At 45.1% G+C, this 144,179-nt stretch overlaps 3 protein-coding genes across 5 annotated transcripts in view; all 3 read right to left on the bottom strand.

The window, feature by feature from the left end:
- LOC119388150 (transmembrane protease serine 11A) overlaps window positions 1–20,768 on the bottom strand; it is a 22,252-nt gene extending 1,484 nt beyond the window's left edge. Inside the window, exons 1-5 of one of the 3 annotated variants that reach the window (XM_037655800.2) lie at window positions 20,480–20,768; window positions 17,204–17,228; window positions 8,677–10,359; window positions 7,664–7,758; window positions 5,031–5,326 (exon numbers count right to left, since the gene is read on the bottom strand). In XM_037655800.2, coding sequence (XP_037511728.1) covers window positions 5,031–5,326; window positions 7,664–7,758; window positions 8,677–9,768 — 1,483 coding nt within the window. In that variant the 5' untranslated portion in view covers window positions 9,769–10,359; window positions 17,204–17,228; window positions 20,480–20,768. The remainder of the gene's footprint in view (window positions 1–5,030; window positions 5,327–7,663; window positions 7,759–8,676; window positions 10,360–17,203; window positions 17,229–20,479) is intronic. The other 2 variants (XM_037655802.2, XM_037655801.2) reach the window with 2 other exon arrangements.
- A 12,805-nt stretch (window positions 20,769–33,573) lies between these two features.
- On the bottom strand, window positions 33,574–80,543 carry LOC119388149 (motile sperm domain-containing protein 2). Its single transcript, XM_037655799.2, has 9 exons — window positions 80,304–80,543; window positions 76,316–76,447; window positions 48,606–48,752; window positions 46,532–46,618; window positions 43,068–43,222; window positions 41,266–41,326; window positions 37,157–37,195; window positions 34,402–34,523; window positions 33,574–33,952 (listed from the first exon to the last, which is right to left on the bottom strand). Exons 2-9 carry the CDS (start codon window positions 76,428–76,430, stop codon window positions 33,896–33,898), a joined length of 783 nt encoding a protein of 260 aa, XP_037511727.1. The 5' UTR covers window positions 76,431–76,447; window positions 80,304–80,543; the 3' UTR covers window positions 33,574–33,895.
- Window positions 80,544–86,263: 5,720 nt separating this feature from the next.
- Window positions 86,264–111,677, bottom strand: LOC119388148 (motile sperm domain-containing protein 2). Its single transcript, XM_037655798.2, has 8 exons — window positions 111,419–111,677; window positions 101,304–101,450; window positions 99,040–99,126; window positions 98,471–98,625; window positions 91,272–91,332; window positions 88,648–88,686; window positions 88,320–88,444; window positions 86,264–87,166 (listed from the first exon to the last, which is right to left on the bottom strand). Exons 1-8 carry the CDS (start codon window positions 111,534–111,536, stop codon window positions 87,107–87,109), a joined length of 792 nt encoding a protein of 263 aa, XP_037511726.1. The 5' UTR covers window positions 111,537–111,677; the 3' UTR covers window positions 86,264–87,106.
- Between the last annotated feature and the right edge of the window lie 32,502 nt (window positions 111,678–144,179).

Here is a 144,179-nt window from a genome sequence, read left to right as displayed (position 1 = left end):
GCAACATGTTGTTGAGGCGACCGAACTTAGGCGGGTTAATATGAGTATAAGTTTCTCATCGAAAGCACACAGTGGAATTTATTTCTACTTCGAAAATATGTGGGTCTACACGTTCACACCGAACGCCTACCGAAAAGACACGGGTATGTGAGCTGTTTGATATTTCTCGTCATTCAATCTAATAGTTCGTAGGTCTTGAGTGCCCTTTCGTTTACGATATAATGTGTATGTACACAAATGGCCAGTATGAAAAAACTCACAGGGTCCCTTACGCATTCACCTAAGACGACTTGAAGGCGAAAGCCATGTTGTTTTTCTTCTCACTGTAAGTGTTGACCCTGCCCCGCTACCCTCCGAAAGCTTTCTGCACCTCACGTGGTGTGGCGCTATGAAGCACGGTTCAGAACACAGAGCGATTTATAGGTACATAATCTCGCTAAACCTACGCCATTGTTCGAACTACTTCTTCCTCTTCGTTAGCAGCCTCCCCACTAATAGTTCATGTCCGAAGTGGTGACGCACCAGAAGAAGATGAAAAGTCTGCCACACAGGCTTTACACTGCCTCCAGAATCGGAGGCGCCACACATGGTTTTACACTGCCTCCGTGATCGGCGTACCTTTGACCAAGCTACGATGTCATGTGATGACGTCATCATGTGACGTCACGTCACGTGAAGCCATCATGACGTCACAGATTTTGCCGATCAGTGACGTCGTCATGACGTAATATAGCGACGTCATCATGTGATGATTTTTTACATCACTCGTGTTGTCACCGACGCCGCTGGACGCCCACGGTCAATTTTCGCGTTGCATCTAAGGCTTTCGGCTTAATAAAAATAGACAGCTCTACCTGAAGCCACCCGCTGAAGTGCTTTCGAGGGTTCTTCAAAGATTCGTCTTAGAATCAATACTGTTTTTGCTGTATAGGCTAAGGATATTTGTTTTCTATATAGTTGAAGCGCCTGCATAAATGAAGCTTTTTGTCGATGGCTGTTCGATTTATCCCCCGCTCCATCTTTTCTAAAGAACACACACAAACAGATTAAATTGAATGAATGCTTGCATTCTTTAGACAGTGGTGTGTGGAGTGGGACATGAAAATAAAGTATAGTGAAACAAAATTTGCCCATATAAGCTCGACGAAAGCGTCAAATTTTCTAATTGTGCACTACCAGTGATAAAAATTTGGAGAATGCACATTGCTTCAAATACTTAGGAATTACCGCTATGCAGATATTGCAATAACACACAATAATGTCTGTTCCAATGCAAATCTAAAATGTATATTTCAAAGAAAAAAAGGTGCAGTATGCTACACGAGATGTTGAAGCGAACAAGCTTGTTTCGTTCGCACAGTGTCGTAATATGTGGTGCGGAATTCACCGCAGAATGCTTGAATAGCTAAGATGTAGAAAATACGAAGACTAGCTGCCCATTTTATATGCAGAAGATAGCGACTCACGGGCTATGTATGACCACGTTAAAACCATGTAAGTTAAGGTCCCTAGATGAGCAGCAACTTGACTAAGGTTTCTTTCTAAAATAGCGAAATGACACACAAGACTAAATAAGTAATAGTATTTACAACCTCCAGCAAAGATGAGGGCACATAAAAATCACAGCTGAACCATTCGGCCTTTCTTGCGCGTACTAACGTTTTTCGTTCCTCATTTCTTTTTCTACGATACGATAGAAATGTGGAACAGTTCGCCGTGCGCTGTAGTAGCAAATAAGCTGTAGTAGCTTATTTTGTACACACTAAATTCGCACTTTAAAAATAATGTATTCTGAGTTTTCTTATGAGCGATTAGCTTTACTGATTGCTCATTGTGTATTGTTTTGCTGCTCTTCTTTTGATCGATCACCCCTTTTGTATCAACGAATTTGTGTGCTTTGTATTAGTGCTTCTAAATATTACCCTCTCTGTAATGAACTAGAGCAACACGGTTGATAGTATCGAATAAATAAATAAATAAATAAATACAAATAAATAAATAAATAAATAAATAAATAAATAAATAAATAATAAATAAATAAATAAATAAATAAATAAATAAATAAATAAATAAATAAATAAATAAATTTAGCCACCTACCTATTGCCGGACGCTAACGTTTCGAAGCAAAGGATATATAGACTAGGTTTGTTTGAATAGAATTTTTCACTTATTTAACTTTTTATTACAGTGATACTATCATTCGCAGAGGTTTGATTCTTTTCAACAAGGATATTTGTAAGGAGAAGCCTGATTCCGTGATTTTCACTTTTTTTTTTTTTTCTGTAGGTGGCTAGTCACACATTGGGCTATTTCCACGATAAGCGTTTTCGATTTTGTGAATGAAATGAATTTGCATGAATCATTGAAAGCCGGGTCAGTCGATTTCAAACATTGCCTTCTCGGTTCTACTGCTGCCGAACATATGCTTTGCAATTTCACGGCAAGTATCACAGACACACGTTTACGCATTGTACAATGTACTATATTTACAATGTAGTTCTTGCCTAAAGTCTTATAGGTCCGACTTCGTATTCCGCGTAAAGCACCGTCGCACAGCTATAATCGTGCGGTGCGGGTCTTGGTCTGGCAAGGATTTTATCGTCCCGTATGAAGCGTTGATAGCGAAATCAAGACAGGTGGCAGCGCCACGTTTCGTTGTTCGAGTACCGTTTTGGAACCTTCATCATACTCAAGAGCATTAAAAAAATAGAGGTAACACACCTACTTTAATATTGTGCCGCTTTAGGAGAAGAAGAAATAATAGAGAAGGAAAGGCAGGGAGGTTAACCAGTATGGGACAACCGGTTTTCTACCCTACACATGGGGACAGGGTGGGGGAGATTAAAGATGGAGAGGAAAGAGAGAGAGAAAGATAGAAAGATAGCACATCACACTGCACACACAGCTCACATAGTAAGTAACTGAATAAAAAAAATTGCAGTGGCTTAGCTCGGCTATGCCAGGATATACGTAGCGTTAGCAAAGGTTCAGCTGATTATCCTCAGCTTTCCAGATTGTCAAGGATTATTAGCCTTATTTTCTTCATTCTTCGTGCGCTGAACCGCTAATTGCCAGGCAACTACTTCGGGATCCGGTGAGACAAGCTTCTCGGCTCTACTGCGCCGTTGAGCAGCATTTGCGCTCTCCTTCTCCATGGCGTTACCCACCTGCAAACGCCAGTCAAAGGCGCTATCAAGCGGCTCCAGCGCAGTGTCAGATGGCGACTGCACAGCGAAGGCGAATAGCTACGCGCGCGCCGGCGCCAGTGTGTCTGCCATGGCTACGACGTCACTCCTCTCGAATGCGCAGACCAGCAGCGGCGAGTCGCGCGCGGCGGTGGCGGAGAGCGCGTGAGATGCCGGCTCCGGTGAGCCAGCTGTGTGACATCACTGATCCTCGCGCATGCGCAGCACGGCTCATGAGAATCCACGCGAAATCGGCTCCGGCTAGGCAAGTGTAGCTAACGCTTCAAAAAAAAAAAAAAAAAAACCCAGGCCTGCGCTGAAACCGCAGCACAGTCACAGCGAAAGCTGGAAGAGCGGCGTTTCTAGAGCCCGTTAAGCTCTCCTGGGGCTACAATACAAGTACGCTAGAAAGGTACCCACTACGCCATAAATCACAATTTTTGTGAAGTTGGGAAGCACCTACTAAGCCATTATTCGTCATTCTGCGGAGAACCGAGGCACCAGCTACACGTCTGTAAGGCATTATGTGCACTTTGTTGACGCGACGACTGATGACGATGAAGAATTATGGCTCAGCCCTTTGTAATGGGTGGGAATCTTTAAACGGCCCACCAGTTATGTAATTTGCATTGGGTGACGCCCGGTCGCTCTTTCCCTCTCCCGTCATGCTGTATAACATACGTTGACGTGGGAGAGAGACGGGGGGGGGGGGCGAAGAACTTTACTGAGACCCCGAGGAAATGGATCATGCGCTTATGGGCTTCCTTGACAACCAATACAAGTGCACTTGCGAGGAACCCACTACGCTATAAATCATTGTAATTTTACTGAGACCCCGAGGAAGTGGATCATGCGCTTATGGGCTTCCTTGGCAACCAATACAAGTGCACTTGCGAGGAACCCACTACGCTATAAATCATTGTAATTTTTGAGAAGTAGGGCAGCAGGCACTGTGCCATTTTTCGTCATTCTACAGAGAGCGTTGGTACCTGCTAAACCCATGTAAGGCATTATGCGCACTTTGTTGATGCTGTGCCTGATGACGATGAAGAATTATGGCAGAGTCCTTTGTAATGGGTTGGAAGCATTCAACAACCTACTCGTTGCGCAATTCGCATTGTGTGACGCCTGGTTACAGAATTCGCGTTGTGTGACACTTGGTGCTTATTTTACTCTTCTACCACGCTATATTGCATATGCTAATGTGGTTCCTTCCCGACATGAAGCCTGTATAGGACCTTTTTGCAAAGCAGTTTCAAGCACCGGCATGGCTCAGAGGTTGAATACTGGGCTCCCACGCAGAGGGCCCAGGTTCGAACCTCGTTTCATCCTGGATTTGTTTTCTTATTTCGTTTTTTTTTTCTTATTTCCAGCGATACTGGTTACGGACACCGGCGGCGGCGGCGGCGGCGGCGGCGGACAACTACGTCGCCAAAAATGGCCGGTGAAATGATCTCATAACAGCTTTCGCTGTAAAATGTAAAATAGCAATATTCTGTTGGTCACGCTTCATTTGTATCGTTATACGCACATAACACGAACAAAGAACTGCAGGTACATTGCTTGCTGTAGTATCAGGTGTACCGGTGCAAAAAAAAAGTGTATGCCCGATAAGAAGAAGGTTATTTGTTAATTAAAACTGCCCGTCATTTTCGTTCCCTCGTTTTTGCTGAAGCAGCGCTGGACTGTTGAACATAAGGTTATGAGGTTTGTAACGCATGGAAAGACGAGGCCGAAGGACGTGACGCGCACAGGAGCTATAAGCCTCATGATGCCCCGCCAACAAGCCCAAAACTCTACATACATTACTGAAGATGAGGGCAACAACAAAAGGTCCCCTCACCGTACTTGGTTCGACCCCAGCCGGCGACGACGCCCTCAGTACCGACGATGTCCTTTGTGGTGATGTGTGTCTCGGTGGCCTCCGGTATGCAGATGGGCGTGACCGGGTAGCCACCGCTCTGCAACGGCTTGCTCATTTTTAATATGGAAATGTCGTCACCGTGGACGATGTCCTTGAACAGCGGGTTCTGGTGGATGGCCGCCACCGCGATCAGGTGCTCTTGCTGCTCGCTCGGCAAGCGGTCGGGATCGATCTCGCTCAGTCCGAAACTAACGCGCAGGTCATGGGCCACCTTGCTGGAAAAAGAATGGAAAGGGAGATGCGGCATGCGAGGGAGAAAGGTAAGATATGTGTTTTATATGTTGGCCGTCGTTGTAACTAGGCTCTGCGGCCATCACGCATAGGGTAAAGAGTTGGAGAAGGAGGAAAATGAAAGACATGTTAAGGAGGCGTACGCTGTTACACTAAAGGTGAGAAAAATAAAAAAAGGTGGACTTCTACAACAAGTTTCTGCTAATTGCAGGAATACGTGAGGAATTGCGTCAAAGCATCGTAAAACATAAAGCGATGGCTCTCTTTAGAACGTAGGTTTTCTTTTCTTCTTTTCTTTTCTTTTTTCTCTTTTTTTGTATTTCGTCGCACGCCTAGCTATGATATGTAGTGAAGTGACGTGTAAGGAATGAACGTGAGCAACAGTTAGGAAGAGGCCGTGCAGAAATGGGGTCCACTGCAATGATTTTTTTCCCCCAGTTTTCCGAATGCCTGCCGTCTTTTGGCGCTGATATGTTAATGATAGTGACCTTGTCGGTACTGCGAACATCCTGTGATATTCTGTTTGTTTTATCTTGGATCGGTGTCATGAAAGATCACGTATGTCGAAGTCCTGTAGGTTTCTGTTTGAACACATCTATAAGTTGCATTGTCGACTACGCCTTTAAATAATATCGAACTTCTTGTTGTTTCGATAGCAGTCTTGTTGAAAGGCTTAGTTGAGCACGTTTTGCATGCTTTTCTACCCTATACGGATGCGCACGATATATTTTGCGTTTGTGGACGCTGCACGAATATGGGCCAGGTCTTTATTTTACTCCGAACTCGCAGACACGGCTACCTGTTGGCAACAAAATATATTTTGAGATATATTTAACGATGTATGGTGGAGATGGCATGTATGGTGTAGATGGTTGTCCTATCCGAAATCGCTTGCAAGAAGGGCTGCTTGCTGGGCTAGTTGGTGTGACATTACTTCTGCAAGAATCTAGTGCAAAAATTTACAGATACTCTAGATAAAAAAAAAAAAATTGCGTAGCTTGCACTAACTGGCGCAAGGCTGGGACACAGCAGAGCTGGTGGTCACCTAGCTGGTCCTGACCTGGCTAGGCTTTTACCCTCTCACCTCTCTCTTTCCCACCCTTGCTATACTGTAGTATACATAGCTATGCGTGCTCTCTATTTCGTTTTTTTTTTTTGTCTGCGTTTACTTCCATTTCTTTCTTTCTCCTCTATCTATTTCTTTCTCTTTCTCACTTCTTCTATTTTTTCTCTCTCTTTCTTCCCTTTCTTCTCTCTCTCTCTCTATTTCTCGCTTCCTCTTTCTTTCTATTTCATTCTCTATCTTTACTTGATTCTCTTTCTCTTTCTACCTTTCTTCATTTTCACTCTCTCTATTTCTCTCTTTCTTTCAGTGCTATGCTTTACTCTTTCCCCTCCTCCTTTCCCTCCTCCTCCTCACCCTCACTTCCCTTTCCCACCCCCTTGCTATACTATACTATACAAGGCTGTGCTATGCTCTGCTAGCGTGCCTGGATAGCCGAGTGGTTACGACGCTCGTCTTCGGATCGTGGGTACGCGGGTTCGAATCTCGCCTCGCAAAGAAATTCTTTTTTTTTTCGCCAGGAATTTCGCTCTTAAAAAACGTTCATGGGCTAGTTGGTGCATGGTCTGACGAAATTGGGGGCACAAAAGAACGAGGACAAGAATGGCACTAGTCCTGCCATTTCTTGTCGTCGTTCCTTTGTGCCTCCAATTTTTGTCAGCTTTCGCTCTTTCTTGTTATTCCTATCTCTTTGTTTCTCTCTCTTTTCTCTCTGTACTCGTTCTCTCGCCCATCAGAGTTATTGCATCCCACGCCAGACAAATCGGCGATGATGATAGTTTCCTTTCTACGACAAACGAAAACCCTCGAGCACAACAGCTCTGCTGTAAAACAAAACAGCGCTTGTCCTTGTCTCTTGTGTTTCTCTCTTGTGGATGTGTAATCTTTCTGCGCTAGGTTCTTGCAGCAATAATGCTTGCAGGAAGAAGGACTCGTATTTACATTTCACATACATTACGCAATTTCTCAAGAACGTGTTCCCGTTGAGAGCGATAGCGAATTGTTATCAAAGTCTGCTTGCGTTCATAGCCATCACAAAGGAAAATTGTAGAGAATTCTTGGTCAATTCGAGTACAGGTGTAAAAAAACATTGCGTTTCTCGAAATTTCACATTTGCCAGTGTCTTGAGTGTCACTTCATTGAATGTCTTGGTAAGCTGGAGCATGCTATGTAGTAGACCTTCCACGTATGGACGGCTGTGTTGGGTCTTATTCAGAAAAGAAGCAGCGGCACATTGACAATGTTATCATGGTCTTACTTGCGTGTGCAGTGACCGGCCGTCAGGACGAAGAGCCAGGATATGATGACACCACCGCAGTACGGTCGTTGTCCGTACCTCATCCAAACGCCAACCTGGTGATTTGAATGGCGGAGCAAGGACGTGTGACGCCAAGGGAGACGCAGCAGTTTAGCAAATAAAATGTTCAAGGAGATTTCGCGAGGAAATGGCACCGCTAGCTTCTTCCATATATGAACGTAAATGAAGATTAGTCGAGCCTTGCTGCGTGGTATACGACCCCACGTGCATGCACAACTCTCGAAATTGTTTTGCAGGCTTAGTAACAGTCTGTATGTTCTGTAAAGATTCCATGGTTATGTGTAGGGTACAAGCAAAATTTTCTGTTTTGGCTGACTTTCCTGCTTATTCTGCATCGCTTTCAGTTTCTATATCCACGTGCCCAAGTATTAGAATAAAAAAATACCAAAAGGCGCAGTATATCGAGTCATTGTGGTGACATTTTGTGCATAGGTTATTAATTTTGTGCCAGAGAGCGGCGCACTGATTTGGTGACCGAACACAAACAGCAAATATATCAGATTGAAGCCATTTTCTTCGCCAATTCTCATAAGTTTATGTATTCTACATGTGCTATTTGCAACGAAAGTTTTAAAGTTTGTCAAATGTAGGGTTATGGGGAGGTTTTGAAAATACTAATTATGCAACAGGCAGCAGCACCACAGCAGACAGGCAGCAAGGCGGCAGTTGCAGAAATACCTTTGAAAAATCATCTGCTAGACGTAATAGACTGGTATATTGCTGGCGTGATTAGGAGTGCCGCCACTCGCGTTGCAGGCGTCACAACTCAATTGTCAACGAGAAGAAACCGTCAGTGTTTGCGCATTCATCTCACTTCAGGTGTACTCACCACGTCGTAGTTCAAGTTAGGTATACGACGAAAGCGATAGGCTTACTCAACTATCTTTGCTTAATAAAGCATCAAGACTACATAACGCGAACTGCGGTGGCTAGTAGATTGCAAAGTCACTCACTGTCCAGGGATAACGCTCCAACGTCGTGACTTTGCCTCCGACAATTCTCCGCATTCGTTCGTTGGGTACACCACAGCGCTTGGTAACGTAAGTGCGCATGTAAGTGTTCGTAAACTGCTTCTTCAGGCCAATATGCTTTTTCTTCGGTTTTTTTACTGTTTCTGAGCTCGGTTTAAAGGTAGAGTGCGTGTCCAAACCCACGGTGCCTTGTCCGGAAGTTGCGTTTCCATTCAAGATGGGAACAACTTCAATGACAACGCTGTCTCCGCCTTCCACAGCTGGGCTGCCCTGTGGTGCCACGACGGCTTCTTGCACAATATCGCCGAGGTTATGCGGTGGCGGTGTAGTAGACGCCGCTGGCTTCGGATTCGTCACCACGATGACGTCGACGATCACGCCTCCTTCAGTGGTAGTCGTCGAAGTGGTCGCATTGTCGCTGACCGCCTTGGTAACATGTGTGCTTGGGCTTCGAGTGGTACTCGTCGTGGTGGTCAGCCCGCCGCCGACCGCCGCGGTAACCTGGACGCTCGGGCGTTCAGTGGTGCTTCCCACGGTAGTCGCTTCACTGCTTACTGGTTTGGTCACGGGCACGCTTGGGCGTTCAGTTGTGCTCTTCGCAGTGGTCACGTTTCCGCCAGCCGCTTCAGTCACGGAGACGCTTGGGCTTTTGGTGGTGCTCGTTGTGGTGGCCACCTGAACACTTGGGCGCTCAGTTGTGCTCTTCATTGTGGTCACCTGGTTACTTGGTTGTTTAGTGGTGCCTTTTGTAGTTGACAAGTTGCTGCTGGTTGTCTCGGTCACTGGTACGCTTGGGTGATGAGTGGTGCTTTTCTTCGTAGCAGCCTGGGCGCTGGGGAATTGAGTAGTACTCTTCATAGTTGTCAGTTGCAAACTCGGACGTACGGTGCTAGTGTGCGCGGTGGTCACCTGAGTAGTGACCGCATCGGTCGCCGTGACACTCGGACTCTCAGTGGTGGTCGTCGTGGTGTTCACCTCGCTAAAAGGTGTCTTCGTCGCTTGGACAATTGGGCGACCAGTCGTGCTCCTCATGGTTGTCACCTGGGTGCTCGGAAGCTTAGTGATGCTTTGCATGGTTATCACTTGAGTGACTGGGCGCGCAGTAGTGCTCTTTAAGGTGGTCACCTGCACGACAGGTCGTTTAGTGGTGCTTTTTGTGGTAGTCTTGAGAACGTCAGGGTGTTTGGTTGGGTTATTTGTGGTCGCCTGAACGACTGGGGGTTCAGTTGTGCTCTTCGCAGTCGTCACAGCACCACTTTCCGCCTTGGTCACCGAGGTGCTTGGGCTTTCCGTGGTGATCTTTGTTATCTCATCACCCCTGACTGACTTTGTCACCTGGACTGTGGGACGACCGGTTGTGGTTCTCGTGGTTGTAACCTGGGTGCTCGGGAGCTTAGTTGTACTCTGCACGATGGTCACTTGAGTGACTGGGCGTGCAGTGGTGGTCGCCAGAACTACTGGGTGTTTGGTAGGTGTTCTTTGCAGTCATCGCACCGACTGCGTGGTTTGACGTGTTCTTCGTAGTGGCTACAGCACCACCTACCGCCTTGGTAATTGGGTCATTTGGCATTCTAATTGTGCTCAACACGGTGGTTGCGGGACTTTGTGTAGTGGTCAGATCGTCGCCGGTCGTTGCGTCCTTGTTACCCGTAACGGTGGTCGTTTCTGTTAAAAGAAAGAAGAATGTTATATGCGAGTGATCTACGCCCTGTCGAAAGCGCCGCAGTACACCCAACAGACTTACGAATGATAGACATGGGCGTACGCAGGGTTCTCTATTAGGGAAAGGGAAAGAACCCCTAATTCCTCACCCCAGTGCAGGGTAGCAAACCGGTTACAAGAACCACGTTGACCTCCATACTTTTCCTTAAAACTGCATGGTATATAGCGTGTTCGCAATGTTCTTGAATCACCCACTGAGAAATGGAGTTGTATCAGTGAAAAGCAGTCAAAGGCAGAGTTCATTCATGCGTCTTCCTTATTTGTTATTACAATTCAGCTGTTTTGGTGACGATACACGCACGTCCCCCTCATGCATCTGGTAAATTGAAACCTTTGATATTTACTCACAAAATTTCGGTATATCTTGAATAGATTGAATTGATTTGCCCTAAGATGATGTGTGGTATGTACTGGCGCTTGGCAGAATATCTTTCTGCCGCTAAAATTGGACATGAGGCTGCAAATGGAACCTAGAGCCGTGTAAATTAGTGGATACGCAAAAAAAGATATGATAAGGCTTTAAGCACACTATCTGACTGCTTTATAAACGTCAGTGGAAAAAAAATGAAGATTTTCCACTCGGGATTGTTAAAGTAAATGTACCGTACCTTCGGGTTGAGCGTTCATTAACGGACGACGCGTTCAGTATGTGTTTTCAATGTTTCCATATCATTGTTCGGAAACAAAGTGGCATCTATGTTAAATACTGAAGCTTAATTAGCCGCGCTGCGTTGCCCAAGTGCGTACGTTATCGGCAACATGAATGAAGCACAGTACGGCCTCTCTAGCCCTATTATAAATGGCGTAATTACATGACGACGTTTTTGAAAAGATGTAATCAGTTGTTTTTGACCTGTGTTTTATCACATTTGTATTTGTTCCGTGGGAGTGCAAGAGAGAATGTTTAATGTTGCTGCGGTGGGGCAGTGGTTACGGTGCTCGGCTGCTAACCCGAAAGGATGCCGGCTCAATACCGGTCGCAGCGTTTGCATTTCAATGGAGGAAAAATGCTAGAAGCCCGTGCACTGTGCGATGGTCAGTGCACGTTAAAAAATCCCAGGTGGTCGAAATTATTCGGAGCACCCTACTACGGCATGCCGCATAATCATATCGTAGATTTGTCATGTAAAAATTTCAGGAATTATTCATATGAATACTTCCTGGCGTTTTCTACGTTGTCTATGTAGAACAGGCTTAAGCTCAGAAGCAAGACGCAGTCAAGCACGTGCGATAATTTTCAATTAATACAGCGATGATAATCGCACTCTACAATAAAGTGCTCTGACCAGAGATATGTAATTTTTCCCCTTTTGACAACCTATACACGAATACTAATCAAATCGCACACTACGATACAATTAAAAATAGCAATTCTTATCTGTCTTTTGAAGAGACGTTTTCTTTCAGCAGAGGGGTCTCTTTATGAAGGGAGAAGAACTAACCGTGTGGGGAAATCTACCTTTTATATTTTCCTGTGCTGCCCTCTACCGTTTTGGTAGGGGCCAGGACAACCGGTATTGCCAGAACGAAAGACTTCGAAATGAAGAGACGTTTCGCGGCTTTTCAGTTAGTGGAAGGGCGCATGCGCAGTGGCATCATGAACAGGTGGATTGGCAGCGTGAGACTGCGAGCCTAAAAATGAGGTCACCTCACTTTCTCCTGTGAATGTCCTTTAGAAGACGCCTACTATAGGACGACTTGTTTACGTCTACTGAAAAAGAAAGACGACTACTGAAAATAAATTCCTGGCGCGTGTCCTCAAGACGTCATCTAGAAATCGATTGCAGGACGTTTTTGAAAAGCGATTGCGGTATGTCTTGCAGACGTCTTCAGAGCGACGTCTGACTGACATAAAGGGAATGACGTTTTCTGGAAGAAGTCTTCATAGAACGTCTGGAAGCCGTCTTCTAGTAAACGTCTGCTGGACAATAGTTAGTAGGTGTCCCGCGGACGTTTTCCGCAATGTTCCCCAAAAGAAGGTTTAGATACATTTCTCAGCGAAAACCTTTTCTAGTTGCCTTTCCTAGAAGACAATTTAGAAACGTATTTTAGAAACGCCTTCAACAGAGCATCCTGTAATAAAGTCTTTAGAAAACATTTTTATAAGTCTTCTAAGCGCCTTATAAAAACGTCTGAGAAACGTTTTCTCCTCATTTTCTTTTTAATCAGGCGCCAGCAGTTTAGGCATGCATCCTTTAGTGCACCACCTAAATGAATTTCTTCAAATCACGTCGTGCGGCCGCTTGCTTACCGAAAGCGCCAAGCGAGCATTTTCTTCGTTCATATGTCTCTACCTACATGCATTCTTCGCAGCACATTTCCTCTACAATGCGTATTGTATTCTGTGACGAAGGCTGGTGGCTGGTTTGGGTAGTATTTTTGTAGCAAAAACTCATTCTGAAGTTTTTTTCTTTTTTTTTTACTGTGCGAGTTATACATCACCGAGAGAATGGGTTGAATCATGCGTCATTGCCGCCTGTGTAACAAAGGCCAGTGTATAGTTTGCCAAAAATGAAACCAGATTACTGCCACGGTCGTAGAGTCACATTGTCTTCCCGATCGACGGTGCAGTGATTGCCGTGGTTCGGGTTGCGCTACGAAATGCAACGCGTGTTGAACTGTTTACACTATAGGATGCCTCATCGTTGGGTCGCGTGACAACGCGACCCTGCTGTAACCTGACGCTGCTGAGACCCCTGTTGTATTACTGTGGCTGGTGGTGCGGTTGTAGAAAACGGGCTAATTTGGTTCAATCTCACTGCTCCATCATCAAACCACAATGTTCGCTTGCCTCACTGAATACTCCCATGAAGAAAAGTTTTGTTACTTGCGCAACTAACAATGTAGATAAGTACACCCACCCTAGTAGTGGATTTAATATAACGAAAAAGTTAAATATCGGCCTCGTAATGAAGTGAAGCAACCTCTCGTTCGCCTTATTGCAAAGCAAATGTTGCGCAGATGAAACCACTCTAAGCACGTGCGCAGATGCTTCTTGTTGCGAAAAGGTTTTTGTCAATACTTCGGGAAGATATTGCTCTCGCACTTCGATAAAGGTGTGGCTGGCAGTGTCTTATACTGGTCAGACACGTGCGTCATACAAAAATTGCGTCGAAGTTACCAAACGTTAGAAAGCGGCGTCGGCATTCAAATTCATGCGGTGTATCACCGGCAAATTGTTCTTTTCCGTAAGCACCTTAGTGTTTTCACTTCTTTTCTAGTTATGATTTTTCTCAGGCTTTTCGAATAGAAATTCCCATCTCAAAGACGGCACTGTTGTTTATATATCTTATTGGGGTCGTGGCTTTCGTAGTTAGGCGTCCGCAAAAAAGGACTATGTTTCAGCGTTTATTTTGAGTTCAAAGTCAGTGTGAGAGTTTGTTGTAAATATCCGATTTATATCGACAAAGGGAAGGGCATTAACACTATGTGCTGACGCTGTCTTTCCATCTCGTAAACTTAACCTATGAATAAACACGGTGCAATAAGGTATTACCGTTGTGTCTTTTCGTTTTACTAGTCATCGCTGCGTTTGCTGAACTCGTGTTGCGAACGATCAAGTCGCTACTCACTGTCTCATAGGTATAGTATTAAAAAGCAAGGTAAACAGCCAACTCTCTCAAATTCAACACCTCACTGTGCGTGCGTATCATATGTGTGACTTTTTTGTGTACAGCGCGCACGTCTAAGTTCGTCCCTTCAAAAAATGATGCTGATTTATTATTATTTTCTTCCTGAAAACTTGCCATCAGGTTTCGTATGTTGTTGACACTCGTTTTAACCACAGGAATGAGGAACACTCTCCTCCACATTAGACCAGCAAGATCATTTACCACTGAGAAAGTAATTTTCGGCGTACACGGATATCGCGAGCAAGCCTAAAGGGGCTGCTACATCTAAACGACACAGGACTGCGCGTCAAGCACTGATAGCAACAGTGCGTTACTAAACGATGAATTAAAGGGGCACCTAAGAGAAAAATCACTGCACTTACAGTATTAAAATACATTTTCCACAATAACAAAACAAAACACCGTTCTTTTAACGAGAAGACGCTTTCTAAGAGAGAATACGCGCGAAACGAAAATACAACTGACGACGCCGCCTGAAAAGTTTTCACTGCGTCTGCTAGGGCCTACATGATTCTTTATCGGTGAAAACGATTTGAATTATGATCTCAGGGAGCCGGAGCTATAAGATAATACGTTAATGTTTTAAAGAAAACCAACCGACATTGAAGCCAAGGAAGATGTAGGGAACGTTATATTTGTAGTCTCTTGACTGTATTGTAGTATCTTAATGCAATAAACGGGGCGCACTAACAAGCAAGGACAAATGAAGAAATAACGACGACACAGGTGCACTTCTTACCCCTGTGTCTCTATTTGTTAGTTCGCCCCATTTTTTGGATTAAGACTAACAAATACCAACTAGCACAAATGGCTGTTTTGCTACAATGCATTGTAGTAATTATGATATAAATGTGAACAAATTGAAGTGGACGAAAAGGCAACAAAGGAAAACGAGCCCTAATTTTCCATTCTTTCGTTCATAACACGTTACGGGAAATTTTATTGAGCGAATTTGGCCAAACACGAAAAAAAAAAGCAAATGAAATCTGTGGCGTCACACTTTCATTCAGGTGCCGCGATAAACACAAAATTAAAACTCTGACCTTCATTTTAATTTCTGCTAATGAATTTATGATGGAGAAATCGATGACAATGTAGTTCGCAAAGAATAACTTATCACTTTAAATTTATTTAATGTTTTCTTTTAGCGTACTTTTAACAGACCTGGTAGTGGTGCCAGGGAACACCGCCTATTTTACTTGCATATTATTAACACGAAAGTGTTTTATGCCGGGGTCCACCAAGTACATCCGTCACGGATATGACGTTGGTAAAATGGACGCCAACGGGTGAGAAAGAAAAAAACCAAAGAAAAGATACCCCGCTGGGAACCGAACCCACGAAGTTGCGGCCGCGACGGCAAGCGCCCGACGCCCTACCGAGTACGCTAACTCGGGAGATGCTAGGCACGGCGCGAACGCGCCTTATATCTTTCACACATTCTCTTTCGCGGCGGGCGGAGTGGGGCGGTGCCGCCGTCTGTGAGGTGTGACAAGAAGTAATGCTTCACGGTCGACACTTACTAGCGCTTCCTCCGAGATTGCACGCGATATCGGAGGTAATGGTTAAAGCGTCTCGATACCAGAGAGGTAGACTGGCCGCGCTGGCGTCGCCGAGGCACCCTTGACGTAGAGTCACTGTATATGCTACCTTTAGTAAAGGTAGCATATACAGTAACTCTACCTTGACGCAGCTACGTTCTTTCCCTTTGGCTTCGTGTTAGTGTGCGTCGGCTCATCGGAGCAGTGCAGTTTCCACGTGCACCAACGGGATTTCTCCGCGGCCGACTGCTTCAATTGCGAGAGCACCGACTAACAAAACTGCTGCAATATGCGTTGCAGGAAGGACGCGATTTCGACGGGTGAATGTCGTGCCTTGGTGGAGCGAGAGCCGCGCCTGCGAGACAGAGGCCAGCGGGACGCACGCGTTTGCGGCTCAGGCTACGAACCTCTACCTCCCGTGTTGCTGAAGCGCAGTGTGTGTTATGTATGCATGAGCACAGGCGTCGGCTACCCATTACTAGAAAACGCACACCGTGCCGTTTCTCTCCTTAATTGACGACGCTTTGAAGAAGCGCATACCGGGTACCAGTGTTGATTATGAGCTTGTTGATATCATCCTTACGCGGAATTCACGATTCGCTGTGTCCAAATATATGTTCACACGGTCAGCTACCACAACGGTTTAATAATGATCATGGGCGTTAGTCGTCGCGATAGAGACATGCTGTCAACATGGGTGCATCCACGTCAAACGGTGCTATAGCTGCCAAACACGAATAGGCATTGTACAAGCTCTCGTATATCACTACACAATAAGCACTACTTCTGTGAAGACACGTTTAACTTTCGTGTTATACCGATTCCTATGACGGAGGGATCAGCCATGTTTTTTTTTTGTTCCGTCATTCTCCTTTCTCGTTCCCCATTAGAGGGCTGCCAACCGACATAGCCTCCGTTTAATCTAAATTTTTCTTATTTTATCTTTCGTTTTCTTGCTAACTTTTGCATCCTAAAACTTGACGTTGCGTTCTCGATTGGCGATACCAGTGAAACAATTTGGTCTCACTAATTTAATCTAATTCAGCCTATCATAATCTAAAACACCTTGTCTCAAAATTTATTTCTCTGTGATTCATAACATTGTATGCCTTGTCTCTACGTAGAGTTTGAAATGTCAGAAAATAAGCAACATTTACGGGACAATATGATCTTATCTACGGAAAGGTGTTCATTGTTCGCAGACACGTCTCTTCGAGCCTGACGTTGCAATGTCTTTGACGTTTTCTAACACATCATTTTTGTGTATTTTCATGGTGTGCAGAAGGGTGTTTTATGCCTTTTTACGAGCAGATTTAAAAAAGAAAAAAACCCAGTGTTAGACAACCTCCGCGCAAGGAGGATAAGTTCATCGTTTTTTTTATTTCTTTATGACGCAGACGCACGAGGTTAGCATGTCTTTGGCTCTATACCGCCACGTCTCATACGAGGTTAAGGTGAGAGTGGGGGCAGAGCAAAAAAAAAAGAAATACAAATAAACGAGGGGAAAATGGGCTACGTATACTTTACGGAACGTGCTCAGGGAGGAAGTGTTTGTGCGCGAAATATGTCAGTTATTTCGCTGAGTCTGACCGAAAGAAAAGAAAATATGCTTACCAGCTTGCAACGCAGGATATACGATCTGCAAACGAAGGACGAAAGGTGGTTTCAGTGAAACACCAACAAGTTGCGAAACAAACTTTAATACGTCGACCTTACAGAGAAGCCACGAATACGGGAGTGAGATGGTGGGAAAATTAAAGTCCAAGCGCCTCGATACGACATATTATAAGTTGCAAATCACTGAAGACAGCCAGGCGTGAAGGGCCAACCGAAGCAGGGTAACATCTGCGACTTGAAGGCTTCACAAAATTCGTCCGCTGTATATTTTAGTCGTCGACCAGCAACAGAATTCAGCAAGATCATTTTACGAGACCGGCGCTGTCACACTGCATAAGTTGTAGTTTGAAGTTTTAATTTAACCCGACACCTGGAGTAGCAAGCCAGGCGATAAACCAGACTAACATAACCGGGAATGTCATTAAAGGTTGCTATCTCTCTCTCTCATACTTTTGTTTACGAAAATAATAAAATTTTTGTTGTGTCGAGTGCAAACCTACTTATCTTCCGATTTACTATACCCAAAGTTCGCCTGGTACATGCCTTTAACATATGATGAAAACAGGAAAGAAAAGCTTATCATGACTAATAAACACTCTGAACTGCTGCTGCACGGCGCACGGAGCATGTATAGGGCATGCGTGTACCTAAATGCAGCGGGGATATAGCAGGTTTTAGGCCAATGCACTCGGATGCGGAAATGCACATGTCTGAGTCCAGTCGCTCGAGTGCTGAAGCTGCGACTCCTTGTGGTCGGAAAGCAGTAGGTCAGGCATTACTGCCGGTATTACCTTATAGATGTATAGAACCATGATACGACGAGAAACTTGGGCCTAATCATTCGGTTTATCTCTGAGCATTGTCGACGGAAGAAAAGTCCGATCAAGCGCACTTGGTATAGATATATGAAGAAGGAAAGCGAAAACTATTCTAATATAATGTCTGCGAGCGAAATGCGCGACCAGAATAATGTGAGAGGACTATTTGTTTTATTTAAAAAAATAAAATGTGATAGCATTATTTGCAACTACCAACAGGATTAGTCAGATATTACGCACAAGAAATTTGCGTAAGACGTTATCTCCTTGTGTTCGTCGGATTGTCCTGCTTCAGGGGCGTAGCCAAGGGGGGGTTGGGGGGGTTCAACCCCCCCCCCTCCGAAACTTTTCAATTTTGCTTGCTTATATATACACGCACACATACAAATGCACGCATGAACATACGTAAAGCATGTATGACCCCCCCCCCCCCCCCCCAAAAAAAAAAAAAATTCTGGCTACGCCCCTGTCCTGCTTGTTTACGTATTGATTTGAGTGAGTGACGTTATTTTGATTAAAAGCCAGATATGTATGCGCTGTCTTGTGTGTGTGCTCCGGATTTCTGAAGCCCCTTCTGTTGTTAGGAAAATAATGCAGTTCATACTGAAATATTGGCAGCGCAAACTAACGGGACACAGAAGGGGAACACAAACAAGCGCAGACTGAAACTTGGATTTATTCAAAGTGGTCAGGCATGCAGCAAAGTCGTGCGTTTGCTTTGTTTGCTTATACATAACTCCACTTTCTTTTGGTTTCCCGACTAAAATGTGCGTATGAATTAGCATTATAATTGAATAATAGGAATTACCAAATTTGGGCAGTAAACCAGCTGACAAACACCTACTTGTCAAAGGACAGTGGAGTTTATGGAGTCAGAGCAAGTGGAGGGGTCGACACATTTTAATAACGAATCATTATAACTACGGAGGCCATGCGGACTTGCTACTAACACATCTTGAGTAGGTTTTCTCTTTGGCGTGAATAGAGGACAGGACAAGAAGGCCCACATGTGTGCGCCTTCTTGTCCTGCTCTTTATTCGCGCTAAAGAAAGAAGCCTATTCATAATACGGTTGAGAAAATTGTTATTGATTGCGCGGGCGTTCAGACATAAGCGTGCAGATGCCTCATTTAGAACATGAACAGCAATTAAAGTTTCACATGTAAGCTTCACTCATCTTTAGATGGTGGGGCTGCATTCTAAATAAGCTACGTGTGGCTGCTTACAGAAGACTGATCTGCTCAACATAGGAATCTTCGTATCTGTAAATAACTTAACTATGCAGGTGCGTTGACAGAAAACATGTCTCAAGAAATGCAACTTGGATAGGTCATTTACATATCTTGAAACGCAAACTGTATATTAAAGTGAGAACATGACGTACGGCCGATTGCTTGAGACTGCTATGTGGCACTTTCACGTAGCCATGAAGCTGCAAGATTTTTTCTTGCTTATATAAAACTACGTGCCTGTGTCCCAATGGTGCATGTGTCAGATACACTATCCAATGCGGAGACAGAGACATGTCCCTTATTCTTATTCAGCTTTCAATATGTTTTTTTAATGTAATTTTCCCTTGTTTTGCCCTACACAAAAATATATATCGTAGGTAACACGAATAGCTCGTTAATCTTAGTTTTTGCTTGAAATAGGACTAGATAGCAGAAAGGCCATTCCTAACTGATCGCTAGTTGATTCACAATTGCATTGTAACGTATAAAAAATGCTGATAACTGTTAAATAAAATAAGCAGGAATTATCGTTTGGCTTGAGAATATCATGCCAGCTGTTTGGGCACCATTTAAGGCCTCGATGTTTAACAAACGGAAGCTTTCAGGCTCTCTAGGTGACGAAAGGCACAACTTGTGAGGTTATTTTTTCGTAGTGCACTAACGCATACGCAAAGAACAGTGTTTGTTCAGGAGAGACACGACTGGCGGTGGCGATTCGAAAGGTTTCCCACTTTTAAACAAGTAACAGTTGCAGACATTTAGTCCAAGCGCACGCGAAAGATCAAGCAATCCCGCTCTTGCAATAGAACATACTCGGTGACCTTTTGCTGGACCGCGCTTTTTTGGTGCACTTTCGTGCCTTTTATGGCCATAGCCTGATCCCATACCGATAGCCTAATGAGAAGGACTGTTCTATAGCAGCTGGGATGGTTCTTCGGCACACGTGTCTACTTTGATGTTCATCGTGGTGAAAAAGACATATGACGTGACAGACGCAGTCAGTAACACGAGCTGAAAACACACGCAAGCAATCACGTTCATTTATGGATTCATGTGATACAGATGAGGTCAGTATATCGAAAAAAAAAAAATTCCTGCGTTTCGCGTGTTACGCTAAGTAGCCGACCTGAGAGTCATAAGCAATACCGCTAACCAACTTCTACTCATGAAGAGATGACAGAGCACTCGCGGCACCGTACGGAATCTCGAAGAAACACCACTCACAGAAGCCGCGTTGGTAGTCTCGATGAGGATCAGAATCCATGCCAGTCGGTGGAGAAGCGGCAGCTGGTGCCGGACGGGCCGTGTGCCCGCTGTCATAGCCTGCCGGCGCTGGTTCGAGGTGTCCGGCGGAGAGCGGCCGCCATGATGGCAGACGACGTCGCCGCTAAGGCAGCCACAGCGCGTTGCTCGTCAAGTCGTGGCGACCGCGGCGGCCTTTGGCGTTGAACTCTCGCCTGACGTCAGGCTCGGGAAAAGGCCTGCTCATGTTACAGCTGCGCAAGGGAGGAGCGAGCTCTCGTGCCCTCAACATTGGCCGCGATGGGGCGGCAGCTGCGAGCTCGCGTCGGGGAGTCTCAGGCGCCGCCGAGCCACGGGTCCGTGTCGCCTGATAGATGGCCGCATTGTTCGCGCCCTATACCGTTCGCCTTGTTTTCGTGGAAAAAAATTATGAAGAAAGCGAACGTCGAATCGCACGAGAGCGGAGATCGGCGGCGGTTTGTCAAGACGGCCGGCGGCTGCGCGCACGTCGCTTTCTCGAGAGGTAGTGCCATCTTGGAGTACAGCGCGCTGCATCGCTCAAGATCAAGGCTGATGCTCTGGCTTGACTTCTAGTACTGTAGTGTGGATAGAGCATATTCAGTGATGCCCTTACTTTAGAACAGAAGACTGACAAAGAAGCATGGTGCCTCACTTTGACGACCGCTCTTCCTTCGTCGACGTCGCCATGTTTCTGTCGACGGTCGTCAGTGGACACGTGAAGTTTTCGAAGTAGCGGTTTCGGGATTTGTACCCTTGCGTAAGTTTCTTTCATCACGTCACAATCGAAGTTCGTTGTATTGTCATAAGTAAGGAAAAGAAGTTATAGATCGCAACGCTTTGTGAAAGGACGATTGTTTTCACCTCGCAACATTTCAGAAGTATTCAAGGTGAATGCTGCTAATAGGAGCGCATAGTAGAGCTGTGATGTTGGCGGAGTGGCGCAGTGCTGCGCTGGCGTATGTATTACGTTCCCCCGATGGCTGCGTCGCTCGTGTCTCTCAAACTTTCTGCTAGGTAAGAAATATTGAATAACTTGCATTATTCATCTAGTGTTACATATTCGTATTTTTGTACATCAGTCAGTATCAAATAAACATGGCTTACAGAAACAATTATGTTGTTGCGTGAAGACTTTTTCACTTCAGAAAACCGGCCGATATCGCGCTTCACATTCGTAGTGGAGGAGTGTACACTCGGCGCCAGCAGTTTGAAGACCATTAGGTCTGAGAAAACTTTGAATTTCACAGCAATTTGTGACTGTATTCGGTTCAACTGCACAGTACATGCTTTAAAACACGCCGGAAACCTAAATTCAAGTCTGCTTGCCGAAGCAGAGGGATTGTATAGCTTTTTCTTGTGTTTCGTGTATCATAAACCTTTGACGCTGGCTGTACGTCCTAGTTGCACACATACCTGTACCAGTGGTATTGTACCTAAGATTGTATCCACGTGCGCGTTCATGATTCTTAATACATTAACTGAAAGTTTGTGCGGCACAATTTACAGTGAAGTGGAGCATTTCTTCGAAGTATGTGGTACTTTCCTTCAAGTTTTTTTTTTTTTTTTTGCGAGGTTTACTCTGCGCTGATTGGCTTAATTTGTGCTTGTGCACTTGAAGCTTTTCAAAGAGTCCTGGGTGGCGGTAAATGTAGTTCACACGAATTTAAACTGTTTATCCGAAGTGACACGTTACGTGAAAGTCAATCCTAAAATATATGACAAGACAACGGCGGTATTCCACGAAACACTAAGGCGAACCCCACTCCTGTTATGGCGCTCTGTGCTCATGGCGAATGGGATGATTATTTCACTTGGTGCGAGAATAGCGACATAAATGACCTGCCACGATAACTGCGGCTATGCCGTTGCGGCTGGTGAGCACGAGGTAGTGGGTTCGACCCAGCCGTGGGGGCCGCCTTCCGACGGATCGATGTGGAACGTAACAAAACAAAAATAGTTGCAGCATATTCAACGCACCTTGTTGAAAGTTAGCTACACCAAAGCTGCTTGGCGTTTTCGTCTTTCGCGCAATACTCAGATGCGCAAAACGCGATGCGCCTTTCTGGACCACCAACTTTCTGTAATGAGTTTTAAGGTCCACAACACCGAAGATCACTTATGAAAAACTTGGCATCATTGATGCAGCGCTAAAACACGACGACGTAAAAAACAGAGTGCAGAGGACGAGCACAGGACGAGCGTTTTTTACGTCTTCGTGTTTTAGCGCTGCAACAATTATGCAAGTATTCCAACTAGCCCAACTTTCTATTCTACTTCTGAAAAACTCATCTCAGAGGCGTTCCTTAGCTAAGCTATAACCGGAAGTGAAGCAGAAACCAAAAGTTAATTAGGGGATTGCAAGTGTAAGACCGGAAGTCTCTCGTGTGAGCAGCGGCCGGCTGACGACAGCAGCACGAACAGCGAAACCCGGAAATGTCAAAAATGAAAGCTTCGATTTAAAGCACGAGATAGTGCATATTGTAAAAACAGTGTTTTTCAAGCGATGCTTGCATTTACTCATCTGTGAAGCTGGTGGTGGTCCAAAAGGACACATGGTCCCTTTGCAATTGCCTAAAACGAGTAGAAGCGAAATCCATCTTCATATTTTCCTTCTCCGCCGATTGTATTGATCCCGCCGTAAAGCTTTCGGTACCCAACATGGCTTTGCGCTGCCTCCGGGATCGGAGGAATTGGAAGCTTTCTGCGCCTCACATTATTTTGCAGTGACTCCGGAATTGGCCCTCCTTTGACCAAGCGACGATGTTGTGCGATGACGTCATCATGTGACGTCACGCGTTGGGACGTCACAATGAAGCCACAAATTTTGGCAACCTTTCACGTCTTGGCGACGTCGCATGATGACGTCATCGCGTGATGACGATATTTTTTATCACTCGTGTTGACGCCACCGATGCCGATGCCGACGGCCATTTTTGGCGTTTGATGAGGCATCTAAGGCTTGTGCCTTAAAAAACCCACCACCACGGAAAAAAACACCTGACGCACTCACCCAAAAACCCTCCTCACTGACAGCTGGCGCGCACCAAAGAAATAATAATTAAAATTTTTGTTTCTGGAGCAGGCGTTTGAATCTAGGTCACCCCGGTCCGAAAGCGAATGCCCTGACCACTAGGCCACGCGCCCATGATTGACCAATGTGAGTTGAACTGAAGCATACGAATGCTTTTTACCAACGTTGCAAAACAGAAAAAACAATTGGGAAGAGGAACAATTGCTATGGGCGCTTGGTTGAAATAATTCATGTCGGCGGACTAAAGGCGATCTGCCAGACAACGCGTAAGACCAGGAATTGCACATCTCATAAAAATTCCGACTTCGAGGGAAGGAAGGAAAGACTTCATTTGGGAGCGAGCGTGGACCCTTTACGAGCTCTGGGCCACCGCATGGACATCACATTGCGCGTATGTGTCCAGACCACGCAGGGCCAGGGTACTGGCCAGGGGCGTAGCCAGGGGGTGGGGGGTTGGGGGTTCACCCCCCCCCTCCCCCCCCGAAATTTTTCAGTTTTGCTTGCGTATATATACACGCGCACATACAAACGCACGCACGAACGTACATAAAGTATGGTTGAAACCCCCCCCCCCCCCCGAAAAAAATTTCTGGCTATGCCCCTGGTACTGGCACCCCGTTTCACAAAACGAAGCTGTGTGTCCAGATCCTGCGACGCAAGGAGGGCCTCCCATGCTCCGATGGTGGGCTGCCCCTGCGGGGGAGGGTCGGCCGGGCAGCCAAAGAGACTGTGGTCTAAAGTGGCGGGCGACTCTCCACAGAGAGTGGTATAGGACTTGAATGGTGAGAAGAGTTCGTGTCTGGAGTCGCCTCCAGATGATTTGTTGCAAATTGAGTTGAATTGAACTATGGTACTAGGAGCACGTCTAGAATGTTGCTTGGAGATACTATGGCGGGGTTTCGCCGTGGTCGGTCATCGGTTGACAGCGTCGTCGACCTGATCACCCATGTACAACACGAAAAAGGCCGTAAGCGTCTCTGCGCTTCTTTATTCTTTCATATTATAGGGGCGTGTGACAACGTCCACTTTCGGAGAGGTAGGAGTGGGTGGTCGGATGTTCCAGTGGCTACGCAGTTATCTCTGCGAGCGTTCGTTTTTCGTGAGCAGCGAGGACGGCGACACTTCGCTACATTACAGCTACTGTGGCGTTCCCCACGGTGGCGTACTTAACCTTGTATTATTCAACCAGAAGCTAATTGCTCTCCATATGCACCTGCGAAGCACTGTCGGACTGCTGCGCCTATGCAGCGCAATATTGCGCAACCTATGGTGCACCGTCAGACTGTCAATGTATGTGGATGACATCTGCCTTTGGACGTCAGTGGTAACACCTCTACAGCTGCGAGCGCGAATTCAGAGAGCTGCCACTCAAGCTGCTATTTACCTCCGTAATAGAGGTCTGGACATTTCTTCTGAGAAATGTGCACTTGTGGCATTTACACGCAAACCAATGGAGAGCTACAGCCTAATGATAAACGGCCAAACAATATCTTAAATTCGATCATACAAGTTCCTAGGTGTTAATTGACAGAGACGTCCCATGGAGCCCTCGTGTATCATACATGAAGAGGCGGTTGACAGGCATCTGTCATTTGTTCAAGTTATTCGCTGGAAATACATAGGGAATGTCCATAACTGCTATGTTGCAACTATACAGGGCTCTTTTTCTCGGATTCCTACAGTACAGCCTGCCTGAATTAACCAACGCAAGCACAACAAGCCTACGGACGCTACAAAATGTTGAGGCCCAAGCACTCCGGATTTTGCCTCAGAGTGCATCAACAGGGGCGACAACAGGGTCCCATCGCAAGGGACCACCTCATCAAGACCCACATTGAGGTTGAAGTGCTGAGGACCAACATAAGACATCTAGCTCGAACTCCCCGCCATCACCTAGCCTATCTACGAGCGGACCGACCACGGACATCTTACATCCAAACAGTGACCGCGCATGGTGAATCAATACCAACTTCCTTCACTTCTGCCGCAAGACCTCTGACTCCTCCATGGTGCCTCACACAACCAAATATCAAGCTTACAAAACCTGGCGTCCAGAAAAAAAAAACGGATTTGTCGTCACTGGCACTTAAACAGCTCACTTTACTTCTATCGTACGAGAAGCACCAAGATTCGATACATATATACACTGACGGATACGCCCTGCCGAACAGCTCAACCGGAGCAGTCGCGATACCAAGGTTGGTTACGATGATTAAATTCAAGACATCTCACGCAAAAACATCGACGGCAGAAGAAATGGCAGCCCTTCGTCCCGCGTTACAATTCTTCATTGACCAACCACACAAGTGGACTATTTTCTGAAACTTTAAGGCAACACTGCTGTCCCTTTGTCAGCCTCACGCCGCGGACCGCACGAACAGCTAGTTGGAGACTGCAAAAGTAATACACCACCTGATTGAGAATGTACGTGAAATCACTTTTCAGTGGTTATCTAGTCACTGCGGAATCGTCGGCAATGAACTGGCCGATCAAGCAGCCCGCTCAGCCCACACAGAAACGCATGAACTACTCCTACCGCTTTCTAGGACCGACGCTGCACGGAAGCGCCGCCGCACCAAATCACAATGGAATGTGCCGCACTTCAAGCATGCCCGATTGCATTCATTTGAACCAACCTTAAGTCTTTAAATACCATACAGGCTTCGCAGAGTAGACGCAACCCTGTAGGCTGTGGTTGGGCATTGCGTTTACCAACGCCTAAGCGTTTCGCATTGGGATGGCCGACACCGCAGCCTGTGACCACTGTGGCAATGAAGAAACAATTGGACATATCTTTTGCGACTGCCCACAGTATAGCGCACAGCGACAATCCCTTTGCAACGCGCTTAACAAGTTGGATGACCGACCTTTGTCAGAGGAAAGAATTTTATGCCATCGATGGGACACAAAGTCGTAGATGGCCCTGCAAGCGCTACTGCTCTTCTTGCGGTCGACCAGCCTTTCTGAACGATTTCAATCAGAACGCATTTCCTTTATGTGTTTTTTTTATCCTGTGTGTATGTGCGTTTTTTTCCTCTTTCTACACCCTTTTTCTTGCCCCTATTTCCCCGCCCCACTGCTGGGTAGCAAACCGGATGCTATTACCTGGTTAATCTCCCGGCTTTCCTCTTCATCTCTCTCTCCCTCTATCAGCATCTTGACTGAACTACGTTGCAGTTATTGGCAATCAAGTGAGTCCGGTCGACGCAGAGTTGTCTGTTAAGCATGGAGCGCTATACTTATTCCACACAATGGAGGTTGTTCACCTCGAGGCATCCATCCTGGTAAATTGGACAATAGAGAGAGAGAGAGAGAGACTCTTTATTGGAAAAACAGAGATTTTTGCCGGCGTCAGTATATAACCGCTGGCATGCTACTCTGTGTAGGGATGGGGAAGGGGGTTGACAGACTAAAGAAGAGAGAGAAGGAAATAATAATATAAAGAAAGAATATAAAAAAATGAAATGCGCAAGTGAACCTGATAGAAATGTTTACAACGAGTGTGTCAGGTAAGTGAAGCCTTTGCTGTATGAAATAATCGGGGGGGGGGGGGGTGCAATCATTAAAGCTTTCCTACTAGGCCAATGTTTGACAAGTAATTAAACAGGGACTGTAAAACCCGTCGCTGTTTAGAAGGGCCGGGCACTGGGCCTAATATGTTGGGCAACGTTAATTGATCGTGACAAATCATGTCCATTTGTCTCTCAAACACTGCTCTCTCATCGCGGTACGCGGAGCAGTCCAGTAATATGTGCTCTACTGTCTCTATGCTGCCACAGTTATCACAGCAGGGACTAGTGGTGCGCCCTATGCGGTACAAATAACTGTTCGTGTATGCCACGTTCAGTCGAAGACGATGGTACAGTGTCTCAAGTTGGCGAGGAAGTGTTGGGGAAATTTTCGCTCTCACTTCTGGGTCAATGCAACGAAGACAGTTATCTTGTTGGAGCGGCAGATTCCAGAGGCGGTCATTTTCTTGATAGGCATATTTTTTTGCGATGTTCGAGGCGTCGACTTTAGTAAAAATATTCTTCTGAATTTCCGGTACTGGAGTCCATTTCGGGCTGCTTCGTCCGCTTTTTCGTTTCCTGAAATACCAGCATGGCCAGGTATCCATTGGAACTTAATGTAATGTCCATCAATCTTAGCCTTGTGATGAAGATAGGCGATATCAGATGCTACACTTGGGTGATTACCATGCTTGTGCCTGTTCCATATACTTTGCAGGGCTGCTTTAGAATCTGTAAATATCACCCATGTTTTTGGCAGTTGCTGTCGTAGTATAAACTTAAGAGCCTCTTCAATGCCATATAGCTCAGCTGACGTAGAAGATGTCGCTCTCTCAAGACGATACGAGAGGGATTTTCCTGTTGAGGGCACAAAAACTCCATATGACGATCGACGTTGCCTTGTAGAACCATCTGTGAATATGTGCGTTTCGGCTGCGTATTCTTTATACATATACTCCAACGCTATCTGATGAATTGCTGCTTGGGGCATTTTCCTTTTTGCACTAATTCCGGGGATATACGGCACAATTTCTAGTGGTGACAGTGTCCAGGGTGGGATGTTCTTTGGCATAATAGGTGACGTCTGAGCAGGGATCGTAATACGTGCGCCTATGCTTCCGACGGCCTGCCCGAAACTAGATGTAGCACTGGCTTTAGAAATATTCTTTAGAAAGTGGTTCTTGTTGTGAAGAACGTGTCTGAGGTGAATCCGAAGTGTCCTCCTGCGAAGCTATCACTTCAAGAGGCAGACATCCGGCTTCTGCTACAGTTGCTACTCGAGACGATCCCTTTGGAAGGCCGAGACATATTCGAAGACAGTTGTTACGTGCCGCTTCAAGTTTTCTCTTGCTTGTATAAGACATATTATGCAGGATGGGCAGGTAATAACGCAAGGTACCGTCAACGTAGGCCTTTTGAAGGAGCACCATTGTTCGGCAGTTGCTGCCCCACTGTGACCCGGCTAAAAATCGGAATACGTGCGACGCCGACGAAATCTTCTCAGTCAGTTTCTTCACTTGAGGAGACCATGTGAGATTCCTATCAATCGTCACCCCAAGAAACCTTTGTGTCTTCACGTATGGAAGGGTGCGACCACCCAACACTAGTGGGTATTTTTCCATTCTTCTCCTCGAGAAAGCCATAGCAACGCTTTTGTCGGGGGACAGTTTGAGACCTCTTGAATTTAGGTAGGCCGATATGTTTGCCAGCGCTCTCTGGAGACGTTGTTGGGTGTTTCTTCGGGAACGCGCTGCACTCCAAATGCAGATATCGTCCGCATACAGTGTGATGCTGACGCCACGGGGCAGGTTTCTTTTCAGATGGATAAGCACTAGATTAAATAATACCGGGCTCAACACAGCTCCTTGTGGTACTCCCTTTTCGACGGCATGGAACGTTGTAGGGCCCTCCGGTGTACACATGAAAAGTTGGCGCCCTTGAAGATAATCTGCAATCCATGCGTAAAGCCGTCCTCCAAGACCAAGGGTTTCCAAAGCGTCAAGTATTGCTTTGTGATAGACGGAATCATATGCGGCCTTAATGTCTAAAAATAACGCAGTAGGTGTGTTTCCGCAAGCCAATTCTTCTTCAACTGATGAGATCAAGGCAATGACATTGTCAATGGCAGACCTATTTTGACGGAAGCCATTCATTTCCTCCGGGTAAATTTTCTTAGTTTCCAGAAACCAGTCAGACGTTTGTGAATCATTTTTTCGAATAGCTTCCCTACGCAACTAAGCAGAGATATGGGTCTGAAGGAGGCGTAATTTGTTGGCTGCTTTCCCCGGCTTCAATATAGGAATAACTTTAGCAAGTTTCCATTCCTTAGGAACCTCCCCATTTATCCACGAGGCGTTATAGTACTCCAGAAGACGTAGGCGAGATGTGGGGCTTAAGTTTGCGAGGGCTGCATAACTCACGCCGTCATGACCAGGAGTTGATCGCTTGTTCGTGTCGCTGATTGCTGCCTTGAGCTCGTCAATTGTGAAAAGTTCCTCTAAGTCAGGAAAGGTCGCTCGAGGTGTACAAGTCTGATGATTTGCAATGTTCAGAGATGGCGTTGCCCCGCTGGAAAGGAGCCTACAGTACTGCTCTGCCACCTCTTTCAGCGATGCGCGCTCATGTAGTGACAGCGCAAGAAAAGGGTAAAGCTGTTGCGGCTCCTTGCGAATGCCTCTGATGACTCGCCAGATTTTGCTCAGCGGTTTTCGTATATCCAGCGTACCACAAAAGTCTTTCCATCTTTTTCGGTTCAGTTTGGTTAAGTAACGTCTTATGTGTCTTTGTGCCCGTCGGCAAGCTCTGAGGTCTTCGATACTTTTTGTACGTAGAGCCTTCCTTTCGGCACGCCTTCGAATGGCACATAATCTTTCGAATTCTTCGTCGTTAGTTGGTATATTACATCGTTTAACGACAGAGCGAGTGCTTTTTTGGAGGCAATGAGCTATTGTTGGTATTAATTCTGCATTCGTAGTCGAGGCTGTGATCCCTTTGTCTACCGCTGCTGTGTAAGCGTCCCAGTCTACCGACTTCAGTGTCACTTTCTTGGGCGACTTCCGAAGATGACGGGCAGAGATTAGGATAGGGTAGTGATCGCTTCCTCGAGTCTCGAAGTCTGTACACCATCCAAACATTTGGACCACTTGACTTGAGACGAATGTGACATCGATGCAGCTGACAGTCTTCGGATTTTTCAGGTAAGTTATGCTGCCATCATTTAAGGGCTCTATATTGTATTTTGCAAGAAGTTTGGCCAGCTTAGCACCACGAGCACATGTATAAGAACTGCCCCAGATCTCGTTATGTGCGTTGAAATCGCCACAAATAATATGCGGAGACTGAGTGCTTGTCAACAAGTTTTCGAGTCTTGATACGTCGAACGGTGATCCTGGTTCCAAGTAGACCCCGATTAGGGTAAACACTTGAGATGCAATCATTGTGGTTGCGCAAACATATTCATTCTTGTCATGTGGTCCAACGTCAATCACAGATGCAGGCACATCGTTTCGAAATCCAATGAGGAGTCGGCTAATTCCGCTTTGTCGCCTGGAATGATGAAAATAATAACCTTGTAACCTAAACTGCTCGTCGACGCGAGACTCGGAAATGACCATGAACGGGAAACGGTACACTCGCGCTAGATACTTAAAGTCTGGTAACTTGGACCGCAAACCGCGAGCATTCCACTGGAAAATAGTACATGTACGGAAGTGCTTGTTGGTGGACACCGCTGGCGAGTCGATTGGTAGCGAATCCATGGTTGTTACTCAGAAGAACCACGGCGTTGCGCCGTGGGAGAAGTGGTCACTAGTGGTTCAAAAGCCAGGACTGCCTGCACCTCTGGGATGTCTTTCAACGATGGGTTGGCACACAGGAGAGCCTTGATTGCCGCGAACATCATGGGAATCAGCATACTTGATATGTCCTGTATGGTGCTGCCACCCAACAGCTTTTCTTGGCTCTTCCTGTTCTGTTGCGACTTTGGGGACATTTGTTGTTGACTTGCATCTGGATCACTTGAGGACTTTTCTTGGCTCTTTGCAGATGATGGGTCTTTTCTGGTTTCCTTTCACGACTGAGGCAAATGACTTTTTCGAGGTTGTGTCGCTGCGCTGGATTTGCTGCTCTTGCTGCTTTTGATTTGTAGATGTGAATATCACATCCGGATTCGGCGGCGGTTCTCGTCGTTTTCGCGCTTTTCCTGGAATTGCTCCATTGTCCGTGCTAGAGTAGCTGCTTTCTTTTTGGGGCACCCGCCATATGACGCAGCATGGTCAGCTCCACAGTTTGCACATCGAGGCTGAGAACGGGACGTACACTCCTTGTGCGTATGTGCGCCAGCGCATATCTTGCAGCGGATGGGGCCGTTGCAGTATTTCGCTATATGCCCATGCCTTTGACATCTGAAGCACTGAGTAGCGGATCCTATATATTCTTTTACAGGATAACTGCAGAATCCAAATGACACTCGGCTTGGTAAAGGGGCGTCTTTAGAGAATTCGAGGATGACCGAACGTCTTCGGGTCTCCGTTACAACGCCATCTTCGTTTGGAATGTAAGCAACTTGCCTTTTAGCAGATATAACCCCTTGTTCGCTCAAATACTCCTTGAGGTCGTCATCTGAGTACTCAACAGGGACGTCCTGTATCCTCCCGTACGTGGCAGAGTAGGAGTACGGAACTCGTGCTTCTACAGCAATACCCGCCAGGTCTGTCACCGCGAGGAGGCGATTAGCTGCAGGAACTGAAGACATTGTCACCATGAGGCTGCCATCCTTGTTGAGACGATGGCTGAGTACCTTTTCTTGGGCTGTTGTCACGACTGCAGAAGCCAGGAGATTTGGGTTGACTTTCCAGAAGCTTCTGTTAGGTTGAGTTGGCTTGAATATGACAGGAACACCTGCAGCTCTTTTCTTTTTGTAGGAGACAACAGTGAAGGCTGCCTGGTCCATCTCTTCGTTGTCTTCTGTAGACGCCCTTGACTGAGCGTCATCCTCACGCAGCCGTTTTCTTGCTTGTTCATCTTCTTTGTGGTCTACAGAATGAATATGCTGACCTGATGCCTGAGAACTTGCGGTGGATGCCATTAGAGCATCATGAAGGGCGGGCGACAACGGAGGGCCGCCGCGCTGCTGCTTCTGGCCAACACGTTTCGGGAGTCGATCGCTGTACTTGCGTCGCAGGACGGTGACCCCCAGACCGTCCTTCGTTGATGTCGAGGCACAAATATTAAAAGATGAACTCTACTCTTGCTAAAAAAGACTGAAAATTACAGACGAGCGTTGAGAAGCCAGCCTTTCATACGTCTTCTTCTTCTTCCTGGACAATAAATGGTACACACCATTATCACATGCGCATTGCAAAATGGTCTCCTTGGCCCCATAACCAGTGGTAAATACTTCGTTACATGACGTTTACGTCAGATGTCCACGGGAAGTTTCAGTGGCTGCCAAGTCACTGCGGCGTCATAGGGAACGAAAACGCCGATAAAGTGGCTCGGGCAGCTCTTGACGGCACACAGAACTAGACCACGCCACTTTCAAGGTCCGACGCTGCCAGAAGACTTCGAGTGCTTGAACAGGAGATCACGCACTCTTTATGGTACACACCAAGCAGCCAGACCAACCGGACCAATTGTCAACAGCCTCTGACCTCTTTGATGCATCTCTGTATGCCAACTAGAATCCGCCGAAGAGAGGCTACTCTGCTTTATCGGTTATAGCTATAGGGGTGGCATTCACGAAATCTTATTAATTTCGCATTGGAATGACCGACAACGCTCTTTCGATACCTATCGTTGCGAGGAGACGCTACAGCACATTCTGTGCGACTGTACGGGATATAATGTTCAGAGACAATCACTGACGTCCGCTCTAGCACACCATGACTTATTTTTAACAGACCAATGTCTGTTGAAGCCATGCTTACTTGTCGTCGACAGAAGACATCGCAGCTGAAGGCCACGAAGGCGCTACTTCGGTTTTTAAAAGAAACGGACTTGGACAAGCAGCTGTGACAGTGATGTCGCGTACCATGCAAGAGTGATGGACTGTGACCGACCGACTGTGCATGCTGTGTTATGTGCTGTCTTTCTCTCTCTTTCCGCTCCATCTTTCAATCTCCCCCATCCTGTTCGCATGCGTAGGGTAGCAAACCGGTTGTCCTAAACTGCTTAACCTCCCTGGCTTTCCTTTTATACTCTTCCTTCTCTTTGTCGTTACCGACCCGACTTTTCTACTATATACATATAGGCCCGACGGCAGCCAGCAGAAAGTCGTCTACTCGGCCACATGCGCATTGGCCCATATTTATTTTGTACATGTATAGTAGCACAAGCTAGTACAAAACTTGGGTCGCTGGACGGGCGCCAGTTTTCATTGTGAGAGACTCGTACAATCATCCATAATGGTTGAAGTAGCCAAAGAAAGCTATCATCTCACAGTGCTACATGTATTCACACCATATACACAGTAAATAAACGTGATATCAATTTCGCAATATCACACTACATAAAGGCAACCAGTTCTATCACTGTTTATTTCATCAGTGGTTCCAAGAAAATCGCCGGGAAGTAACAAAGTTATTCAGTTCGTCGATGCGATTTCCTTCTAGTAGAGATGAGGAAATGGAAGCATAATAAAATAAAGCCAGTAACGTCGACGTTTTCATGTCCGGCCACACAACACAAGCCGCTGTTGTCAATAGATGAGCTGATGAAACTGTCCTAAAATGGGTCGTGAGGAACACCACAGAGAAGAATGGACGGAGCTTTTCCACACTAACGTAGCATGACTATCCTGGACACAGTAACCACACTTCCAGTATTGCGCGGTTGTGACTAGTGGGCACGGTCTCCAAGAGGCTTCCCTGGGACATAGGTGTATTCGTAAGTATCCTAAACAAAGAAGAAAAAGTAACGAAAATGTAAGTACATAAACTACAACTAAATCAATCGCGCTTCTTGTTCTTTAAGTGCATTCAATTAATACTTGTACGGCAGCAAAAATACACGCCTTCTCTGTTGAAACGTACCCGGTGTCGGTACAAGCCAGGCTGCATCAACACCCGTGAAATGTTCTTTTTTTCCTTCGCTGTTTTCTGAATAAAGGAAGATATGCTTTCGAGCTCCCGTCGCTCATGTCATTCTGTGAATTGACTTTCACTTGCGTTAATAATTTGTTTTTTTTACCATTTTCTCTTAATTGTTCGATAATAATTGTTTGACAATCAACATCCTAATTGTATGATAACAATAGGCTTGCACTTAAAAATATGTTCACTTCACGTAAATTTCTAAACGCTGCAGTTAGTCATTTCCTCGTCAGTGAAGCACTTCCTTCTCACCATTCCACCCATTCGGACGGGAAGATACTTGGCGTCGATGTACTGCTGTATATCCTGTTTGTTGACAGTCTTGAGTCTATCGGCACCGAAGGTGAGTAAACTCTTGATCATTCTCAGGATGGCTGTAGAAATAGACGAAAACGATCGTAAGTCAACAAGGAACCAAGGATACACGCTTCTCATACACATTTACAAGAATTGAAACACGAGTAATTTGGCGCATATTAAGGTTGACAAGGACATATCTGAGGTCATAACTGGTTGACTACATCTTTGGAGTGGCATACACGACGTCATTTTTCTTTCTTATCATTCCTTTGTTATCGGAATGGTTGACTGACAACTGTGGTAGCGGCATTACATCTTCTGCGACTGTCCTCGCTACAATGTGCAGAGACAAGCACTCGCTCGGTTTCACCGACGGCAGTAACCATTTAGGAATGTCGTCCCGAGAAGACACCGCAAATGAAGGCGACGAAGGCATTGCGCTAATTCTTGAAGACACAGACCTGCACTGGCTGTTATAGACCAATAGCGATATTGAGACTACGAGGAGTGTGGCTGTGTGCTCCCCCTTTCCTTCTTTCTCTCTAGTTCTGAATATCAAACTCCCTCATCCTTTTCCCCAGTATAGGGTAGCATACCAGTCATTCTAGACAGGCTAATATCCCTGCCTTTCCTCTCTCTCCCGTTTCTTTCTTAGTCTCTTGAAGCTTTTTTTTTCTCTCAAGTTTAGCGCGTGCACCTTGTTGCGTGGCATTGAACTGTCGGCCATAGTAACCAGTTATTTCCTAGTTCATTTGTCCACCCACGAGAGGCGAAGTCGCCACTGCTTTAGTGTAAGGATTCGGCTGTCGGCGATCTTCTGTCTCAATAGACGTGTAATCTTATTAAACAATGTACATTTTGAATTGAGTTTACTTGCAACAAGGTTGCGAGGATGACCACGCAAAAAAGCTGCATTGAGCGGCTTGAGGGGCATGCTTGGCATGGGGTGGCAGGAGGTTAAGTGGGCATATGAGATTAAGAAGTTTGCGGGGATAGCGTGACCGCAGCTAGTACAAAACCGGGATAATTACACAATAATTGGAGAGCCTTTACTCGGCAGTGGGCATATTCAAGCTCATGGTGATAGTGATTTAGACCCAATCAAAATTGGAATCCCTGGTGTTCATCCTTACCACTTTACTTGATAGAAAGCATCATGATCAGCGCTGTATAAATGGCAGCCGGCCGCTTGGGCAGCAGTAATAGTAAATCTTAGTGATTTATTGTAGCAAAACCACCATTTCGGCTAGTTGGTATCGATTAATCTTGAATTTAAAGAAGGGGAGGCGCAAAATAAAACAGGGACATAAAGAGGAGACCGACAACACAGGCGCACTCTCGCAACTGGAAGTTTATTGATAAGGCAACACATATAAAGCTTACAAGTTGGGCACGTGGTGCAGGTTCTCTCGCCTATAGAAATAGAATGACTTTCCACATCCGATTTGTGAGAGCACATGTGTCACGACGAAAAAAAAAAGAAAAAAAAAGAAGAAAAGAGAAAAAAGAACAAAAGGGGGGAGTGTTGTGGTGAGAATCAAAAGTCAGCGCAGCGTGTTAATCAAATAGGAGTACTCTTTCTCTATCAGGGCAATAGACGGGTGGCTGACACACCGATCGCCGCATCTCTTTATATGGAACACTTCGATTAATTTACGAGTGGTTTTATCACGATGCCTAGATAGAACAGTTGCGTCAACGAAAAAAGGGAGAACAGCCGCACGTGGTGCAGTGCTGCGCCAAGTGGGCACCTTCCTTTGACGCCACCGCTCTTTTGTGCTCCTGTTTTGTGCTCCTGTTGCTCAAATTCTGTGGCGCGTACCAGTTCATGATGATAATAGTTTCTTGCGGAGCAGGGACGTTTTTCTGCGAACTTTAGCTGCTTCGCTGTTAAGAAACCTCACTGGTCGGCTTCCACGCCATGGCTGAACACTGGAGTTTGCAATACGAGAACCAAGGTGCCAACAAAACTAATCTCTCCACAGCAACCAAAACTGTAACAAAACGGAACTAAACAAGTTTGCTAGTGAAGAAAAGTTTTTAACGGAAAGCAACCCTGGTCTACTTGCTGCTTTAATTCCTAGAAACAGTCCCCGAGTTTAAGTGCACCAAAAGATTAGGCGTATTTTGAGGCTTAGCCGCACAGCTATTTCGCATTCTCGTGCGACGTCAGCTTCGAAAAAACGTGAGGGTGATTTACGTAAAATTAACTCGAGCGCAATGACTACTGACGTAGACGGACGGTCGTTTATTTCAACTCCTTAGCTAAAGGACCCCAGATGCACCGTTCTTGGCTGTGCTTTTGTCCGCCTGCGAACAAACCTTGAAGGGTAGCTGGATCGCAGGAATTTTTATGGTTTTATTATTTATGTAATTGATATTGTTTTTGTTCCAGAAAAGTACGGCACCATATACTTGAATAAACAAAGCATTAAGCACAGGAAAGAACTATATACAGCCGCTTTAATTGGAAAGTGTTCGGACATAAATATTAGGTCCTGTATCTGCACGTACATGGAACTGCACATTATCAGTTTTTTGGTGACTAATAAACGGGCACATTTTTAAAAATGTCCTTTATAGCGAAATTGCACTATACCTAAACCAACTCACAAAATATCCGTTCAATAAGCATTATGTCTGACGCAAAACAAAAAAAAAATTCAGGACAACAAACCTCGAAGTAGTACGCCAGTAAAAGACTTACCGTTAAGCAACCATGGCATGTTGTATATGAGTGCATTTCCTAGAAAAACGGAAAGTGGGGTTATTTTCCTTGCAGATTTGAAAAAAAGGCCTTAAAGCGCATTTTAGTTCAAATTATCTATGGCATCTTTGTCACATTCTTTTAAGATTTTGTATTTCTTTTCCAGAAAAATATTGGATAGAGTATTGTTCATTATCTTTTGTTGCCAGTTGTGCATCGAAGACAATTCACAAAGCTTTTTGTTCAGAGAGTGCTGTTTGCCATTTGCCTACCGTCTTTACTAGCATGCCTCACATCTATGTATATTGCCCGGGCTCTAATAAATGCTCTTGAGGACTGTACTAGCATGCTGACTTTTTTATGTATACGGGCCCAACGTTTACTCACTCGATATTCCTTTTTTTTATTGTGGTCGATATTATGTATAATACGCAAATTTATTGGAAAATTATGAGCAGCTTTGCCATTCACAACGCGTTTGTTACGTGCACAATTGCACAACTGTTCGCGCCCTTTGGCCTCAAAGACGTTTCTTGCACGTAATTGTCATACTCGAAGTCGCCACTTCCTTTCTTTGCAACGCGCCTGTACACTATATGTTTTCAAAAGTGCTTGTTTGTACGAAGTGTGATGGTTTAATAGTGCAAAAGCTATTCCTGGTTTGAGATCATGGGCGTAGCCAAGGGGGGGGGGTTCAAACCCCCCCCCCCGAAATTTTTCAGTTTTGCTTGCGTATATAGGCACGCACACATACAAACGCACGCACGAACATACATAAAGTATGGTTGAACCCCCCCCCCCCCCCCGAAAAAAATTTCTGGCTACGCCCCTGTTTGAGATGCATGATATTTACATATTTTCCCTGTTTATAAAAGCTACGTAACCTAACGAAATCAGCAATTAATCGGTAGTAATTAATAAAGTCAAGTTTAATTGAGGGCGCAACATTGTATAAGCAGATATAGCTACTCCAGTATTCCAGGGATTTCGTAAATCGGAATGGAAAAAGATTTGAAGAGAGACCTTGAAAACATCAACAATACAGGTTTAAGCATAGCTACAATTTGAATGGTTAAGGAAAACAAATACCTTGAAAATGTGAATACTATAGAGTGGTCACACACAGATCATTCCAGTTATATTTCTAAAAAAAAAGAGATAATACCTAAAACAACTTTTTTGGGCACGAACGAGAATATCATTTCGTGTCGGTATCAAGTGGCATATCGCGATGAAAATAATCGAACACCATGGTGTCAACCTTTAGAAATTCTAACCAGAGGTGAAAAAATCTCTAGGACACAGGGACAGCGAACTACAAGAGCTAACTTCAACTGACGTTAATGCAGTCAACAGCCACGTATACCTACATATGGAGAATATATTATATTAACAAAAAACATGGCTGATCCCTCTATCATAGAAATCGGCATAACACGAAAGTGAAACGTGTCTTCACAGACGCAGTTGAGCATTTGTTGTGCATTGTTTCGGCACAAGGGCGAAGGAATGAATGCTATAGCAGCAAATTGTAATGTCACGCGAAGAACGGCAAGCAGATCGAAACTCGCAACGCGCTGCTATAGAGCAGAAAGGACGCACGGAAGGAACACACACAATATGAATGCGAACTAACAACTGTCACAGCTCGAAAGTTAAAGCGCGCTGCTCAAACACAAAGGAGGCCGCACGAAACGAACGCACAAGTATACACAGGATGAGCGCGAACTAACTGTCACAACTGTAACTTATTTGTGCGTGAGCAGCGCGCTCCTTACGCCAAAGCGGCCGCTGCAGTGAGCGAAGTGACCTCGTGCTCTCTGTAACCTCAACGAAAACTTGCGGTGAGGGCACAAGACGTACAAACCACCGCCATCACAAGATAAGCGCGCACACGAGTGACCACGCCCTGTAGAGGCGCGCGTTCATCACAACGTGTGGGGCAACGACCTTTAAAGCTTATTTAAAGCGCGCCCTTCGCGCCATCTCGCTGGTGATAACGAAAACACGCTGAAGTGCCACCGATCTCTGAATACCGCCAGCGGTAAATGGTGTATATAAATAGCTCGCCGTTAGCCTGCTAAAGAACGCGCCGTCTTTGGCTGAGTCGGTTCGCGCCGCGGGCTGCGGAGCCGAGGGGTCGTAGGTTCGACTCCCGGCGACAAAACTTTTTCCTTGTATTTTTTTTTCTTTGCCATCTGTTAGTGTATATTTTACGTCATATCTGTGACAGAAATACGTCAGTGGAGCCGTGGTGGACCCCGGCATAAAACACGTTCGTGTTAAGAGAACAAGCAAATAAATATTACACCATCACATGTTATATTACCTATGTCACCTTTCGGCCATATTACTGCCTACTTCCGGCAGCCAGACTACCAGTTCACTTCCTAAGGTCTAAGCTGGCTTGCAAAGCAAGCTATGATGTTGCGACGTGTGCTGGCTCAGTTTTCTGCCCAGATTTCTGTTTCGCAACTCTTCTTTCTCGCTTCTTATGACTTTAAATCCTCCTTTTCTGGTTAACTGTAGCAATCCGAACTTATTTATTTTGTTAATTTTTCTACTTTCCTTTCTCAATTTCCCTGTCTCTCAACAGTATTTCTACATACCATTATGTTTTGGAATATAGGATCTACCTGATGGTACTTATCCTTAATATTTCCTTTAACAGACGTATGCGGGCTCTATACCGTCTCTTGCACGTCTGGAAAAGAACTTAGCGCCTTTGCCGAAGAAGCGCGGATCATAGTACACGGACATACAAAAAGAACAGCGTAGTCAGAGACGTCGAAGTACACTAAGAAAAAAAAAAAGATTACCTGTTACACTTTTTGGTGCGCATTGACTCGTCACATACACATACAACTTTCTTTAAAGATACACGTTAACTATATTTTGGATAGTTAACCCTGCGTTAACTATCCAAATAGTTTTGGATAGTTAACGTGTGGAAGTTTGGCGCCTCCCACTACTCTCGTAAGAGAGTATAATGATCCCCAAAGGAGAGTTCACGTGCATCTTTAAAGAGAATCTTACATGTGGCAAATGAGGATCCGGCAAAAAGAGCACCAGGTAATCATTTTTTTGTAGAGTGTAGTAACTAAACATTCAAGCTGAATCCACTGATTAGGAGCCATCAAGAACGGCTGATGGCCATTGGCGCAAGTTTGAGAGATAATAAATAAATAAATAAATAAATAATAAATAAATAAATAAATAAATAAATAAATAAATAAATAAATAAATAAATAAATAAATAAATAAAGCGTGTCGCGGGACTGAAAATAATAGAAAAATAAAGCTGCTGAAGAAAATCATGTAACAGCACGAGAAGTGAAACTTGGCGACGACAGAGACAGAGTGTAAAGAGCGCTGAAGAAGGGTTATTTGGCACCTACATCAGATCAACCTGTTATTTACTCAAAGAGGCATTCCTGAAATTATGAACACAGAATACAACATAGGGGAATGGAGTAGTCAACCTGCTCTTTTCTTCAATCTCTTCACAGCAGCTCATGACGAACAGAACAGAACAGAAAAACAATATTTGTGCAAATGTGTCTTTCTTTGTTTTTAACTGTATAGGTGTCAAGCTTCTGTGCGTCTCTAAATTTCTTTAACACCCTGCACAAGTGAAAACACCAACGTAACAAGCAACAGATGAAAGGACGAGCGCGCTGGACACGTATTCGCTTTTTGTTTGTGTTCTGTAGCTGTCTCTCATGCTTTTATTAGTTTATATACCTTCAATATAGTCCTGAAGATGTCTTATTCTTGTTTAGGCCCCGCGTTTTCTCCGAAATTGCCAATACTCTTGCATGCACGCACACACACAGACGGATTCGTCCACAACGCACTGTAAGGCGCGCGGCACCAAACTATTTTTGTTTTGCTAAACGAACATCACCTTTGTCTAAACCTTCGAATTAAGGTTTCTGATAATACGACGGCGTGACGGTTTGTGACGTCAATACGCTCGCTTGTTACGTATGTTCTGTCCTTGCCATAAACTGCGCACTCTACCAAGAAGTAAGCAAGCCTCCATTTGCTCCATCCGAGCTTCGTAGACGAACTTAGTAGAAAGTTTGATCAAAAGGAAGGCTGTTTACCGAGTCCTATTGGGTACTTCTTGTCGAAGACATCCACTACGAACTTGAGAAGATCAATATCCTGCAGGAAAAAACAAACAAGGTGAATGAAGCTAGGGAGCACAGTTACAAAAAAAAAAACTTGGTATCAACAGGCATCCGGTGAAGGATGTGTATACAGCACGTCCTAACATGTTTTCACAGAAGCTGTGCTGCTATGGCGTTGAGTAGGCCTCGCAAGCCAAGCCGAATCAATGTTTTCATTTAACTGACACCAATTGCAAGAGTCCGGATGTTCGAACTATATATTCACTACGAACCAGGTATAATGGCCTTAACTGAAATATTTTTTACAGTTTCTTTTGAATTGCAGCGTCCAACTATCATTCATTAGGGCTTCATTCACGTATTATTCTTTTTATCGTAAACTTTCTAACTCGAACAACTGAATTAGCAAAAAAAATATTAGGACTCACGATCAAGAAGTGACTGCACTTTTATGGGTGCCGGTGCTCCTCACGCGCAGCGCATCTGTCCAGGCTTTATGCGCTCTTCGGAGGGAAATTGCCGAATGTTTAATGCGAGGTAAATGGCGTTTTCCTTGTAATAATAGGACAAACATTTGGCTAATAAAAAATATTATCTTTGTAGTCGTTTCCTTGACGACGTCTATTCAGCCTAAATAATATAACCAAGCGAAATAATATACCGTCCCGAATGGCTTCGAAGAGGCATCGTTGGTATGGCTGCGCTGCAAACATGGTACACGTAAACAGGAAAGCTGACACAAGAACACAAAACCATCAGAGACCTCGTGCGCTATTTATTCCTTTGTTTTCACTCGTTATGTATACACATAACATAGCGTGAAGTCTCTCGTGTACAAATATGGATGTTGTGCATGTGAAGGTGCAATAAAAACAAAAACTCGTCTAAGTGGTAGCGTGATATTCGAAGACGTACTTGGAGATATGGCGAAAGTATATATACCTTGAGCAAAATCTTTCCTTTCGAAATTCTACGGCATCTCGATTTAAAGCTAGAGAAGATGCACTTTTCATGACTGCCCATCTTGAGAGGTTTGGTTGTACGTCTCGTTGAACCTCTTGTATATCGAGGTGCCGTCGAATTCCTAAAAGAAAGGTTTTACACAGGATGATGTTTGCATTATGTCTCTAGGCAAATGCTTCGGGTATCTTGTTGCCTTTAATACGTGTTTTCAAATTCATTACTCTCCCGTCGCATGGTCAACATGCACGTTTGGATACGTGATATTTACAATCTATTGCATGTAATTTTTTTTTCATTTCAGTCTGAACCGACAGCCCCTCGCGGAGAGAAGCGGTGTCTGGCACCGAATTTTCAAGCTGGCAGCGTATATTAACAAAGGATGTTCGATTTTACACAATTTCTCAAAAGTTCTGAGTCGCAGGTCTTCCGATTCGTTTCCGAGTAAGCCTCACAAGCTTCCCTAAGTAGTGCATATTTGTTAAGTATAGATATGTGCATTTTAAAGCCTCGTTATGCAACTTAGATTACGTCATCTTTCAAACGATTGCGCAGGTATATGAAAAAGAAAACTTTTCGTTGTTTTACCAATACATAACGCCTTTTTGCTCCATCTAAATATTGTCTTCCTGACTTCATTGACTTTCTCTTGCGTGACTTGATCTTTCTTCAACAATGTCCTTTCTCGGCTCCTTATAAGGTTTCGGAAGAGCGGGAACTCGAGCGAAAAATTAAGGTCGTTCGAAGAAACCATGACAGCAGAGAACTACCAACACTTTGATAAAGCGTAGCTGCCAGTATGATGTTATACTTACAATATTGGATACACCGATGTCTGTACAGTCCATCAGAATAGTGATCTTTTTGGCATGACACTCATTGAAGAGTTTCTCAACGAAGAAGAGGAAGACCTGTTTGACTCTGTCAGGGTCTGCCAGTCCCTTGATGTAGTTTTTGTTTCGAAGCACCACTGAAAAAGGCGTGAAGGATGTGATATAGAAACGCTTCCAGTAAGTATTAGAACTACCGCTTAGAAATTCCATGCTTGTATTAGCAGAACCTGTTTTTTTGTTTGGAGCCGCCACTTTGGGATTCAGCCACTGCGATGTTTGCTCCACTTATAGAAGTGGAGTAGCCGAGATGACATAAACCTCTCCACAGCAAGTCAGAACAGAACAGATGTTTGCTCCGCTGTCGATGAAATTAAAAAGGCATTCAGGGCTTGGATTCTATGAGAGAGATTGTAACAATCTCTTTTGTTCTTTTCTGTTCTAACTTGCTGCTGTGGAGAGATTGAGGTGTATAGCACCTCGGCTACTTCATTTCTCTACGTTGCAGCACATACACAGAAGAGAAATGGTGAAGCCAGGATTAACAAATAAAGAAAAACAATTAGCAAACAAACAAAGGAAATTTGTAAATAGTCAGTTCACTGGAAAGAGTTCAACTTGCAATAGAACGTTCAAACGCACACATTTCTAAGTTCTATCCACACTAAACGAAAGGCCATCACTTCATATATAACTGCACACGGCTGCCCATCGTAAACGTTTATCTAGTTCAGTGTCCACTAAGAAGGTAAAAACCAGATGATTTAGCAAAGAATCGCAAATACTGATTTGCCGATGATGTGGCCCGAACTGCTGGTAAAAAAAAGCCAATAAAATGCTTTTCTGAGCAAAATTTACTGACAGAAACATCTGAAAACAGCAATTGGCGAGCTAAATTGTGAACCCTTATTCTGGTTGAGCTGTTCCCTGCGTGGTAACAGATTCCACAAGACAGTGCTTCACTTCATACACAGCACCGGTCTTACGGCACACAGCTAATACACATTCAGGGTGTTTCAGCTAACTTGCGCCAAGTATATTTCCTAATTTCGCGCACTCTATAGAAAAGCCGAAAAAAAACAACAGGGCAGTTATTTTAGCATAGATCAAACAATCCGACGTTGTTGAACGATCGTTACAACTTTTTCATTGAATATTTTTTGTTCGCGTTACTATTTCAAAGAATAATTAAGCAATCATAATTACCTAGATTATCGGATTGGCGGTTATCTTAGCATGGATGAAGTATTTTGACATTTTAGAGCAAGTGCTACAACTTCTGTATTGAAGATTTTTCGCTATAGTTAATAATTAGAAAGTTGGTTAAGAATTCTTTGTTAATTACTCAGATTGACGATTGTAAAAAAAAATACTCTGCAGTGCTACTTACGGCTCAGGACAATACTGGGACGATTCGACACGCGCAGCGCATGTTTTTTTGTTTTTAAAATACTCTAGGCGCAAGTTATCCGAGACGCCCTGTATACACACAAAGTATTATGAATTAAGGGCAAGTCTTTCGCAATAAAAAAAATTATTCCTTAGATCTTCATGAAAGTATTGCGGGGCTATTAGGCCCGCACGTGCGCTGACAGTTTGTGCCTCAGCGATGGTTACGTAGTCCTACTTGGTAGCCTCCTTTATTTCTACATCCATGCGGCCAACAAAAGCTGCATCGTTTTCCTTTACGCTAGGGGCCTCCCGTGCCGGTGGCCATAAAGCGCTCGTTTGCAATAATGGAGCTTGAATTGAGCTGCCGTCGTAGCACATCAGCGAAGACGAGCCACTGAAAATGACAGGGCGTGTTAGACAGGTTTCTGAAAAAAAAACACCGTTTTCTGTCGTCGTTACGTCTATTCAACACACGGCGTGTAAAGGAAAATTTTGAGAAACTACGCAGTACAGAAGCGAAGCCCTTAGTGCCTCTGCCATACGACGCGCTGACATGCAGAAAAGACTTCCCGTCGTACACTTCTAGGTTTCGACGACACACGTAAAGTATGAAAATGTGTGAACAACCTGCTAGTATTTTACTCATTTGTAGTGAATGTATATATTGTGTACTGACATTGCGTTCTTCTACACGCTACAAAAAATGGACTGAACTCCATGTGTAACGCAATAAATTCTGCGCCAATAATCATCTGCAACCATGCTCACTTCTGGGTGCCACTATATACAACCCTGTTTTAAAGCAAACATAAGCGAGAGGTCGATGTTAGACCGAGCAGTCTAGATAGGAAACAGTTTCTTTGCAATATATTAAGCTTGAAGTATGTGTTCATAAATGATGCAAAACAAACCAGAGCTGAAAAAAAAACATGGCTGATCCCTCTGTCATAGGAATCGATATAACACGAAAGTGAAACGTGTCTTCACAGGCGTAGTTGAGCGTTTGTTGTGCATTCTTTCGCCCCAAGCGCGAAGCAATGAATGCTACAGCATCAAATGGTAATGTTGCGCGAAGAACGGCAAGCCGGCTCGAAACTTACAATGCTCTGCTCAAGCAGAAAGGACGCGCGGAATAAACATACACAGGATGAGCGCAAACTGTCACAGTTGTAACTTATTTCTAACTGTCACAGTTGTAACTTATTTCTGTATGAGCAGCGCGCTCCTTTCGCAAAAGCGGCCGCTGCAGTGAGCGAGGTGACCTTCGTGCTCTCAACGGAAACTTGAAGGCAGAGCGCAAGACGTACAAACCCCCGAGATCACGAGATAAGCGCCCGCACGAGCGACCACGCCCTGTCGAGGCGCGCGCTAATCCGCGTGGGGGACGACTCTTGAAGCGTGCTCTTCGAGCCCTTCGCGCCATCTCGCTAGTGATAACGAAACACGCTGTACCGCCGATCTCCGAGTACCGCCACCGGCAAATGGTGTACATAAATAGCTTGCCGTTAGCATAACAGAGAACATGCCGTCTGTGGCGGAGTCGTTTCGCGCTGCGCGCTGGCGATCAAGAGGTCGTAAGTTCGACTCTCGGTGACGGAACTTTTTCTTATAGTTTTTTTTTCTTTGCCATATGTTAGTCTTTATATTTTACAACGTCATATCCGTGACGGAAATGCGTCAGTGCAGCCGTGGTGGACCCCGGCATAAAACACTTTCGTGTTAAAAACAAACAAAGGAGTGAGAAATAAACGTAATGTACGAAACAGCGTTAACGCTGTTTTGACGCTGAACATTTAGCGTTGAGAAACAATGCAAAGGCTAGCCATGACTATCAAGAAACTGTGAAACAAAATTTTCAAGGACGTGTTTTGGGAGACCGTCGTATATTGAAACATTCGTTTGTATAAAGTAAACTACCGGATATGTGGTACGAGGATACAGGTACGACACTCTCGCGTGAGCATATGTGTTAGAGTGATGAGCTAAAAGTTTGACGCACCACATACTGTCACCATACTTGTAAACGAAGTCTAAGTGCAGTCAAAATAAACACTCACGGACGTGGCACCCTGATTTGTCTTTTCCATATGGGTAGACGATGCATCTTTCGAGAACTGCCTTCGGTAGAATCTCCTCTCGAAGATCTGTAGTTGAAGTAGGCACGTAACGTGTTACGCCATCGCACTCAAGAAAAAACAAACAAATCACACCCATACAGGTGCGCTCACTGAGTTGCATGCTCATGATGTCCGCAAGACATACTGAAAGAGACAGAAAGAAGTAGGACACACTTTATATAGGAGTTTAGATCTACGAAGTGGGAACTGGCTAGTCGGGTGTTTGTCGCACTCCGTTTCATGTATACGTGTCCTCCGGTGGGATGAAAATTCGGGACAACGTGCCATAGGTCGGCAAAAAATGTGGAGCTCACTCAGACTCACTCACGAAACATATCTCACCCTTAGGGCTCACTCGGACTCCGATTCACCAAAATTTTCCTCATCCAGACTCACTCGGACTCAAACTCACTATAATTTTTCTCAACCGGACTCACTCGGACTCAGACTCACCAAAATATAATTCACTCGAACTCACTCAGACTCACGGCTCGATCTGAGTCTGAGTGAGTCGACTCATGAGTCCGTTAGCTTATAATTAGCCTTTTTCTACCATAATGTCAATGCCCTTTAACGCCAATATCTCGCATAATCGGTGCGCTACTTAGCATCTTTTGATCTCGTACCTTCAAATACGAGTTTATCTGAGTTTGCAGTTCAGTAAGGACCTTTTTATTGAAAGAGATGACTCACACGAGATATTTTTATCAGTAACCTCCCGTTAAAAGGTTTGCGGGGGGAGGTCAAGGCACTTCCTCCCCCTTTCCCTCCTCAACTCACGCCTCTGATCAATAAATATTGAGCTGACGTATGAATGGTAGCGCGTTGAAGTATGTGGGACTATACGTGAGCATAAACATGAGCCGACATAAGGCTGATAGTAATGCTGAAGTAGAGTAGATAGCACCATAGGTCGGCAAAAAATGTGGAGCTCACTCAGGCTCACTCATGCAAGATATTTTGCCCTTAGGGCTCACTCGGACTCAGACTCACCCAAATTTTCCTCAACCGGACTCACTCGGACTCAGACTCACCAAAATTTTTCCCAACCGAACTCACTCGGGCTCAGACTCACAAAAACTTTACTCCCCCGGACTCACTCAGACTCAGACTCACGTCTCGATATGAGTCTGAGTGAGTCGACTCATGAGTGAGTTTGCCGACCTATGCAACGTGCGAGGGGTCTTACTCCCTCGCTACACCCTTGTGGTGCGATCCTATAGAGATTTGTTGTGAAAAAGTCTGGGCATTTTGTGCTCATAATCGCACTAACATTGCTAACTACACTAACTGCTGGACTTGACCTCTCTCAACTGAGGCTAATCAATATAAAGCTCTTCGTCAAGCAACATATTGGTGCCAGCATGAAGTGAAAAGCGCAAGGTCATGCGCGCATATGGAGGTCAAGATTGGCAGGCGGGAGTTCGATATTCGAACCAGCTCTGATTTGCCTATACAGATCCATACGAAATGCGGAAGTGTTGGGCTTGGGCAAACCACTGAACTGACGCGAATAAATTATTCGCACAAAAAGGTTGCAGCTTGTGACTATCGGGAGCATATATACTTTTTATTCACCTCTTCCAGTTCTCAAGAATTTATCACCCTCCGAAAAGAAGAAATTGCAGCATCACTTCGGTAGTTCAGCCAAGTAAAGATAACGAAACCCTGATAAGTGCCTCTAGAAAAACAAATTAAGACGAGTACATCTAATGTGTTACTGTACAGTTAACTCAGGTGTAGTCGTATCCACCGTTAGTGTCGTAAATGCCCTACTCATATTAGTGACGTGCTTGATAGCGTCACATAATAAATGAATTTTGTTTTCTTTGAGTGTTGACTTTAGTTTGAACATTCTTTTTGTAGGATTGTTAACTTACTACATCAGTTTCTTGAACTTTCAGAACAAAATTTATTGTAACATTGCTTTCCTAAGTAAGTTTTGTAAAGAGCTGAAGGCCTAAACCAGAAATATGCTTGAAACAGAGCGCAGTTATGCGTGCTTATTACTTACCGTGCAGCTTCATGGCCCGTCTCCAGGCCAGCATGTCAGCGACGAACTTGTGCGCACTTGTCATGTTTAGGCGCACTTGACCCACAATGTTGCGGCAGTAGTCATCGTCCTCCATCACACGCTGCAGTTCATCCGGGTAGCATAGCTCTGCAATGGGAGGAGGAAAAGGATACATGTATACAGGGGATGGAACTGTGAATAGCGTCGCCCAACAGAAAAAAACTTGGAGCGTGCTTAAGCGCCTTTAAGATTGGAACGCGATAGCTTTATCGGCGGCCCCGTTCGCATCACCTTCTCACTCGCTTGCCACACTGCGCTGTTGGTGGATATCTCAACCCTTCCTGTGAGCGAAAGAGCGTCTGTGCGCGTGACATTTGCCGTTGTCTCTCAAAGGGCGCCTACTGCAAGTATAGTTGCCAAGTACCTACTTCGCCATAACTCACGACTGGGCGAAGTAGCGAGGTACTCACTACACGTTTGTAAAGTAATACGCACCTACGTAGCCGTACACTTTGTTGTTGATGATGATGATAACTGCGGCTTATTCCTTAAGCCACTTGTTACGAAATTCAGGCTTGTGACGCTCGGAGCGATTCTACGCTTCTATCATGCAGAAGTTATACTTGTCAACACGACTCGTCGCCCGATACGACGCCTGTATTGGGTCTTTTTTTGAGTCAGTTTGAAGCACCGGCGTAGCTCTGTGGCTACCACGCGGAATGCCTGGGTTCAATTCCGACTCGAACCCTCCATGGTTCTAATTCTTTGCATCCATTGTTGGAAATTGTGCGCGGCGCGGACTGAAAGAAGAGGAAGAAGAGTAGTGGGTCTGAGGCTGGGGTGTTTTTGGACTGTTCTTTGGTACGCCATGTTGGGACGGTATCGCGCAGTGCGCTAATAAAGGCTGCAAAGGAGATTTCCCACATCATTTTGGTGCCGAAACCCGGGCAACGAATTAAAGCAGAAGTACAGGGCAAGATACTCTGTTCGTCTACGTCACCACCATCTAGCCAATGCGTATCGAACAGCAATCCTGTCGCGCAGAAGCCAGACGAGTCGTCCTCCCAACCAATAGCTGAACTTACTGAACACCGACAAATGAGCACTTCTACTACAGAAAAGACCATTCGAGAAACACACACAGAAGGACAAGGACAACCTCAGCTTCTAAAGACTTCTTGCATGCCTTTCGAACTCTTGTCAACGTGCAACACTCAAGAAGATAATGACAAGACAGCTGCAACAACACAGGTGTGCGTGGTGGAAGAGATTCTGTTATGATCGGCCTGCCTGGCTTGGCGCCGCTTTGACGCATGAGACGTTGCGGCTAAGACTACCCTGATTTCTTCCGGGTCAGCGGTTCCAGAGATGCCCCAAGAGCGGCGACAACACGAAGGTCGTTCGTCTAATATTCTCAGGTTGTCTGCGCCCCTCGTAAAACCCTTTGGGCACGCCTGACCGACTGACAGATTAGGAAGAGTTGTTGGCCGTCGAGACGGCTTGCTTTGTCGTCAAGGTGCCCCGGACAAAGGGCCCAGCGTCTGGGAACCGTCTGCGGATGCATTTCCCACGTTCTCCGTGGCGCCTTGGTGCCGCTGTTTCCACAATTCGTGGTCTGCCTGGCGCTGCATACCCATCACTGCAACAGACTACGAAATTGACTTCCACGTAAGGCTCAACGTCTTCGTGCTGTGCCGTGTGTGCGCGGTGGGCAGTGTTTTTCCCTCGCCATGGGACGAACTGGATGTGCCTCTTTCTCCTTTCGTGGGTTGGGAAGGAGGCGGCGTTTCACCTTCCCCTTTTGGGGGCGGAGGTGAAGATGGAAATTTTCATTTGACTGTCCTGGCCTCCATTGTTTTTTCCTACAGGGAACCCTGGGAAGGCCAGGACATAAAATGCGAGCGCCGATGCGCTCCCGAGAAGCTCTCACAAGTTCTCTCAAGCTCTCACGAGCTCCGAGAACTTCCATGATGCTAACCCCATCATGTCGCAACACGCTACCTGTAAATAAACGTTACTGTTAACAGCTCCGGGCTCCTCTCCTCGACATCTCCCCGGGACTCTGGCTGGCTCCGGTCCTCTGGGCGGAACCCTGATTACATCAATTCCTATGATCGAAAAGAGGGGAGCCTTGGTGAATCCAAAAGGTCGTCCACGAGGTAGTAGGGATGCATGCGAGCCAAGAACGACAGAGTCAGATGTTAAGTCCTCACCGCCGTGCATACAAGTGCCTAGCGGAAGCAAATCAAGGCCAGTTCATACAGCGAAAAGAAATAGAAAGAAGACCATGACGGCACGAAGCAAGCCCCTTGTACTGATCATAGCTGCGGCTCTTCGAGAAAGCTGCAGACGGCAAGATCGAAGGCAATGCGGATGATACGGCTTATTTCAGCTAAGATGCAAAATACCGAAACAGTGTCAAAGCCACGAATGAGACAGTCCAGACCAAGGCAGAAGAAGAAGCCTGATGTTTCCAAGGAAAACGCAGCCAAGACAAAGAAATCAAGAAAGTTTTCCAGAAATGGCTACACTAGAACCTCGTGGATGTGTCTGCATTATGGACATTCATGCCAACGAAAACCGCTCATCGAGAGCACAAGGTCACCAAAGGCGACGCGTTCAAAAGCACGGCTATGGAACAAGCGTCAGAAGCACCGCTGGAAGACCAGGTGCAGGAGAAAACCCGGATGATCCCACCTGGATTGTCTTGGACTGGATACAAATACCGATGAACAAATAGTGTCTACTTAGAATCCGTGTGTGTTTGTGTTCATCGTCAGGCATCACTTCGGGACCGCGGAGGATGTTGCAAATTGTGTAGAAGACGAGGAGTGGCGCCATCATCATTAAGATAGCATTAGTATGTTCCAATAAAGAAAAACAATAAAGAATAAAGAATAAAGTATAATTTTCGTTGCCATAACTCTGGACAAGTTACCTTTCTACGCGGGATAAGCTCATCAACATTAGATCTGACTTTTTCGTGTGGCCAGTTTATAATTTCATCGTGGGAAACGTTTGATAATGGGACGAGTAGTGATCATGTACCGATTACCTATGAAATAATGCTATCACACCTCACCTCTGGTATCCGACAACAACGGTTCATCAACTATAAAATTTATAAAACTGTTTTAAATTCTGCGCTTTCGTCATTGGGAGGACGTGTCGGACAGCAACGAGCTGCTGTTCAGCCGGCAGAGTTTTCTGTTAAATATGGCAGCACACCGTCAAATTCGGCTTGGTGGAATGAAGACTGCACGCTTGCGTATAGGCGACGTAAAGCTGCTTGGAAACGTTTACGCCACAACCATACGCCGAAAAATTGGGTTGACTATAAATTCCACGCAGCATTGTTTAAGCGTACAGTTGCTACAGCTAAAGATAAACACAAATCAGACTTACATTCGCATTTATCGAAACCTGATAAAAGATCTGCTCTGTACAGATTTTTACGGAACAAAAAATCGACACAGGTACCAGCGTATTCGCATTCAGTAGTGCTGTCGCCTAAAGAGGCGACCGATTTGTTAGAGGGCATCGCGAAAGGACTTGAAGCGCGTTTTGCTTCGTCATGCTTGAGACCTTTGGCATTCAAAAGCTCAACCTCGGACTTTCGGGAAGTCACTATGGAGGAACTGGCAGATGTCATCCTAACTGTAAACCAAGCGGCTCCCGGTCCGGATCAGATTACAAACTCTATGATTAAATTGATATTTAATTCCCACCCCGTTGAGCTTTTGAATATTGTTAACTGCTCCTTACAGCACACATGGATTCCAAGTGCATGGAAAATTGCTAAAGTTGTGTTGCTGCGAAAAAATCAAAGCCTCGGATATGTCCTGGATAACATTCGGCCAATTTCGCTTACTTCAAATTTAGTTAAAATAATTGAAAAAATTCTTCATAGCAGGCTCAGTGAATTCATCACTTGTCAGGGTATCCTTTCGCCAAGGCAAGTAGGATTTAGACAGGGGTGCTCTATATGGTCGGCTCATGTTGATTTGGAAAGCCGAATTCGCCTTGCAAAAGTATCTGGTGAGCTTTCTGCATTAGTCACATTAGATATTGCAAAAGCCTACGATAGCGTGGAACACAGTATATTGATCTCAAGATTAGTGGACTGTGATGTGCCTAAGTACATTATATCTTGGGTTCAGGAGTTTGTTTTTGAGAGAGAATTCTTTTGTTGCCACGAGGGAATTACTTCTGCCTCATATAAGCAAACAAGAGGTGTTCCGCAAGGATCAGTTTTGTCACCTCTTTTATTTAATATCTTATTATCATCAATTCCAGTTCATAAAAATGTTCCTCTTTACGTCTACGCTGATGATATTGCTTTTTTCTCGTCATCCCGAGATATCAATACTCTGTATCAAATCTTACAGTCGTACTTGAGTGAGCTTGAGGTATGGCTTGACGGGCTGTCTTTTTCGCTTAATGTTAGCAAATGTGCTCTGCTTGTATTTCCTCTATCCGTTCCCGTATTTCTTTCACTGCATTATCGAAATGAACCGATTCCACAAGTAATGGCACTAAAATATCTAGGCATTCTTTACGTGGAAAAGTTAAATTGGCAGCAACAAATAGAATCAAACACTCGTAAAGCAGAAAGCGCCTTAGGATTGCTACGCCGGTTTTGCAATAAGAATTCAGGGATGCGCAGGGATACGTTACTTATAATATACAAACTTTATGTACGCCCAATTCTGGAGTTTGGTTGCGTTCTGTTTTCCGGAAGTGCAGAATACAAATTAAGACCTCTTATATTGTTAGAAAGGCAAGCTCTGCGGCTGTGTCTCTGACTACCTAGGTGTGTTGCGAACAGCGTGCTTTATTTGGAAGCTCGAATCATTCCGCTTGATGCAAGATTTCGACAGCTGACCGTGCAAACATTTTTAAAACTCTACGATGCGCCCCTCTCCCGTTCACAGACACTTTTCATCAAATCTCCAGATTCTTTCTTTAGGCGCCCGTGGCCTCGTTATCAAAGACCCCAAGTCATTTTCGTCGAGTCTCTGTTGTCTAATCTTCACGTTTCCCTTCAGCATTTAACTCCCCAAACCCTATGTTCGATGCCAGTTGACTTAATTTTCGATGACATTTTTCCAAAAAATGCTAAATTACTTCCAAAGCATGTTCTGGAGGGCCTCCTTCAAGACCATCTCAGTCATTTTCCTCATTATGTGGTAATTTCGACGGATGCAACGCAAAATCTTCAGAAGGCTGGAGTAGGCATTTTTTCTCATCAGCTTAATTGGTCTTTTGCGCTCCGTTTGCCTGACTTCACGCCAATTTATCTTGCAGAATTCCTGGCTATTACATTGGCTCTTCGGAAACTAAATTCTCAGCAATCAAAAGCTATTATTATTTCGGATGCTTTATCTGTTTGTACACATTTAACGTCCGCAAAGCAGTCTCCCCTTCTCAGGATATTTTGGTCTCTTGTACCGCGTAGCCTATCAGAAGTTCGGTTTCTCTGGGTCCCCGGGCATGCTGGAATTGCGCTAAATGAAACCGCTGACTCGCTCGCTTCGGCATCGTTAAATTTCCCGGTGGTACTAGTAGCTCCACAGTTTTCTTTTATTACTGCTGAACGATTCAAACGCCTATTAATATTAAAAATCAACAAAACATCGCTCCTACAATCTGAAGAATTTCGGCACTTGCAATTCACATGGAACACCGCCAACTGCCTTTCCTGTCAATGTGAGGTGACCCTAACAAGCTTTCGCTGTAGAGTTCCTCGGTTAAATTATTATCTCCACAAATCAGGATTTTCATTAACTAACCTATGTGCAGTTTGTAATGAACCGGAAACAATAGATCACTTTCTTCTCACATGCCGCCGTTTCGCCTCACTGCGCCGAATAATTCTTGAGAGACCGATTGGCATGCTCGGATTGGCAGTTGATACACCCACCCTTTTATCGTTTGGAGCCAGTCAGTTGGGTGCGGGCCGCAGTGTTATTCTGTCAACACTACATAAATTCATTCAGGCAACCGGAAGGATACGCTGCTAGTGGTACCGCCAGTTACATCCAATTCTTTGACCCCCTTCTTTATTTTTGCTAATTTGTTTTTATATTATGGTTTATCGAAAGCTTCTGCCCCTTTCACTTTTTTTTAAGGAATGTTATTATAGTTCTTATCTAATTTCTCTCTTTTTTTTAATTTTTTTTTTATTTTTTAGCAAGCGTTGTGTTAACCATTTACATTATAAAGTACAGTGTGGCCAATCCCCCTTGTGGGTATGAGCCAAGATCTAGGCGACAAGACAAGACAAGACAAGACAAGAAGAGGTCAACGGGGGGCTTCACCATGGGGACGGCGGCTTGTCCTTTTCTCTACATCCATCTTGATTTTTCGCTCACGGAATACGCCACCGACGCCGATGCTGACAAACCATTTTCCGCGACGCGAGCTCTTTAACGCTATAGCGTTGACACCACCTGATAAGGCAAAAGCATGGATGATAAATATGGTCACTGACCGTATTTATCAAAACAAAAATTGCATGTTTTGCGTTCCGTACTAAGCCCTTGATCGCAGATGAGTGTACGAGTGTAGTCGGAAATGCATTCAGTGTGGCTGTCGCTTAATGCGCGGAATTCAGTGTACGTGGGCTCACTGTGAGGTGATTGTGAACTCGGCTTCTGACTCTCAACACATGCGCCAAATCCGAAACATGAAGGCGCTTCTGTTTTGATCCGTGGCCTAATATCTCAATCAAAGTGAAAACAAAAAGTGCGTCATACTAGAGTTCTTATCAATACAGAACGAAACGCGATACAAGACTGAGGACAAGAGAGGGAAAGAAAAAGAGAAAACAGTAAGTGGCAGAATGGGCATTCACTCCGTGTCGTGTTTGTAAAAGCTAACCACGGCTCAGATCGTGTATAAATGCAGGAACAAATTAAATTGACCGGTTTCATCGTCACAACTGGCGCGTAGGCCCGTTGATATATGTTTGGTTATTTCAAAAGCAAAGTCGTGCGTCCATTTGCGCGATGATTGATGACTTGTGTGATTCATGATTATGCGATGATTGACTGAGCAATGATTTTATGAAGCAGATATTCCCGTGCGCGATAACGGTAACGCAGACTAGGTTCGAAGAGGAAACCTTAGGCGCAAAACAGGAACACACACGAAAGTAAGGACACGGACAATGGGACAAGGATTAGGCTCCCCTGTTGGGGCTGCTTATATAGCAAGTTAATGCCTCCCTGCACGTTTTTTGACGTATTCATCTTGGCTGATTGCGACTTGGCTGCTGCGACTAAACAATGCGGAGTAGCTACGAATTTTGCAACGCTTAGGTAGAAAAAAAACTAAGAACAAACAAGCTATATCTTGCACAACGCTGCACGAACGTAGGCGCATAATAACAGCAGTAGTAAACGAGAAATTGCGAAAGTTCTTATTGTGTGCGCTTTGCAGGGCTTCTTGAGTGAGCTTAAAACGCGTGCACACGACCGCAGCCCGAGAGACGAAGTGCGAATAATGAGAAAGGGAGTTGGGAAAATTTGGCTGCGCACGGCCATGAGAGAGAGGTTCGCCGCAGGATGTCGAGTTGGCAGAGTGGCGCCGCCGGGGCCGCTGCCGAGTTCCAAGGATTGAATTCACTAGAATGACGTCAACGGGCGACGTTGCTTGAGACCCCGCATCACGTCGACACGAGGAAACGGTACGCACTTCGTCGGCTGCTTTTTCCTCAAGAGCAAGGTCGGCACAAGCCCGCAGATGAACGGGAATTAGTCGTCTCGCGAAGGAGCATGTCCCTTTCGAGGAGATTGCGCAGAAAATCGGAAGGACAGTATCCGTTGTAGTGTGAAACGTGTACTTACCTATCGCGCTCGCACAGTGGCTATGTGCCGTTTTTTCGACTGAGTCCTAAATCGCGGGTACGATTCCGGCCGCTGTGGAGGCATGCTTGCTTCTTAAACTTAGGTGCACGGTAAAGAACCGCGGATGACCAAAAAGTGTAATGACCCAATACCGCGTGGCGCATTAATGAATGTGGTTTTGGCGTAATGTCCACAAATTTAACTTTTTATGAAGCAATTTATCGAGGTGCACGTGAACAGGAAGTGACTGCTCTACTAGAAACGATCTTGTGTTGCCGTATACAGTAAGATTGCATGAACTTTACATAGTTTGTTTTAGTGTGTTCCCTCTTTGTAAGTTTGTTAGAGCCGGTGAATATTTTATATGCACTGCCACTGCCTTTGTTGGTTCACTTGTTTATTTTAAGCCACACTACCTTTGCTATGCATCGCTTGCCTACAAGAAAAAAAATGCAGTGGTCATCACACGTGATGACCTTTACTATACGTACAAATATTTATTAAAGAAAACATTGTCGTTACCTTTGATTCTCTTTCTCATTTATTTTGCTTGCCTTGATCAAGTGGTAACTGCATTAGATTTTTTGTCCATAATAGTTGCTCTGTACCTCCGTGATCGAGGCCTGGAAATTTCTACCGGAAAGTGTGCTCTTCTGGCATTTACGCGCAAACCCATGTCTAACTACAGTGTATCAATCAATGGTCAAAGCATACCGTATTGTCGATCACACAAGTTCCTGGGCGTCGTAATAGACAGAGAACTATCATGGAGTCCTCACGTCTCGTACCTGAAAAAGCGGTTGGCAGGTATTTCTCAAGTTTTTCGTTGGAAAGACTTGGGGAATGTCGCCCAGTGCTATATTACAACTGTACAGGGTGCTGTCTCTCGGTTTCCTGCGATACAGTTTGCCTGCATTAACTAACGCAAACAAGACAAGTCGACGCATGCTACAGAGTGTTCAGGCCCAGACCCTCCGGATTTGTTTAGGCCTGCCTCAAAATGCTTCAACAGCGGCGACCATAGCCATCGCCAAGGACCACCTCATAAAGACTCATATTGAGGTTGAAGCACTGAGGACCCATATAAGGCATCTTGCCCGGACACCCCACCACCACCTAGCCTCTCTACCAGCGGACAGACCACGCACCTCCTTTTGCCGAACAGTAACCACGCACGGCGAATCCCTACCAATTGGCTTCAGACCGGCGGGGAGACCTTCGGTTCCTCCATGGTGCCTGAAACAACCAATCATCAACCTGACAATACTAGGCGTCCAGAAAAAACAAGATCTGTCAGCCCCAGCTCTTAAACAGCTCGCTTTACTTCTGTTGTGCGAGAAGTATCACGACTCGACTCATCTACACCGACGGCTCCGTCCTACCGAGCAGTTCAACAGCGGCGGTCGTGATTCCAACGATCGCCACAACTATCAAGTTCAGGACGGCTCACCCAACAACATCGACGGCAGCAGAGCTCACAGCGCTTCGCGCCGCGCTGCTCTTTATTAACGATCAAATGATAAAAAGGTGGACGATTTTCTGCGACTCCAAGGCGGCACTGCAGTCTCTACTGTCGACTTTGCGCCGCGGTCCGCACGAACAGTTGGTGTTTGAGACTGCCGAGATGTTCCACCACCTCACCGAGAAAGGACACTGCATTACTTTTCAATGGCTACCGAGTCACTGTGGGATTGTCAGCAATGAACGGGCCGATCAAGCTGCCCGTTCAGCCCATACAGAGGACCGCGACCTGTCGATACCTCTTTCTAGGACAGACGCTGCTCGGAAGCTCCGCATGCTCGCTCGCCAATGCACCATGTCAAATTGGAATGAGCCACATTTCATGCATGCACGACTACACTCCTTTGATCCCACGTTAAGCCTTTGACTGCCATCAAGACTTCGCCGAGGTGACGCTACCGTTCTGTATAGATTATGGCTGGGCGTCGCGTTTACCCATGCATATGCATTCCGCATAGGGATGGCCGACACCACCGCCTGTGAACACTGCGGCAACGAAGAAACAATTCGGCATGTTCTGTGTGACTGTCCGAAGTATAGCACACAGAGACAATCTATGCCATGCGCTCGACAAGATAGACGACCAGCCTCTATCTGAAGAAAGACTTTTACGCCATCGTCCGGACATAACGTCGCAGAAGAAGGCTTTACAAGCACTACTAGCCTTCCTGCGATCCACTGGCCTGTCAGAGCGCCTCTGAGCGGAACGCTCTTGTGTGTGTGTAGTTGTGATTGTTTTTTTTTCTTATTATTTATTTTGTCTCTCTCGCTTTCAATCCCCTATTCCCCAACCCCAGTGCAGGGTAGCATACCGGATACAAACTTCTGGTTAACCTCCCTGCCTTCCTCTACTCTTTCTCTCTCTCTTGTCCATAATAATGCATTATGCACTAATAAATTTGCCTCGAAAGACAAGCACTTTCTGACTGTTGCGACGATCGGCCTCACTCCGTGCAGATGCTGCTGGAACATCGTCACCATCGTTCGTCGGCCCGCAAGGCAGTGAAGGCACTCTTGTGGTCCTTGAGGACGATGAGCTTGCGGTGCAACCCCAAACGCGCCGTTTACTTCTTGCCTTGCTTCCTCATCTTTATATTGCCATTTCCCATTTCCGCAGCGTAAGGTAACCACCCAGGCACATTTATGGTTAAAATCCCTGTCTTCTGCCTTTCTGTCTTATGCCATTCCATAAATATGTTGGTTACCAGTTGGGAGTCTTGTAAGAGGTCATGTCCCGCTACCATGTCTCCAATAATCTAATGTTGCTGTCTCATTTCACCGCACTTCGCTTTCACTATTTACTGTTAGACGTTAAATTTAATTATCAGATTTTACGTGCAGAAACCACGATATGATAATGAGGCACCCCGCCTCGGGAGACCCACGATCACTCTTAAACACCAAAGGTTCTTCAACGTGCACCTAAACGTAGATAATACACGGGTCTTTTTGCACTTCGCCTTCATCGAAATGCGACCGCCGCGGCTGGATATTGAAGCCGCATCCTCGAGCACCGTAACATCTTAGACACTGAGTTACCACAGCGGCTACTGTAGGTCGTACTACAGGACGCCTGTTATTTTACTGTCTCACTCAATATTTCTTGTGCCTTTTAACGGCTACTACTTTTAGCAATGGCCGCTAGAATAAACGCGATAATTTGGTAAGTGAAGAAGTTTTAGGGCGCACGTTGTAAAAAAAAAAAAATTTCAAATCCCACTGAACCTATGTCATGCGAACATTTCCGGTTACTGCAAAGTTTGAAATAACAAAACCATCTTGACGAAAACTGTAACGCGTGTGTGTCGAAATGTGCCAACTGTCGTACCAGATGCTCCTGTTATAAAAAATTTGGGGAGTTTTCATGACAAAAGTTATTCATAATCACCACGCAAAATGCGGCTGAAGTTCATTTATTTCTGGAGTGTTGTCAACTATGTTGAGGTATGCATAGTTCATAGGTACAACAGCAAAAACATAAAACAAAGACAGAGGACAGAGCTCAGCACTATGTCCTGTGTCTTCTTTGTGTCTTGTTAAGTTCGTGCTGTTTTACCCATGAACTATGCATTACCAACTGGCTTGACAGCAAATGTTACTGAGACATGCAGTATTGCAAAGAAATACGCGTTGTCGCTGTGGAGTGCAATTGTGTACCTTAGTGGACACGGCTACCTGCGTGCATTTATGGGAGTATATGAACGATGATCATTTCTTGCCCATTCTGCTGGCGTCCTATGAAACAGTGCAACAAAAAGCTATTTTTGTATTTATATATGAACTCAAGAATATGACTACAGGTGGTGTGATAGGGATTCATCGCATATAACCGAGAAAAAAGAACAAGTAAACACACTTTAGCAGAAAAAAGTGAGGGAATTAAAATAGAAACATTTTTATCGCCAACGAAATTATCAGACGAAAGAAGCTGGCTTTTGTGCGGTGTTTGCTGCGAATATTGTTTTGTAGGCCACGAAACTTTACGGCTTGTATTGTAAGAAATATACTCGAGGCGAGCTTGGACGACTATGTTCATTTTTTTTGTTCTTTATCAGAGTTTCGCAGGACGTCCAGGCTCCTATTTTCACTATACAGGGCGTGGCCACCACCCTATGCCGCAGATATGAAATTAACAGAATGAAAGCAAGAGAGTCCTTTGCAATATGCGTGCTCTTTTCCCCTGGCAACTCCTTCAGCGCTGAGGATAGGCAACTGAACGTTTCTTTTTTTTCTGTCTAAGATCTGTTTCCTCTCTTGTCTTTTCGCTGTGACCACCGTGCATAATTACGATTGTCGCAGTTCATTAGAGAGTAAACTCTACCTGAATTTATGCGATGAACAATGACGACTGCAAAGCACTTTTAACCAATTCTTTGGCAATTAAGGAAAGAATTCGCCAGTTATGAGATGATGTGCGAGAGGGGCTTGGAACTGCGATAATGCGACTGTTTGCAGGACGAAGAAGAAGCCTAGCGAAGGATAAAATTTGATGCAATCAGCTTCAGTGTAGGACAATGACCTTTCTTTCGGCATAGCAAAACGGCGTGCTGGCAAATTTTGTGCAGGCCATTTAATCAATATGGTGTGTTCTACGGGGTTATCGAAGCGGCTGTTTGGGGAAAAGTGAATAAGTGCTTGCGAGATATCTTTGGAAAAGATAGCAATATTAGCTAACTACATGGCGGAGCCTCCGAAGCTATTAAGGCAATGTTCTGGCTACATTTTTCTAATGCACTGGACGGACAAGGCTTCAGCAAATGAGTAAAAATAATTCGATGCCGACAGAAACAATGAGCCGTGACAGGACATGCGGCTACTTAAATATTGGGGCCCTACGAAGGAGCGCCAACATATCCCTACATATGTTTAATTAAAAGGCACGTGTTGAAGCCAGATAATTATAGCTTGGAGAAGCCAGTTAAGCTTTTGAAGTTGTACTTGTGGCTCGTGCTCCATGTACAGCAGATGTAGCGAAAAAAGGCTCTTTCGAATTACGTAAAGTTGAAAATACGCAGCTCATAGACTACAGTATAGATGTAGAATAGAAAGGTGACCGTGCTCTATCAACGAAACATTTCGAGCTTGATTTTACGCCTAAATGCAGACGCCAAGTCTTTTTTCGTTTTAAATGCGAAGCATTTCTTAGCGAACTTCTGCGACTTTGAGCGTATCTTTGAGCGTATCTATCTATCTATCTATCTATCTATCTATCTATCTATCTATCTATCTATCTATCTATCTATCTATCTATCTATCTATCTATCTATCTATCTATCTATCTATCTATCTATCTATCTATCTATCTATCTATCTATCTATCTATCTATCTATCTATCTATCTATCTATCTATCTATCTATCTATCTATCTATCCGTCTATCTATCCGTCCGTCCGTCCGTCCGTCCGTCCGTCCGTCCGTCCGTCCGTCCGTCCGTCCGTCTGTCTGTCTGTCTGTCTGTCTGTCTGTCTGTCTATCTATCTATCTATCTATCTATCTATCTATCTATCTATCTATCTATCTATCTATCTATCTATCTATCTATCTATCTATCTATCTATCTATCTATCTATCTATCTATCTATCTATCTATCTATCTAGCCGCCTACGACTTTGTGCTCTCCTGGCCGTTTCGTTAATCGGATGTATACCAAAATCGGTGCGTCATAACATGGCCTTATTACGAACATAAATGACAGGTCATATCATGAAAATCATGACACGCATGTCATGAACAGCATGATTTACATTCCACGGCCTTTGGGCTCCCTGGCCGTTCCGTTAATCGGATGTGTACCAAAATTGGTGTGTCATAACATGGCCTTATAACTAACATAAATGACAGGTTATATCATGAAAATCATGACACGCATGTCATTAACAGCATGATTTACATTCCACGGCCTTTGGGCTCTTGCGGCCGTTCCGTTAATTTCATATATACCAAAATTGATACGGCGTGACAAGAGTTCATGACAAACATAATGACAGGTCCTAACATGCAAATCATGACGCGCATGTCATGTGCAGCATGATTTACATGGCATGGTCTCGGGGCGCTCGCGGCCGTTTAAATGAAGGGATACATACGAAAACTGGTATGACGAGACATTTCTGTATGATGAACATAACTGACACGTGGTAACATGAAAATCGTGATATGCATGTCATGTATGACATGATTTACATGCCACGCTCATGGCGTACTCGCGGCCGTTTCGCTAGATGGATAAACACCAAAATTGGTACTGTGCGATGTGACTTTATGAAGAACATGAATAACAGGTGGTAGCATGAAAACCATGACATCCATGACATGTATGTCATGATTTACATGCCACGCTCATGGTGCATTCGCGTCCGTTTCGCTTGCGTGATATACACCAAAATTGGTGTTACGCGACACGACAGTATGACGAACGTAAGTGAGACGTGGTAGCATGAAAATCATGACATGCAAGTCATGTACGACCTGATTTACATGCCACGCTCATGATGCGCTAGCGGCAGTTTCAGTAGATTGATATACACCAAAATTGGTATTGCACGATGTGACTGTATGAAGAACATGAATGACACTTGGTAAGATGAAAACCATGACATGCATGTCATGTATGTCATGGCTTAATTGCCACGCTCATGATGCATTCGCGGCCGCTTCGCTAGCTCGATGTACACCAAAATTGGTATTGCGCGAAGCGACTGTATGACTAAGGTAAATGAGACCTGGTAACATGAAAATCATGACATGCATGACATGCACGACATGATTTACATGTCCTGCTCATGACGCACTCATGCCGTTTCGCTTGCTTGACATACACCAAAATTGGTATTGCGCGACGCGACTGCATGACAAACGTAAATGAGAGGTGGTAACATGGAAACCATGACATGCAGGATATGTATGTTGTTATGACTGGCAGTCGGTGGCAAGGCGCTGAACATGAGAATCGGCGGACGAGGCGTCTCCACACTGCTAGAACACCTGCAGCCTTCCTAGAAACGAAATTCCTGGGACGGCGAGTGACCAACAATGGGCAGAATCTCGGCCTCAAGGTCTGGGACGGCCAGGCCGGAGACAATGGGCCACCTGGACTTGGCTTGGTACGCTGCCGAAGCCACCTGACGGAACTGCAGGGGCAAGCACGAGAAACCTGTTGTCCTGCTTTCCCCACCTGCGTGCCGTCAACCGCAGGACCCTTCTGCTTCAAGTGGGAAACGACCCCTCAGCGACAGTGAAATGGACTGTGCCATGGTGTCGTGTGTGTGATTGGTGGTCATCAAGAAAGAGGAGCCAAACTGAGGGGTTAAAACGACGGTGCTGAGTGAGAAATGGGGCTCTGAGCCCTCGGTAACAGGCTCATCCAATTCGCTCGTCGCGGAACGATGTAATTGAGTGTACGAAAAGTGCCAGTAAACTTGTTATTGTTTTCCCATCTTGCTAGCATCAGTTCCTCAACCCGGAGACTCGACTACGCTACCAAACGGAGTCCGGGTACGACGCTGCCCTATCGTAGCAACCTGGCTGTCGATGAAGGACGGATACAAAAACACGCAGGCGCAACAATGTCATGATTTACATGCCGCGCTCATTGTGCATTCCCGGCCGTTTCGCTAGCTTGGTATACACCAAAATTGGTATTGCGCGACGCCACTGTATGACGAACGTAAATGAAAGGTGGTAACACGATAATCATGACATGCATGAAATGTACGACATGGTTTACATGCCATGCTCATGGCGCACTCGTGGCCGTTTCGCTAGATTGATATGCACAAAAATTGGTATTGCGCGATGTGACTGTATGAAGAACATGAATTACAGGTGGTAACATGAAAAACCATAATATTCATGTCATATATGGTATGATTTACATGCTCTACTCATGGTGCACTCGCGGCGGCCATTTCGCTCCTTTGATATACGCCAATATTGGTATTGCGCGATGTGACTGTATGACGAACATAAATGAGAGGTCTTAACATGCGAATAATGTTATGCATGTCATGTACGGTATGATTTACATGCCACTGTCATGGTGCGCTTCCGGCCGTTTTGTTAACGTGATATATACCAAAATTGGTATGGCATGACACGAGGGCGTGATGAACATAAACGACTGGTCATGCATTTATATACCAGAATATGCGTTTCATTGGCATGGTGTACACTAGATTGTGCATGCATGCGTGCATGAAAAACATGCGCTATATGGTGGACCAGATGCCATGGCATGAATGATTTCATTTGGCTCAAAGACAAACAAGGCGATGTATGCAGCTCTTATTTGCTGGCTGCTTCGCATTACATCGATTCCCACAGTGCGTGGGATCTGCCGAATTTTTTTTTTGTACTTCCAGCGTTTCTCTGGCTCGCAAAAGATACGAAAACTTAGCTTTCGAAAACCAAATCTTTCGGTATTTCTGATCGATCTCTGCAAGTATACATTGAACGTCAAACGATTAAGTGCTTGTTGACGAATAGTATCAGTTAATGTGCTCAAGAACTATACCGGGTATTTCAGTTAACTTGGGCCAATCATTAAAATGCAAGCAACGAGGGTGCAAACAACTTTGTGTTCACTGTCCTCTTTACAAAATCAGAGTACTTATGAAGATCTCAGACAATTAATTAACAAGAATCCAGCTTCTAGATCGTTTATCCATTTATTTAAACACAAAATATTCACCATATAACGTGGAAACTTTTAATTAGTGCCCAAATTATTCCTTTTTTGTAGCGATAAAAACTGCAGTGGCTTCAAGTTTTGTGATCTTCGAACAATGTGCGTGAGATAACTATACAGTGTATTTCACCTAGCTCGGGCCAAGGATTAAAATACAAGCAGCTTAGTGTTGTTTACTGTCCGCTTTACAAAATCAAAGTACTTTTAAAGAACTCATACAGTTAATTAACAACAGGTAAGTAGCCAATTTCCAGGCCATTTTTTTAAACACGAACCCTTCAATATAGAAGGTGGAGACCCCGTTAATTATATAGTGTCTAAATGATTGCTTTTCCATGATGCTAAAAGCTGCGGTAGTTCTGTGTTTGGCGGGCTTCTAACAATGTGCGCGGGATGTGAGAAGTCCCCGACGACACGACGCCTGCGCGCAGCAACTTCAGCGCCCTCAAACGTGTTGCCAACGAACTGTCGATGCTTCACGCCGAACGAAGGTATGAACATACCTAGAAGAACGGAGGTGCCTCTAATACGATGACCTTGGTTTCCACAAGTGTTCTTAGATGGGCAAGTTGGTTCATGAACATTGTGGCAGAACAGCGCAAAAAAGCGGGACAGTGAACACACAGGACGTCAGCGCTGTGTCCCGTGTGTTCGCTGTGCCGCTTTTTTGCGCTGTTCTGCCACAATTAGTTTCCACTTTTCTCATGATAGCTCGTCTGTTGAAATATTGAGCCGAATTTGGAAATGGAGTTATGTGATAAATTATGGATTTGTATTCTTGATGTTCTGTCGACAGACAACGTAGAGTGTGAGGAAATTTCATGGGCATATGTAAATGTATCGAAGGCGAAAGGAGTGACCACTGCTCATCATTTTCACTTGTGGTCTGCTCATTCCTTCCGTCTGCGTGCATCAGCGATCGCTTGCTACTGTGCTCGCCACACCCCACTGCGATGCCTGGGAAGTTCCGAACCACAATAGCTGTTATCGTGGAAGGAAATTATTTGGACACTAATTAACAGGCTCTACAGCTTCATTGAAGACTTTGCGTTTAAAGCCATAATTTTAAACTTAGCTAACTAATTACTATTTGTCAAGTTTGTCAAGAGGGAACTAAACAATAGTAAGTTGGTTATATTCTCGCAACACTACGCAGATTTTTAAAACAGCTTGGCTCGAATTAGCTGAAAGGCCGACCACCTCTTATTAAGTGAAACTTTGTTAAGCCGGAGAGAGATGTACGGGCACGCTTATTTAATTTTGTTTCCTTCGGTGGGTTTCACTTCTAGCCTTACAAATAGTTTTCACATAACAAGGTGGGGGCAGGTACGGTTCGCTGGCGTTGCGCGCGCACAGTTGCTATTTATTAGTTCCCGAGGCGCGAATTTTGAAGGGGTCAATCGGAGCGGTGGGTGATCTGTCCAAATGGGTGGGCGATGAACCAGAGCTGTGGGCGGTGGAGCGGAGCGGTGGGCGGCATTTCAATTGCCACACGCCGTGGGGAGAGCCCTAAAGTACTATGAACTTGTATGCCCTGCCTTTCTTTTATTCTCATTATCTCTCTCTGTATGTGACACACATGCAGGTAAAGAGGTGGATTTATTGAGGGCTCGTTTCTTTTGTTAGACACAGCCTAATGAAACCAACAGACAGTCAAGATAAGGAAAATATAGGGGGCATATTTGTTGTTTCTTTAATTGTAGTGCAATGATTTTGACCTAAACTGAAAGGAATTAAAGTGGACGAAAAATCACCCTTTGCGTCGGTGGGATCTGAACCAACAACTTTCGAATAACGCGTCCAATGCACTTGAGCTACGACGGAGGGCGCTCCCTCGTCACCTTTGTAGGATATTTATGTGCGCTTAATCCCTGGGAGCGTTAGCAGCGCCACTCGTAGCCCACACGGCGAGTGTTGTACACTCTGTAGTATAGTTTTAAGATAATACGTAATGACTGAGACTCTAGGGGAGGGAGTTGCAATCATACTTCAGGAAAATATTGAATGCGTAAGGTTGAACGGTATCCCTAACCACGAGAGCGTTTGGTGCCAAATCAAATTGGGAACTGCTTTAGTCGTAAAGGAGCGATCTATAGATCGCCTAACGCATCGATCGAATACTTAGAGGCTCTGCAAAACTACTTAGAACAACAAAAGGCGTGGAACCAACGGTTAATAATTGCCGGGGATTTTAATTTGCCGGGGGTTGACTGGAACACGATTAACATAGAATCAAGGGAACGAGCTGACTGTGTAGTGTTGCTTGACATTGCTTTCGCTAACGATTTAACGCAGGTAGTACAAGAAAGCACGCGAAAAACGGGAACTGTGCAATCCATATTAGACTTGGTATTTCTGGATGGACGGTTCGAAAATTATCAAGTAGCAGCTCAAGATGGCATATCAGACCGTCAACTTGTGTTTGTACAAATCAAAACCAATGTTCCTGCAACGACTGTTAAAGAATGCTGTGTGCACGTCCCCAATTTTGCAAAAGCTGACGACACGAGGATTATAGATTATTTGTCGTTTAATCTAGACAGTCTGAGCTCTGACGATGACGTCAATGAATTGTGTGCAAGATTCAAAACCATTATCTTGCACTGTGTAAATTCATTCGTACCACTAAGACAAAAGAGAAGAAATAAGCGTAATCCTTGGATAACGCGAGAGATTGTTCGTCTGAAGCCAAAAATAGGAAGACAAAGGAAAGCAAAAAATCGTGAAAAGATAGCTAACCTATCTGCACAGCTGCGAATAAAGCTAAGACAAGCAAAAAAGAAATATTACGAGGAAACACTCACGAACTTCATGGTGTCTTCCCCGCAAAAATTTTGGCGTCACCTGTCACAAACCGCTCCAAATCAATACAGCATTATTGTTAACGACGAAGTCATAACTGACTGTTCGAAAATTGCCTCCCACCATAATAAGTTCTTCCAGTCTGTCTTTTCAAATGTTTCTTGCTGTACTACTACTACTACACTTACACCATTTTCACAAGTGTCAGACATGCCAGAAGTACAAATCAGCTATGAAGGGATACTGTCGCTAATTTTAAACATTAAAGAACAAAAATCTGTTGGTCCGGATGGAATTCCAAATGCATTTTTACGAAGATACGCCGAATGGATTGCTCGGTACTTAAAAATAATCTTTAATGCATCCTTGCAACAAAAACAGGTCCCAGATTACTGGCTTGTTGCAAAGGTTATCCCGATACACAAAACCGGAGACAAGCAGAATATTGAAAATTATCGACCCATTTCTTTAACTTGCGTCTGCTGCAAACTCCTCGAACACATAATATCGAAAGCAATATATAAGTACCTAGAAAACAAAAAGGCACTACATTCCAACCAACATGGGTTCCGGCAAAAACTGTCAACTGTAACAAAGCTTGTTGAAACCATTCACGACTTTTCAAAAGCAATAAATAATGAAAAACAGGTTGACGCAATCTGCCTTGACTTCTCCAAAGCTTTTGATAAGGTTCCCCATAACCAGCTTATCAAAAAACTTAAACAGCTCGGAATAAACAGCAATGTAGTGGAATGGATAAAGTCATATCTGTCACATAGGACACAGTACGTGGACATAAATGGCCACCAGTCCGATCGTCTAAAGGTTACTTGCGGTGTCCCCCAGGGTTCTGTCCTTGGACCGATATTATTTCTCGTCTATATTAACGATATTTGTTCAGACATCAGTGACGATGTTACTGTGCGGCTGTTCGCCGACGATTGTTTAATTTATCGGGAAATATCTACCCACAGTGATAAAAAAAAATCTCATCGACGCGCTGGCGTCTATGGAAAAATGGTGTGCAACTTGGAAAATGCAGCTAAATAAAGAAAAAAACTGTTGTTTTACGCGTGACAAACAAAGTCAAGCACGTCCTAAATTTTGATTATGAATTAAGTACCAGTGTACTAGCTACCGTTAACAAATGTAAATACCTAGGAGTGACAATATCTAAAGACCTCAACTGGACTCAACGTATCAATAATATTTGTTCTACCGCCGAAAAAAAGCTATGGTTCCTACGTCGCAAATTAAAGCTCGCTCCAGCACCAGTAAAGCTAACAGCGTATATAACAATAATAAGGCCTACACTAGAATATGCAAGCATCTTATGGGACCCTTATCAGAAAGGATTAATCAATAAACTTGAGCGAGTGCAAAGAAGGGCGGCAAGATTTATTTTTCAAGGTACTCCCGAACCGATTCTGTGACAGATATGCTGCAAGAACTAAACTTGCCCACCCTTTTGGAACGCCGTCGCATAGCCAGACTAAAATTCTTGTATTTACTTTCTCGAAATACATTTAACTTTGATGTAGCGCAGTACCTCATTCCACGACATGTCCGAAACCTACGAAGCGATCACTGCAGAAACTTTCTAATCCCCCAATCTCGGGTACACACATACGCATACTCTTACTTCCCTAGGACCATAAAAGACTGGAACGACTTACCGGAGGCTATACGGGATTGTGAAACTTTAGAAAAATTTGAATCCAACACTACGAAATATTTTGAGTAAATCTCTATGAATTTCAACTCTATTTCTCTTGCGATTGAAATAATGCCATGGAATGTAGCTAATCTGACATATTTCATGTGAGTTGCAAAATTTAGTATTGCGATGTATAATGCTGTGAAGCAGGTGATGTAATGTGTGTATAATGTAAGTTGGAGAACGAAACATCGTGATGTAAATTTTCCTTCTATCGCCTAGGCATTGCTGCTTTATGTTTGACATAATAATTATATGCAAGTTATTTACTTTTTCACTATTTACGTGTAGTCACATATTATGAATTCTAGAATATATGTATTAGCTATATGTTGCTACTTCATGTATACAATGATTGATTTGCGTGATATTTGTACCCCACACCTGTAACGGCCCAATCGGCTAACAGTACCTGGAAATAATAAAAAAATAAAAAAATAGTAATTATTACATACATGTAAAGGAATTCAAGTGGGTGAAAAATCAATTTGCCGAACGTAGGGACCGAAGCTACAACCTTCGGATAACGAGTCCGATGCTCTATCACTTGAGCTACAGCGGTTGTCTCTTTCCCATCCATTTCATCGGGTATTTGTGTTTGTTTAATACTGCGAGCAGTGTTATGCAGGTAGGAGTTACACATGTAGGTAAGAGTTATGAGCGGCGGTATAGGACCCGGCATGCAATTGCTGGCTCATCAGGATAGCTGTTTCGGTGATTAGGCCGTGCAGAGAGGAAGGAAGTTGGGCAGTATTAATGCGATAGCGTTAAAGAGCGCGTTTCGCAGAAATCCTGGTGTCGGCGTCGTTGGTTGCGAGCGAAAAATCATCATCTTGTCCGTGACCGAAAAATCGAGAAAGATGCAAATAAAATAAATAAAACCTTCGGTTCGAGTGAGAATCGAACCCAGGCCGTCTGCGTGGCAAGCAGGTGTTATACCTCAGACCCACGTTATTTCTTGAAACTGGTTGAAAAAAAAAAAACACTATATGAATGTCATGCAGTGGAAGGAGTCTCCGTAACGCATGTAATATTGCGTGGCAGAAGCGTAGAATCCCGCAAGGCATCAAAACATGTGAATTGCGCAACGAGGGGGTGTTTTAGAGGCCCATCCATTACAAAGCGCTCAGAGATATTTAATCACCATCAGCTGCAAAAGCATCAACAAAGTGAGCAGCTGCGTAGGTTCGCGTGTTGCCTTACGGACTCGTAGTGGGCACTTAACAACTGCACTTGCAGTAGGCATTCCAGGATAGTTTGAAACGGCCAATGTTAAGCGCGGAGGTGGTGTGCTAACAACGGAGGTGTGCTAACGCATGTACTCGTGTTCTCATATGCAAACACTGCGTGCTTATTGGACAAACTTCGCATGCTTATCCGATACCATCATGAGAGGCGCAAAACAACCCGCGCCTTCCTTGCAACTGGCACATTTCTGTCTTGATACCTTAGTCGTAAGTCGAAGTGCCAGTCAAAAGCAATCGTGCATATTTAATATGAGACGGTGTCGCTATCTTTTTTCTTTTTTCCAGCTTATTAAAATTTTGAAACTCACACTCGCAGTTCTGGATACCATTCAGTGAGGACACAGACAATGATGGATATTCTTACAACTAGGCATTTGGATATTTATTCGCTGAAAAACGTGAGTGTGCTCTAGTTCGTATTGCCCGGATTACGCAGTTCCTGTAGCTGCGTTTCGAGTTTAAAACATTTCTTGTTACGAAGTAAGGAGGGGAAGCAAGTACGTGTACCACATCGCTACGAATGTGGTGCAGTCATTGTCGTCAATTTATTCTTTCCGTATTTAAAGCAAGAATATTGTGAACCGCCACCACGAATAAACGTTCAGCGGAATTGAAACAAGAGGTCGTCGCATCGACTTTATTAGATTCTTTTATATCAGCTAACGCAGAATCATGCATTTGAGGATGATGATTGTAATAACTGACCATTTTTATTGACATAATCAATGCTACGGGGTGGTGATAATGTAGCCTGCATGACCTAACCTGATTTCCCCGCATTCCAAGCGGTTTGCTCTCCTGCTTATAATACTCCATATGGTGTAACCAAGCTTGTAACATCTCCGGATATACAGGTTGTTTCAAGAAATGTGTCCTGTATTTTTTAAAAATCACAGAAAGGAGGTATCTGCGTGCTACCTGCGGCGTTACCTTTACGGTGGGGAAGGGCATTTTGCGATGCGTACAAACGTTAATTACGGCAGTAATTATAGAAATTAAGAAAATTAACTTTTTAACCAGTGGAAATAAGTGGTCGAGTCAAATGGGCGAATGGGAGCGCTTTCTGAAAATAGCCCATAGCCGCTTTGAAATTTTTGAAAAGCAGCCAACCAAACGACTCGTCCAGATTCTCCAGCCCGAGGTGACGTCCCCCATTCCCGTGACTGCCGCATGGACCTCCCTTTCACAATGGAGGAGCTCGAGGCGGCACTAGCTCTCTGCAGGCGTTCTACCGCTCCGGGTCCAGATGGTATTCCATATCGAGCCTTGTGCAACCTGGGAGGAGCCGCAAGGAGAGAATTGCTGAGCCTCTACAACTCCTCATGGCAGGATGGCAATGTTCCCGACGACTGGAAAGTAAGCCGCTTGGTGCCTCTCTTGAAGCAGGGCAAATCGCCCCTCGAACTCGCCTCATACCGCCCAATTGCACTAGCCAGCTGCGTAGGAAAGATGATGGAAAGAATGATCCTTGGCCGCCTTGAGTGGTATCTTGAACACTACAAGATTTACCCGAATTCCATGGCTGGTTTCCGACGTGACCGCTCTTCCATCGACAATGTAGTTGATCTCGTTTCGTATGTTCAGCACGAAAAGTCCCGTAAGCGACTATCTGCAGCTTTGTTCCTAGATGTGAAAGGTGCATACGATAACGTATTACATGAGGCTATTCTCGATGCACTTGCGGCGGTTGGCCTCGGTGGTCGAATTTTTTCGTGGATTGCAAGTTACCTGGCTGCAAGGTCATTCTTTGTGTTAACAGACGATGGCCCAACTACATGACGTTATACCTCCAGGGGCGTTCCTCAAGGCGGAGTTCTCAGCCCGACGCTATTCAACCTCGCACTTATTGGGCTTGCTGACTACTTGCCAACTACCATCAAGGTTTCAATATACGCAGACGACATCTGTGTCTGGACTTCGGCAGTCACACGTCCTCAGATACGTGCGCGGCTTCAAAGAGCAGCAACTTTGACAGCTAGCTACTTGTGTAAACAAGGTCTCAGCATATCACCAGAAAAATGCGCACTGGTGGCATTCACTCGGAAACTAATGAAACCTTATGTCATCTCAATCAACGGGCGGCCCATTCCTTATGCCAGAACTCACAGGTTTCTTGGCGTAATCATCGACAGGGACCTATGTTGGAGCCCGCACGTGGCCTACCCGAAGCAGCGCCTGACAGCAATTTCCCAGTTATTCAAGTTCTTGGCAGGAAAGACGTGGGGGATGTCAGTAGACGCAATGCTGGAACTCTACAGAGCGCTCTTTCTCGGTTTTCTTAGATATAGCCTGCCCGTGCTGAGTAATACTTGTAAGACCAATATTCGTGTTCTGCAGGCAGTACAAGCTCAAGCACTCAGAGCGTGCCTTGGTTTGCCCAGATGTACGTCAATAGAGGCAACTATAGCGATTGCTCGTGACCATCCAATGCAAACTCACATTACGGTGGAAGTCCTGAGAACGCACATCAGACATTTTGCACGTGCTCCCTGTCATCACCTTGCAACACTGCCTTCAGAGAGGCGCCACGCATCATTTTCTAAAACTATCGTCAAGTACAACGACAAACTTCCCTCGGGCTTCACCACTGCATCTAAACCACCGATGTCCCCTTGGTGTTTTATTCGACCCACAGTTCAACTCAGTGTACCAGGGATCCGGAAAAAATCTGAGCTGTCGTCACCTGTGTTGAAACAACTGTCTCTGCTTCAATTGTACGAGAAGTATGCGGACAGTGTACATATATATACAGATGGTTCCACAAACATCCAGTGTTCGTCCGGTGCGGTGGTTGTACCAGCAAGAGCTATTACCATCAGCTTTAGGACCGACCACTCCACGACGTCGACAGCTGCGGAACTAGCTGCTCTGCGCGCTGCACTTTGTTTGGTTAATCGGGAACCACCTCAACATTGGTCTATCTTCAGCGACTCAAAGGCAGCCCTAAAATCTGTGCTATCTGCTCTGCGTCGCGGGCCATATGAACAGCTCGTTTTTGAAATTCGAGGTCTTCTCCACACTTCATATGAGAAAGGGCACCACGTGACGTTTCAATGGCTGCCAAGTCACTGCGGCGTCATAGGGAACGAACAGGCCGATAATGCCGCTCGGACAGCTCATGAAAGCACACAGGAAGATACCATCCCACTTTCAAGGTCTGACGCTGCCAGCAGTCTTCGAGGCCTTGCACAGGAGATCACGCTCGCTCTATGGTGCCCACCAAGCAGCCAAACCAACCGGACTAATCGTCAACGCCACCTGTCCTCTTTGATGCATATCTGTATGCCAACTGGACTCCGCCGAAGAGAGGCCACACTGCTTTATCGCTTGTGGCTAGGGGTGGCATTTACGAAATCCTATTCCTTTCGTATTGGAATGGCCGACAACGCTCTCTGCGATGCCTGTCGTTGCGAGGAGACGCTACAACACGTCCTGTGCGACTGTCCGGTATATAATGCTCAGAGACAGTCATTAGCGTTTGTTCTAGCGCGCCTTGATAGTAGACCAATGTCTGTTCAAACAATACTTGCATGTTGTCAACAGAAGACATCACAATTGAAGGCGACGAAGGCACTGCTGAGGTTTTTGAGAGCGACGAACTTGGCCAAGCGCCTGTGACAGAAATGTCGCGTACCACGCAGGAGTGACCAACTACCACGCAAGAGTGACCGACTGTTTCTATGTGTGCTATGCTACCACGCAAGAGTGACCGACTGATTCTATGTGTGCTGTGTCGTGCTATCTTTCTATCTTTCTCTCTCTCTCTCTCTTTCCTCTCCATCTTTAAATCTCCCCCACCCTGTCCCCATGTGTAGGGTAGCAAACCGGTTGTCCTATACTGGTTAACCTCCCTGCCTTTCCTTCTCTACTATTTCTTCTCTCTTCTTTGAAAAGCAGCTACAGGTAATCACCGCGGAGCGATGAAATCTGGATAATTTTGCTGCCGATACCGAAACCTACGCACCAAAAAGCGCGTCTGCCATTCATTGCGGAAACGCCCTCCGTGACGGCACTGTTTCCCTCGCACAGGGGGGAGGACGATAAGCGAGCACCCCCCCCCTGAGAGGGAAGCAGTGTAGCAGTGTCGTCAAGGGGGGCGTTTCCGCAGTGAATGGCAGACGCGCTTTTTGGTGCGTAGGTTTCGGTATCGCCAGCAAAATTAGCCAGATTTCATCGCTCCGCGGCAGGGGCGTAGCCAGAAATTTTTTTCGGGGGGGGGGGGGGGTCTGACCCCCCCCCCCCCCCTTGGCTACGCCCCTGCTCCGCGGTGATTACCTGTGGCCGCCTTTCCAAAATTTCAAAGCGGCTATGGGCTATTCTCAGAAAGGGCTTCCATTCGCCCATTTGACTCGACCGCTTACTTCCACTGGTTAAAAAGTTAATTTTCCTAATTTCTATAATTACTGCCGTAAATAATGTTTGTACGCATCTCAAAATGTCCTCTCCACAGTAAAGGTAACGCCGCACACACACACACACACATATATATATATATATATATATATATATATATATATATATATATATATATATATATATATATATATATATATATATATATATATATATATAACCATGGGTATTCCTGTTGCAACCATTTGCTCCAGTATGTTTCTGTTATCAGGCAGTCAGCTGTGGTCTCAAGTAGTGAGCAGTTAAATGGCAACGGCCATATAGAGTGACATCAAGTTGCCAAATATTGTTGAATTAATATAAATCATTCAGGTTCACCTCTCATGAAAAGTGGAACCAACGAATGCCCTCATGACATACAAGATTTCACATAGCAAAGCCTTATCTTACCTGACACCCTCCTTGTAAATATTTCTATCAGGTTCACTTGCTCATTTCATTTTTTTTATATTCTTTCTTTCTATTATTATTTCCTCCCCTCTCTTCTTTAATCTGTCAATCCCATTCCCCATCCCTACACAGAGTAGCATGCCAGCGGTATACTGACGCCGGCAAAAATCTCTGTATTTCTAATAAAGAGCATCTCTCTCTCTCTCTACAAGACGTATCATGAAAAAGAAAAAAAAAAGAAATGTTGATAACTAGATAGGTCGCGTGTTGAGTGCGGAAGTTGAAACTCGCATGCGCATCTTTGCCCTTAGCAGGCTTCTGTACTTATGATGATATGTGGTTTTTAATGGCTCAAAGGCCAGTTGTGGTCAAAGAGCACCATGACTGATGTTAACGTTGACCAATGAGTCATGGTGATATCGTGTAATGTAGCTGTAAAGTGGCCTAAAATCAATCGCTATGTGGAAGCACATAATATACATATATATAGTACAAAACAGTTTCTGGACTTAAGGTGTCGAAAACACCTTCTGCTGCTAATGGTTTTCTCTACATATACGCTACGTCGTCGGCTGCTCTCACCGTGTCTTTCCGGCCACTGCTGCAAACGCTGGCGCAACTCCTTGATGTTCTCCATGGTCACCCGGTCCCAGTACACTCGGTCCCCGAAGTCGTCATTGTCCAGCATGTAAGGCATGGTTGCGGTGGCAAAAGCTGGAAGGCACACTTGTAATGAGTATCGAACAAAGCGGCGCCTGCCTTTCTGTCCTAGTGACTCGATATGTTTACAACGAGCCTTCTAAATAGCGCTACGCAAACACGGCCGCTTTCCGACGTGGCGAAAGTAGCGTCGCACGTGCGCATGTTCTTTCCCGAAGGTGACTGCGTGCGCCAGCTAGCATTCGTCTCGCCCACCGGTACCGTCCTCTCAGCTTCGTTCAATGTCTTCGTCATCGACTCTCGCACCGTTTAGAAGTGGCCTCGAAGGTCTTTCTGTCTGATTGGCATAGCCAAACTCCTCATGCATTCAGAGAGCTTCCAATTTCCTGCTACACCCGGAAAAGACGCGAAGGCGGCACGTATGTCACGGGTAGCTTTGCCAAACTGCGATTATTAACGCGGTATAACGTACTTTTACGAACGCAAACGGTGTTTAGGGAAAACAAGTTAGTGTTTACAGCGAAGATGCCCGTTTGCGTTCAGTCAACATAGAGTGAGTGTGGGTCACCTTGAGCTTAACGAAATGGAAACGGGTGCGTTGGGCCTTACGTAAAACGATGTCTAGCCTATAGCAGCCTTTCCGTAATTGTGGTGACGTCAAACGCCAAGGTTTCGGATTACCTTTTCCGTTGCTAAGCCTCTGTACTTGTTCAAACGAAAGAAGCTCTGAAAATTTGAAAAAAAAGAAAAAGAGGGAGGAAAGTTACTAAGGGCTTAGGTTAGGATCTATACTGAAAAAAAAAAGGAGAAAGCAAGGGTCTGAGGGGGGGGGGGCGGCATATCGTTCATATTAGATAACATTTGGGAGGTACTGTCGTGCGCAGTATGAGCGGGAACACCCTCGAGAACGTGGCAAATAGCCTCAAACCCTTCGCTGGGGGAATCTCGGTAGCCGCTGTTGGAAACAAAGTGGAAAGGGCACCGTGGTCCCGCTAACCGTTGGTACTTCCGCCTCTAGTGGTGATACAAAACGCAGCTGATTGCAAGCCACCGGCCGATCGCGATGATAGGGCGGATATGCCACGCAGAGTGCGGCAGTGGGCTGTCATAGTTCCGCGCCAGATACGACACTCCCGTTTGTCTGTCACACAAAATACAGATACAACAAAACAGGATTGAAAAAACCAACACAACAACCCTTCGCTGCGCATGAGCGCTGCAACAGGCGTTACGCTATTTAGCTGTTGTCAGGCGTTCACACGTGCGGGGGAATCAAACTAATCTTGTTTCTTCTCTTCATTTGGCAGGTCCCGCTTTCGTTAGTCGGAGCAGAATATTTTTTTCCAGAGGCGTAAATATTACATCATCCCATAATGGACCTTTTTCACGAAAGGTAGAGCGCCCCTATCGTCGAGAGCCAAAAGCAAATACTGTGGCTTTCCGGTCGACGCGACAGCGTGGGAGCTTGTGCGTTCCTTTGCTTCCACGGCCTCCGAGACTGCGCGCCGGCAGGTTTCGGAGGCCGTGTGCCACCAAAAATGTTTCGGGGTGGCGCCGTCGAAGTATTTCCGGCGCGCATGCGCAGAAAGCGCCCGTGAAAAAGGTCCATTATTACACTACAGTTAAACACAAATGACGTCCACTATGCTTTGCTAGTCCTAACTGTCTGTTGTACAGCGAAACCTCGGTGATACGATCACGGCTCATACGAATTTCGGGGTGATGCGAATTTTTCTTTGGTCCCGGCCAAGGCCCATTGGCCTGCAATGTAATGGAGTACGGTTGATTCGAACAGATTTTCCCGCGACGTTTGATACGAACGTAAGCTACCGCGCAGGTACATACGAAGAGGTGCTGTCCGCGCTGTCGCGGAAGGCGCGCCAAGCACGTGCAGGCGCAAAAACGCAAGCGCGGGCATGCGCGCCGCCCCGCCAATTCGTCGGAACCACGCTGTAAGAAAAATACTTTTCTTACACAATGATCACAATAAACATTCAGTGATGCATCGTAGCCTCCGAGATTGTGTGCGCGAATCTTGGAGGCCCTAATGTGCCTCCATGTGTTTTCACGTTTAGGTTACAAGTCATGTCCTCCATGCAAGCGATGTAATCGTGCATCAGACGTCCTATGAAAGGCTCGGAATGGAGAACCTCTCGAAAAACATCCCCAACCCCACCGCAATAAGAAAATAATAACATAGGACCGCGGTTTTGAAGTTTTCTGGCCTTCATCTATTGTGTCAAAGCGCGCCTAATTCACTTTCGCCGTACTACTCTATTGTCGCGCGAAAAAGCATACTGAGATTTGGAAGGGGCTACTAGCGGTCGCGGGTCACAACACATCTGGTTCCATAATTACACACGCGCGCACGGGACGTATATTTACGAGTGCAGGTATGATCGTTGACGTCTAAAAACTTCAGTGGTAATCATTCAGAGCTGTTCGTGACTTTGCTGCGGCCCTGAAAGACAATAACTGAAAATGTACGCCTGCTTTCTTTTGTCGCATGCTAATTTTCCATATTTTCTGGTGATACGAATTTCGGATGATACGAATATTTTTGGTGATCCCGCGAGATTCGTATCACCGAGGTTTTACTGTATTCACTTGGTTGTGTATAACAAAGAAACGAGTCCATATGCAAGCCCCTCGAAAAAATTCCCTTTCTTTTGTTTTTTTCATAGCAAGGACCTCGTCCCGGCAGACTTAATGCCTTAAGGTAGCATGCGAGGGTCTATCGGTCAGTTGCCACCTCGTGCAAAGGTCACGCGCGACGTGACGCCCTCTGGCGAAAAAGTGTTCCACAGTCGCCGCCTTGGCTACGAGTGGCGCTGGCTAACACTCCCAGGGATTACACGCACAAAATACCTAACAAAGTGGACGGGAAGGCGCCTTTCGTCGTAGCTAAATTGGCACTGCATCTAACGCATAATTCGAAGGTTGTGGGTTCGCACCCCACCTGCAGAGAGGTTGCTTTTTCGTTCACTTTAATCTCTTTCAAGTTATGTCATACTATTGCACTTCAGTTAAAAACAACAAATGATGTGTCCTTGGCTTTCCTTGGCATAATTTTCTGTTGGATTAATTCAGTTATATACATCGTGACAATAGCAAGACGCGCATCTGATACAAACCTCGCTATTTATTTATTGCGGCTATATTGGCTGCTAAATGACGAAGTAGAGTAGCCGCCGTCCGTTTCGCAGAGGCTGAGGATGGGCCTCTGTGTGAACAGAGGGTGCTTGAGAAAACGGCAATTTCTCGTTACGCTTGTAAACTCTACGCGCCGCGCACGACTGCAAAATTTGGCGGACAGGTTCATAGCACTGTTTGCTATTCGTAGAATGTGTTTTTTCACCAAGACCGAGGGATGGTTCAGGGCCCTTTGAAGTCATGCAACAATTCACATTCGCGGTGACTGCACAGGCGCCGAGCCACACGAAACATGTCGCTTTTAGTCATAGCCGCCGTTGGCCAGCAAAAACATAACATTCAGAGGGAAACCCGTTTTCAAATAAGAAAAAAAAATGGATTCAGGGAAGCTTGAACTTGGGCTAGTCGGTACGGCATCTAATGTTGTTGCGCTGAGCAAAATGCACGAAGGACTACCGCAAAAGGGGCCATAACAAGTGGTGTCCTGACGACTTGTCCTGTACCCTTTTTCGTTAGTCCTTCGTGCATTTTGCTCAGTGCAACAACATTAGAAAAATTCGGGGGTTTTACGTGCCAATCCCACGATAGGATCATGAGACACTGCGTAGTGCGGGATTCCGACCAACTGGTTTTCATTACGTGCACCTAAAACCAACTGCACATGTGGTTTTTCCTTGCATTTTGGCCCTGTCGAAAGACGGGCGTTTTCTTTCGTCCGACCAGTTAAGTTCACTATAAAGTACAGAACATTGCTTACCTTATTTTTACCAAAGAACTTGTGAAAGTTGATCGGTTCCGCAGTACACTGTCACAAACGTGCAAGAATCAACCGCTTGCTGCACACACACACACCAGATCTGTCTTGCACGCAAGCGTGTTTCAATATCCTAAACAGCGCAATAGATGTACTCCCGGTTGCCGTCACATGCGGGACAGTCACGTGACGCGAGCCGAAACGTCACATGTGACGTCACTGGTAGAGTGGCGCGTCGTTGCAGACTCTGGTTCCGGCAAGATATTGAGAATCGCGAAGCGACACTAGTGGATTACTGGCGTCCCAGTGACGCAGGCCGACCAGTGACACTTGCAAAAAGGCGATACTTATGCAACGCCAGGCAGAACGCTCCCTTTCATTCGTATATTGCGGCGCTGGTATGACGTCCTACGTGACGTTTTGCGCTCGGGTCATGTGAGCATACCGCATGTGGCGGTGACCGGAAATTCCGATATTGAGCACATTCAGATACGGAAGCAAGCCGCGCACAACGGTTTTACCGCTCTGAGATTTCAGCTGATTTGGCGGCTTTGGCTTGAAAGCTATAGGACTGCTATAAGGTGGGCTAGTTGGTGTTGATTCATCTTCAAAAGTGCGCTTAGTGAAGAACACAGACACAAAAGAAAACATACAGGACATAAGGCAACGAGCGCTCGTTGCCTTATGTCCTGTATGTTTTCGTTTGTGTCTGTGTTCTTCACTAAGCGCACTTTTGAAGATGAAAGCTAGGTCATGTCACGTCACGTTTTTCTTCACGCTCGGCCCAGAATGTCAGCACTGACACCCACTTCTATCACAAGCTCAACCTTTCACATGAAAGTCAGCTGCGCTTGACGTTGCAGGCTCGCACGAGCGGCTGCAAACCTGCATTTGACAGACCGCAGTTATTGCATCGGCACTCTGCCCTCAAAACGAGACAAATAATCGAGGCTTTCTTCGTGATGGGCTCTGATGCAGTGCATTTCCCACGTTGCTTTTCCCTGGAGGAGCGCACTTGTTTATCGCCTTGTCACTCCTATGTCGTTAGGGGCAACACGGTGCCTGATTACGCAAGCCGATCTTGGAGCAGCACCTGTTCTGCAAGTGCGCACAAAGGTGAGCAACCACTGACGGCTGCCATGTATACGTAATACCTCACTGCCCCCGGTCTGTCCCAGCCAATTGACTTCGGCGACCGCTGTTCAAATGGAGATTCTTCCTTGCCGCTCATTCGGGCCTGTTCCTATCATATACCAGTCACTTATTTCCGGTCTGCCGCATTCTTGCGCAATCAAAGTCCAGTCGATCCGCAACTATGCGCAGGGTGGCATTTGCACATCTACACGTCACTTGCGAACTCATTATACCGCGACCGGCCAACACGCAACGAGGCGCCAAGCGCGGCGTGCCCGTCACGCAGCGTCAGCTTTTTTCACGCTTCGTTCTCCCGCTTGTTTACTCTTGGCGATGCGTGCGAATTTTCCTGGTCTGCGGCAGCTTCGGCGCTTTGACGAGTTGATGAAGCTTTGACGTGGGGACCTCTCGCTAATGTGGGCGTTTCCGAGCAATATGTTTGCGAGCCCGCGTGCGATCACAGCTACTGAAAGGTGGATTCTTCGGGAAAAAAGAAAAAAAAATGGTCTAGCGTTCGCAAAATGGTAGTGATGTTCGTAAAGGTAACGATCAGCTATAACAGCCAGAGAAGTAATAATAATATCTGGGGTTTAACATCCCAAAACCACGATATGATTATGAGAGACGCCGTAGTGGAGGGCTCCGGAAATTTCGACCATCTGGGGTTCTTTAACGTGCACCTAAATCTAAGTACACGGGCCTCAAGCATTTTCGCCTCCATCAAAAATGCAGCCGCCGCGGCCGGGATTCGATAACGCGACTTTCGGGTCAGCAGTCGAGCACTGTGACCACTAGACCACCGTGGCGGGGCAGCCAGAGAAGTAGGTGTAGCCCATATAGCGCTAGTTTCCAACAGTAAAATAACTTCACGGCCATCGAACAGGGTAATGAAAAATAATGGGACCTGACACTAAGACATACGCAGAAAGCAGAATGAATAAGAGAGCAAACTTAAGTAACTGGTACTATAGCCGAGACGCAGAGGAAGTTATTCAGGTACGACATAGAGAGCAGATAATCGATGGTCTCTGAGCACGAGAGAATGAGCTCTTAGCGAAGGAAAGCACTCCCTGTAGGCTGACAGATTCGGTACAGCGATCAGAAGCTTCAAGACGAAGGGAGCAAAACGTTTCAGGGGCGGATCATCCCGGTGCTTACCGCACTGTTATCTGTGGATTTGGGGCGATGCTGCTTCTGTCCTGCATGACATGTAGACCGCTAATAAAGGACCTAGACGAAGAAAAAAAAAACGAACAACGACACCGCCCCTGTTGTCGTATGTGTTTCCTTTTCTTTCTCTTTTTTTTCTCCACGCCCTTTATTAGAACATGTCATGCGGTAACTACCTACTAAGCCAAATTCAAGCGCTATTGTCTTGCCGAGTAGCTCCCACACAGGGCAGCACAGCACACCGGAAAACGAATTACGTACGCAGCCCCATTTGTGTTTCACCCACTAATGTCGCGGTTTCCCGGCAGCGTCGTCTAAGAAATAACACAATGTAACAACGAATGGCGGAAATATGCCGTGCCTGTAGCAACATCGTCACCACCACCACAACCGGTACTTAACCTCGCTGCAACAAATGTGCGCTGACTGCATAATTCCTTTGTTAAAACCAAGCTTTCTATGGCCATTTTGCAAACGATTACCACGTCCACTCGACCGGCTCCACGTTAGTACAGTGTGCCGATCGTGTAGGTAGTTCCACAGTAAATTTGGCTGACCCCGGAGAAGGCGCTATATAAAGTGGCCTGATGTATACAAGACAGTGTAATCTCCAGTCGCATGTATCACACGAACCACGCGCGTTCTGCGGGGAAGGCACGTGTTCGCTGCGCTGCAAAGGATGGTGTTGAATATGATAGCCTTTGCAGACCGCACCATGAAAGGTTGGTACACCCAGATTCTAAAGTATACGTTGATTCTGCAAAATTTTCCAGGATTGATCAACACTTTAATTTGCGGAGCAGTTTACTGGAGGTAGCAACTAAAGGTACTTTTCACGCAGTGGACACCTAAAGAGCGATGATGGTGCAGTGACCGCTTGTGCTGTTGGTGAAACGAAATATTACTTCATGCAAGGAAAAACTTTCCTTAGGTGTGCAACACGTTGAAGTAAATGAAGGCGATAGGGCACCTAAAGCGCACTCTGTGCTTTCGCATTCATTTCGGTCAACTTTTCTGCGCACTAAAGATGTTTTTACTTGTCGGACGTGAAGGTGATTTCATGCATAAACAATACTAGGACACAGTGAAGACTGTGACTTTTTGATGGTTCTGCACTGAAAGGCTGAAATGCAACACCACCATGGCCAAATTTACGTCATTTCAAGTAATAGTGACGCTCACTAATGAAACAAGGCGTTGTTTGTTTGTGTTTGCGTGCCAGTTCGTGTGCTTGCTCGCGTCCAGCCAGAAATGCCGCAGAAGCCGATCGTCAAGGAGAAGGGGTTGTGCAGGGGTGCAATGGAGTTAAAGCTTACTTGACGTATCCTTGCAGACGTACTGCAGGCATTTACTGCAACTCATTGCGCATGCGCCAGAAGCTTTCTTCCGCTAGACATTTTCTTGTGACGTCGTTTTATCAAAGGCACGGAGCAATCATAACAATTCATGCCTGGCAGCTAGTGCGGATAGGTTGAATGAACAGGAATAGGTGACTAAGGCAGGCTGGCTGACGTTTCGATAGGTGGACTTTTCTCTGTCAAAGGCGCTTTGTCATCCTTGGCGTGTCATATTTAAGCACGTTAGTTGTGAAACCACGGGGCATCACGTCAACAACTAACCCGCTTAAAGCTTACACGCCGCAGATGGCAAGGCGCCTTCGACAAAGGTCGGTCCTGCTATCAAAATGCCGGCGAGCCTGTCTGAGGATCACGTATTGAGTTACCGGCAGGTGTGCTTGCGACGATGATGTAATTAAGTGTCGTTCTTGTTTGTAATAAACCGGTTGAGAGTTTCCGCTCGTGTTGTTTTGGTCTCTTCTTCGCCTTGGTCTAGTGTTGCATGTTGAATGATGAATCGGTACCAACTCGCCCGACTCTCAGTTCGTTTGTCGCTTTATTCATGTCCATTAAACCTATCCACACATTGTGCTTCCATACGTCGGTTGCCACCTTTACTTCAGATGTCTTCAGCGAACTCGTGCCCCGCACCCTTGTAACCCAAGGACGCCCTATTAAAACCATGGGAATCTGCTGTTCTCTTCGCAGGCGCAGCATCCAATTGTCTTTGCGTAGCCTTTTTACTCCATTGCATATTCGAGCGAGTTCGTCACGCAAGAAGGCAACGACTAATGCCTGTCATTTGAGGTCAGGCTATCCATTGGGTCTTGGTCTGCTATGACGTAAACGGCTGCCGTTGCCAGCTGGAAATGACAGAATCGCTCTTCCTGTTCGAGGCAAGAGACAGATGTGGGTGATGGCTGTACTGATGGCGCAACGGGAGCCCGCCGCGAGGCACTAACGCAGCAGTTGTTTTATTGGGCGAGTAATATGGCCTCGTGGGACTCTCACCCGAAAATGTCGTGACGTTATTATGACAGGTGACACACTATATTTCTGCTATCTCGTTTCACCTCTTGCTCTTCCTGTTTACTTCTTTAATTAATTTTTTTTGTGCAGCGTCGTCAGACACGACAGACATCAGCGGAGAACGAGCACTCTCGACGCCGGAATTCATTATTTACTGTATGTGACATGATGATAATGATTTCACATCTGTAGCATGGTTGCATCGCATGAAGAACAAAATGAACAAACGAACAAAACTAAAAGGGCACGTTATGTAAAACCCGAACTTCGGGGACAACCCTCTGTAAGCTGTTTTATATTTTACACATCGCTGCTACTTACACTAGTGCATAACCATCTGTCCGTAAGTTATCTGTGCTTTTATTTCATGCGTGCCGGTCAGAGATGGCCTTGTCTTAGATTTGCGCACATTTTTTTTTTGGACGTGGTAGGTTATTTGCTCTCAAAAACTCGGCTTTACGTTGAAGAGTTGTGAGCTGCCGTGCCCCACAAGTCACGGACATTTGCTGCATTGACGTAGCGGAGAGGGGGTTCACATGGAAAATTGAAAATCGACCTCCCCTCTGCGAAAATTTTCAATTTTGCGCTTGCATATATGCGCGCACACATACAAACGCAAGCCCGTACATGCACATACATTAAGTATGATTCAACCCCCCCCCCTCCCTTGCAAAATATTTCTGGCTATGCCTCTGATTTGCTGTGTGGTTTCAAATAACCGAGGCATCGACACGAGCCAGCTACAAGAAATGTGTATGAACAGTTTTTATTTTCTGATATAAAAATATATCTTTTGTACACAATCACAATTCATGTAAATTTCAGGAGCACACCAGCACCTTTGATATGGTGAATGTCTCTAGCTCAATTAAAATTTCCAATCGCAAAACAAGTGTGGTTCGTGTAAGGAAAAAAATGCCTGTACGAAAGATTTTCCTTCTGGAAGAGTGCTCCAGCGCAAAGCTGGACTTCAAGACAACCCACCAGTGCATCGAATTCTGAAAAGGTCTAAAGATTGTTTACATGTAATCCTGCCACTTTTCAAAGATCAGTCAAGCCACTTTTGTTTGACGTCGCCTTGACCCAATATAATGGGCTAGACTGTACAAGCTGCTTCAGTTGGATCATACAAGCAACGAGTTTATTTTTGCTTTTCTAATAGGAAAACATACGTTTAAGAGATTAGAAAAGAAACAATGCTTCTTTATTTGTCTTTAGTGTTTTCGTACGGTACTCGCAATTGACGATAGGAAAATCAGCAGTACGCATAATTTGCATCTTATAAATTCGTACAAAAAATAAAAAAAAATAAGGAAGAATCAAGAAGTAGTGTTTCTTGTTTCTTTTTGTCCGGATGGCAGTCCACACTCTTTATCACAGCGTTGAGCGTTGCACGTGTAGTGCTCCGTGGTAACATATTTTGATATTTCACGACATTTCACGAAACGTAAGAAAAGTCGGTAACGAAAGGAGAACTTTCCGTTCGTCTCGCGCTTCACAAAGCCCACGTAAACATTTACACAGGAAAAAAACAAAGAGAAAGCATCTAAGATTCAATGCTTGAGAGTGAACCGGCGAAAAGTTTCAGCAATTGATCATACGAAAGACTGTACAGAGCAAATAACCTTTATGGAAAGAGAAGATGATCACAGGACGGCTGCTTCATTTCGGTAAAAGGTACACACGATCCTAGTATAATTTTCTTTTCTAAGGGAGCATTGCCCTACCACTTAAGGAGGGAATGTTTTCTACATTTCGTTACACGGAAAGATTCCCAGAAATAAAACGCCAGAATATGTGTGGTTGTTAAATTTATAATTTCAAGACAGAAAAACAGAAAGCATTTCCTTATAGTGTTCAGCAGCTCTCCACTTCCCTTCTGCGGCGACCTTTCTGTACAGTGTGTTTTCGTTTGAGCAGTTTCAATAATACATCACACAAATGGGCCGCCTTTTATCTTTCTTTTTTGTTCAGCAGAGCACTAGCGAAAGCGTTCTTTGAAATCGAATCTCGTGAGAGTAGCAGCTCGAAAACAAGCTCTCAGTGGCCGCCGTCTTCATCTCGTGTACGGCCTCCGGCAAACTCCCGCCATCAGGAGTCTCCGGTGGGACAGGTAAAATGTCGTCGGGGCATCCTTCAAGAAGAGACTCGCTCCCCGAGCGGCTTTCCGGGCACGTAGCTGTACTCGTAGGTGTCCTGCAGGAATACATGAACATGCCCGCTCTATAAGCGGCACGGGCAATTCTTATTCCCTTATTCATGAATCGCTCAAAACGCCTGAACACGAGCCTTTCATCGCTAGTGGGCGGCATTAAATGCGTTCCCCGTAGAACTTCCGGATTGCATGCTTCGTACGGCAACGTCGAGCCTGCGACCACAACAGCGGCTCTCCTTTTCGTCTCGGTCACTTTGCACACTGTGTGACCAGGCATTGTGCCCTACCTTAGCGGAAAGCCACCTCTAAAGTCAACTTGCGAAATTCCTAGCGCAAATGGACAAACCGCGGACTGACGGTAGCAGTGTTTGAAATCAAGAGTTCGACGAAAACTCGTCTGGTCGGGAACAATCATGGTCAAAAGTAAGAAGGCGCCGACCAAAAACTTAAAAAATAACAAAGAACGTTTCGGCTCCCGTACGGGGGCCTTGTTCACAAAATCGTTCACAGATTTTGTGAACAAGGCCGCCGTACGGGAGCCGAAACGTCATTGTTATTTTTTAAGTTTTTGGTCGGCGTCTTCTTACTTTTGACCATGGTAGCAGTGTTTGTCTGTTCGAGAAATCAGGCTTGCCTGTCGTCTCTTAGGTTTGCCTGTCGCTCCAGGTACGCAACCGTCACGCATACAGCTACTCGGCTTACAAAAGACGCGAGTCCGCCTCGTACAACGCTTGGTTCAATGTCAAATAAAGCGGCATTGCGGCCTCTTGCAGACTTCAACTTCAACTTTATTATTCTTCTAGTACAGACTAGAAACGTCCTTCTGGGCTAAAAGCTGCCGTCAGCAGCTTGACTGAAACCAAGAGGCGTTGTACACTACAGCGCGATATTAGTAAGCATTTTTAGCACAAAACTAAACATAAATTAGACTGCTTTGCATAGCATCGATTTTCACAGTACGTAGGATCATTCGCAATTTTTTACTTATGCCGGGCTTTTCAAGGTGAGTCCGTTCCTCCAAAGCACAGGAAAAATAATCATGTGCACAAATGAAAGCTATTGGCACCAAGCAACGATAACTTATTTATCACAAGGATGATGAGAATGCCGAATCCAAGACTGAACGACACAAGAAAGTGAAGAGCGCTCGTATTGCACTATGCCGTCCAAGCGCATGCACCAATTGTTACTGACCGTTCCGCCCATGTGTACTGGGAGCTCCTTGGGGTCAATGTACTCTTTGATCTCCTCCTTGCCGACCATCTTGACTCGCGCTGCGGCCTCGGGCATCATCCAGCCCTTGATGATCTTCCAGGCGGCTGTGAATAAAGTAGATGGCAAAATGTTGCAAGCCGATTATGTTGAATCGACTATGTTCACATGTCGGGTCTACAGTATTAACTCCGACTGAATGGACCAACAGCTCATGAGCTCCTATATTAGGTTCCTAAGACTCACGCATTAGTGCGCTCTCGTTGTACTGGGCGGGAAGGATAACAGCGCGTACGATATGAACACTCACCATTAAACAACCAGGGCATGTCGTAGACGAGGACGTAGCCTAAAGAGAGAGAAGAATTTTTTTATTGGATCAGATTGTTGCACGAAACAAAAATACTTTTTCGCGTGCTAATTTTTCCGACACCGTTTGTTTATTTCATCTCGTTGTTTTATATATCTGTTTTTTTTTACGTACCTTACACTTTATTGTTTACTTGTTTCTTGCATATTTACCTGCTGCAAATCAGTTCTGCAGAATCCCGCAAGGTGGCGGGAAGCCTTTGCTTACTATTCAAGGGGAAGCGCTTTACTGTTTGAAGCAAGGTCGGGCTGCCTTAGAACGCGTAGTTATAAAGCGAGATTCAGTAACGAAGAAGAACAATGTACATGCTGCGGGGGAACTAAGGAAACGATGGAACATGTACTGATTGAATGTGGCGATATTCACCCAGGTATACGTGTGGGCACGAGTCTACATGAAGCCTTGGGTTTTAGGGACAACAATGGAAAGCTGAACATGTCCGCGATAGAAATAAGTAAGAGACGGTTAGAGTATTGGTGGCAGAAAAGTAGAGATAAAGAACAAAAATAAATAATGGGGGAATAATAAGGTCATTCTGCCTTAAGAGGCAGAGAGATAGACCGTGAATTTGTATTTTTTTTGGTATAATAACATAGATTTAATCAATGTAGATAAGGTATTAGGCCAACATGAAACAAAAAGTTTTTTTTTTTTTCGAGCCTGGTGGCAGACATGTCACCGCCCCGTTACAAAGGGGACGCTCATAGCATCCATCCATCCATCCGGAACATTGACAACCACCCTTTTGTGCAAGCACAAAGCCACGAGCAAACGCAAACGTACTTCTCAGCAAGAAAGGATTTCCATGTGGCTTTGTGCTACAAACGGGTGGTTGTCAATTTTTTTCTTTTATATTTGCCTTCTTTGCAGATATTTATTTTTCTGTGCATGTGCCCATTCCTGCGATACATCTGTTAAAGTAAGTAAGTAAGGTAGGAATAAATCAGCAAACAAGCAGGAACGAAAGAAACAGAATTATTTAGTCATCAGCCTGGGTGTGCCGCACTCGCTTTCAACATTGAGAACGGAATCGCTACAAACACAATAATCGTAGTTTCTCTTGGTTCGCGCCCTTGTTATTGAGAGAGAGGTAACGACTAGGGTGGAACGCCGGCAAGAAGCGAGTGCGAATCCCAGCAGCGTCTTTTTCATTGCATAGCAGTGCATTTTTTTTCTCTCTCGTCATATGAGGCAAAATAAGGAACAGAGATTTATACTAAAAAAGCCGTCAACGATTGCTATACTTCCTAATGCGAAACTATAGCGCAACAGCATTTGGGCGTCGGCGGTGCTGATCCTCTGCTAAAGAAATTAGTTTAACAGCAGCGGTAAACGAAGCACTTCGACCGGTTATATACGTCAAAGCTGCGCCAACGTGTTCCACCAACTGAGCCTAGGAAGGAGCGAACGGGTGAAAGCGGGAAGGGGCCGCACTTGACGGAGTGAAGAAGGTCGCGAACACGTCATCTTACATGCTGGAAGCCATAGCAGTTAAATTGTTCCATAAACAAAAGCTGCCGCGTTCAGTCCTGAAAAGCAGCCAGGCTCGTGTTCTTTCTTAGCGCATGACAAGCTCAAGGAACATCAGTGTGCTTTGTCATTATGGCGAAGCGCTAGAGAAAACGGATACTCTTGAAGAACACAGGACAAGGCGCTACTAGCAACTGAAAGTTTTATTTAGAAACAACGTCCCAATATACATAAAATAAATGTACGTCATCGTTAAAAAGAATAAATAACCACGTGATCACAAAAGAAACAAACAACCAGGAGATAAAAGCCACGCATGCACTCGCACAGAGGAAACAAAGACACTTATTTTCATTTTAGCAGTTTTTAACGATGATGTACATTTATTTTATCTATATGGAGGCGTTGTTTCTAAATAAAACTTTCAGTTGCTAGTAGCGCCTTGTCTTCAAAAGTATCCGTTTTTTCCAGCGCTTCACCATCATGAACGTATACCAGTGTGCTTAATTTTGCTTCAATTAAAAGTGGCATCTGTCACCGCGGTACCGTATTTTACTTTCAAGAGCCACGGTTCTCATTTTCGTGGATAGCACTGCTCAGTTACAATATACGTTAAGTTGCCACCAAGGGACATAGTAGCTACAAAAACATTTTTTTAGGGGGGGGCGAAAGCACTGAAAGAAATTCCTCGATGCATGCAGTTTGCGTAGGAGTGTGCAGAACGCTCTTCTTGGTCTCATAGAGGTACATATGCGAAGTACGTAACAAAAGAAAAAGAACAAACGAAGTACGTCAAAGAAAAAGTAGGACCTTCTCTTTGCCTTTTTCCTGAATTCCGCGTTCTGAGAACTTGCGTGAAAGGTCGCAAGCTCAGCCCGAGAGAATAAAGCACTATGTGCACATTTTCTCAGAACGCGGCGGGTGTCCCGTATGCCTCCTTGTTGTAAATCAAAAATAAAATCTGCGACCGTTAAGGGCAGTCTGGAATTGTGAAATATACTGGTACTTTAACAATTGATGCGATATTTCTCGCGAAAACTCTCGGGAGGTTTATACATGCTCAATCATGCATTCAAAGCCTGAGAATCACTTACCAAGTCCCAGCGGGTACCTCTTGAGAAACACGTTGAAGATAAATTTGGTGAAGTCGATATCCTGAAACGAAAGACAAGGCAAGCGAGATATCAGCGGCAAGACTGGCCGATCCGATCATAGTCGTGAAAAAATTTTGTTTCACCACGACAGAATCACAGATAAAGTTATTTCAAATTCAAATGCAGTACGCCCGACCTGGACCGAGTGGCAAATCGATGACACTGACAATCTGGTGAAAAACGGTCGCAATAAAAAAAAAAAGCAAAATAATGTATGAGTGAAATAAACGTGTGACTGGGCTATCAGGTCATTGCCGCTTGTACCAATCTTGCTCAAATATGTCATTCTGTTCTTCACGCGTTACCTGTATAAGCTTGGTGTACCAACACAAACCATAAGCCTAATTTGTTTGTCCTTGAAGTACAAGATATATTGTCTACAAATCTTCATATATATTAAACACAATAAATTTGTAAAACAACTTATAGGCTTGCTGCATCTTCGTATATGACATACACGAGTCTTGGTACTTCAGGGAAAATTATATGAATCATAAATTAAAATAGGCAATTAATGAAGCACTTTCGACGCGCCTCGAAACCTATCGCAGCCGGTGTACTTATAGCATGTTCGTCAAATCCGGTTTATCAGCAATAGCAGTTGATTTAGGAGAAGTGCACTGCATTATTTGATTGATTTTCGTATACAGAGAACAGCCTATGAAATGTTGATTAATTGACAAGACATGCGTGTCAGCGCAAGTCGTTAGAGTAGAACGCTAGGCATCAAGTAAATGCACTTTGAAGCAACCTGCACGAATGTCGCGTACAGTATATGAAGCTCATTGTTCTTTTCTTAAAGGATTCTATAATTGTAGGGGTCAATATTGTGCGCACAAGGAAAAGAAAACAGATGGGAGAGAAAGAAACCACAAAATTCTAGGGGTTTGAATTGGACAAATGGCTGCTATGTTTATATTATCACGTGATTGCGATGGTGAAGAAGGCTGCAGCAACACTGGCAAATACGCAACTGTTTATTTGGGCGAACTTGCGCCCGGGAAATAAAAGGCCAAGTTAGGATCGATTCTCGCTGAAGGCTGATAGCGGCGAATAGAGTGTCGGCCATCGGTAATCTCACCTGCGGTGAGGTGCGTCGGCGTTTATACATGTGACATGAAGCAGCCTTATCGCTGCTACTCACGTAATCTCTCGAATACACTTTACTATTCGTGCCCTGCGCGTAATCTTAAGAGAATGATCTGAAACAATAGCGAAGCTTCTAAAAGATCGCGGCGCGGTCTGCGCCCAGCGTTGCTAACAGTTTTTACGGGTGAAACCCGAGCACATCAAAATAAAGCAATAAAACGCGTGGCAATATCTTCCAAGGTTAGCCTACACACGCACACAGCTAGGTTTAAATATTCTTATTGTAACCTTTCAGGAACCTATAACCGTAACACTGGTGTTTATAATAATATTTATTTATTTATTTATTTATTTATTTATTTATTTATTTATTTATTTACTTATTTGTAAATACTGCCAATTCCAAAGGGATCATAGCAGGAGGGCATATACAGTAGTTGAATACAAAATAACACAAATTGTGATACAATGGAAACAACAAATAATTACAAAGAAAGTGCAACACAAGAGCGATTAGTGGTATGTGCATATGAAGAAAATAGGCTCGCATAATAAGACCATAGTCAAGGGAAGGAAAAAAAAGAAACATGGAAAAAAAAAAGAAAAACATTTTGAGACCATGGTGTAAGCATTTTAACATAGTAGAGCTTTAGCGCGAGGCGACAAATGCATCCTGTGGGGCTTCAGGTATTGGAAAAAAAAAAATAAGAGCAGAAAATGCATTAAGAAAAAAAAAAGAAACAGGTGACAGGTGCAGTTTCATACATCAATAGGAGGGTGGAAAGACAGAACTATCTAACAGGGTTCAAGGTTCGCTTTCAAGTGCAGTTAAGAACTGTGTTGGTGATGTGCTTTCTATGATATGTAGGGAAAGGTTATTCCATTCTCTTATGGTCAATGGAAAAAATGAATTTTTGAAACAGGCGGTATGGGAGGTGTATTCAGTGAGCATCTGCGTATGGTTATGTCTTGTAGGGCGTGTTTGTAAGCTTGTGATGAAGTTTGTGGCATCAATATTTACTTTGTTATGCGTAAGTAAGTACATAAATTTCAGTCTAGCTATTCTGGCTCGGCGCTGAAGAGTATCGATACCAGCAGTTTCCATTAACGCCGTTGGTGATTCATGTGGGCCATACTTGTTAAAAATGAACCTTATTGCCTTTCTTTGTACGCCTTCAAGTTTAGCGATGTCTTGTTTAGTAAAAGAAAACCATACGATGTTTGCGTACTCTAGTATCGGTCTTACAAATGCATTATAAGCCAACAGTTTGGTATCTATGGGAGCTAATCGAAGGCGGCGTCGGATGAAAAAGAGTCGTTTGAGCGCGGTCGCTGTTATGTGGCCTATATGACTACTCCATCTAAGGTCCTCAGTTATCGTTAATCCAAGGTATTTATGTTCAGTGATGGCGCTTAATTCCGTGTTATTAATTTTGTACGGGAATAACAATTTGTTCTTTTTCCTCGATATTATGAGTAGGGTTGATTTTTTTGCATTTAAATGTCATTTGCCAGTCGGAGCACCATTTCATTACTGTTTGTAAAGCGCAATCAAGGGCTAGATGATCTTCATGTGTGTTAATTACATTATAAATAATGCAGTCATCTGCAAACAGTCTGATTTTGACATGTATATTAGCTGGTAGGTCGTTGATGAAGATTAAAAAAAGAACCGGAGCCAAAACACAACCCTGTGGAACACCGGATATCACTTGGGCAGCATCAGACGACTGGCCGTCAATTTCAACAAACTGTAAACGATCTCTTAAGTAATCTGTTATCCAATTAATTATGGGGCCGTCACCTAGCGTTAACTTAAGCTTATAAATTAGTTTCTGATGAGTCACTCGGTCGAAGGCCTTTGAAAAATCTAGTAGTATAAGGTCAATTTGTTTTCTGGAATCGATGCCCAGGGACAGGTCGTGAACAAGTTCCAGAAGTTGTGTCACCGTAGACAGTCCACGGCGAAAGCCATGTTGGAAGGGTGTTAGGATAGATTCAGCGTCAAGGAACGATGTTATGTGTTTGAGAATAATGTGTTCAAATATTTTGGATGCTGCGCATGTTATTGAAATAGGCCTGAAATTAGCTGCATCATACTTGTTTCCTGATTTGTGTACAGGAGTGATTCGAGCGGTCTTCCATTCTTTTGGAAGCCTACCAGTTGACAGCGATTTGTCAAAGATTAAACATAAATACTTTGCGACCCATTCTGCGTATTTCGACCCATTCTGCGTACTTCAGAAATGCGTTAGGGATATTATCAGGTCCAGAGCCTTTCTTGGCATCTAAATTAAGCAGAAGATTGAGGATACCTGACTCAGTGATTGTAAGAGGTTCTATATGTTTCTTAGCACATGCATCCGCATGAGGCATACTGCCATTATCGTGTGTGAAGACTGATCGAAAATAATTATTAAGAGCGTTCGCAGTAGCTAGGCTTTCGCTCGGGGAAGCTGTGTTTTCATCGGATGACTTAGGGTTGAGGTAGTTCCAGAATTTTGTAGGTGATGTTTTTATGAAGTTATTCAGTTTGTGAGTAAAGAAGTTTTCTCTTGCGGCCTTTAGAGTTGCTTTCAGACTAGTCATGGCATCATCAAAGTTGTTTTTTGTTGACATAGTAAATTTTTTCTTAAGTGATTTTCTTAGCCGCTTCACTTTCCGTTTTGCGTGAATGACGTCACGCGTTATCCAAGGGTTGTGTCTCTTTATCTTTTTCGCTTTTAAGGGTACGAACTTGTGAATGCAATGTGAGACAATATCTTTGAACATATGCCATAATATTTCAATATCAGTTGAGGCCTGGCAGGAAATTTCGTTGAAGGAGTATAGTTCGTGTGAAAGGTGGTCGATAATGCTAGTATCGTCAGCATTGCGAAAGTCGGGAAAGGATTTCACGACCGAATTGGAGCCTTTGTTATTGACTGGTATACTACACATCACCATCTTGTGGTCGGATATTCCGTCTGTTACCTCTATTTTTATTTCTTCTGGGGGGAAGTGACCGCTCAGGAAAATCAGATCTAGTATGTTCCCACCAAACCCATGATAGCGAGTTGGCGCATGAACTGCTTGGTGTAAGTTGAAATCTAACATAATATCGAAAATAACATCTGAAGGGGCGGAATGATGCGCCATTGTTAACCAGTTGATATCAGGTAGATTGAAATCCCCAAGAAGGATTACTCGGCTCTGTCGAAGATGATTATGCATGTATTTGTACAACGAAAGCATGGTGTCAGTGTCAGCAGCGGGACTTCGATAGACACAACCGACAATTATTGAATAGCAACTGAGTAAAAGCTTGCAGAATATTGCCTCTACTCCTTCAACATCGGGTAGTTGCGTAAAACTTAATTTTTTGCTTATTAGTAACGCAACTCCACCCCCACGTGTCTCTCTATCTTTGCGCAGAATCGCATAGTTTGGGGGAGTTACTTCCACATCTAAGATATCAGGGGATAGCCATGATTCGGTGATAGCTACGAATTGTGGTTCAAGCGAAATGAGCAGATCTTCCAGGCAGTCTTTTTTGTTTAGAATGCTACGCGCATTGATGTTTAAAAACGTTATTTCTGATTCGTATTTTGACGGCGCGGGCGCAAGGTCCGTGCATCGTCTTGGCTGTTTTTTGACCCGTCCTCGGTACTATAGTTAGGTAGCGCAGGAGCGATGTCATCTTTTTCGGTGTCCCAAACAAACAGTTCTTCGTTTATGCGTAGTTTGTCGTAGCTCATTATGACTTTATCTCCCGCATGTTTGAATTTCTTTGCACAGTTCCATAATTTCCTTCTTACATCACGAACTCGACTTGAGAAGTCTTCGCTGATGGCAAAGTTAGAGCCTTTTAATTTGAAGCAGTTTTTAAGCAATCTGTTTTTGTCTCTGTGATCAAGCAGCTTGAGTATAACCGGTCTAACCTTCTTTGTGGGGTTTAATATCTGGGGTTTAACGTCCCAAAACCACGATATGACTATGAGAGACGCCGAAGTGGAGGGCTCCGGAAATTTCGGCCACCTGGGGTCCTTTAACGTGCACCTAAATCTAAGTACACGGACTTCAAACATTTTCGCCTCCATCGAAAATGCAGCCGCCGCGGCCGGGATTCGATCCCGCGACCTTCGGGTCAGCAGTCGAGCGCCATAACCTCTAGACCACCGTGGAGGGGCGTAACAATGGTGTTCCTCATACACAAAGGCTTGCTTTCTCTGGCCTCACAAAACGCGGAAATGTAAAGATGCAATGGCGGTGAGGTTTCCTCGGTCTCTTTCAGCGCCTGTCACACGGAGTTATCGATGCAGAAGAGAGCGAGTCTTCCAAAGCCTTGGCAATCAATGGTTGCTCCGAAGGCCAACTGACTACCGCGTCCACGTACAAAGGCGCGCCATTGTGATGCGCGAAGGTTACGCCTCCACGCTTGACGAGAAAATTAAAGTTGTGAGAGCCGCAGAAGGACAAGATGCCCCTCGTGCAAGCTTCAGCGTTGTTCAGCCTAAATTTAAATCGCCGCAGAAATAATTTCAAGCAGAACTCGAATGGTAAAGCAGAAATTGAGCGATATACTGCTATAAATTTTAATTTGGTTGCTTATTCTTTCGGTTTATCATGAGTCTTGTTTTCTCGCGTTTTGGTTTCTGCATGTTGAGATGCCCTTGTAACTTAAGATATCAGATGCACGCTTCAACGCGGGTTGTTGTCTCCTTCACCTGAAATGCCTCCGGGGCCGGATGTATAATTGTCTTTGAACACCGATTAGGATCTGCCATAAGATGCATATACGCTTCAATGTCATCTCACAAGTTTACAAAGTTTCGTTCAGACTCGTGGCCCGCAAGAAATTCAACAGCGCTTTCTGGCACGTAGCGCACAGTTATGTGGTTATCACTGTACATATCATAATCGTCACCCAGCACCTGGAGTAGCATGTCAGGCGAACAGCCAGGCAAACATCTCCAGCTTCATTAAAATGTTTATCTCTCTCTCAATGTCATCTGAGTTAATTTTTATCGGACACGCCAGTGACTTATTTGTCGAGTATATTGCACAGAATGAGAGATTTTTATGGCTAACCTAGCCATTAAGTACACTGGAATTAGGTAACCAAAGATTTTCGCGTCTGTTATTTAACCTTTTCCTGCTATAGCTAATGAGTCACTCCAGAAGCAGTTACGGTGTTCCCGTAGTAAAAGCGTAAAAAATGCTTGGCCACTCATCGCAAAAATATTGATGCCTAATAATTTCTGTATGGACGGGACTGCTGGTGCAGATGCATAGAAAAATGCTGTAAGTTCTCTTTCTTAATGTCAGCAAACTAAGAGAGAAGAATTTCCGTCCGTTAATCCTTCGTTTTTTTTTAGGGGGGGGGGGACCTACTATTTCTGCAGGAACACTTGCCGTATTCGAAACTACTTTGCATATGTAAGTGTGTAAGTATGTAAGTGCTTGCGGCGCGCGAGAGATCGAGCAACGTATGCTTAAAATAAATATAGGTTAAACACGTGCAATTAAATGTGCTTTTCGCGCTCCGCTCCGCACTAACCTTCGTCACGGTGTCCCTGTATGTCGGTGTCCCCTGACTACGGTCATTTCCCAAGGTGCATCAGGGTTTCGTCACTCCAACTTTCGCGATATACTCCGAATATGTGGAGCCCCTTTCGCTAAATCAAATCATATGTTGGTGTGTTACCGAGGTGAAAGCTTCCAAGCAAGACATGACACGGCATGACATGACAGGACGAGTGCTAAGCATGACAGTGGCGGTATTCGTACGGTATGCGCGAGACTATAGGGAAGTTCGCGTTGTGTTGCGTGATATGCAGCGCAGCACGTTTGTAGTTGATGGACTGTGATGTTAAAGGTATAACCGTTCACGTCGCGACCCAGCCTTTGCTAAGCTAGGCGTTGTTCACAAGCTGTCATAAAGAAAGTGGCACCTCAGCGCGCGAGCTTGTAACATTTGTCGTCCTTCATTGGCAAAGTGAAAGTTAGTGCCAGTCGCTGTCCTTTGTTAACAACGCCAACGAGGTAGGTAGGGAACAAAACCTGCGTACCATGTTGCTGAGGCCCGCTCCACTGCAGTCGAACACCATGGTGACCTTCTTGGCTCCGTATTCGTTGTACAGCTTTTCCAGGAAAAACAGGAACACCCGCTTCACCTCAAGCACGTCAGCTTGGCCCTTCGTGTAGTTCTTGCATCGCAGCACCACTGGTGGGATAAGAAAAAGCAAGGTATACTAAAACGGTGCTCAGTCAAACGGATATCATACTCGAAAGCGCCATAAACCGCAGTATAAACATCTAAGGCAGGTGTTCAAGGGAAGACGAAAGCTTGAAGACATGAAAAATCCTCGAACGTGGAGTGTCGCTGCAGCAAACGTTACGACAAGTGGTCTTGTCTTCCTCAAGGCAGCACTGCCTTGAAGAAATGGCAAAATATTCAAAAAAATGATTTCAGATGCCCTATTCAAAAGGCTCAGGTGACAAGCTGTAAAAAGCACATTCTGCCATCCATGGTGAAGTTACGAATTATCGGTGTTTTGTTAATAAACTTGGATATGAAATCTGCGTAGTGTAACGAAGAGGTGAAAATAAGGTTGAACACAGTTTTGTGGATACTCACACACGTGACATCCGAGCTTGTCTTTGCCGTAAGGGTAGATTGCGTTCTGCTCAAAATACTCCTTTGGTATGGACTCTTCCTTGATATCTGCAAGAACGAATCGTTTTTATCGTGGCTCATCGTCGGTTATGAAGTATATATGTGCTTAATTATCAAACGCTTCATACGCAGCCACGTCCTTTACCCACCCGACACAAAAGAAACACTGAGATATACCTTATAAAAGTCATAGTGGCTAAACGCAGTTGCCAAGCGCGAAAGTGTTCATAACGCTAAATGCTCAAGTGGAAAGTTATCTCTTGCAAATACATACATATTGGTACAGTACATGTATAATCGCTGATTAAACACGACTTCGGTGTTCCCTCTCATATTGCTCACGACTGTACGTGTTTGCTGCATGACGGTATATTTTATGACGGTAGGTCTGACTTGAACGTGGCTTCAAGTTCATTTGAAAGCGGTCCGCGTCCTTTCGCGCTGTTAATCATGAACGTAATCCAATTCGCCCAATTTTCTATCTTAATTACGTGTTCTTGTGGAGATTTGCTTGTCTTAATTATTCAATAACGCCTATCTGTATTTGCAATTTTTAGCGGGATATGCGTTTTGCTTGAGGGCGTTAGACTTAAAGCCTCATTGTGAGCGCTTATATAAGAGCATAACCAATAACAAAGAGGGGTGATACACGAATGAACAACATTATTATTTAATCCAACCTGAATATTTGAGCTAACCTGAATCACCTTACTTTTTAAACGCAGTATCAGTACTCGGTGATGCTACGGTTAACCGTGTCAATCACTTTTCGAGCATCAATGTGCGTGTTTAGCGACATAACCCACTCGGAATAATGTGATCCCAAGGCTGCGCAACTTGCGTTCCCCGTGTCACCGTAATCTTTGCAGACTGTGTTGACCTCTGTTTATGGTGGATATTTTTTATCGATTTGAGCGAAACCTTGATTAAATGTACACTTGTGCTTTCTGCTTGACGCCGTCACGGAAGGCGTAACAAAACTCAGTAACAGCTCGGCATAATCTTGCAGAGAGATCAAGCACCGTCTGGCTGTTGGTCTTCAAGTTGGAGGTCTGCGCTAAACGTGGGTTCCTTGCGATGTATATCGCTTTTCTCAGTCTGAATCACGGCATAAACAATCTGAGCGATATTATCGATCGGCCCGACAGGTTGTCCTTCAGTGGTCTTGGCCAAGCACAGTGAACTCAGTGGGGGCCACAGCCTTGAAGGCGAGCGTGCGTTTGCTTCAGCCGGTGCTTTAACAACGCTAGCGATCTCCGATGCAGGATAATTTCCTTCCATCATGCGAGGGGAAAAAATGGCGAAGTAACGTTTCCTGATATCAATCACCACGAAATGAAAAATAGAAAACGAGACTCTTGCCTTCAATGTACTAGTGCATTGCGGAATAAAAATGACTGCTTGGCGATGCTGCGCTTAACCGCGTCAGATTTTAACCGTTCGGGGCCTTACTTTCCCCCTTCAAGGTCACTTCTATTAAATGTAATCTCGAGCCACGTGCTCCGTAGAAGGAGCAGACGAGACGGCGGGCACATGCAAGGCCGTTCTACGTGCGTTCGTCGTTCAGCTCTGACGCAGTATAGCCCCGTGTGCTGTTCCAAGGTGTGCTCTCCGTTATTGCAACGCATGTGACGTGGATACGCGCATGCAAATAGATACCTCGGACACTGCCATGAATTGAAATGAGCACCACCTAAGACACGACTACGAGGAAAGTACTAAACGCGAAAAACCATGTACAATACCCTTTTCAAGCGAAGCTTCTTGTGAGTTAGAGATTACGTTGGCGGTGGCAGCACTGTACGCCAAAAACCCGGCGCCGGCGAATGTACATAAATGCGGCCCTCTAAGGTGCGTGGGGCATGTGCGTAGCTGTATGCTGTTTTCCAATATTTGATACTTTATCGATCGTGGGCTTATCGGTGATCAACCGTTTCTCATACGGCAATCTGATATTTAATCGAAGTGTCTTGTCATTTCGCGCTGCCATATTATTGTTGCCTGGATATGAACGCATGACCGTCGTTGTTGCCTGTAGCAACTGAAGTGTAGCGCTGCTAAGCACGTGGATGAAGGCCCACTTTCCGGCATGCAGGAAGGAAACAATTAGGATGGAGCATTGCGCAATGCGAAAGAAAGAAAGAAAGAAAGAAAGAAAGAAAGAAAGAAAGAAAGAAACAGTAGCACGTCAGGTGCGCACACACCAAGCTTTGCGATAGCAGTACCTTGAATCTTGACATAACGTCTCCAGCGGAGATGGTACGCAGCGACCTTGTGGGCCAAGTCCATGTCGAGCCGCACGTGGGCGATTATCTTCCGACAGAAATCATCGCTTTCCTTTATCTTCTTCACGTCTTCGTCGTAGTACACATCTGCGAACAAGCCGAGGAGAAAATGCACACGGACGTGAACGACAACAACATTTAGTCGCACGAACTGAAGCAACAATGTGGGTTCAAGCATTCAGCTGAACGGGCCACTAATCGCCACTAATCGCAAGAATGAGTCAGCCATATCTACTGGAGCTGATAGACGGCAGTCAACATATTAGTATGTACATACATCGCCCAGACCGCAGATATATGAAGCCGTCGTCTGTACGTTGTAACCGGACTCATGAACCACTGACGTATCCTCGTAACGAATGCTTATACAAAACACACACACACACACACACACACACACACACACACACACACACACACACACACACACACACACACACACACACACACACACACACACACACACACACACACACACACAACACACACACACACACACACACACACACACACACACACACACACACACACACACACACACACACACACACACACACACTGAACACATCTGTGTTCTAAAAGGAATATACGCTTTTTGTGCGCAAAACGTTTCAGAAAAGAAGACAGAAAGGACAGAGCGCACACTTACAACCAGTTTATTGCTCAGATGGCGCGAAAATATATATGCTCATGAGGGCGAGGACATCACACACATGGGTGCACCCCCATGTTTGATGACTGCCAGGTAATGGCAAGATGTAGGGACAAGAGGGCACGTGAAATTCACAAAGCTTTTTTGATTCGCAAGGCAGGAACTGAGTGTGTAAGCGTCCCGTCTATCAACTTGTCGGAGAATGAATACGAGTATATTCTTAGTTGAATATGATTTCAAGATGTGAATAAGATGTTTTTGCACGTGCGCCATCACTTTCCCTTTCTCTGTGTGTGATCTCCTCGCCCTCATGAGCATATATATTTTCGCGCCATCTGAGCAATAAACTGGTTGTAAGTGTGCGCTCTGTCCTTTCTGTCTTCTTTTCTGAAACGTTTTGCGCACAAAAAGCGTATATTCCTTTTAGAATGCAGTACCAACCAGCCCAAGTAGCCACCCTGTTGCACTACATCTGTGTATTTATGCACAAGAAAATGGTTACAAAATAAACTGCGTTTGACGAGCATATGTGATTCAGCCTCGTCTATATAACTGTGAACATCTAGACCTTCCACGTTGCCAGAGGTTGCCAACCGAAAGACTTGGAAAGTGAGAAAGTTACGGTCAAAAAATAACCTCTAAGTGTGTGGAACTACACGAGGGATATGTGAGATGTCAGGCGCTCGGTGAGAACTTATCGCTAGCTTCTCTCTTTATCGTTTTCTCTAAATGTGAGAACCTTAATCACAGTGCTTTGCAGGCGTTTATCTGAGTTATATTCAAGTTTGGTACACGGCTCTTCGTATTTGGTTGCGTCGGCGCTATCAGCCCCGTTATCAAGGCGATTAACAAAACTCACAGGGTCCGTCGTGCATTCGCCTCAGACGACTCGAAGGCGAAAGCCAACTTCTTTTTCTTATCGGTTGATGTATTGATCCTCCGTCGTTCCCCTCCGAAAGATTTCTGTACCTCACGTGGTTTTGCACTGCCCCTATAGGATCGGAGCCATTGCAAGCTTTGTGCATCTCACCTGGCTTTGCACTGTCACCGTGATCGGCCCACCTTTGACCTAGCGACGATGACATGTTATGACGTCACATATATTGGCGATCTGTGATGTCATTATGACGTCACATGGTGAGATCATCACGCGATAATTTTTTGCATCACTCGTATTGACGCCGCCGACGGTCAATTTTCGTAATTGATGAGGCATCTAAGGCTTCCGCCCTCAAAGCAATTAACGTGACAATCAAATGTACTGCCATTCGCGCACATGCGTCGCTGAACTGTTCGCTAGGGGGCTTGTAGTGCGCGGCAAAAACACGCGTTCCTGGAAATCGATGGGACGTAAAAATGATGCAATGTTACCACGGCTGCTCCGACGACCTGTTTATACGTGGGAAAGGAAGAAGGAATGCTCCCCACTTGAACGTTTGTCCTTGTTCGAGAGCTGCGATAGACTTTTTTCCTCGTGTGCAAGGTCGGAGAAGCACGATGGGCCAGTATCCAGAAGATGGAGTTCACAGTTGGAAAGAGTTCCATCCTGCACGGGGGTTCTACAGTTATGGCCTATACGTATACGCGCGGCGTGATACCAACACGGGTAGTGAAGTTGTGTATGCAGCCAAATTTTACTAGGCCACCCTAACACTAGCACGTGCCAAAATACTGCTGACAGCAATGATGAGCTAAATCAAGTTAATCTTCTGGTTGCATAATTGTAAACTCAAAGGCAACAAGCACAAAAGGAGGAACGAGGCGAGATACAAAGGGTGGCATTCATTAATATTGAGTTAATCTTCATTAGACTATTACCGTGTCAGTCATGCACCATGGTACATGCTATGCTTCCGTTAGTGCACAGTGTAAGAGAAATTTTTCTCACACCGTGCGTGAGGACAATATAAGTGCTGGCTTTGTTGAACGATAATTGGTGCATTTTCCTAAAATGCGCGACAACTACTGATTTTTAGAAACGTGCTGCTAACTTTATTTTTGTTGATTTACACTCATGCGCACACGTGCTGACGTCAATTAATACCGACCGCTTTCGTGCACGATTAGTAAGGATGATTAGTAAGGCCCGTATACTTATATTTAGGTGCACGCTAAAGAAACCCAGATGGTCGAAATTTCCGGAGCCCGCCACTACGGCGTCCCTCAATCATATCGTGGTTTTAGGACATTTAACCTCAACAATTATTATTATTATCATTTGAACGACAATCATTCTCATATTAATCACTGGAAATAAAACTCTCTCGCTCAATTTATGTCACAGAAGGGCCTCCATTCCCACAGGAACATGTAAACTTGATCGATTGGCAAAGAAATATTGGGCACGGGCGATAACGAATAACTGAAGATGCCAACGTAGCCAGTCGGAATGGTAACAGGTGCGTGTCATTGGTGATAGCGAAGATTGCATAAGTGAGAACGGATGGTTAATCAGAAACAGTGGTGGTGAGCAGTAAGATTCGTGCATTCGGATTACTTTGAATGCTAGAGGTATGGTGGAATGTCCGTAGTCAAGGCTGTGTAAATTAACGCCTTACTAAATTTGCGCGCGCGTTTGAAAGTAGCACCGGACGAAGGCTGGTTCCACAGTCCACTCTTTCAATACGCGATATAATATTTCAAGCCTTTCAAGGGTCAGGCAAGGCGACAACTTGAACATTGACAACTTCAAGAGGGCCTAGCCTACGCACTTAGTGCGATGTAATACGACGAGTTTTCCTTTAAGCAGTTGCCTTCCATTTTTATTATATCTGTTCTGAGCAACAAGCCAATGTGGCTTGTTGCTCAGAACAGATGTTGCAACGGTTTGCATAAGGAAGAAATTCGATAAGCAATTTTTAATGTGTAAAGATACATGGCGCCTTTAGCGATTGCTCAGAGGAAAAAAAATCACTGGATTCATTGGAATATTAACTATCGCATAGTGTTTAAGGCGCCAGAGTATAATTATTTTCACTAAAGCTCGTTGTTAACTCCCACGTAATAATCTGTAAGGAGACGTTGTGTAAGTGACCGTTCACCTTTGTTTCAAAGGCAGCGATGTGCGGCGTATCATGGCGATAGAAATAAGCGTACGCAGGAGTAGGTATAAAAGTAAAAAAAGAAAGCATACTTTCTTGCCAGCATACTAGTGTAATGGAATATGTCCTTTGTTAAATGCGTCAGTAGAGCAGAACTAGGCCTTGAAATTCTACAACTGCAGCGAAATTGCATTTAACTTAAGGTCGGCAGGGCAATCATCGCAGTGTTTAAAAAGTTGCACACGCGTGAGCAGGGCGATGACATGTTTTTCGCAAGCCTCCAGAGTGTGCGGCACGTAAGCACGGTCCGTGGAGCACCTTGGGGTATTGTTTAGTAATGGAAGGCCGCAGCAAGATTTCACGCCCCAGCTACGAGCACTCAGCCAAGGTCTGGCCACTTCAACGGGTCTAAGTGAATCACTGCCCGCGTACGCGGACACCTAGTGATTTCTTTCTTTCTTCTGTCTCTCAGGCGCTGCTGTCGCAGGCTATGTAGGAAGTCCGTGAAGCGTCATGTTCAACAAAGCGGGCAAATGCGGCGACTCGCAAACAGTCCCACAGGCTTGAACAGGTATGTCCGTATGTCTTTGCGAACGGTCGACTCCCGCTCATACGGAAACGCGAAAAGAAAGACAAAGAAAAGCGGAGCCATCGCGGCGACGTTTCGTCAACCTTGTCCCTATTTGAGAGTGCCACGTACATGAGCGGCTGTCGCTCCGCTCTCCCTGACCCGAAACGTCTCTGCACTCGCATCCGCACACACTGCAGACACTAATGCGTGCCGTCCGGCGGGAGACGCCTCCCGCCGGACGGCGAGTCCGCGCTTTAAGTGACATCTCGTGGCGTTTAAACATGCGTTCTGCGCACGTAGTGCTTGTACAAGGAACGCTTTCTCGGAACATTTTGCCGACCTTGGGTCTTTGCAGGCCCCGCACGCCCGTTCATCTTGGTAACCCATGTGAATGTACATTGCGAGGGGATGCCTGAGATGCCAGGAGTGCTGAAATGGCTTAGTTTTTTTTATGTTCTTTCTTTATCGTACGACAAAGAATGTTTCCAGAAATGCCTGCAGCGTAAGAAATACGTCACAGTTTGTAGAAGGTGAAGTCGGTATAGTATACCGGATGCCGCTTTAATGTGGACGAACGTATGTAGGCCAATCCGGAAGGCGCGTAAACGTGAAGCTGAGCGAGCATAAACGATTGCTAGCTTAAACCAAGCATTTAAACGTACTCATTGCGGAGAATGTGAGTGTCATTAGATTTCAGTGATAACGTGATACCATCGAAGCACAGAGTACGGCATGCTCGAGACATATTTGAAGCCTTCCGCATTGGAAGCAAAAAGGGGATCTTGCATCAGTCGGCCATCAATCCGGCTATGTGACACAGAGTATCAATTTTTTATCAGCACGTGCGGTGGCGTAAGATTAGCCGCGTGGTGCGCAGAGCATTTTTTCCTGACCGGAATAATCTAATGTGGAGGTAAAAAGCCTTATATGTCTCAAGAGAAAATGGTCTTGAGCGAAAAGCCGGCGTTGACTCAAAATCTTGCATATAAAGCTAAAGTGAACGCGCGAGCTGCGCGCGCTTGTCGTCTTTGCGAAACAGGGAAACCGAGAAAATGAAGAAGACAAAGACGACGTTCCCCTGGCGCAGCGATGTCATGGGAAGGTTCCGCGGAGCGGCGCCGGCTCCTCGGAGAGTATAAAAAAAATTGCGGCATTCGTGTGACTTTGCTTACTGACGGCTATGAAGTAACGCAGAAAGGGCGCTGGGGTAGACGCTGAGCCGGGGCCTAGCGGATTGTACATGTGGTAGGCCGAATAAGTATCGAATGACAGGGGAGGCACGACAAGCACAGAATGAGGCGCGACGAGCTGAACAGCTCGTTGGATTCTGACGTGAAGTTTCAGTCTTAATGCATCTGCACCCAAGGCTTTCGCCTTCGATAGTCTTAGCGATAGTGTAAGAGAGCCTTAGAATTTTCGATTACGGCCTGGTTTCTCCCTTCTTGTATTTCGCAAATAAAACGCAGTTGAGAGTCAGCGCCTGAACTCGTGTGCTTCTTCTTCGTCCTTTTACAGAGAAAGCTGTTATGAGATCATTTCACCGGCCGTTTTTGGCGCCGTAGTTGTCCGCCGCCGCCGCCGCCGGTGTCCGTAACCACTATCGCTCGAAATAAGAAAAAAAAACTAAATAAGAAAAAAATTGCAGGATGGAACGAGGTTCGAACCTGGGCCCTCTGCGTGGGAGCCCAGTATGCAACCTTTGAGCCATGCCGTTGCTTGAAGCTGCTTTGCAAGAAGGTCCTATACAGGCTTCATGTCGGGAAGGAACCACATTAGCATATGCAATATAGCATGGTAGAAGAGTAAAATAAGCACCAAGCGTCGCACAACGCGAATTCTGTAACCAGGCGTCACACAATGCGAATTGCGCAACGAGTAGGTTGTTGAATGCTTCCAACCCATTACAAACGGCTCTGCCATAATGCTTCGTCGTCATCAGGCACAGCATCAACAAAGTGCGCATAATGCCTTACATGTGTTTAGCAGGTACCACGGCTCTCCGTAGAATGACGAAAAATGGCACAGTGACTGCTGCCCTACTTCTCAAAAACTACAATGATTTATAGCGTAGTGGGTTCCTCGCAAGTGCACTTGTATTGGTTGCCAAGGAAGCCCGTAAGCGCATGATCAATTTCCTCGGGGTCTCAGTAAAATTGCAATGACTTATAGCGTAGTGGGTTCCTCGCAAGTGCACTTGTATTGGTTGCCAAGGAAGCCCGTAAGCGCATGATCCATTTCCTCGGGGTCTCAGTAAAATTGCAATGATTTATAGCGTAGTGGGTTCCTCGCAAGTGCACTTGTATTGGTTGCCAAGGAAGCCCATAAGCGCATGATCCATTTCCTCGGGGTCTCAGTAAAATTACAATGATTTATAGCGTAATGGGTTCCTCGCAAGTGCACTTGTATTGGTTGCCAAGGAAGCCCATAAGCGCATGAGCCATTATTCTTCATCGTCATCAGTCGTCGCGTCAACAAAGTGCACATAATGCCTTAGAGACGTGTAGCTGGTGCCTCGCTTCTCCGCAGAATGACGAATAATGTTTCAGTAGGTGCTTCCCAACTTCACAAAAATTGTGATTTATGGCGTAGTGGGTACCATTCTAGTGTACTTCTATTGTAGCGCCAAGAGAGCTTACAACGGGCTCTAGAAACGCCGCTCTTCGAGCTTTCGCTGTGACTGTGCTGCGATTTCAGCGCAGGCCTGGCGTTTTTTTTTTTTTGTGAGCGCTACGTGAGTCCCTTCATCGCTGTATAAAATCCTCAACGTTATGGCGAGAAATTGCGCAACTATAAAAATTTCCATCTATATCCCCGTCGCAGAGATAGGCAAACAATGCAGGATCTCTTGGATCTTTCAAAGTAATTTTTCTTAGCCACAATTACGCGTGAAAAGCTTTGTTCTGTGTCATTCTTCGTCCTCAAATATCGCTTAGCCGTTCGCGCTGCCAGGCGTGGAGATAAGCATCAAGTGTGTCAGTACACATAAACATGTGTACCAGACTGAGCGAGCGGTATCTTTAACTCATTCCTCATCTCTTGTCTAAATACGTTTCAATTATCAGATCTTAGCCCGAAAACAAGGCGAAAACGTCCCTATCGTCCACCTCAAAAAAAAAAAAAAGCTGATATTAGGATATTCTAAAGAGAAAGGATGTGCCTTTTTATTTGTCGCAAATCATACGGTTATTTTATTTCTGATCGGCTTCAGCACTACAGTTTAGGAGAATTGGAACGCTTTCAGCATGGTAGGCTACATGCAAATCAGCAGTTCTCAGCATAGGCGTGCGCGGGGTTCCCCTACAGGGGGGGGGGGGGGGCTCCCCCAAAACCACCATTCCCCCCCCCCCCTCCCCCCCGTGCGCATGCCTATGGTTCTGAGGCAAGAGCGCCTTGCCGCCTCAGATCACGGCCTTCTGGACTTTATAAAGCCACGCCAAAGGTCGGGCGAAGGACCTTACGGCTTTTCTTTATTTCATTAATAAAGTATCTCTCTCTCTCACACACACAGTCAGATGGCACATCCAAGGTACACATATCATAACAGTGCCTCATCCTTCGTAAGACAATCTATTGAACAACCGATGTAACATGATGGCGTCTCTTATGAAGATTTTATGAGGCGTTGGAATACGGTGCCTGCCCCCTTTCTAATGCAGGAACCTACGCAAGCCTGTGTTTGTAGATTATAATGGGTCCACATTGATGAATCCGTTACGACTCTATGTAGAAGGCTAGAAACTTTGTTTTTTCGGTTGCGATAACTTCAGCCCGATGGATATATTTGCTCCCAGTCGTAGTTGGATGGCACGTTCTTACAACGTTTTGTGTGCCAAGAGGTAGTAGTACTCAAAGAGCGCGAGGAGGCTGTTGAGCGTGAGGTAAGGACAACAAATCGCGCCGGAAAAGTAGGCAAAAGACTCAAGGTACGACGCACTCCCCAGTACTAACTCATTGCACGTCTGAAAGGAGTATGTTGGCTAAAACAGCTGGAACCTGTTTCACTTGCTCGAAAATATAGTTGCACGCAGTTGCTGGTATAGCGAGCCCAATAGGGTTCCAATGTCTCGCAGTATTGTGTCCCATGAGCAGCAATCAATTCAATGAAAACGAAGGTGGAAAGTGCTCCGTTTGCTAAATATTTGAACACGCCTGTTGCGAACTACAACTTCATCTTTATAATACGAAGTGTTATTTGATCAACTGTATTTACTTCTATCCTCTACGGCACGAAATCCGACTCACTCAAATGTCTTGCGATTGCATAGTTGCACCATTTCTTTACAGCAAGAAAAAAAGTTTCACAGTTGTGCACACACTTTATCTTTGACAGCATTCAACGTGTGTCAGAGAAAAAGAAAGCCAAAGGAAGGCATAACGAAGGACGCCGCACAAGAAGAGGCAAGTCGGATTATTCTTGTAGCTGCGGGAAAAGTGTCACTTGAATATGTGCGTTACATGGCGGTAAGCCAAGTGTCAAAGGCATGCTTCCCGACTTCACGTTCGAGTACGTTCATGATGACTTACTTGTTTTGAGCGCAGTAAGTAACCTCATTCTCCGTTCATGGCGCTGTTTAAGTCACCAAGACGAGTATTCAGGGGCCATATAATTGTTTTGAAAGAGATAAAAAAGAGTCTTCCAAGGGCGATTCGCCACGAATACGAGGTAATTAATTATTCAGCGTGCACTGCGCCATGCAGTCATACAGGATAACGCGCTATGAGGAAAAATGAATCTCCATCGTATTGCCCGTGTCTTCAATATCTGACACGTACCACAGTGTAGAACCTTCCGGCAAAATCTAGCGGATAGGTTTCGGCAGAATATGGTCGGGAGGATACAATCGTCGTGGCTATCAATATGACTTACAACAGCTACGACAACAGCGGGGTCTCACGGGAGACCAGCTACGGCTTGTTTCTGCAGTGGGAAAGCTGTCATCGCCAAGCCAAACTGCTCCTCAAATGTAGTTCGAAAGATTATAAAACTTCGTTCTATGCATACGAAGTCTGAATCCTGCGCTTCTACATCATCTGTTCTTTACGTCCTCACCACCAGCGTTACATTTCCCCCTGATGTAGCCGACGTTTTAAAACGCTAACGTTCAGAGTCTCTAGACTATATGAAACATATTTTTTCAGAATATTTTCTGCACACCAACAAGGTGTATAGAAGCTGGCATTACAGTTACGCGTTGTACAATGTCTGTTATCTCTCTCTCTAACTTTCTCTCTCAATTATGGTTGTTTATGGTTGTTCGCTCGCTGTTTATACAATCTATTTATTCAAGACGTCGATGTACCACCCCTCCTTAGCGAACACGGATCACGTTGGGATTATCTTTATGCGTGGACTTGAATTCCACATGGGCACTGGTAAATGACAAGGTGCAGCGCGACTTGAACCATCGAAACGTCAAGCAGCATGCAATCCCACAGTTGTTTTTGACCTCAGTATGCTAGCTCATACCCAGTGGGTGGTCAAGTAGTGGGTGGATTTTTCCATTATGTTGTATCAATTAACACTACTGGTCTGATATAGTTATTATATTAATTTGAATTGCAAATTATCAATAACGAAATATTTAACGCCGGCAGAATTCATCAAGGCATTCTTTTAGTATCTACGAGAAATTACTTGCCAGTGAATTTTCTTTCTCTTCAAGTGCATAACGTATTTAGCGTTTAAAGTTACAGCACCTACCGACGACGTCTGCAAACGTTTCGGACGGATGGTGCACACGATGTGCACCTGTTCAATAGACAGCAGCGCTTCGAACCGGCGTGCACTCACCATCTTCCTCGTTCCAGGTGTCGAGAAAGTGCTGACGCAGCTCGCGAATCTGTTCCGGCGTCACCTGGGCCCAGTTCTTCTCTTCTCCGAATACGTCGTTCTCCAGCATGTACGGCATGACTCCTGCTGTTCGATTCACGAGAGCACCCACGGAAGCAAGAGACAGTCCACAGCAAGCGTGAGCCGGTGAAGATGAAGCGTTCGGTCCGCGCGCCGGTTGGAGCCTCGAGTGACCACTCCGATACCTGATCTCGCAGCACAACCTGCGTTACGCGCACGCTGACACTTGGCGGACTGCAGTGGTGATTCGGCGGGCTTTCCCTTTCGTACACGCGATGCGCTGCCGCTCGTGTAATCCTCCTCGTTTTTCTTTCATTTTTACGTCGAGGCTCTCGCCACCTTTGATTTGTGTTTTTAATCTTTATTACTTTTCGCCCCTGGCTGCCTTTGTACGCGCGGTGGCAACCTTGGACCTCCTTTCTCTACGCGCCGTAATAATAAGCGGGCGAGCGAAAGCCCTATAGCGTCACCGTCGGCCACAAGACTTCCGCTACGGAAGACCTCGCCCCCCTTTCCCGTCTTACCGAACACCCTTACTCTCTTTATGCTAGCTGCGCAGGGCTAGCTACTGTCGCGCGCGTTTCGCCACAAACCGATACACAGGAGCCCCGCTGCCTCTCAAGTGTCGAAGGAGCGGAACGTCGGCGCACCAACGTCATATCCGTTGCGTGGCGAGCAGTCGGAGCGTGTGTGAGCGAGGCGATCGGATCGGGAGTCGTACACGAGATAAAAATAAAGCTAGAAGGCATATTGTGAGAGAGTGGCGGTAACGAGAGGCCTGGGGCGCTGCTGCTGCCGCCGTCGCGAGCGAGACGTCTGTAGGAATCATAGGACGAGCGACCCCGTCGCGGAGCGAAGGTTAACCGGTTCGAAGGGGCGTTCGCTTCGACCCTCACGGTCTCGCTCACTTGATGAGTAGTGACGGAGAGATATTTTGAAAAAAAAAAGACAAAGAGCGAGAAGCGAGAAGAAATGACCCACTCAGGGACTTTCTCGATCTATACTCACGCCTATAGCCAGGCCACGCAACTCGGGAAGCTGTGTTTTCCAGACGTCCAGAGGAGGCTTTTTGCGCTCAACGGTGCGTGACTGTTTCGCGAGCCTTTTCCCTTGGTGTACGTTTAGTGGGTTGTGAGAAATATATCTCATTGGACGTCCGCAACAACAAGGGATGAAGGGCAGCGGTTCAGTTGGTAGATACACGGATAAGCTTTCCTTCTCTACCACTGACGCGTTTCCATGGATTTTATCTGGTTCGGAAAGCTTTATCACATCTCAGCATCGCGTAAGCACAATTCTTCGTATTTCTTTCTTTCTTTCTTTCTTTCTTTCTTTCTTTCTTTCTTTCTTTCTTTCTTTCTTTCTTTCTTTCTTTCTTTCTTTCTTTCTTTCTTTCTTTCTTTCTTTCTTTCTTTCTTTCTTTCTTTCTTTCTTTCTTTTACTTGTGCATTTCACATTGACGGTGGACCATGAGTTTTATTTACATATGCTTGTCGATGTAAGATCGCAAATGTATGTGTTCAAAAATTACGTGTGAGGGAAGGGCGCACTGCCGACACTAAAACAGCGTGTCGGTTTTATTGTCCAAGCGCATAAGAGTAATCTAACTTGCCTCAAGCTTTGTGTGTGTTATTTTCAGGCGTTAAGGACGCTGTCATCCGTTACAGTCCTTGGAATGGTGAAATCAACCTGACAGTTTTGTTGGTAAATTGTCTGCAACTCGAGTGAGCAGAGGCACGAGTTATCCTTGAACCAATATCTGATTTTAAGAGATTAGTAGCTCCACCCTGCATGTTCCTTCTGCTTCCATTTGTCTTTACCCGCCGCGAGCGCAGACTCCTTTCGTTGTAAAAGGAAAAAATGTGAAATAAAGAACCTGAATCATAATAGCGTTTAATATGAAAGTTGTGCTTCTTGATAAGCAATAGTTAGCTTCCTTATTAGACGCCCTTGAACGCTTGACATCTATGTATACGCAAGACATGGCACAACCAATTTATATGACGTAATTGTCATGCTTATAGGTGCAAGCGAAATCATTCAAGCGAAGCTTGTTTTGACTGACCTGTGAAGCCTAACGCCCTCACCCAATGCTGGCGCGCACCAAAAAATGATAAATAAAACTAAATAATTTTTTTTCCGGGCCTGGGGCATAGAGCAACATAGCAAGCGTGGCTAAGGTTTGAACACGGGTCCCCGCCCCTGGTCCGAAAGCGATGTCAAGCGCCCATGCTTGCCCACTGTGAACTGAACTGAAGGCTGCGAATGCCTTCTACCGACGGCGTAAAAAAAGCAATTGGGATGCAGTGCGCTCGCTATGGGCGCTTCATTGAAATATCGCCTGCTGGTGAACTAAAAGCGACCTGCTGGAATTTTGCAAAATAGAACAGCACGAAGGGCGGGGCGAAAGACACATTAACCACAATTGGGGTTAATGTGTCTTTCGTCCCGTCCTTCGTGCTTTTCTATTTTGCAAATGTCGCACCAACTTGCCCAGACAAAGTCTCTGCTGGAAAACGCGTAAGGTCGATATCAGCAATCGCACATTTCAAGAAAGTTCCGTCTTCGAGAAAATTGAACTCATAACCCGCGTTTCCGTGGTCGCCTGATGGTCCTTTTGTTGGACCGTTCCACAGGCTGACGAACGCTGGAACAAACATGAAAGGCGCCATTCCGATTCAGCCCGAAAAGAGCGTTTCGGGGACGGCCGCTACCTATAATAGAACTGAACGCTTACGTTAGGATGCATTGTGTAATGTGAAAGAAAGAAAGAAAGAAAGAAAGAAAGAAAGAAAGAAAGAAAGAAAGAAAGAAAGAAAGAAAGAAAGAAAGAAAGAAAGAAAGAAAGAAAGAAAGAAAGAAAGAAAAAGAAAGAACGAACGAACAAAAAGTAGCACGTAAGGCACGCCCACGCCACGCTTCGCTTGCCTTCATTTCTCCGATAAGGGAAGGGCTCATGAATTTTCACGTCAGTATCCTTTTTTTCTGGCCAGCAGTATGCTTACTTACTTGAATGGGTCGTCTTCTAGCTTTATAAAGCGTTCATGTATTCAAGTATACATGAATGAATGTATATAAGCTCATGTACACATGAACTTGATGCTTTTTTGAAGCTGCAACTGTATACCGTCACAAGTCCCCCGCTCACTGAGCCATCGTACATCCAGTTAAACGAAAAATTAGGAGTGAGTAACAGAAAAAAAAAAAAAACAAATCCATGTACACCCCACTTGAAAGTTGTATGAACTGCAGAGCATTGATTTGCCTGTGTTTTCCTTGCGTTTGTATCGTGTTTATCTGATATTTTCTGCTATCTTTTGTTCTTGCGTTCATCTGCTCTAAACTGCTCTTTTCTGTTCTTTTCGTGTGATTATGTGATATATTATATCCTTCTTTGTTTTTTTCTTCTGATTATCTGATTTGTTTTGCGATCTATTTTCTGTTCTATGGTCTCCTGTCTACTATTTTTCTTCTGTTTGCTGCTCCGAGCGCGGTGCGTCTAACTCACGGCGCTGGCGTTTCGCATCCGCTTCTCCCTTCCCTGTACCCGAGTATAACTCCCGACGCCGGCATATGGTTTTCCCCATAAAGACCTGCATAGCCAACAAAGCAGGGATTGGAGACGCATACAAACCAACAGCTTTCCCTATTCGTACCACCTAAGTAAAATATATCCCACAAGATTTAGGGAAACCTGTCCGCGGCGTTCAAGCACACCAACACTCAGCCACATAACATGGGAGCGCACCGAGAGGCCCACACACATAGACAACCCACACATTACTAAGCAACCGCACATGTTTCACAGCTGCAGTGGGAGGAATGGTTTGCGGACGAAGAAAAGCAGAGCCAAATAGCTCTGCTTCACCAGGCCCAGCGAGCCGCTCGTGCCAGCGGAGCCCTGGACTGAGGGCCCGACCATACCTGCCCGAACTTATTTTTTATTATTTTTTTCTGAATATTGTTTCTTCGCACCCCTCCTCCGACGCTGGCGGTTCGCTGTCGCTTCGCTGTCTCGAACAGACAAATTAGCCTTTCCGCGACACTAGCCTTCAGGGGCAAGCGAAACGTGCAGCCTGCTCTGCTTATCTTTATCAAACGTGGGGCCTGCGTGATGCCAACGCGAGACATGAGACGCCGACAGGGCGGTCCCTTAAACTGCTCCGCAGTTAAAACAAGACCAAAACAAGACACTGAACTTTTAATTCGTTTATGAAGTACGTAATCCATGCTTGATATAGTCGTCAACTTTATAACTGCTGCTGCTTCGAAAATCTCATGGTAGATGGTCGACAGGCGCAGTCAACTTTGCAGAACGAGCAAATGGCTCCAATGTGTCGTCACACTGCATATTCAGCTCTAAAAGTGAATACGAGATATACGCGCATGGGTAGTTCAAAATGGGCTCCAACCACCATCCTCACGATGTTCGTTTTGTGCAGCAGTCCGAGCCAGAGGCACCCTTCCACCACAACAATGGTAACATAATAGGAGGCCACGGCCTAGAATACAAAGGCGATAGGCGGATTATAGCAGCGGAGATAATCGTTGAAACGGGAAAATGCGGTGGCGTTTATTTGACTCTCATTAAAGCTATGTCGCAAAACTCCTACACAAAGCGAAACAAACACCTCTTAGTTCTGCCTTGATGTTCGCCTTTCTCAGGAAGGACAGAACATGCTGGTCTCTATATCCTTCACTCGTATACTTATTCCAGCAGCTAAGACGCGTGGAAAGCCTATAAACGAGCTGCGTATGAGAAAACGTCCGTAATAATAGATCAGTTCGTGCTTTGGGTTGTCTAAAGGAGCAGGTGCCGACCAATTTTGATGATAATGATCCAAAAGGGAAGGCTGTAAGAGTCAGTTCCTACTGACCGAAGCTTTCTTCTTTCAGCCCATGCGACAGGAAGTTGAGCGAGTATGTAGATGGGTTGCCTTCCGCATTGTCGTGAGCGATTCAAGGTCGTCGCGTCGCGGCATCGACAATCTGGGAAAATTATTTTGCCCGGCAGCGGAGCTCGTGGGAAAACGAACACCGCACGACGACGCGTAAAGGGAAGCCACCGCCTTTTCTCGAAGGTGTCCGTGGGAGGAAGTGAAGGTCTGTGTGAATGCATTTTAAATAAATATCGCGGCAAACCGGAATGGCTTTCCTCCGCCCTCCCATTCAAGTCAATGTCCCTTCGTTTCACTTGCAGTCTGTGTTAAAGGGACTTTATTGAAAAAAAAAAAAAACTACTTTTCTCGTATTAGTACATTTCCCTTTCACGATGCCAAAAACGCCACGCTCGCTGCGAGAAGAGGCTTGGTAAGCGAGAAAACGCGCAAAAAGAAAATGCAGGTTGTGACGCCACCTCGATGTTTCCGCACCAGTCGCTGTGACGTCCTAGATTTTGACAGCGTCTACTAGGACCCCACATAGTTCGCAATCGGCAAAAATGAAGTACATTGTCTTCTGATGAGCCAGAGACTCAATATACCAAGTTTCGCGAAATATCGTTGAGCTGATGTGTCCAAAATACGAAAACCCACTTTGAAACCCCTGACGTCTCCAACAGACATTTCGGCGGTATACACTACAAAGTGAATCTTTTGACATCGATTTTCTCACCCATTAATAAACCTATGTTGATGAAATGAACGACATTATAGTTCTCAGAGTATAGTTTATCGGCCTAGAGCAACTAATTGTTTCACTTTAGTATCCCTTCAAATACTTCGGTTTTACTACGCGCAGCGTCCCTCACTCAGGAACCCGCTGGCACGCTCGGTCTCTGATATACCGACATCTTCCTTGTTTTCTTCCTTGTTTTCGTGCACCCAGAATTTATATTAATGTCCACCTCTTGTGTTTTGTGCTATCTCTCAACTTTAAATTCGTTACTTTAATTTTTTTTCTTCCTTTAGTGCGAGGATACTGTAGGATCAGAAAAGGATTACACGGCCAAACGCTATTTATTCCGCGTTAGTGTGCTCCAGCTGTTCTGTTTTTGTTTTGTTCAATCGTCGTCGTCTTCATAGACCGAGGCGACAGTTTATTTCCTATTATTACAGTTAAATGACGGTTCTTAATTGGTACGACATGAAAACCTTGTATAGGTGACTTGTTATTTTTACAGTAAAGCGTATTCCCGGTGTATTAAAAGTTATCGTTTTGCTCAATTTCCTTTTGTTTCCCAGAATACTGATTCAGGCGGTATCATTCGTTCAGAGTTAACAAAGTTAGTAAACTAAGTCCAGCATTTGTTCCCAATGCTGCGTTATTAGTTTGATTCGGAAAGCTCTTTAAGTTCTTTGTAATTATTTTAATGGGGCATTTTCAAACCACTATGAAACTCATTTTTGTCTATGTTATAACTGCTACTTGCATCTTTATACGCGTGTTTTGTTCGTGATCTATTTTGTCTTTTTATTTTACTGTGCTTCGTATGAGAAGACTCTTTACATGCTGTTTTTGTATATCATGAATAAACGATTCAATTCAACAGTAGAGCGACTCCTAACCCCCCCCCCCCCCCCCCCCCCCCCTTGTCTCTTCTCTTTTTTTCTGAAAGTGAGCCGCTTGTGATAGTTCCACAATCAACCTACGGGCATCCATGTTTCGATAAGGCATGTGCAACCTCCCTTTGTTGCCCTATACATTCTCCCTCTCCTAACGCTCACCACTTTATCTTAATTTAGGTTAGTCCTTGGAAGGTTGCGCTTACAGCACTTCGATTGCCTTGCGTGTGGCCTATTATTTCAGCTAGATGAAACGGTGCAGAACGGTAAGCTGCGCACAGTCGAGCATTCGGGTCAAGTCGCGTTAAGATGTCGAGAACTAGCGCCTTTCGACGCCTTGGCCTCTCACCATGAGTCTATTTGCCTCCATCTTGTACAATATGAATGCAATGGCGAGCCAAGCTCTGGTGCGACCAGCTCTTTGCTTCCTATCACTTACGCATCGACTGGTTTTCCCAGTGTAACTTCTTCCACACGTAAATGACCGGTTGCGAGAGTATCGCAACAATATATATATATATATATATACACACTGTGCAGGGTCCCATCGGCATTCACTGCAGCACGTTTCAATGTTCTAAGGAGCGCAGTAGCTAAACGTCGCTCACCGTCACAGGTGGGAGAGTCACGTGACCTGAGCAGAAACGTCACGTAAGACGTCAGTGGTAGAGCGGCACATCGTTGTCGACTCTGGCTATGACAGAGTGATGCTGGCAAAATAGTGACAACCGCGAAGCGGCACGGCGTATATAGGTTGCTGGACCTCTAGTGACACGGGCCAGCCACTGACACTGGAAAAATAGAGATACTGATGCAACACCAGGCAGAACCTTTTTACCCTTCATTCAAATTTCAGCGGTGATATGACGGCGCACGTGACGTTCCTGCTCAGATCACGTGACTCCGCTCTTTCGGGGATGTAAACACGCTTCACTGCCATGACTGTGGGTGCGCACCTCGCTTTAATGAATGTCGAGTGATGGCAAAGCATAGGGTTCAGAATAACAGAGAGCTGAGCTAGCTGGTAAGTATTCATTCTAAAAAGGCAGGGCGTGCAAACACGGACACAAGAAAGAAGTCAGGACACCACAAACGCCGTGGTGTCCTGACTTCTTTCTTGTGTCCGTGTTTGCACGCCCTGCCTTTTTAGAATGCATAGGGTTCAGCTAACTCGCGAAATTATCGAAGAGCTGTTGAAAAAAACGCCAGGCCTGCGCTGAAACCGCAGCACAGTCACAGCGAAAGCTGGAAGAGCGTCGTTTCTAGAGCCCGTTGTAAGCTCTCTTGGGGCTACAATACAAGTAGACTAGAAAGGTACCCACTACGCCATAAATCACAATTTTTGTGAAGTTGGGAAGCACCTACTAAGCCATTATTCGTCATTCTGCGGAGAAGCGAGGCACCAGCTACACGTCTGTAAGGCATTATGTGCACTTTGTTGACGCGACGACTGATGACGATGAAGAATTATGGCTCAGCCCTTTGTAATGGGTTGGAAGCTTTAAACGGCCCAACAGTTATGTAATTTGCATTGGGTGACGCCCGCTCGCTATTTCCCTCTCCCGTCATGCTGTATAACATACGTTCACGTGGGAGAGAGACGGGGGGGGGGGGGGGCGAAGAACTTTACTGAGACCCTGAGGAAATGGATCATGCGCTCATGGGCTTCCTTGGCAACCAATCCAAGTGGACTTGCGAGGAACCCACTACGCTATAAAGCATTGTAATTTTACTGAGACCCCGAGGAAATGGATATGCGCTTATAGGCTTCCTTGGCAACCAATACAAGTGCACTTGCGAGGAACCCACTACGCTATAAATCATTGTAATTTTTTAGAAGTAGGGCAGTAGGCACTGTGCCATTTTTCGTCATTTTACGGAGATCCGTGGTATTTGCTAAACGCATGTAAGGCATTATGCGCACTTTGTTGATGCTGTGCCTGATGACGACGAAGAATTATGGCAGAGATCTTTGTAATGGGTTGGAAGCATTTCACAACCTACTCGTTGCGCATTTCGCATTGTGTGACGCCTGGTTACAGAATTCGCGTTGTGCGACGCTTGGAGCTTATTTTACTCTTACCACGCTATATTGCACATGCTAATGTGGTTCCTTCCCGACATGAAGCCTGTATAGGACCTTTTTGCAAAGCAGTTTCAAGCACCGGCATGGCTCAGAGGTTGAGTACTGGGCTCCCACGCGGAGGGCCCAGGTTCGAACCGCGTTCCATCCTGGAATTTTTTTCTTATTTCGTTTTTTTTTCTTATTTCGATCGATACTGGCTACGGACACCGGCGGCGGCGGCGGCGGACAACTAGGGCGCCAAAAACGGCCGGTGAAATGATCTCATAACAGCTTTCGCTGTAAAAAAGGTGGGTAACAGGCAAGGTTATCAACCATCCCGTACTTTGCGGGGCTGTCCAGACTTTTCATACAGCGTCCCGAGTCTCGCGCCGTCCCTGTCGGGACAGCTATATGTCCATATCCCGGATTTTTTCCGGACCATCCAGATAGAAATTTTTGTGATACAACGCACGCCCAACAACGCGCGTCACGCCACGGAACACGAAGTTGACACGAATCGCATGCACGAAGCAATATGTTGCGGTAGCTAGCGGTGACTGCGAGGGACTTTAGTCACTTTAGCTGAACTTCCGCCTGAAGTGCGACAACTTTTGCGAGTATATTCTCCAGCAAAAGGAAGTGCTGCGAGCATGGGCGTCCGGAGGGGGGTGCAAGGGGGGGCAGCTGCCCCCCCCCCCCCCCTTGGAATTTTGGATATTAATTTTCTATGCAGTAGCAGTAAGCTACACAGCTTGATTAGCACACTCCAGTCCCGCATATCCGCGTGAAACATCATTCAGGATTACCAGCCAACTTTGCACGTTACATACTGCTATGGACTAATCTTGCCGGTCATGTCATGGCAATGAAACAAAAGCTACCTATGCTGTATGCCCCCCTCCCCCTCCCCCACCCTCTGCTGATGCACCCCCCTGGAAAAAGTTCTGCGGACGCCCTTGGCTGCGAACACGTAGCCAGCTGAAGTACCACTTCAAGAGGTCGCAACAATAAAAAAATAATGGATTTGTCTGGAAGATGCCCCAATAAAGAAAACTGATATCGCTGGATACCTGTATTAATATACGCCCTGCCTTGTTTCTGTCTCTCTCGTCATGTGTATACGCGGATTTCACAAACGTAAATCCACTTGGAAGCAAGTGCTATTTGCCTCTGCCTGTCCTGTCTCTTCCCAATCTTGTATGTGTAAGATACTTTTTAAGAGAATCCTGAAAAACCTGCCCCTTACAAGCTACTTTTGTTTGAGATAGAAATGACTAGCCTATGGCATGAGATTGTTCAACTACCAAGCTTCTTTCTGCTCCCGTCTAATGCGTCACGACGTTCATGTTTATTAAAGTGATGCGTCGACTCGATATAAACAAAGGCCGTCATCACCCCGTTCTGTTGCGACACGTTGCTGGTGTTAAGTGTGTGAGCTCTTCTCCCGGAATTTCATTTCATTTTGTTCGCAGGAAACCTATTCACTTTCATTCTTGTGGTTCTTTGTGCCGTCCAGGCGCGTCAGACACCATCGTAAACAAGTGAGTCGGGAAAACATGACTCTCGGAGGTGGGCGCTACTAAAACACCCCCATCTGAGGCTACGAAAATAGCAGCTACGAAGACAGTCCAGCCTCCATATTTCTCTGCAACGGCCGTTTCCAGATAACAGCGAGAACCGGGAGCACTGTTTAGCAGCGACTTGAGGCCACCAGGGCGAGGGAGACAAAAGAGTGAGAGGGAAAGAAGGGAACGAGGCTGAGAGGCGACGGACGTCACCACCTGACCGAAGGACGACCGGCGGCGCGTTCAACCGTTCAACACGTATATGCTTTGTGACACCACGTGATCGGGACGCAAGAGACACGTCATGGCTGCTCCTGTTCGCTGGTTGTGTCCTTTCCTCCTCTCCATTATTTTCTTTCTCCGCTCTTTATAAGAGCTGACGTGACGCGAAGGTAAATAGAGAGAGTGTTCTTTCTCCCGCCGTGTCTAAGGATGGATGTAATTGAGACCATTAAACTGCAAGCATCGTTTTCTTTGTGTGCGGAGACAAACGGCTTAAGGCTTAATGCATGCGCATGGAGTATTTTTTTCCCGTCCATTGTTCTCGAAACATAAAAATTCTAAGTGACGCTCACTTAGAATTTGCTTGCTTTATTTGTCACACACACATAAGCTATCTCTCTTTCTTATATATATATATATATATATATATATATATATATATATATATATATATATATATATATATATATATATATATATATATATATATATATATATATATATATATATATATATATATATATATATTAGGAAATTATTGTTTATGCTATAGCAATCTTTGTTTTCGCAACTTCGGCTTCTTCTTAACTTTTCATGCGTTCTGAATTCGCAATTACGGAGTCTCACGAGTGGCACCTGAGGATGTAGGTAAAATATTTATCTGCTCCCCACAGTGCCAGTAGTTTCCATGTTTCTGGGACTACCGCAAGGGGATGTACGTACGAGGGTTTTCCTCTTGAAAGCGGGATTTGAGACATTCGCCTGAAAAATAAGACAAAATAAAGTAATGACTCAGAGCTTTGAAGGGGACCTTTCTCCACGGCGGTTGCTATAACTCTGGTGCCTGATGGGGTATTAATGATAAGAGTGCCGTACACGGGCGAAGTGAGTAGCGTGGCGACTCACTGTTCCAACGCACGAGGAGACCAGTGCTTGTCTGGCGCTGCGAAGACATACATATTTAATGAAGGTTGCCTCTCTAGATAACGTGAGGAACGAGCACGCTCGTAAGCACACAAGTGTGCGATGTGCGACGCTCTGTTTCTTGTTCTTGAGGCAAATTATTCACAACTCGTTTCTTTCAACTCGCGGCCTTCCTTTAGTGGCCTTTGTTTGCGGTTTACCAGTAGTGCAGTGCGTGATCGAGGTGTACAGGAAGTAGACGTGAATATCTTAGCAATCACCTCAAAAGATTTAACCGCTACTTCAATGCCACTAATGGAGAAAATGGTCAGGCAAGGAGGCATAATCGCCCCAATGCTATTCACTGCACGCTCTGAAGAAGTCTTAAGGCAACTAGACTAGAAAAGCTTATAAGTGAGGTTTCTACGGCGAATATCTCGGCTATCTGCGGTTTGAAAATAAAATGATCTAGTCCGGAAATGTCGGCAATGAACAGCAACAAAGTATAAAGGGTTTTAGCCAGCTAACCACAAGAATAGGCTTGAACATTAGTTTGCAGACGATAAATTTAAGGTAACGTTCACTAGGACCTGAACGGGTGGAAACCAGTGGAATGATATGTTGATCTAGGTCAACTGCTTGTATTATGAGAAGTTAATCACGAGAAGGAGGTGGCTGTGGCGATTGCAGAACTATGCATTTAAGACATATGTAAGCCAACAGCAATGAGCCGGCAAACAAAGCCCAAAAGCTGGTAAGTTCATGTTACAGAGCGAAAATATGTTCTAATATGGCCTAATTTGTTTGTAGTTTTACGTTGTAGTTATCGATATACAGCTTAACCGAGGAGTACCGGTGAAAAAAAGAGATAATGATGAAACATCATGCAAATACTGCCGCATGCAAATAAGCTTTAATTTCTTTTGCTCTTTGTGGGTGTTTATTTAAAAAAAACAACGTAAATGTTCAGGGAATTGATATCAGCTACTTTACCAGCATGTCACTGTCACTGTCTTTGCAAATATAGCAAGAAATGGCAAACACAAAACAAAAAATCTACATTGGAAAGACGATCGAATACACTGAATCAATAGATAACAGTCTATGTACACATGTGCCGCAAGATTGGCTTGAGACAGTACGACAATTTTGAATATGCTCTCGCCAATGTTGCTCGAAGTTTCGATAAAAAAAGAAAAAAAAAAGATCTCATATTCTCTGTTGTCAGATAAGGCAGTTAAGCCCAAGAAGGACTTCGAATCGATGTTTGAACCAGCCCGACACAACCACAGGGAATATGAGAGCTAAACCCGTACTGATGTCAGTGTGTGCTTACTCGAGATAATGGTTTCAAGGGCCGAATTCACAAAACTTCTCTTTCGTAAGTGCGTTTTCCCGTTGATAATCCGGCTTCGCTAATGATATGTCCCGCATCGTGATTGGTTGAAATATTCTCTTACGAAAATTTTTAACGTAAGAAGCTTTTGTGAATACGGGCACAGAAGTTCTGAAGAAGTCCAATAAAAGTTTTACTAATCTTGGCTTACAAATTATGATGACCGGCACTGTGCCATAAGGTTATCGTCACGGTTTATGCTAGGGAGAAAGCTCATTAATTTCGTTTGTTAGAGCACGAGTCCATTACTCCACGTAGCGACCGCGAAACGGCCAACGCACCATACCATAGCTAGAGAAAGGGATCCGCCGATGAAATATTTAAAGGTGCAACCGAAAGGGAGAAAAAAAGAAAACACGCACAAATACGTGCGTAGAGTAGTGCAAGAAAAAGTAGTAGTGATAAAATACAAAGGCATAAAACAGCAGAAAACTCAGTGTTGGCCTGCAGTAAACGTACGCATTAAGGTTCGCTTAACTTAACAACTGTGTCTATTTTCTGTCTTCGCTAAAGCTTTCGGCGCGTAATGGACTGATGGAGTTAAATTCTGCAAAGGTTTGAGTTCTGGCTCTAAGTTGGGGCTAAAGCTTACCAAACGTTCTGTTTACTGTTCTCACAAGACGAACAACTAGGCAGATTAGGCTCCCTTTTAGTTCTTTTTTTATTTAAATAATGTGAAAGGGGATGCTGGTGCACAAATAAGGCGCCGGCTACTCCTTAGCCCTTAAGTGGATATCGAGCAAACAACATAGAAATTACATACAAACAGCAGTACATGTATAATAACCACACGAGCGCACATAGGGAAAAACACACTCACACACACATATCAAACAACACCATCGTAACGCAAAAGAAAATGTCCGAAAGGCAATTAATAATGTATCCGATAATGCCTCTGGTCAGCATTGAATTGAATCGGCACATTGGGGCAACAGAGCAATCAACACATCTGGTCATTATGGGGATGAGTCCGCAGGCTAACATAACAGTCGACACATAATAGACTTCAGCACACACACATAATATGTATCATTATATGATACATATAATAAGTAGGACATACATATAATAATTTACTTAATGTAATATGAACATAAATTTCTTAATATTTGCCAACAATTCTGCTGTCTTCTAAAGATCGTTTTAACGGTTTTAAAGCGTACGTCTGTAAAGGTCTGGTTGGCCACAGGCCCAGAAGTTTTTTTCATACTGAACGGTCTGCGGTCTAATGCCATTAGTTTCGATTTAAGACGGGTTCTCGGTGTGTCATGATGTGGGAAGTCCAGAACGAGGTGACATACATCTTCACCTACAAATCCACATTCGCATTCGAGAGTTTCAGTTCTGCCAATTCTGTGTAAAAAAATGTTTCGTGTATGAGGTGCCTAGCCTTAACCGCTGAATAAGTGTTTACACAGTTATATTTAAAGCTAACGTAATTTTGAATTCAATGAGCGGATCAATGGTATAAATCAGAAGTCTTTGAACATTGGTCAAACCAAGAATTTTTATTCATTCGGAAAGATGTTGCCTTTATGATACCGCGCAGTTCATTTTTAGAGATTGGAAGAGAAATTGTAACATTTTTACGATGTGCTTGTCGTGCCGCTCATCGGCAGCTGTGTTACCAGGAATATTACAACGTCCAGGTATCCACTGGAATTTTATCTCATGTTTCGCCAGACTTGCTTTTGTGAACTCTTTAAGTGTTTCGTATGTTATGCTATCACTGATTACTGTCGTGTTAGTGCTGGAGAGTGATGTCAATGCGGCCTGTGAATCGCTGAAAACTACCAATTTCCTCGCGTCTGCTGCAGAGTTTATCCATTTTATAGCATACAGAATAGCGAATAGCTCAGCTCTTGTAGATGACGTCACGCGAGTTAACTTAAATGATTCTTGGATATTGAGATGTGGTATAATAAATGCTGATGTTGAAGAGGTTTTAATACTGGAGTCATCTGTGTAAACAAGTATGGAGCCTCGATACCGCATATATATCTGGTGAAGTGCTAGTTTTAAGCAGCTCGAGTGAACATCTCTTTTTCTGATGATGCCATTTACTGACAATTCGATGTTTGGTATTGTAAGCAGCCACGGAGGATAGTCAACTTCAGAGCTCAAAAATTCATTTCTTACTAATATATAGAAATTGTTCTGCATTGTTTCATTAACATTGCTTTTATCCATTCGTAATATCTCCAGAGCCAATGGGTGGTCTTTATGTTGCGTTTATAGGCGAAAAAAATATCGGCAAGTTTCTATTGTTCTCAAGACTGGAAAGGGTGGTTGGCGTGTCTCTGCTATTGCAAGGCTGCTGGAAGTCGCTCTTGGTACACCTAAGCAGACGCGTAGTCCCCTAGCTCAATGTCTTTGAAGTCGCTCTTCCGAAGCGCGGGAAATGCCGTGCAAGATTGCTGCAGAGTATGCAATTTTTTATCGTAATAAAGCATTGTGAACAATGAGCATGGATGATATTGATCCGCCCCATGATGTACCAGCAAGTCTGCGGAGTATATTCACTAGTGTATTTACCTCGCTTTCGAATTTCTTTATGTGAGGTGTCCATGATAGCTGCCAATCGAGTATTACTCCGAGAAACCCATGCCGAGTCACAATCATTAGTGATTCTCCTTCTAAATTAAGACCTAAAATTTTTACCTTCCTACGGGTGAAGGGTAACACAGCTGTTTTTGCGTGTGATGAACCATCCACCTTTTCCTTTAAAAAGTGGTTGATGATGTATACGCCCTCTTGCAATGCCATCTGAATTAACTGAGCATTTGTCCCAGATGTCCATATGCTCACATCATCAGCACATTGAATTTTAGGTGAGAAGGCAGATTCTTTGCTAAACCAGCCATGCCACAGTTGAAAAGAAAAGGGCTAAGTACGCTTCCCTGTGGCACTCCCTGCCGGACATCGTGTTCAGCGCTCTTTCCTTCGCTCGTCTGAATGAATATATTGCGATAAAAATTTGGAGATCGACCGCAAGGACCTGCCGGACATTCCGAGTTCTAACATACTTAGCAGAACATGAGTGTGACAGGCGGTGTCAAATGCCCTTTTGATGTCTAAGAACCCTGCGGTCGTCAAATTTCCACAGGCGCGTTCATGTTCCACATACGTTACTGCATCCAGTATTGCATCCATTGTGCACCTCTGTTTTCTAAAACATGTTAAGTAGTTGGACAATACATTCGTTCTGTTACACCACCACTGAAGTCGCGCATCTATCACCTTCTCCATTACTTTACATAAACAACTGGTCAAACTAATTGGGCGGAAAGATTCAAGTTAAGATTGGGCAGAGCCATATATACCCTTCGGGAGAGTTTGGCGATTGTTTCATCTCGCCGCTCTCCGAGCTCCGCCCCAGCGCCGCCCTCTTCTCGTGACGTAATCCCTCTCTCCTCACCGGCGGCGGCGGGCGGCCGTGGCGACAGCGCGGCGCGGGGTCCGGCGCTGCGGCGACGGAGAGACGCCGGCGCGCCGCACTTAAACGATCGCTGAGGAGCGCGCGTAGGTTACGCAGCTCTTGTGCGAAGCCGCGCGTATTCAAGCGTGAATTTGTTGCGTGCGATGGGCTTCTGTCGCGTGGGTGGCTGTTCAAACAGCAGCGCGCAGGGTTTCCGCCTTTTTAGGCTTCCGAAGGAAAAGAAGCGACGACGCCTTTGGATCAGGAACATCAGACGCAGCAAATGGACCCCGACCGACTGCTCCGTGCTATGCGAGATACCTACTTGAGTATTTAGTTTGAATATTGCTGGTATAATAAACAGCGTATCATTAACACAAACTTATTATTTGTTGTGCAATGGGGCCCTTTCAGGTGCACAAACTTTAAAAATAATTTTGTCGCGCTGAAAAAAAGAAGTTTTATGGTTCGCGTTTCGATCGCTTGGGCAGATTGAAATTTTGTAGCGATCACGCTATAAGTGTCAAGCGTGATGTGTTGCGTTTGCGTAATTTATCGCGCGTTCTGAGCACGAGCTTGGGATGTTACCGTGATGTTGTGAGGGGAAGATTTATTTCGATATCGCAGGTTACCTGGCATGTGTTGTACGTTACGTGGTGTGCGTTTCTGTGGCTGTCAGATTGTGGTGTCATTTACCGCTGTGTGGCCGCTTGTGTACATGCTACCAGTTTCACGTTTAATTCGCGCATGTAAATTAATCTGCGCCTCTGTGCTAAGCGAATGTGCCTTGCGCTTTTTAGTCATGCACTTATAGTGCACGATGTCTGTGCTCGTGCAGGAAGCTCTTCCACTATAGCAAGGGGCCCTTATGTGCTCGATTAAATTTCGTGATTAGGAAGTATAGAGCGCGAAGAAGTTGAGCAGAAAAATGATTTTGTAAAGTAAACCAACAGGATGTCCGCTATCAGAATAGCTGAACGAGGTATTGTTTCCATTTAACACGCGCCTACTGGGGGCCCTGCACCTGCTCTGACGAAAACCTTAGATGCCTCAGCAAACGCGAAAATTGACCGCCGGCGTCCGCAGCGTCGGCGTCCCGCGTCGGCGGCGTCAACAGGAGGGATGTCAAAAATCATTACGTAATGACGTGACCATACGACTAAAGATTGCGACGTCATCATGACGTCGAATAACGTGATTTCACGCCATGACATCAGCACATGACCAGATGTAGTGTAGAAAGATTGCAGTGCCTCCGATCTTGGAGGCAGTGCAAAACGGTGTTAGGTCGCAAAGCTTTCGAGGGGGGGGGGGGGAGGAACAATACATCAACTGAAGAAAAGGAAGACGGCTTTCACCTTCGAGTGGTCTTAGGCGAATGCATAAGGGACCCTGTGAGTTTTTTTTTTTTTTTTTTGTCTCAGAGAGTTTTAGTGCCGGGGACTCCAAGCCGCTTCCTTATTCACCCTCTTACGTTCCCTTGTACTCTCAGCCGCACCCATGGACTATACAAAGGAACGTAAGGGGCTTACATACGAAAGGCTTTTGGGATCCCGGCACTAAAATTCTCTAAGAGGGAATTTTAGGGCTCGAGATCCCTAAGCCGCTTGTGTACGCCCGCTTTTGTGGCCTTAATATAATTACGTGCGCTGGTATCCCTGTTTCCTTTAAAAGCAGAGCTGTTTAAGCTTGGAGAATCCCCGTTAGTGGCGAATAAAAATTGTCATCATCATGAACCGGCACGCAATCCGTCCTCTTCTTTATCTTCTGCTTTGCTGCCAGAACACGTGCACAGACTTTACCGGCGTGGTATGCAATGATTCTCACGTAACACTTGTCACGTGACATGTTCCAAAAATCACACCTGTTATATATGCTCGTCACAGAGTCACATCACGCAATACCAATTTTGGTGTATATCAATCTGGCGGAACGGCTGCCATCGCACCATGAGCGTGGCACGTAAGTCATGCTGTACATGACACGCGTGTCATGATTTTCACATTAACTCCTGTTATTTATGTTCGTCACACAGTGATGTCGCGCACCAGCAATTTTGGTGTATATCAAGCTAGCGCAACGGCCGCCAGCGCACCATGAGCGTGGCACGTAAGTCATTTTATACATGACACGTATGTCATGATTTTCGTATTAACTCCCGTTATTTATGTGCGTCGCACAGTCATGTCGCGCAATACCAATTTGGGTGTATATCAAGCTAATGAAACGTCCGCCAGCGCACCATGAGCGTGGCACGTAAGTCATGCTGTAGATGACACGCGTGTCATGATTTTCATAACTCCTGTTATTTATGTTCGCCATACACTCTTGTCAAGCCATACCAATTTTGGTATATCAAATAAACGAAACGGCCGCAAGAGCACCAAGAGTGTGGCATGTAAACCATGCTGTACATGACATGCATATCACGATTTTCATGTTATGACCAGTCATTTATGTTTGTCATACAGTCACATTATGCCATACCAACTTTGGTATACACCCCATGAACGAAACGGCCAGGAGAGCACAAATTCGTAGGCGGCTAGATAGGTAGATAGATAGATACGCTCAAAGTCGCAGAAGTTGGCTAAGAAATGCTTTGCATTTAAAAGAAAACAAGATAGACGCAAACCCACAGCTCTTCATAGCTCGAAAAGTCACCGATGATCACGATACTCCCTCATGCGAATTCTGAGCGCAGCTTTGTGTTGAGGGAACGCGAACTGTGAATTTCTGGCTATCCGCATTGGAACATTCGTTACATATTACCACAGAAACTGCCAGTGCTCGAGTGCTACGCACGCCACTCTGTGCATTGCAGGCGTCATCGACATTCCCGTCACGACAAGCGAGACAGTAGCAGCGCACCCACTAGCCCTGCATGCGCACGAGCTCCGAACGAAGGGCGAGCACGCATGACGGAGGAAGAAAGCGTTGTTAGAGGCCAGTGGCTCGTGATATCGACAGAATCCACGTTCGCTGTCTTTCGTCCTCGTTCGCTCTATCGGTTACGCCGACGACGCCAACGGCGATGCCGAGCGACGCAGGAACAGGCGCCTAAAGGCCCGAACACACGTACGCGTTGCAGCGCGTCAACGCGTGACTTTTTGATGCGGCGTCGCGCCCTCTCCCTATGGGGAGAGAGGGCGCGCGGCTACGCGAAGCTGCGCGCCCTCCCTCTCCACAGGGAGAGGGCGCGACGCAGCGTCAAAAAGTCACGCGTTGACGCGCTGCAACGCGTACGTGTGTTCGGGCCTTAAGAGCTGCGCTCTAAAAGCACAGCGCGTATCGTAGAACGTCGTGGACTCGAATCTGCGTGCACAACTCAGTTTCACGATGATTTGGACACGTTCTAATTCACTCCATATTTTTCATTAAATTTGAATAACAATGTTCTTGCACAATTTCACTTTCGCAATTTGTTTAGGAGCGCTAGATTTCACGAATGAATAGCGCGTACATAGCCTCAGCCGTGCGCCCGTCGCGCGGAAAGACTATATATGGCGGACGCCGCCGGAGCGGAGGCGTGGCGGTGACGTGAACAGCGTCATCGGCGCGCCGCGACGTCACTGCCCCGCCCATTCGCCAGACTCTCCCCATCGACGGCTCTGAGATTGGGATGATTCGAGCGACTTTCCAAGACTCCGGCACAACTTCTTTTTTCCGTATATTGTTATAAATATCTAAGAAAATGGTTGTGCCAGTTGGGCCGAGGTAATTTAGCATTTTAAATGCGAAGCATTTCTTAGCGAACCTTTGGCACTTTGAGCGTTTCTGTCTATCTATCTATCTATCTATCTATCTATCTAGTCGCCTACGTCTTGGTGCTCTCTTGATCGCCTCCTTAACTTGGTGTAGTCCAAAATTGGCGTGGGAGGGTAAGAAGATTTGGCGAATATAACTGTCTGGTCATGACATGAATAACGTGACAATCCTGTGGAGTACGTCGTCAAACCCTTTCCTCCAGACACGTGCGGCACATACACGTTTACCACGGGCCGTGGTGTACGGATATGCGCCACAAGTGATTGACAGTATATCTACCCAGGAACGGCGAGAACAGACATCCGCAATTAAATTGGAGAGCCTTTAGGAAAACCGACATCGGCAGCGTTGACCCTACGAATTGAAAGAATAAAAATTAGGGTTCCAGCAGGAATCGAACCCAAGCATTCTGGGTGGCAGTCAGGTATTCTACCACAGAGCCACGTCAGGCTTGAAAGTGCTTTGGAAAAACATCCTATGCATGCGCCACGTCGGTGCAACGTCAATTGTTGTGGTGGTGCTAGTTATATCATTTTATAACAAAGCAATAAACGTTACATATATACTCCTATGATACAGGCGTCATGTCATGTCAGCGTCTGTGGTTCGAGTGTTGGCTCCGCTTTTGTAGCAGTCTAATAAACAATACATTTTTATTCCTATGATTCACCAAGCTAAATTCAAGCGTCGCTCGACCCCGGATGAATACGCTAACGAAAGCTACGTATGATATTCACATCATCGCACCGTAAAATGCACTTTCTTTCGGTAATACAGACGTACGTGCTCTAACGTGAGTGCTGACGTTACGTCAGACCATAAGTTGCCCTATAAACGCCAGTGCTGTCGACGTGCTTGGGAAGCCCACGATGTGCATACAACTACTACAATTACAAAAACACGTCGATCCACCTTGTAACGTTTGGCTGAAAGCCAAAAGAATGCAGCATAGAATTACTCGCTGACTGCTTCGCATAATACCGATTCCCACAAGGCGTGGGATCTGCCGAATTTTTTTATACGTAATGCCGACCGGTCTAGAAGCCGATTTTTGACGACATCACGCTATTGCACATTGCAGCTCACTTAACTTGAATGCAGGATCTAGTTGAGGATGTTGTGCCCAGTAGCAAGGGTTAATTTGCTGGTTGCCTAATGCCAAGGAATTATCAAATAGTACACATTGTCATGAAGAACCGGGCCTACCGATAAGTTCACAAAATTCATCTGCAACCACTCTCTCCCGTATGTCCAAGGCTCCAGCAAGAGCGCGAAATGGGAAGCTCTGTGTTACTGGGTCGCTAAATGCACGTATTACTAGCCCAATTCTCGGAACAGGTGTGTGGGACAGGTGTGTGCCGTTTACCTAAATTTTCTCGTCGTCTGCGCATTACATTGCGCATTTTCCGAGCATTTTTGTACGCTTCTAAACTTCCGCTCCGTCGATATGCCATTTTCTACCGGCGTCTGATGGTTCTGAGATGTTCGTACTCTCCGTCAACCGCAGCATGATCTTTTGGAATTGGAACTTTCTTTGTACACCTGTTCACATTATCCTGCAGGAATTCAGTAAATTTTTCAACAGTTGTACGCTCACTAATTTGGTTTGTTAGGCGGCACCGAAACGCTTTACAGCTCGTCAGTTTGCTGTAGCGCCTGATGCTGTCATTTCGAATGTTGCATGGTGTGATTTACAAGGATGGCGAAATTATCCCTTCTCTGCTTTTTCACATCCGTTGTCCATCCCACATGATTCACTAGATCTCGAGAACACAGGGTAAGATCTACGCAACCCGAATAATTATACCCGCGGAGAAATCTGGGGATCCGTCGTTTAAAACAGTCAAATTGTATTTGTCTGCGGCGCACTCAACAACGTTCCCACGTGCATCACAGCGATCACTACCCCAGATCATGTTGTGCGCATTAAAGTCTCCCCATATAAATATATGCGAATTCGCAATTTTGAAAATATCTACTACCTGTTCTACTGAAATACGGCTTGAAGTTTGTAGATAGAGATCAATCACTGTTATGCACAGCTTACCAAATGATACTATACAAGCGACCACTTCAGGAAAGTCCGAATCACTTGACGCTTGACTGAACTTGACAAGATGCTAGGTCCTTTCCGACGCACAGATGCACTCTGTCAAGTCCGCCATGACGAGATGACTTGTATATCATGTAGTTAGAGAGGCGGAAATCATCTTTCATTCCTGCCTCTTGAATGGAAAGTATTGGAAAGTTATATTGCACAAGGAGTTTAGGAAATCGGCACACTTCCTTCGAAAACTGTTGGCATTCCACTGGAATACAGAGATATTTTTGTAACGGTTATTTATATACTACATGCCGCAGGTTTGACCCGGACTGTTGGCACAATAGTGCTTCCAGAGGCAACAGGGCTTTCACTTCCGCTAGGTTGTTTGCTTCCGGCAGAGCAGCCAAGATTGCTCTAAGCGCACCGAAAAGCATTGGTAAAATCAACTGCGTGACCGATGCAGTGGCACGGTCACCAGTGAGTAGTTCTTTTTCCGCGGGCCGTTGAGACTGACGTGGAGTTTCGATGTTGAAACTTGGCTGAACATTGGAGCTGTCAGCTCTATTACTTTCTCCCGAGGTCGCATGGGCGTCCGCAGCTTTGACGCGGAAGTCGGGGTACTTGGCTGTATTTCCCTTGAGTGGTCTATTGGATGTACTCTTTGCGGTTCTCTTGGTAAATCTGCCGCTAGATTTGAAATACTCTCTCTTACGCTTGATTGGGCAAAGCTAGATCACGTGGTTTGCCGCCGGTGAAGCCGGAATCCTGTCAAATGTGCGGTTCCTGTTATCCACATGACCCTCTTACGCGCCCAGGTGCCTTGCCGTGGTGTACTAACTTAATATAAGTATCTAGTTGACATAATCAATAAAAAGTGCGAATTAGTTTGTCTTGCCTTGGTTTATAACGAGTAATCTATGTCTGTACGTAATGTAATGCATGAAAGTGCCATTGCTTTCACGGTATTTTTGTACCGTAAGTAATTATCAGCACCATCATTTCGTTTTATTTCTTTATTCGCTGCCCTTCTGGTCTCGTGACCTGCGGGACGCCGCCGCCGCCTACTACTACTACTACTACTGCTACTACGACAACGACGACGACACAGGGTAGACTAAGACAGCTTCGCTCTTTAAGAAAAAAAAAAGAAAAGAAAAGTTCGCAGTGACTTCAGTGAACGGATCTTCGCTCCCATGTGAGCAGCATGAAAGTAGCAATGGAGTAATGAGACACAGAAGGATAAAGCAATTAGCTTTACTTTGATACAATGCTCGAATCGCCTCACTGGCCTCGACGAGAAAACGTAATTGTTTTGTACGAATGCTGCTCAGTGTAATCTAACAGGCCTATTCTTACCCATTGTATTCTAATGCCATCACACGTTGACTCCATGAGCGTCTCTTACGGCTGTACTTTCGCTACAGCCTTAAAGTTTGTCTCCTTCTTTCGATGTCGGTGACACAACCTAATGCCTCATTTCGCCCTAATTTGTCTCCGAACAGAAGCGAAAGACCAAGGAATGTCTCCTCCTCAGATAAAACAAAACAATGGGTACAAGTCCCCGCCTCTGTAGCAAAAGAACGTTTTTGCCCTTGGGAGAGAGACAGCTTTCTTTTCTTCTATTTTTTTCGCGGGGAAAGGGAGGGAGGAAGCCATCCGGGAACGAAAGTTGCAGCATTCATGTATGCCATCGGTGCCAGAGAGTGCATGGAAATCGTCAATATCTTCTCACACTCAGTCCTTTCTGTATACAGGTTTTTTTTTTTAAGACAACACAGATTTTTAAAATAAAAATTCTATGACAACCACGCTCCCGTAGTTTTCGTGCACGTACTCTATGTCGAGGCGGAAATACTTCGCCACAACTAAAATGACATTGACGAGACTAATTAAAAAAATCTTTAATAAACTTTTTAATTATTGACTTAAGAGCAGTGTGTGTTAGACAGTTGTAGTGCGTGCCGATTTATGGCATACCCATTTTTTTACAAATCACGATAATTCACAATCATGAAAATTTCGTCACTTCCTTGTCACGGGTAGTTCCGGTCTCACGTAACAGAGAGCCCGCGTTTTGCGCGCGCCGGGAGCGATAAGTTTCGATTTCGGCTTTAAAATGCGAGTATGAATATCTCGAATTACGTGCAACGTTCGTGATTTGTAAAAAATGGGTATGCCGTAAATTGACAACCACTACAACTTTCCAATGTTAACAACAGCCCTCAAGTCAATAATTAAAAAGTTAATGAACGAGTTTCTGGTAATTAGTTTCGTCATCGTCATTTAAGCTGCGGCAAAGTATTTCCGCCTTTACATAGAGTATATGTGTGCGCAAACGTCAGGACTGCCATAGAATTTTTATAGAAATAATTCGGCAGATCCCACGTCTTGTGGGAATCGGTTTCATACGAAGCAGTCAGCGAGTAGTTCTGTGCTTTGATCCAAAGCTACGAGGTGGATCAACGTAAGCCCACGATGTGCACACAGCACGATGTGCTGTGCGCACATCGTGGGCTTACCAGGCACGTCGACTACACTGGTGTTTAAATGAAGGAAAGAACATGACTTTTAAGGGCTCGTTTTTCTTTGTTAGACATAATATTAATGTGAACAGACAATAATGGTAACTTATAAAAATAACGGTAATAATGGTAATGGTAATAATGGCAGTGGTAATGGTAATAATAACAATAATGGTAACTTATAAGGGTAGTGGTAACATATAAGGGTAACTTATGGTCTGACGTAACGTCAGCACTCACGTTAGAGCACAGACGTCAGTATTATCGAAATGAAGTGCACTTTACGGCGCGATGATGTGAATATCATACGTAACTTTTTATGCGTATTTCTCCGGGGTCGTCAAACGCTTGAATATAGCTTTCTGAATCACAGGAATGAAAATGTAATGTTTTTTACACTGCTGTAAAGGCGGAGCCAACACTGGAACCACAATTGACGTTAACCCGACATGACGCCTGTTTCATAGGAGTACATACGAAGTGTTTATTGCTTTGTTGTAAAATTAGATAGCCAACACCACAACCACAATTGCACCGACATTGCGCCCGCATTGCGGCTTGTTCCAAAGCATTTTCAAGGCCTTGCATGACTCTGTGGAAGTATACCTGACTGCCATGCGGAATGCCCAGGTTCGATTCCTACTGAAATCCTAATTATAAATGCGAAGCATTTCTTAGCGAACCTCTGGCACTTTGAGCATTTCTATCTATCTATCTATCTATCTATCTATCTATCTATCTATCTATCTATCTATCTATCTATCTATCTATCTATCTATCTATCTATCTATCTATCTATCTATCTATCTATCTATCTATCTATCTATCTATCTATCTATCTATCTATCTATCTATCTATCTATCTAGCCGCCTACGTCTGGGCGCTCTCATGATCGCCTCCTTAACTTGGTGTCGACCAAAATTGGCATGGGACGGTAAGAGGATTTGACGAATATGACTGTCGGGTCATGACATGAATAACGTGAAAATCCTGCCGCGTACGTCGTCAAACCCTTTCCTCCAGACACGTGTGGCACATACCCGTTTACCATGGGCCGCAGTGTACGGGTATGCGCCACAAGTGATTGACAGTTTATATCTACCCAGGAACGGCGACTACAGATAATTTAAATGCGAGAGCCTTAAGAAAAACTGACATCAGCAGCGTTAACCCCGACGAGTGGAAAGAATAAGAATTAGGATCCCAGCAGGAATCGAACCCAAGCATTATGCGTGGCGATCAGGTATTCTACCAAAGAGGCACGCCAGGTCTACAAACTGGTTTGGAAAAACAGCCTATGCAGGCGTAATGTCGGTGCAACGTCAATTGTGGCTGTGATGCCCCGGCTATCTAATTTTACAAGAAAGCAATAAATACTACAATTGTACTCTTGCGATACAGGCGTCATATCAGATTAACGTCGGTGGTTCCAGTGTTGGCTCCGCTTTTATAGCAGTCTAATAATCATTACATTTGTATTCCTATGACTCGGCAAGCTATACTGAAGCATTGCTCGACCCCAGAGGAATACATTAACGAAAGTTACGTATGATATTCACATTACTGCACCATAAAGTGCACTTAGTTTCGATAATACTGACAGATACTCTAACGTGAGCGCTGACGTTACGTCGCACCATAAATTACCTTTTAAACGCCTGTGTAAGCCCACGATATGCACACAGCTACTACACGTACAAAAAAACACGTCGATCGACCTCGTAACGCTTGGCTCAAAACCCATAAAATGGAGCATAGAAGTTCTCTCTGATTGCTTCGCATGAAACCGATTCCCACAACGTGTGGTATCTGCCGAATTTTTATTCTTTGCATTCGTCGGGTCAGCCCTGTCGACGTCGGTTTGTCTTTGCGCTCGCGAATTTAAATTACCAATGTCTGTTCTCACGGTTCCTGCGTAGATATAATTGGTCAATCACTTGTGGCGCATACCCGTGCACCGCGGCTCGTGGTAAACGGATATGTGCCACACGTGTTCGTAGGAAAGGGGCCTTCAGGGTTTCAAACCCTTTCAGTGAAATGGTTTGCGCATCAGTATTTTCACATTATTGATGTCATGACCCGACAGTCATATTCGTCAAACCCTCTTACCCTCCCATGCAACTTTTGGTCTGCACCAAGCTAAGGAGGCGATCACGAGAGCACCCAGACGTAGGCGGCTAGATAGATAGATAGATAGATAGATAGATAGATAGATAGATAGATAGATAGATAGATAGATAGATAGATAGATAGATAGATAGATAGATAGATAGATAGATAGATAGATAGATAGATAGATAGATAGATAGATAGATAGATAGATAGATAGATAGATAGATAGATAAAAACGCTCAAAGTGCCTTGGGCTTGCTAAGAAAGTCTTCACATTTAATAACAAAGACGAATTCATATGAGTACAAAACTTCAAGCGTGGGAACCAGGCGGGCCTACAGAAAAGCTCCGTAGCATCTGAAATCGAAGCCTTAATTAAAGTTGATATTGCTAAGTTCTGTTAAAATAATTTCAAAACAATTTTATTACTTTTCAAAAGTAAAGGTAAAGTAATTACTTTTACTTTATTTAATTGATTACAGCCGAAGTAATTACATTACTTCCGGGTGTAATTTGTCACGAAATTTAATTACAGTTTAGAAATTCTACAACGGTAATTAGCAATGTAATGCGATTGCTTTTTGGAGTAACTTTGCCATCTCTGACTCAACCACAAATTAACAGGTCAAAGTTCCATTAGAAGCCAGGGTGCCAATTCAAAGAACGTCATGCGCTGCAATCGCTCGCAAAATAAAATTCCAGCCAATCTTGATTTCGGACATATCATTAGTGAAACCGCCTGGCCAATGAAAAAGCGCCCTTCAGAAGTTAAAGCTTTGCGGGTTCGGCGCCTGAAGTAAATTTTGGATCAAGTTTGTCCGTTTGCCACCTCCTGTGGCTCCAGCTGTCGGTGGAAAAAGCAAACAACCAAGTGGCGCCGTCTTTGAATAGCGTTTTTGCGTTACCCATTTGATTTGTCCAAATGCTTTAGTAAACTGCAATCACTGCTTGCCGTGGTTATCTGTGGAGCACCGACGGCATCTCGCCTATATACTCAGCTACAGAGCCGAGGTTTCGCGTTGCAACGGTTGCGCCAAGCAATCGACCACAGATAGACAAAGAACTTCCTCAAAGCTTCCTCAAAGAAGAGCTCGTAATTTTGCTCACGTTGCGACATTTAGTATATGAAAGAGTGTTTCCTCACCACCGAGAACTAGCTCAATATTTAAATAGCTGCAGCTATATGCTGCGAAATAGTCGGCAACGGCAACCCATAAAATAGCGCAGCTGGATGAGGCAACATCAGCCACGTGCTATAGTATCATTTACGATAAAATTTGCTGTGTTTTACTAACTCCCGTTTGTGTTTTCTTGAATTTTACTTGCCGCTTTGCCTACAACCGAAACTGTGCCTTCGTGAAACAACTTTATTGTGTCGCATATAAATGGGCGTCGTAAATGAGATTCCCTATTCATTCCTAGTAGGAATGACCAATATTGTCACACGCTAGCGGTGCCACGTGGCCCTTATTCACACAAAGCACACTGTTTGTTAGAGCAGATGTAGGCCAATCGCGATTTTGGACATATACAGCTCGATTGCGAGAAGATAATATTGTGCTTTGGGCTTGCGTTGCGTGCAGCGATCGCCCTGCGTAGCGATCTTCCCGTTCTCACATCACTCGCCACCGCCCGAGGATCGTTCTTACGCTTATGATTTAGTGAGTGCGGGCGCTGTATCTTGCCATACGGCTGTCATTTCATGCTTGTGATTGAGTCGACGTGAAACTTCGTGGTTAAGAAAAAGACAGCAACCGACATCACTAAAGAGGCGTATCTCACGATCTGGGTGCCTAAACGATGCTCTCAGCGATTGGTCTGTCGATGTGCTTCTGGAGGAGGGTAAATATGCCGTGGCATCGGTAACACCGTGCCGGGGCTTGAAACACCTGCTCCATTACTGGCGGTATCGCGCTCGCTGGCCATAAAGAAACGCCGACCAATGCGGTGCTCTGTTTACGTTACCAGACTCCTCCTCGAGCTTCTGTTTGTTTTGAGTGACGCAAACGTTCTTCTTCACAGGCGTGCCGTCACCACAAGGCCAAAATAAATACAGGGAAATTCGTATTTCTTAACACAGGTGGAAGATCCACGGTGCCGGTTAATAAACACACTGCGTCGAACACTCGCAACTGCCTTGTTGAAGGACATACACGCGCCGCCACTACTCTAAAAAATGGCGGATGACATTGCTAGTGTTCCTTCAATAGCGCTTCACAGTTTCCGCAATTAATTGTAACTGAAAGAAAATGGGTTAGTTGGATGTGGTACACGGTAATAAATAGTACACAACACTAACACAGGGACAAAGAAATTGCACTCGTGTCATCACTTTCTTCATTTGTGATTGTGTTAGCGCTGTGTTTCATTTGCTTCTGAGAAATGAAGTTGTTCTCTTTAAAGCGCTGAAGCCGAATACTCGTTGTCTGTTTCATTTGGAATGCGCCAGGACACAACTTCGAATAGCGCTGCGCTAGCGCAATCTAAGCTGAACTATTGTTAATTCAGTCATCCTCTCAGGATCGTACGTTCATTTAGGCAGCTGATATGTGATACTAAAGATGTTCACAACGAACGTCTTTAATTTTAATGTGCTAGTTCCAACATACATTACCTAAAAAATGTGCGATCTCGTCTGACTACGCCACATTTTCTGTCATATACATACTCATGAAACTCCTCCCCTCCCCCTCTCTCTCATCTTTCAAGCTCCTCGTATTTCTCGTGTGCCTTATATATTTGAAATGCGTGCCTTACCCTCGTCGTATTACCACTCTTGCGACAGCTAGATGTGAATGAATGAACGAATTAATTAATTAATTAATTGATGCAACGAGGAAATGCTGGGATGTTAACTAAAAGATAAATATCCGGTTTGCCACCCTGCACTAGAGAAGGGTAAGAGTAGGCAGAAAAGTAAGAAATAGAAGAATCAGAGAAGGAAGGAGACAGAGACAGATAATAGAAACACGCACACACGGGAATCTCACAGTCGTTCAACAAGGCGGGTCGTCGCTCGCAGAAACTTCAGCAGAGCGTTCGTCGCTTACTGGTGAAAGAATGAATGAATTGTGCAATATAAGAAAAATTCATTATGAATAATAGGACATGAAAAGCTGATAAAGAGATACTACACTTTGAAACGCTTTCACGCGCTTCGACACCATAGCCCTTCGCGCGAACTCAAGTAATATAGCAGTTTCAATATGCTGCGAGCTATCGTTGCAGTACCGATACGTGTCTATATAACACCAATTTTCACGTCAACGCGCGCGGTTGTTGCGATTGACAACTGAAAGTCTTGGTGTAACCACACAAGACACACAAGGCGTTCCGTCTACGCTATCATTGGGCACTTCAGAGAATGAATACGGCAGCTGTACGAAGCCCGGGACCGCAGTCACAAGAGGATATGGCACGTTATGTCACTAAAGATGCAGTACTGCATGAGTGCAACTGTCAGCATCAATCCGTCTTTACGAAAAGAAGAAGGCGCTTACGTAACCTTACTATTGATTATTTTTATAGTATAGTGACATTTAGATAAAATAATTGTCGCCAATGCGTTTGCGTAACGTCTCGCTTGCCGAAGTCATCGCTACTAGCAATAGCATGTTACCCTCTGCTAACAGGGCATGGCTCCCCACAAATGAGAGGTTACTCCTATCAAATAGGGCTTTCGGCATTCAGACGACCTTGAATACGCCCATAGGAACATTTGCGCACTCAATACACTACGCCCTGCTTGTGGCCTTTAGATACCGCTTTCGGTTGCTTTGTTCTGCAGTCGGTTGGCCTCCCCAGATGTTCGGTGCGAAAAACGTAATGCTCTCTATTACTGCGCAGGGATCAGAGTCCTACCGGAGAGGCACTTGTCGACAACTTTCGCAAGTCCAGGTGCACCTGCAGAAAGTCACACTCCTTCAAATCCTCCTCGATATTTCAAAGAAAAGAAAAAAAAAACGACTTTACATTGCCTGTAGCATACATTCGGGGACGCGGTCGGGAGTTTGGGACAACCGGTCACATTTTGCCGTTCCACTACTACGCGGCAAGGCCACAGGCTTCATGATTCGAAGTTCTCCTATTGACGCATACAGTACCGTAGATCTTCGTTCCTGAAAACAGAGCTGCATGAATGGCGAAAAAATAACACGCCCGTGCTGGAATCGAAGCATTATGCACTTTTTTATGTTAGCTATTCTTTCCGGTCGACGAAGCCACCCGCATCTGTCATATCACATGCAGTTCATCTCAAAGGGCGAACTATTATCCGCACTGCTGCGCTTGATATTGTGACCTTGTTTTAAAAGCTGCAGTTCGATAAGAGCGAGTACCTTATCTGCAGTGGGAACTTATTGTCAGACCACTTCGCAAACGTTGGTCGGCGTGCCGACGTTTTACACGAGGAAAATCATTTCGTTCGACCAGCGAACATTACGAAATTGAATGTCGGAAGTCTCGAGTCGTGAACACCATGCTTGCAGAATGTCCAAAACAGGAGCGTAACAGGATTCTACGAAGTACAAGCACTAAGAGATCTATGCAATGTTAAGCGCATACATACATACATACATACATACATACATACATACATACATACATACATACATACATACATACATACATACATACATACATACATACATACATACATACATACATACATACATACATACATACATACATACATACATACATACATACATACATACATACATACATACATACATACATACATACATACATACATACATACATACATACATACATACATACATACATACATGATAAAGAAGCACGACTGAGAGATCCGACACAACCGATTCTCCTAACTAAGACATCTACTTGCTTAAGGAATGTAAAAGGTTTACTCCGACTTAACAATGATCAACAAATTGGCATAGACGTTTCGCCACCTATGCAGGTGGCATCCTCAGTATACAGTGGCAACAAATGAGCGGAGGTCGGCCAGCCCACTAGTCACATACGTCCTTGTAAGCGTCCGGTAGGGGGTCGCGGTGGCGGTTTCAAGCCGATGCGTCGCTACGAATAAACCACGATTCCAGGAGTTTCCTTTTCCCCCACCTTCGTTCACGAGCCAGCGTCGCCGCATTGTTTAGGTCGAAGCTGCGCCCTGTCGTCCAGCAGTGTTCAACAATCTCCGCCTTGGAACGCGTTGCATGGGTGGCTTTAGCAGCACCCCCTTTGTGTTGCTAAAGCCACCCATGCAACACGTTCCAAGGCGGAGATTGTTGAACACTGCTGGCAGACAGGGCATAGCTTCGACCTAAACGATTCGACGACGCTGGCTCGAGAACGAAGGTGGGGGAAAAGAAAACTCCTGGAATCGTGCTTCATTATTCGTCGCGACGCATCGGCTTGCAATAGAGTTACTGTATATGGCTCATATACACAGTAACTATATACGGGAGCCATACATAGAAACTCTAGCTTCAAACAACAACCGCGGCCCACTACCAGAAGTTTACAGGGACGCATGCGACTAGTGCACTTGTCGACCTCTGCTCATTTGTTGCATGCAGTGTACACTGTGGATGCCACCTGTAGAGGTGGTGACACGTGTATGTCTTTTTGTTAATAATTCTGTTAAGTCAGAGTAAACTGTTTACAATAATGAATTCATCCGCTTTTGGAACATTTTTGCTTTGTTGAGGGACCTAAAATTCCCGGTTACGGCTCTCTATTTGGTGGGCCAGAGCTAAACAACAGACGATGGATATATCCCTGAACCTAATTTTCAGTCAGGAAGTGGTGACACGCTATGTAGTCTCTTTTCGACGGGGAAAGTGACAGCAGAAGCTGGCCCCCGAAACGCGTCGTACACTTTGCGGTCCTCCCGAGAGCTGCACTCCCGGAGGAGCCTTTTAAGCCTCTCCCTTTGGGCCTGCGAGCTCACTTGTTAGGGCGTCACTCATTTTCGGTTCGTTTCTTCTATGAAAAAAATTTCTTGCTTGAGGAGAGCGTCGGACCAGTGGAGAGGCGGTGCGGGAGGCTTGCGCCAGGGCCCAGGAGTTTGCTTGTACAAGCGCCCCCACCGCCGAGCAGCGCTATAATAAATCAGAGCGCGACGGCGGCTTGCAGCCTGTTTGTTTGTTGACCCGCCTGGGGTGCCTCGGGCCGATCCCTGTTAAAACACGGCAGCGACCTTTCCGGGA

This window comes from Rhipicephalus sanguineus, chromosome 3, assembly GCF_013339695.2.
Source record: "Rhipicephalus sanguineus isolate Rsan-2018 chromosome 3, BIME_Rsan_1.4, whole genome shotgun sequence".
Lineage (NCBI taxonomy): Eukaryota > Metazoa > Arthropoda > Arachnida > Ixodida > Ixodidae > Rhipicephalus > Rhipicephalus sanguineus.
The sequence above is the reverse complement of the archived record's forward strand: the minus strand, read 5'-3'. Positions and strand labels throughout refer to the sequence as shown.

Excerpts from the sequence above, each read along its gene's own strand:
- LOC119388149 (XM_037655799.2), bottom strand. The coding sequence starts at position 76,430 with ATGCCTTACATGCTGGACAATGACGACTTCGGGGACCGAGTGTACTGG. Across the intron at positions 41,327-43,067 it reads ACATCGGTGTATCCAATATT|GATATTGATCTTCTCAAGTT; the intron begins GTAAGTATAACA and ends TTTTTCCTGCAG. Across the intron at positions 33,953-34,401 it reads CCGTCCGAATGGGTGGAATG|GATACTTACGAATACACCTA; the intron begins GTGAGAAGGAAG and ends TTCTTTGTTTAG.
- LOC119388148 (XM_037655798.2), bottom strand. The coding sequence starts at position 111,536 with ATGCCGTACATGCTGGAGAACGACGTATTCGGAGAAGAGAAGAACTGG. Across the intron at positions 101,451-111,418 it reads CACCTGGAACGAGGAAGATG|ATGTGTACTACGACGAAGAC; the intron begins GTGAGTGCACGC and ends GCTTGTTCGCAG. Across the intron at positions 88,445-88,647 it reads CATGCCCTGGTTGTTTAATG|CCGCCTGGAAGATCATCAAG; the intron begins GTGAGTGTTCAT and ends CTTTATTCACAG.